General features: G+C 41.8%; 3 protein-coding genes across 4 annotated transcripts in view; 1 reads left to right on the forward strand and 2 right to left on the reverse strand.

The window, feature by feature from the left end:
• Window positions 1–13,973: 13,973 nt before the first annotated feature.
• LOC308296900 (uncharacterized protein) lies at window positions 13,974–75,724 on the reverse strand. Its single transcript, XM_080740252.1, has 7 exons — window positions 75,614–75,724; window positions 68,133–68,253; window positions 63,887–64,054; window positions 19,170–19,259; window positions 18,911–19,050; window positions 14,883–14,995; window positions 13,974–14,384 (listed from the first exon to the last, which is right to left on the reverse strand). Exons 1-7 carry the CDS (start codon window positions 75,704–75,706, stop codon window positions 14,243–14,245), a joined length of 867 nt encoding a protein of 288 aa, XP_080596378.1. The 5' UTR covers window positions 75,707–75,724; the 3' UTR covers window positions 13,974–14,242.
• Window positions 75,725–101,248: 25,524 nt separating this feature from the next.
• LOC308297491 (glycylpeptide N-tetradecanoyltransferase 1-like) lies at window positions 101,249–102,679 on the forward strand (the record flags this gene model as incomplete). Its single annotated transcript, XM_080740896.1, has 1 exon — window positions 101,249–102,679. One exon carries the CDS (start codon window positions 101,249–101,251, stop codon window positions 102,677–102,679), a length of 1,431 nt encoding a protein of 476 aa, XP_080597022.1.
• Window positions 102,680–107,966: 5,287 nt separating this feature from the next.
• The window catches only part of LOC308296878 (endoplasmic reticulum junction formation protein lunapark-B-like), a 51,411-nt gene continuing 15,198 nt past the window's right edge, over window positions 107,967–144,179 (reverse strand). The window contains exons 4-15 of one of the 2 annotated variants that reach the window (XM_080740229.1): window positions 142,177–142,313; window positions 138,450–138,508; window positions 137,895–137,935; window positions 130,795–130,878; window positions 128,415–128,466; window positions 125,402–125,497; window positions 119,280–119,366; window positions 118,342–118,447; window positions 115,916–115,986; window positions 113,813–113,983; window positions 113,574–113,657; window positions 107,967–111,469 (exon numbers count right to left, since the gene is read on the reverse strand). In XM_080740229.1, coding sequence (XP_080596355.1) covers window positions 111,234–111,469; window positions 113,574–113,657; window positions 113,813–113,983; window positions 115,916–115,986; window positions 118,342–118,447; window positions 119,280–119,366; window positions 125,402–125,497; window positions 128,415–128,466; window positions 130,795–130,878; window positions 137,895–137,935; window positions 138,450–138,508; window positions 142,177–142,313 — 1,224 coding nt within the window. In that variant the 3' untranslated portion in view covers window positions 107,967–111,233. Of the gene's footprint in view, window positions 111,470–113,573; window positions 113,658–113,812; window positions 113,984–115,915; window positions 115,987–118,341; window positions 118,448–119,279; window positions 119,388–125,401; window positions 125,498–128,414; window positions 128,467–130,794; window positions 130,879–137,894; window positions 137,936–138,449; window positions 138,509–142,176; window positions 142,314–144,179 lie in introns of both variants that reach the window. The other variant, XM_080740228.1, reaches the window with a different exon arrangement.

Here is a 144,179-nt window from a genome sequence, read left to right on the forward strand (position 1 = left end):
GAGATGGACCGGCCCTTCCGCAAACAGTTCCTGGTCTTTGCCCGGGAGCAGAAACCTCACAGGACGTCTGTGGAGTTCACCAGGAAAGCTCGGACACGCAAACGTTGCTAGTTACAGAGGAACTCCTCGGCAAAGGAGAACTTGGAGGTGGTGAAGAGCGAAAGCAGCATGGAGCTGGCTCTAGAGAACGAAAGGTTGCTTCCAAAGTAGTTCCTGGGCTTTGCCTAGGATCATCAGCCTCCAAGGACCTTTATGGAGAGCCGCATGGGAGACAAGTGACGCCCGAGGAGGTCCTCTGCGAAGAAGGAGTTGTTGTTAAGGAGCGAAAGCCAAGAGGAGCGCTCCACTTGGGAGCAGCAGCTTCCCCCCACACCGAGCCCGGAAGCCAGCCATCCCTGCCTGCCACGACCCAGCTGAACAGGCCAAACGAACCAGTTCAACTGGTGGACTTTGGAGGAAGAGCTGTTGGCATGGAACGAGAGGCTTGTGGAGACGATGTTGACCATACTGGTACAGCAGCCGACAATGGAGATGGAACAGCCCTTCCACAAGCAGATCCTGGGCTGGGCCTGGGAGGAGAAGAAACCTCCCGGGTGGTTTGTGGAGCGACCCAGGAAGGCCGGGAGGAGCGGGTGGAGCTTCTGTCCACAGGAGGAGTCGGCAGTGAGGAGCATGACAGGCCTTTACATGGAGGTAGAGGAGACGGCATCACCAGTGCTGGAGCAGGTGCCGGAAAACAAAGGGCCTCTTCAGATGCAGCCGTTCCAGGGCTCGGCCCGGGAGCAACAGCCTCCCCCAGCGCCAGGCCCGGAAGAACCCACAAGAAGCAGCCGAATGCAAGCGGTTCACTAGTGGACGAAATACGTGGAAATGGATTTGGTGGGAAAGCCTGGTGGGAGAATAATGATAATAAAACTCTATTCCAGCAGGCACAGGAGAAAAAATGGGTTAATGCTTAAGCTTTGGTCTGTGGGTGGATGTCATGTCCAATGAATAAAGTTGCAGTCTTTTATGTGGGCAGTTCAAATGGGTCCTAAGCTTTTTTTAATGAATGAAACATACATTACAGTGCTCTCCTACTCAATCTGTCCCCATCTGAAAGATGGATCCTATCAGATCCTAGGTACCCTTTCCAGGCACTCCCCCAGATTTCTCAGCCACGCCCCCTAGATATCTAGTATCTTATTTCAATGTGTAGTGTGGCCATTCAACCACGAGGCGGCACTTTCTCAATGAGCAGGAGAGTTGAGTTTCTGCATGTCAAAGTTGACAGTTTTATAGATGGTCTGTCCATTAGTTCTTCCTTCATCTCATTTAACACTTTATTATAGCCTAGCTTCCCTCATATTAATTACTGTAATATTGTTTGGTTTGCGACATATCCAACATATCTAATTAAATTACTGATCATTCATAACGTTTCTGAGAATTATTTCACAGTCAAATAGATATGAGCCATCTACTCCCCGCTTTACTAAATATTCATTATTGCCTATAGATAAAGTATACATGTTTTCTGTTTATTTGTTAAAAAAAGGAAAACAAGACATTCCCCTTTCTTTTCATAATAGTTTGTGTGTTAGTGTTACTTCTGACATTCACTCCTACCCCACAAGACGAAAAGATGATTTTGATGTTTGATTTCTAGAGCTCTAGAGATGCATCACTTATCAATTTACAATTTGGGCATTTAGCAGACACTTTTAATACAGAGCGACTTACAATAAGCAAGGTAAGTAACACACACGCATGCACGCACGCACGCACGCACGCACGCACGCACGCACACACACACACACTATTATTATTATTATTATTATTTGTATAAGAAATAATACATGTGTAACTGTGGTGGATAACTCACATTTGTTACTCGAGTAAAAGTATCAATACTGCAATGCAGAAATACTCTTTTACAATAGTCTTCAGATTTAATTTACTTGAGTAAAAGTACAAATGTACAGCCATTCGGCTCCTGAGCAGAGTAGACGTGTGATTTCTCTGCCTGGTACACTAGAGAGTTTGTAGATCGGCTATTTTTGCTATTATCATGACCTCTGACTTTTCTGACTAATTCATGTTACAATAAAAAAATAAAAAAAACATTTAAATAAATACAAAAATAAACTAAACCATCCCCACCCTCCACCTACACAGTTCAGTCTGGCATGACGTATTCCCAGGTTCAACGTTAAAAAAGGCAACAACAACAACAACAATAATAATAATAATTGCATTGTGTTAATACTTTATTAAATAAAGTAATCAATCAATCAAAACTTAGGCCAAAAGATTGCCTATACGTTAATCTCTTATGTTACACATGCCCTGTAACTGACAGACAGTTATTTCTGGTGACAGTCCCTGTCTGTAAACTACACTACACAAGACAGGGAGAGCAGGGGCGAAATTAGATCTTATTCTGCATGGGTTTTCAGATCTAGAGGTCCCTGTACTACAGTGAGGGGGGCCCATAGATTAGGAGATTAGAGACCCCTAATATATTGGAAATGTCAAAATACATATCGTAATTGTCGGGTGTAAACCTCGTATCTCCAAGTTTCAAATTTGTATGTTCTTTTGCAAAGCAAAGCCCTGCTTCATCGTAGAAGGCCGTCTCACTAGTCTCACTAGTTTAAATCATTTTTAAAATGAAAAATGCAAAACGAACGGTTTTGGACATACAATGTTTTCACCCGACAACGACAATATAATAGCCTATGAATTTATAATACTGTCCCTAGTAGGGGGGCCCCTGGGTTTATTAAACCCATCAACCCTATACAAATTACGCTTGTGAGGGAGAGAGAAGGTTTGCGTTGTGTTGAGTAGCTCATTTGCATCTGAATAATAACTTGGATAGAGGCAGAGCTACACTCATCCCCCGCTCCACAGGTCTGCTCTGTTATCTCCTAGATCAGGGGTGGGCAACTTGGATGATGGCGAGGGCCACGGGACCGTACCTATGTTCCCCAGGTTCTATGTTCCCCACTTTCTTACCACCTAAACCTACCCCTAACCCTAACCCTAACCCTAACCATAACCTCACTAAACTAATGCTGTGAGGTGGGGAACATAGCACCTGGGGAACATAGAACCTGGGGAACATAGTTTGGACCCCAGGGCCACTATATGTCCACCGTATAGCTTGTAGATCTGATTAGCTCTGAATAGCTTGTAGATCTGCTTCTTTTGATTTGGAATCCTGAATTATTTGTTATTTTTTAATTGGAATTGGAATCCTGAAATGTAACATTTTGATTTAATTTCAAACGCATTTAGTTATATACTCATGTTAACATTATGAACCTAAATACAAATACCTACATTGGACATAAAATAAATACATTTTAACACTACTATGCTAGTCATTAAGCTACTAATATAGACAGAATTAAAGCAGGTCATGTTTGGAATTATAACAGCTGAAATCAATAATATATCAGTATTCCAGTATTAACCTGCTGGGCCGCATTAAGTGAAGGTGGGGGCCGCATGTGGCCCCCGGGCCGCCAGTTGCCCATGTATGCTCTAACCCTAACCCTAAACCTAACCTCAGTAACCGTGACGCGGGTGATTATCTAACCTGCCGATGCTCGCGGGTGATAATCTAACTTGCTGACGCTCGCGGGTGATTATCTAACCTGCCGACGCTGTTCGACCCAACGGGAGTTCGACCTATGGGACAGTCCCCCTTTTTTTAGCCACTTTAGCCATTTTTGATGGGTAAGGTAAGGCAGGTCGTCTTGACTTTTGTGACCAGTCTCATCACCTGCTTGTTATTGAGACAACGATCCAATGATCACACACACGTGCTGATGTACGTATTGCGTCCATATGTATATGTGAATAAAAAACATCAACATAAAAGAAATGCAGCTTTAGTCCGTGCATGAGGTAAAATTAGAAAGTGTGTTCATTTTGTAATTTGGCATTAACCCTACAAGGGCCAGTCAGAGTGAACCAAAGGGCTGCATACGGCCCCCGGGCCGCACAATGCCCAGTTCTGCTTTTAGGTATTATGCTTTTTTTTATAGGGTATATTTTATTTTTTGCCATGTCCAAGAACTGGGTAGCAAATGTTGTTCTGTACTTGTACTGAATGACAATTAAACTCCTTGAACCTTGAACCGTCATGGGTCCACCTCGACCTGGTGTTGAGCAGTATAGTGTCGTAGATTAGAGATTATCATGATTGATTATGTGTGACGTTTTAGAGTAGATCATGTATTCATTGATCATATGGCGCAAGTATTGCATTCAGTTGGAAGTTTTTTTGTCTGTGCCACACATAACACTTTAATATATATATATATATATATTTAAATATATATATATATATATATATATGTAACCACAATTTGTAACCAGGGCACTTAGGCCCGGAAAGAGGAAGCCAGACAACGCCACTCTGGGATTTTCACCCAAAGAATACCATATAGACCATGTATATTGCATACCAAAATCACAGGTTTTATAAAAGGATGATGAGCAGAGACGTGCATTTCCAGTTTAAAATAATATACTTGTTTTATTAATTCAAGCAGAATAATATAGCTTACAATAATAATATAATAATAATAATATAATAATAATAAAATATATATAATATATTATAATATGGGTAATAATAATATAGCTTATCAAGGGCAAGAATGGGGTTAGAAATATGTATATTTATTTCAATACAAAATAGCGATATTGTATTAAGTTGTAACTTTATTAAAGGACAACTTTGTTTTTTTACAACAAGGGTTCATATTTTCGATCGTAATTAGAGAAAAGAAAAAGTGAGTGTTAAAATGTTTTCATTTGCTTCGTTCTATTGTTTTATCGCGTTTACCGTGCTAAAATGTGGGGCATGCGTACAAGTGGCTAAATATGTCTTTTTAGACACAATAAGCCAGCAGTTTCTTTATTGCTATTTACAGTAACACTTCTAGCCCCCATAAGTCACATCCAACCATGAAAGGTTGCGTTGTATCTTGGGAATGGGCTTATTCTGTGTAAAATGACATATTTAGCCACTTGTACGCATGCCCCCAACCACTGAAATAAGAATCTCTAAAACAATAGAAAGAAGTAAATGAAATCAATTTAACACTCATCATTTATATTCTTTAATTACAATCTAAAATATGAACCCTTGTTGTAAAAAACTAAAGTTGTCCTTTAAGATAACATATCAGTATATCAAATTGTCAAAACGACACTGTACTAAGCAGGCTATAGGCCACTATACCGGTGGGTAGGTGTGCAGGTGTCCAACATAAGGGAGGGTGGCAAGGAGTGAGGGGAAGTAAGGGAGAAAGATACACCGCCACCAGGGAGCGCACACTTCAAACACTCGCACTGCAAGAGAGACAAACTAATTAGACATTCAATAAAATATATGAAAAGCATGCAGCAAGTTATCATGCACAGTTTAAAACACTATAAAAACCTCCCAACTACAACACCACTGGTGACCAAACTCCTATCGGGACCTAACTCTACCCACCATTCCACTGGTAATGATATGCAGTCAGCCCTATTTGTTTAAATAATAACGTAACAAAATAAACAGCTGGTTTACACAAACCCAAAATAAACCTAAACCAAACCTAAATAACAAAACTAAAGAGGACAAAAACCGCAGAGGCAAAACAGAGTTCCTCCTATTTAAAGGAAAGACAATATTAATAACAATACAAATTAAAACCATAAAACAATACTACAAATACATCATAGGCAGCCCTTTACCTCAGATTGAGAAAAGCCCAGCACTCCATCCCATGAAGCCGCACTGCACTGAACCGACTGGAGCTGAAAAGCACCACATGCGAGCATATGAGGCCATGGCGTGGGAGGCCACGCAATCAGCGCTCCCAACTGGTCCACGGGCCGCATACAACTGAAACAGGAGCTTTGAGCTATAAGAAACCAGCAGTTCCACATACAAGCATGTGAAGCTGTGAAGAAGACAGATGGGGGGAAATCAGCCTATCCCATGGCGGGATTCCCACTGTCGGATGCCTGTAAGATTAAGATAACTTTACATTTACAAAAACACAGGTGAAGACCTTGCACATAACACTGCATACCGTCAATGACCATATTGTGACATCATCCGTTCCGTAAAATACGGATTCATCCCTTATTTGAGAATGCAATGTTGTGTTCCGTATTGAACCAACATGGAACACGGTTTGAGTTCTTGCCCTGAAGAAGACCATGATGGTCGAAACATGTTGGTTTTAAAGAAATAAATGTTGTTTTAACTTTAAGTTCTCCTCCTGACTCTGAGTGCTCGGATCCCCTCGTCCTTTTTAACAGTGTTTTCCCACTGATCCTGGTAGCACCACTCACTTTTTAAGACATTTTTTATCTCCATTGAGCACCCGGTTGTTCTCTGTTTTTGCTTATGGAACGCGGTTTGTTCCGTATTTTCCCAAATGCCCCATAAAGGTCAGAATCTAACAATAATGAACAAAATAAAACACAGGAAATATTAAAGACAGCGAAAATGTTCAAGCGGGAGGCAAGTAGGACCTCCTGCGAGCATAAACATCCTGTGGCATGCGTGAGCCTGTGTCTAGTAAAGGGGTCTTCAACGTTTTCAGTCCAAGGACACCTTAGTCGAGAGAGAGAGATGAAGCAGGGACCCCCACAACCTTTTCATAGATTCCATAATAGTTTCATTGTTTGACAGCACAATCATCAGTGTATTTTGGGTTCTGATTTAAGAAATGTAACCACTGGAACCGTCAATACTTAACTGGTTTAGTGCCTATCCCGAACATGTTCGGCTTTATTTCAATCCAATACAATTTTTTTTTTTTTATTTTACTTACCCTGAGCTGCTTGTAGAGCCGTGGGTGGTCCTGGCTCGTCCTACGCTAGCCAGCTAGCCATTTTACATGGTCCGACAATATATTCCATTAAAAATGGTTTAAAATACATTTTTGAGCCCCCCAATGTTCACCGAATGTTCAGCGCCGCTTCCGGAACGTAGTCCAGTGTGCCTATCCCGAACATGTTCGGCGTTTTTTAATGAAATGAATAAAATGATCCGAGGCCTTCTGAAACCTGGCCTGAATTTTCAATCCAGTGGCTGAGATCCAATCGCCCCCCGGCCGGCCGTTATTGAGTAACGTTGCCGCGAATCGCCGCCGAATCCAATGCAAACCCACATCTTTGAAGGGCCATATCTCTGGATTGTGTTTTTAGGGAGGCGCGCCGAGGTTTATTTACGGCGAAATCGCCTAAAAATGATCTTTAAAATGACAAAATGCTAATAGCTATTCTGTAGCCCTTTTCATCCGGGACCTTTCCATGACGTGCACGAACGTGAGCACGCGCGTCACTGCAACGTGAGTCCCCGGATGCTAATGCAGTCGCCTATGGGAGAAAGCCTGGCATTCTATGGCGCCATCTAGGGGCTGGCACTGGAAGCGTTAATAAACTTGACCTTTCACTCTGTACTTAGTCTGCTCTTTTTTCCCCTCTACATGAAACCTCTTTGCCGGAAATAGCCGATCTAAATTTGCTGTATATGAAGCTCAGAAATGTTCCTAAATGGCTCAAAATTGAGAAATCCAACATGGCCGCCACTGCAAGGCTGAAATCTATTTAAGTGCAAATCTTTTTGACTAAACAAGGTAGAAACTTGAACTAAGTGTGTTTTTCTAGGTTAGCCTACATGGGGAATTTAAAATTCTATCCTGATTTTAGATCAGACGTGAATAATTGGCTTGAAACTCATACATGTATTGCAGAAAAGGTTCGTTATTGATGCATAATTGGTCAAACAGAAACCAAAGCAGGATGAACAATGGTTTTATTCATCAAAACTCTTTTGATTTAGATTTTTCTATCAACAAGTCATATATGCAAATTATATATAGTCCTTAATATGAAGGTAGGCTACATTAATTTAGCCTATTTGCAGTCATCAATATTTCGAGTAGATGTCATAGGTTAGGTATCTTGCAGCTGCATGCATCCAATTCCACTTTTCCTGAATAGAATATAATGGATTATAATATAATATAATATAATATAATATAATATAATAGTATTTTACCATATCAATAAAAGTAAATGTACATTAGAATACTTCTTACTGTAATCCTTACTGTGGCAGCTTATTCACAGTCTTCCTCAGTGTTCCGGCAAGTGTTGAGTTTTTTGCAGTTGCATGCTTCCATACATGCCATATGACTCTTTTTGGATAGAATAGAAAAGAAGGGGATACAACGTCTATAGCAGCACATCAGTACATCAGGGTAGGGTTCATCAATCTGTCAACATCTAAGATTCTAGAGTATGCAGTCTAGTAGGCTGATATTCTCTAAAATTACCAAATCCCATTAGTACAATCTATTATACATACATGCCTGCAGCTGCAGCGTTGGCTGAGGCACTCCTTTGTACACCCACATGAAGTGAACTCCCTGCAGGCTTTGGGCATAGGTGGCAGAGAGAGTAGCCGTGGCACTAACTGGCCTTCCTTGATCATCCATCCCATTTCCTCCACTGGAGGAAGATCGGGGTGTGGCAGGTGAGCTTGATTCCATATAGTTGCTTGATAGTGTGCACGCATGATATGGAACCTCACAGCATCTGTGGTTGGTGGCAGAGTCTCTTGGGGATGACCTTTGCAGAATAACTTTACATGTGCTTTGTTGCATGAATAAACGTCAGGCACACCATAGATCTTACAAATGAATCTTTCTGATGATGTCACAATATCTTCTGTGAAAGGGCCCCAGCAAGATCAGTGTGATGTTGTTCGAACACCTGTCAGGCTGTCTTCTTTCCGTGGCCGCTGAACTGAGACACACTGTCACATCCAGTAAGGGCATGGAAGGCAAGGAGTGTGTCCAGTTGATCCTCAGACAGTATCCTGTGAATTCCATGCACTGGGAAAAACTTTGGGTCCTTTGATGTCCCAGCTTTCATGTAGACATTGATTTTGTCAAAGTGAGCAAGCAGTAGTAGAAGCACGTCTGTGTCAAGTGCTGACACGACTACTGTTTCCATCGGTGCATGGATACAGTGAAGGATCAGTCGTGTATCAGCTTCCTCGTGGTCAGCACTCAGGGAGGAGACTTCAAGATCCGGATCTGTTGACTTGATAGTTGTCGCTTCGGCAAACCCACCTGATACTACCACCACAGGTTCACTTTCCAGACTGTGTTCTATCAGATGGTTTGAGAGTAATCGAGCAAGATCTTCCTTAATGGGAGAGAAGTACCAAAGGGTTGACGTGGTCTTTGACAGGTACCATAAAGAATCCATCAAAACAGGCACAAGGACAAAGCGCAAACAGCGACACAGACCAGTACGCAGTGAAATATCCAATTCCAGCAGACTGGTCAAGCTTCATGTCACTGGAGGAGAACAAGGAAGATCTTGCTCGATTACTCTCAAACCATCTGATAGAACACAGTCTGGAAAGTGAACCTGTGGTGGTAGTATCAGGTGGGTTTGCCGAAGCGACGAAGTCAACAGATCTGGATCTTGAAGTCCTTCCTGAGTGCTGACCACGAGGAAGCTGATACACGACTGATCCTTCACTGTATCCATGCACCGATGGAAACAGTAGTCGTGTCAGCACTTGACACAGACGTGCTTCTACTACTTTTTACTCACTTTGACAAAATCAGATGTACCTATGTCTACATGAAAGCTGGGACATCAAAGGACCCAAAGTCCCAGTGCATGAAATTCACAGGATACTGTCTGAGGATCAACTGGACACACTCCTTGCCTTCCATGCCCTTACTGGATGTGACAGTGTGTCTCAGTTCAGCGGCCACCTGGCAGGTGTTCGAACAACATCACACTGATCTTGCTGGCCTTGGGAAGGGCCCTTTCACAGAAGATATCGTGACATCATCAGAAAGATTCATTTGTAAGATCTATGGTGTGCCTGAAGTTGATTCATGCAACAAAGCACAAGTAAAGTTATTCTGCAAAGGTTGTCCCGAAGAGACTCTGCCACCAACCACAGATGCTGTGAGGTTCCATATCATGCGTGCACACTATCAAGCAACTATATGGAATCAAGCTCACCTGCCACACCCCGATCTTCCTCCAGTGGAGGAAATGGGATGGATGATCAAGGAAGGCCAGTTAGTGCCACGGCTACTCTCTCTGCCACCTATGCCCAAAGCCTGCAGGGAGTTCACTTCATGTGGGTGTACAAAGGAATGCCTCAGCCAACGCTGCAGGTACAGGCATGTATGTATAATAGATTGTACTAATGGGATTTGGTAATTTTAGAGAATACCAGCCTACTAGACTACTCTAGTCTAGACTCTTAGATGTTGACAGATTGATGAACCCTACCCTGATGTACTTGTGCTGGCTATAAAAGTTGTATCCTCTTCTCTTCTATTCTATCCAGAAAGAGTCATATGGCATGTATGGAAGCATGCAACTGCAAAAACCAACACTTGCTGGAACACTGAGGAATACTGTGAATAAGCTGCCACAGTAAGGATTACAGTAAGAAGTATCCCCATGTACATTTACTTTTATTGATATGGTAAAATACTATTATATTATATTATAATCCATTCTATTCTATTCTATTCAGGAAAAGTGGAATTGGATGCATGCAGCTGCAAGATACCTATGACATCTGCTCGAAATATTGATGACTGCAAATAGGCTAAATTAATTACCTTCATATTAAGGACTATATATAATTTGCATATGGTATGACTTTGACTTGTTGATAGAAAAATCTAAATCAAAAGAGTTTTGATGAATAGAACCATGGTTCATCCTGCTTTTGTTTCTGTTTGACGAATTATGCATCAATAACGAACCTTTTCTGCTATACATGTATGAGTTTCAAGCCAATTATTCACGTCTGATCTAAAATCAGGATAGAATTTCAAATTCCCCATGTAGGCTAACCTAGAAAAACACATTTAGTTACAGTTTCTACCTTGTTTAGCCTAGAACAGTATATAATAAATATTCGCAAAATGCCTTCAGGACTTTATACGAGCACATTTGCAAAAATTCTGCCTAGTCTATAAGCAGTTTCTTCACAATACATCTCAAATCTGAATGTGGCATCAGATTGCCCATGTAAAAAAACATACAAAAGCATATTTGATCCAAGTTTGTACCTGTTTACACATAGTTATGTATCTATAAATGCGACAAATCTCTGTGAGTATGTGCCCCGCGTATCTCGAGAACCGTTCGTCCCACCGGCTTCAGATTCGGCACGTGCGTTCCCCGCCGCGGAATCTCCTTATGCGAAGCTGAATGTTGACATCAGGCTGTTCCGGAGGAAATCGGCACAAGCGCTGACTCATTATGACATCACTTCATAAAAGGTTCTGACATCACGTACGCCACATGAGTCAACAAAAAATGGACTCATATAGATATCTCCGTATATGGGCATAAAAGGGACACAGACAGATACAGAGATCTCCATATAATGGGGTTTGCATTAAAGGGTAGGGCATTCTCTGACATCATGTACGCCACATGAGTCAACAAAAAATGGACTCATATAAACAGATATCTCTGTATATGGGCATAAAAGGGACACAGGCAGATACAGAGATCGCCATATATGGGCATACAATGGATGCCCGTAAGCGGAGCTGATGTCTGACATCAGAGTTTTCCGGAACCGGTACTGTGTCTGCAGAGATCTCCATATATAAAGGGTAGGGCATTCACAGAGATCGCCATATATGGGCATAAAATGGATGCCCGTAAGCGGAGCTGATGTCTGACATCAGAGTTTTCCGGAACCGGTACTGTGTCTGCAGAGATCTCCATATATGGGCATAAGTGCACAAAGGCAAACGGATGGTCAAAACGGGTCCTATAACAACAGGTATAATGGGGTTTGCATTAAAGGGTGGGGCATTCATTCCCTATTTCAAATTCGGCACGCGCATTCCCCGCCGCAGCAGGTAGTGCAGTGCCCGGCCTCCACCCGACCCGATACGCGATTTTCTGGAACCGGCACGAAAGGTTCGGATTCTGATATCTGACATCAGGGTTTTCCGGAACCGGCACTGTGTCTGCATACTGTAGATGTCCATATTTGGCATAAAATCGATGCAGACAGACAGATACAGACATCTCCATATATGGGCATAAATGGACACAGGCAAACAGATGGTCAAAGATCTCCATATATGGGCATAAAATGGACGCAGACAGACAGATACAGATACCTCCATATATGGGTATAAATGGACACAGGCAAACAGATGGTCAAAACGGGTCCTATGACAACAAGTATAATGGGGTTTGCATTAAAGGGGGAACCGGCACTGGGTCTGCAACACAGTTGGAGGCACAGACAGATACAGAGATCTCCATAATGAGCATAAAGGGACACAGACAAACAGACGCAGAGATCTCCATATATGGGCATAAATTGGATGCAGACAGACAGATACAGATATCTCCATATATGAGCATAAATGGACACAGGCAAACAGATGGTCAATACGGGTCCTACAGATGTCTCCATATATGGGCATAAAATGGACGTAGACTGACAGATATCTCCATATATGGGCATAAATGGACACACGCAAACAGATGGTCAAAACAGATCCTATGACAACAGGTATAATGGGGTTTGCATTAAAGGGTGGGGCATTCATTCCCCATTTACATTGTTCCCGAGTTTGTCAGGCTGCCGACTAGACGCTAGTAAACATAGGACGCCCGCGACCATGTCATTGTTGGTTGGGGAAAGGTGTTCCGACTTTGAAAGTCCCCGGATGCTTTGTGTCCCGACTCTGAAAGTCCCTGGATGCGTTGTGAGGTGCATTGATCTCGGAAATGTGCCTCATTAGCATGACAACGCATCCGGGGACTTTGAGAAAGTCACTGGAGTTGGCTCATTTACCACTGTTTTAAACCAATCAGAATCCAGTATTTGATCATGTGACTAGAAAAAGTGGTAGAAACCTCTATTGATCCTGAGAGCAGTGGCGTCGCCAGGATTGAGATTTTAGTATGGACCTCTAGTACTGATGGTTTTATCTCCTACCAGGACCTCTAGTACTGATGGTTTTATCTCCTACCAGGACCTCTAGTACTGATGGTTTTATCTCCTAGCAGGACCTCTAGTACTGATGGTGTTATCTCCTACCAGGACCTCTGGTACTGATGGTTTTATCTCCTACCAGGACCTCTGGTACTGATGGTTTTATCTCCTACCAGGACCTCTGGTACTGATGGTTTTATCTCCTACCAGGACCTCTGGTACTGATGGTTTTATCTCCTACCAGGACCTCTGGTACTGACGGTTTTATCTCCTACCAGGACCTCTGGTACTGATGGTTTTATCTCCTACCAGGACCTCTAGTACTGATGGTTTTATCTCCTACCAGGACCTCTAGTATTAATGGTTTTACCCATTTACTCGAGTGTACTTTTACTCCACTACAATTATTTGATAACTTGTATTATTACATCACATATATTAACCATTTCAGACTCATATACATTTCGGCCATTTGAAAATAGCAGATAAGCTCACAATGCTTCACATTATAGCTCTGCTGTTTGAGCAGTTTTACACATTTTGTTCATTTGAAAACTTGTCAAATGGGACATTCTGCACCATGAGGTACTTTTGGTACCTTAAGTACATTTTGATACCAATACTTTAGTACTTTTACTGAAGTACATTTTGAATTCCAGACTTTAACTTGTAAGGTCAGGGTCACTGCTCTTTCATTCTACCATGAGGACACATTCTGACAATGCATTTCAGTGGGAAGTTAGCGCTTTGCTGCCATTTGTGGATTTCTCTGAGGGTGAAAAACACGTCCCGTTCACTCCTGTTCATAGCTCTGTCTGGATCAGCCTTCATTCAACACCATCTAACTTTCCATAGTTATCCAAACCCCACAATTTCCCAGATTCCATGCCATCCATGAGCATCTTCTGAGACCAGGGCTCATCAATATGTCTGTACACGGGTGGAAAGTTTCAGATTTTCTTTATTAAACATCATACTTATAAAGTTCTTATTTTGATCATAAGACCCAATTACTGAATGTCAGTCTCCAGGTTTTCTTCAGAATATGTATGACACTGATTTACTACCACACTATGGCACATTAGCGTCCAACTATCAGAAATGCTTTATTCTGAGAGTGTACAATTGAAATAAAACCAAATTATATGAAATGAAATGATATGATATTAATCCATGTTTCAGTACAGAGGTGATACAGTGACCATGAGGATTTCACTGAACAACTCTTTCACACATCCAACGGAGAGAGTAAGAACATGTGAAGTCCCACCATCCTCTAACAGACCCTCCATTCCAATAGTAAACACAGTCCTGGTCTCCTCTACTGTCATCAGGCCGACCAGACCTCCAGAACCTGTAGAAATAAACCACATGTCATTCATTACAATACATTTACAAAGATGTATTTGATCTCTAAATGTTTAGTTGTTTATCCCCTTAAACCCTGGAGTCTATTTGGGGAATGTTACTGTAGATGAACATATTGTGAAAAGTGTTGGTTTTATCTCCTACCAGGACCTCTGGTAGGTGATATAGATTACTGTAAAAACGCATGTGACATTCATTATAATATGTCCGATAAATTAATTGATTGGCCGGTAAAATATAATCCTGCCGGCCAAGGTGGCCGGCCCCAAAAATGCCTAGCGTTATTAACCCTGATGGGCATAAATGGACACAGGCAAACAGATGGTCAAAACAGGTCATATGACAACAGGTATAATGTGATTTGCATTAAAGGGAGGAGGATTCATTCCCTATTTACATTGTTCCCGAGTTGGCCAGGTTGCCGACTAGACGCTCGGCTGCCCGAAGGGCGTCTATATTATTATTAATGAAGGTAAAGTCTTACGTTGGTGAGGTCAGAGGTGTTCCATCAACCCATTCAAAGGATCCTTCTGTGTCTCTGTCACTCAAACCAATCCACATAGAGGTGCTGATGGGAGCAACTCTCTCAAAAAGGTCCTGGAAGAAAATCTTCTGGTTACTTAAAGGTACAATCAGTAAAGGTGTTTCCACATCAAACAGCCTACTTCCAACGGCTCCAAACTGCCAGTCTGTTGTAGTCTGCTGGCATTAGTTGGCAAAGTTTGTCATTTAAAAGTCGGGCGACGAACATTGCATTCAGATGGCTGGCAGATGCTGGTTTGACACAAATTGACAGTGTTGCCAGGTCTGCTCATTACAAGAAACTTCGAACTTGTTTTCCTATAATGTTGCTAGTTGTGGGTTGCTTTTGTTTGGGCTTGTGTTTGTTGTGTAGTTGCTTATTTGGCCTTGCTTTCAACATTCTTTTAGAAAATAGATAATGTGATTAACAGGTGAAACTGGTCGCTTCTTTTGATTTTCTTATAGACCTGGTCACTTGTTTCACTCACAGTATCTGGCAACCGGAGGCGCTCTGTGCTCTCCGTGCAGAGAGGGGAAAAAAACAACACAACACAACACAACACAGCACAGCATCAGCACTAGCCTACATGCTTTGGATTCGATTGGAATAGGAATTGAGAGTTGAGGTTGAGAATGTGGTATTTAGTTAAAATTAGCGACGGGAAAATGTGCGACGGGAAAATGTCCACCGTCCACTCACAACCCCCTCAATCCTACCGACTCCTAGAAAAAGATGGCTCAAAACTGAACAAGCTCGGTTCCCGGTGGTTATCGACGGAAAGCGCCTCTTGTCGAAAAGCTGTCTATGGCTCCCTTCGGCAGCAAGCGCTTTCCGACACCAACGTCGTCCAAAGATCTGTGCGGTTAAATGCTACCTTAAGTTTCATGTCTTCTCCAGACAGAGGTCTCAACTAGAACACAGGATTTGAACCCTGGTCTGCCGTGTGGGTAACCAAACCTTAGCCGCTCAACCAAGAGTGAAGAGTTTTAGACAGGGCTACTCTTCAACCAGTAGGTTGAGTAGGTAGTGTAGTGAGACCACCTCCAACCACTGTACATGTACTGTAACATACTGTACCCATAGACTGTATAAAAGATATGGACAAAGCGAAGCCATTGGTTTCTATGCAGCGCAAATGACACAATATGGGTCCTTGGCATGGGTGTTGCCATCATAGATTGTAAAGGCATCAGAGATGCTATTGGCTGCCAACGGTCACGTGCAACCTCAGGGATACATGGGAGAATGTGGACGGAGCCTCCCGAAATACAGCACACGAAGAAGAACACAGCCGGCTGCATAGATAATAGTTGGCCAACTTTATAATCAATTTTAAAATAAATGGGACCTTATTTTCACAAAAAGCATATCATCGTGATTGAAAGTCAGTTTTTAACTAGAAAAGAACATTTCTAAGAAATTTTAAGTGTGCCTGCAGCTCGCTAAGTGTGTGCAACCTTGAATAGCAGTTGGTGTTAGCATTAGCATTTTGCATTAACATTAAAATCATTATTAGAATTTTTTACTTCAGCATTTTTATCATTAGCTTTAACTTTAACATTTTTTTGCATTAACATTATCATTGATTTTTTTCCTTTAAAAATTAGGCATTTGTTAACATTAGCATTTGTTAACATTAGCATTTGTTAGCATTAGCATTTTTTGCATTTGTTAGCATAGCATTTGCATGTGTTAGCATTAGCATATGTGTTAGCATTAGCATGAGCATGTGTTAGCATTAGCATTATCATTTGTTAGCATTAGCATTTGTTAGCATTAGCATTAGCATTTTTTTGCATTAGCATGTGTTAACATTAGCATTAGCATGTGTTAGCATTAGCATTTGTTAGTATTAGCATTTATTAGCATTTGTTAGCATTAACATTTGTTAGCATTAGCATTTGTTAGCATTAGCATTAGCATTTGTTAGCATTAGCATTTGTTAGCATTAGCATGTGTTAGCATTAGCATGTGTTAGCATTAGCATGTGTTAGCATTTTCATGTGTTAGCATTAGCATTAGCATTTGTTAGCATTAGCATTAGCATTTGTTAGCATTAGCATTTGTTAGCATTAGCACTTGTTAGCATTAGCATTTGTTAGCATTAGCATGTGTTAGCATTAGCATTTGTTAGCATATAGCATTAGCATTAGCATTAGCGGTTAGCCGTTGGGACTGTGGGACCACCAACCGAGTTTGTGACCAGTAACGTGTTGGGAAGTGGAGACATGGCTGTTTAAAGCCTAGCCAATAGGAAGGCAGAGGGGGCTTAAGCATTTACAGATAGTTCCTATTCGCCATGTAAGTACACACAGCAAGTTTCGAGACGGTACCATGCTGCAAACTGGAGATAAAGCTGTTTAAAGCTAAGCCAATAGGAAGATAGGGGCGGGGCTTAAGAGGGGCGGGGCTTAAGTAATAAGTCCCTATTGGCCGTTTAAGTCCAGACACCAAGTTTCAAGACAGTACCATGCTGTGAACTGGAGTAGTGGCTGTTTAAAACCCAGCCAATAGGAATACAGAGGGGGCGGGGCTTAATCAATTACAGCTCATCCCTATTGGCCGGAAAAAGACCAAAGTTGTGTGTGCATTTTAAAGTTTAAATCACGTTGCTAGGCAAAAGTATGGCAGGGTTATGTGGCGCCAAAGTTTCTGTTTTTTTTTTCGGAGTCCCCCATTCAAAGTCAATAGGGGTTTTTGAGCGTAGTTTTTTTACGAATTACGTTGCCATGGTAACGCGGATCGGAAAGAAAAGTAATAGCACACCATTCCCGGCCGAGCCGCACATTTTAATGTATATATTGCGGGGGTGGCGTAAATTGTGCGGCAGTTATTACGTGCAGAAATTTGTGGCGAAATAATGACTTAATGACTTAAGTATGGCGGATTACAATAAGTGTTTTGCCATTGCGTTGCATGGCAGGCATACTTAACTAGCGATAGGAACCATAAAGTATGTATGAAAGTGTTAATTAAGGTTAGAAAACGAAAGGGGAAAATGAATGGAGTCCAATGGAGAACAATTCTTTTTACCATCGGCCGGGGGGGAAAACAGCGCAACTAGCGGCCAATCATAGGAAGTTTTAGTTCCGTATTGGTGTCATTTTAAATCGGCGGAACTATGCCCCTGACTGTACCATACACATTACTGTACATGTACTGTAACATACTGTACCATACACATTACTGTACATGTACTTTAACATACTGTACCATACACATTACTGTGCATGTTACATACACATAACTGCACATGTACTGTAACATACTGTACCATACACATGACTGTACATGTACAGTAACATACTGTACCATATACATTACTGTACATGTACTGTAACATACTGTACCATACACATTACTGTACATGTACTGTAACATACTGTACCATACACATTACTGTACATGTACTGTACCATACAGATTTGATAGTTGGATTGATTCTTCCAAACAGATAAATTATAACAAGATTTTACCCATGACATCTTTTGCAAAGGGTTGAATTTATCGACTAAAACTATGGAGAAAAATGTCTGACTGCTTTTTTTCATTGACGAAAACAAAATGACTAAAAACCAAGCTAGGATGACTAAAACTAAGACTAAATATATATTGACATTAGTCAATTAAAAACTACACTAAAATGTTAAGGAGGGACTAATGGAGAAGAGATCCAGTACAACTAAACGACAAGTTATTTTATGTTTGGTTGCAGTCGGTTGTTGCACTGTGAACATAGCAGATCTACAAGCTCACATTGTGATATATATATATATATATATATATATATATATATAAATAGTAAATGTACCCCCATTGCATTTGGGTCCCCATCCGGAATAAATGGGGGTACATTTATTGTGATCAAATTATTGTCTTAGGGATGCGACAAAAAATACAAAAATACAAAAAAAGACTCACTAAAACTAAAACACACGCACGCACGCACGCACACACACACACACACACACACACACACACACACACACCTGTTTCTCTTGGCTGTTGATGACGATCAGGTAAGCTTGTCTGGCTGTACAGAATTGTCTGCTTTCATCCCAGGTTTTCGTCTCAGCAGGTTTAGAAAGGTAGTAACACACCCCACTATCCCATGTAAAACCATCAGTCTCTAAAAACAAAAAGTATAAAGTTAGTCATGCCAGCGTTTTCTTCTCTCCATTTGCTCAGATTAATGATAAATGATTAACATGATGTAACAGAGACTGAAAACACTGATGTCTCACTGACCACACAGCCTATCCTTCCTCCTCCTGGCACTCTCAGTCATCTGGAAATCTCCCATCTTGGCTTCACTCGCAGACAATCTGGAAGCCATATCTGAAAATAATTATATATATATCACAGATCGCGTTAGACCGGTAATTGCCGGTTTTGACCGATTTTTTATGGCCAAGACCGGAAAATAAAATTCCTCCCGGACATTCTGATCGATTGAAAAACCAATCGTCATTTATTATTATCGCTGTCTGCGCAGGCTGCCTCTCTCTCTCTCTCTCTCTCTCTCTCTCTCTCTCTCTCTCTCTCTCTCTCTCTCTCACTCGCTCGCTCACCCGCCCTCTCTCGCTCGCTCGCCCGCCCGCTCTCTCTCTCTCGCTCTCTCTCTCTCTCTCGCTCGCTCGCTCTTTTCAGTGTCAGTTTGCGACGTACTGCATGTAAAGCCATGGGAATTAAGAAATGCACGCACGGTCAGCAATCAACCCATAAGTTCTTTATGAGGAGATGGAGTGGAGACAGTAGGAAGAGCCTTTTCAACTCTCCCAAAGTTGCATAACATGCGCACGGACGCACTGTCTGTCTGTGTCACCACTCGACAGTAGCCTATTGGATTCATCAACCTTATGAAGCAATTGCTATTTTTCAATATTCTTAAGTCATGGTATTGTACTGTTGGCGTCAAAGATGATGCAACAGAAAGACCTTGTTGTGAAAGCAGTGTGCCACATGCAGACAGCCTGCACGATTAGTCCAATATAATTAATTCCCTTATGAAGCGTTTTTTTTTCCTTTCTTTCTTTTTAGTCTACTTTTTCATTCAATTAGTTTTCAGTCCCAACTATGCATTGAGTAGGCCTAATACTTTAACTGTTGCTATTGGCTTTTTGTGCACCTGCTTGTAATTTAAAATGTCCGGTATTTAAGTGTGCCTGCCATGCAATGCAATGGCAAAACACTTATTGTAATCCGCCATACTTATATATATATATATATGTGACGGAGGTGATCCGAACCTCCCCACCCGGGTTCGTACCCTGGTCTCCCGCGCGAAAGTCCAATATCTTAACCACTAGACCAAAGGTCCGGGGGAGATACTAGACTTTTGAGGCTTCAAGGCTGAGGCTGCGACTCTCTCCGTCACACTCACCCCCCTTTGACCTCCTCCTACGGGGAAGCCCGAATCCGGGTCACGGCACCAATGTAACGGAGGTGATCCGAACCTCCCCACCCGGCTTCAAACCCAGGTCTCCCGCGTGAAAGTCCAATATCTTAACCACTAGACCAAAGAGACATCTCTTTGGTCCGGGGGAGATACTAGACTTTTGAGGCTTCAAGGCTGAGGCTGCGACTCTCTCCGTCACATATATATATATATATATATAATGTTCCGACAGAATTTCGGCACGTAATAACTGCCGCACCATTTACGCCACCGCCGCAATATATACATCAAAACGTGCGGCTCGGCCGGGAATGGGGTGCTATTACTTTTCTAAGAGAAAAGTTGTATCGTTTAATTGATATTCATTTATTAGTGAATTAATTTTACCCATTGATTTATAATGGGAATCGCAAAAACTCACATTCAATATTTCTTTCTCGCAAACCATAGGGGCTACAGTTTCAAAACTTGGAGAGGAGATTTATAATGATATCAAGGATTAAATAAAAAATAATTTCGTCAGTTGGCCTCATGGTGGCGCTATAACAGTCCACTTTACCTTTCGGCCTGTAACTCTTGAACCGTGGGTCGGAAAATTAAAATTCCTTTTTCCCTGGATTCCTTGGGTCATGTCGCATCTCCTCATATAGGCCACGCCCATTTGCGTCAGGATAGATTTTCCGCCATTTTGAATTTTCTTCAAAACACACTTTTTGCTCCTTTTCCTACATATTTTCTCCAAATGTCACAAAAATCGATACACACGATCTATGGACTCATGCGATAAACATATTTAAACGATATTTTGATAGTCCATACCGTTCTTCCGTAACAGGGTTCCAAAGTTAGTGGGAGGAGCCCGTTTTGTAAGAAGTAGCCATAAGTAGCCATAAATCACAAACGAAACATCCAGTCAACACCACATTTTAACCACAAGTGGGGGGCGCTATACTGAACATATACCCAAAAGCATTTCCACTTCGACCCATAGGGGGCACCACAAACGCGCAAAACGTAACCGCTAATGCTAATGCTAACAAATGCTAATGCTAACAAATGCTAATGCTAACACATGCTAATGCTAACAAATGCTAATGCTAACAAATATGCTAATGTTAACACATACAAGGTTGCACACACTTAGCGAGCTGCAGGCACACTTAAAATTTCTTAGAAATGTTCTTTTCTAGTTTCTTCATATGTCCGGTAAATTTTTATCATGCCGGTCACGGTGACCGGCTGTTAAAAATCCTAGCGCGACCTCTGATATATATATATATATATATATATATATATATATATATATATATTAGGGGTGCAACATATCGAACCGAATAGTGAAAATCGAATTGAACCGAGAAATATCGAACCGAATTACCCTGTACCGAACAATACAATACAATACCACTCCACATCCACATTCCCCTGGAACCCCCTCAAGGACCCCTAGGGGTCCGCAGAGCCTACTTACCCTACTACCCTATAGGCTGGGTACCGTATTGTTCAAAGTTAAAACAAAAAAATGCATAGTTATAAAAATACATTAAAAATCAAGGACATTTCTGTTTATTTTTTGTATCGAAAAAGTATCGAACCGTGACACCAAAATATCGAACCGAACCGAACCGTGAATTTTGTGTATCGTTGCACCCCTAATATATATATATATATATATATATATATATACAGTGCTCTCCCATTGAGATTGACCCGCGAGTTGAACTGAATCCTATAGAATCCTAGGTACCTAAATTAGGAACACCCTCAGGATTGCCCCCAGATTCCTTAGCCACGCCCACAGAAATATTGTATTTATTTATTTATTTCAAGGTGTAGTGTTGCCATTCAGTCACGGGGAGGCGTTTTTTCATAGTGAGTAGGGGTTCATGTTTTTACTCAGCAGCCAGATATGTGTACCTTTTCTGTTAAACTAAACTGTGTAACTTGTAACAGTCTAGTCTAGTATTTCTACATTGCAGTATTGATACTTTTACTTAAGTAACAATTGTGAGTACCTTTTCCACCTCTGATAAAAAGGGATATATATATATATATATATATATATATATATATATATATATGCCTAATATTAAAAAAACTTGACCTTTCACTCCATACACCAAAGATAAATGTATACGCTTGCTTAACCCTTAAGTCCTGTTCAGATTCACTACACCTTCGTTCTGTTCGGGTCATTTTGACCCGGTGGATATTTGGTTTAAAAACAACAACACTAATATAAATTTTAACTTAACAAATCATCATGATACATTGACTTTGACTCAATACCAAACAATTCATATGATATATTTGGTAAATGTTTGCATTTCTGCTTTGCTATATCACATTAAACACTGAAAGAGCTAGGCGTTTTTACTGATTTAGCTGAAATCCATGTAAAGAAAACTACTTCATTTAATACTGGGCAATATTGCTCATGCTTATAGGAAGGGGGGGGGGTTCGGAATGGGGCTTCGGAAGGGGGGTGTTAGAAGTGGGGGTGACTGTGTGTCTGTGTTTTGGCATAATACTGTGTATTTCTGTGCTTCCGGGTCAAAATGACCCGAACAGCACTTAAGGTTCAAAAAATATGAGGGGGGTGTAGCATGGGTGTAGTGCAAAAATATTTTTTTTACATGTTCATCTCAGAAGAATCTTTAAGGCCAGTGAGTTTCAGGTGGAAACATTTTTAACTTCTACCTTTTTTTTCCAAATGAAAATGTAAAACGGGTCAAAATGACCCGAACAGCACTTACTATGAAGTACTAGGAACACAACAGGACAGCCTCCTGGAAACACTCAGAAAGCTGTTTTTTATTTTTTTATTTTCTCAAGGCCTTTCGGAGCTAGTCTTGACTCTGAAGCACATAGCCTACTGTAGGTCAGAGGTGTGAACATAGCCACATGGGGGAGGGGAATTATATTTGTCTGGGTCCCACCAAAACTAGTGAAAATAGCAGATCTACAGGGAGGGGAATTAGCTTCTTTTATAGGCTTCAGATTGAATTTACTTGAGTAAAAGTACAAATGTATGACTGTGAATCTTACTGTATTTACAGTAAAGGTATAATTACTTACAGTACGTCGCGCCGGTCCCACCCGCATCGGTAATGTCCGCGATTTGTTTACAACGCACATCGGTGGTGGAAAGCAACTAATTACAATTACTCAAGTACTGTACTTGAGTGTTTTCAATTACTAAAGAAAACTTTAGTTACTAATTATGTTTTTAGATTTGCACGATTACTACAAAACCACCACAGCCCTATACATTTCGGCCATTTGAAAATAGCTGATCTACATTAAGCTCACAATGCATGCCACAATGTGATGCCACGCATTGTGAGCTTGTACATCTGCTATTTGTATACATTGAAATCTTGTGAAACGGAAATTCTGCTGCATAATGAGTACTTTTACTTTTGATACTTTAAAGGGCCATGAAACACAAAATCACTTTTTCTATAAATGTATATTACAGGGGTTGACACTAAGGTCTCAGAGGCACTTGCCCGTCGGGCAAGTACAGGTCATGTTCTACTTGCCCGAAGTAAATTGTCCATTATAAAATGAGAGGTTTTATAACCCTAACCCTATTTTAGTGGAGTGGCTTAGTGACATTACCGTTACGGAGCGGATAAAAGCGCCAAACTTTGCATGGGCCTTCTTTATGACCTACTGAAGGATTTCAGATGGGTAAACAAACATACATATTCAAAATACCCCTATAGTGCACAAAAGTTATCTTGATCAAAAACTGCAAAAAACGCCTATACTAAAAGAGGGTTAAAGCTTGCCATGTCTCCTCCTGCTGCTAGTTTTTACATCATACTTGCACAGGGTGTCTACAGGTAGTGTCTTGACATCCCAGAACAGCTACAATGACAATATTTGATTCCATTATGAATCATTTGGCTTTTAAATAAGGCCTCATTATAGGCGGAAATAGCAAAAAAATAGATGATGTATTTTGGATGATGATTCAAGACACAGCACATGAAGTATTATCCATCAAACATTTAATACAATCATACTGTTCAACAATCATACTGTTTTTCTTCTTTTTTTACACGAAAAAATAATTATCAGAATGTGATAGGCCTATTCAGAATATCACAGTAGTAGACATAGCCAAATACGAAATAAGTTAGGCCTACCGGTAAACACTAACAGTTACTGGTGACCATTAAAGTAGTTATAAAATGTGCCAGAACAGCTTGGAGCGATCAAGTACCGTCCTCCGCTCCAATTCCGCTCCTCTTGGGGCCGCGAACCAGCCTCGCTGACACACGCTTGTTGACAGTAGAGTGAGAGCAATCTCAGCTGGGCAGAGACGGACTTGTTTGTCCTCCGAATAGCGAACACCCATCCACGCACCCAAAGATTAAACAGCCTTTCTCCTAAGCATGAGCAAAGATGGATTTCATTGCAAACCCCTAAAGGATCTATAATGCGACGCTCCGACGCAGTCACCAAGTCTAATCATCATCCGTGCAACTCCGCTATACATTGAGCCTGTTCGTCAACAAACTGTGCAACATTTTCTCCGATTGGGTTGGATTTTCCAAGTGTTAGCCTAGGTGTTAATGCGGTCACGCATCAACGCGTTTTCAATGGATAAAACAGCGCATTTAACACATTTCCTACACTTTTAGCTGGTTAAAGGTACAGTACGTTCGATGGTTCGATGGTCCGATTGTTCGTTTTTTATTCAATCGAACGAACCATCGAAGGTTCGATGGTCCGTTCGGAAAATCCCTCCAGAAGTTCGAATCCCTAAAACAGGGCTAGATTACAGCCCTAGGGTCAGCTGGGGCGCGCGAACAGCCTGACATCAGGGTTGAGGACCAAGGGCCTGGATGACCCTCCTTACTCCACTAAGAAGTAATCTGCAAGGGAGACAGGCAAGAAAGAGTGTGTTGTCATAATTTAAACAAATGGACATGTATATGTATGTGAAAACTTGGTGTATTGGTGTACCTTACTGTACCTGCATGGTGTCTATTTGCGACAGTTGCATTTGCAAAGTCCAGAACAGTCAAGATTTGCATTGCTGCATTTACAACTGGAACAGTCCCCTTTACACACGCATTTTATCAGCTCTCTGCAGGCAATGGAGACCTCAGGAATGCTTATCCACACTGGCACCCATGACCCTGATGCATCCTTGGTCCAGCCAAAGTCCTTTGGAGAAGGAATCGCTTGCTGTGTGTCTGTGCTGGTTGCCCAGATTCCTGTCTGAAACACAGCCCATTTTGCATGCTGGAGAAGTGCATCCTGCGTGGGAGGTAGTCTATCCATCGGCCGACTCTCTTGACAGAAGAGTTCCTTCCTTGTTTGATTGGTGGAATTCAAAGGACTGGATTTATTGTACATGATCACAGTCAGTCTTTCAAGCGTCTGGAAATGTTCAGAGTCAACATGTAGTTCCTGGAATGGATGCTTTGCCAGGTACACAAATGCTTCTGTAGCAGCAGCATCACAAGCCAGCAAGGATCACGATGACATCAGTGTCCAGTAAGGAGGGTCATCCAGGCCCTTGGTCCTCAACCCTGATGTCAGGCTGTTCACACGCCCCAGCTGACCTGTCCCGATCCTTCTTCCCTTTCATTTATTTTAGTTTAGGTCTCAATCAGTAGAGTTTGAACAGTATGATTGTATTAAAGGTTTGATGGATAATACTTCATGTGCTGTCTTGAATCATCATCCAAAATACATCATCTATTTTTTTTTCCTATTTCCGCCTATAATGAGGACTTATTTAAAAGCCAAATGATTCATAATGGAATCAAATATTGGCATTCTAGCTGTTCTGGGATGTCAAGACACTACCTGTAGACACCCTGTGCAAGTATGATGTAAAAACTAGCAGCAGGAGGACACATGGCAAGAATTAACCCTCTTTTAGTATAGGCGTTTTTTGCAGTTTTTGTTATCAAGATAACTTTTGTGCACTATAGGGGTATTTTGAATATGTATGTTTGTTTACCCATCTAAAATCCTTCAGTAGGTCATAAAGAAGGCCCATAAAAAAATTGGCGCTTTTATCTGTCTCTGTAGCTATTTCTGTGTACTTCTAGTTATAGGGATGAAAAGAAATATTTAGCGCTACTCATTAAATATTAGCTCACAGTGTACCATTTGTGCGACGTGACGTGGCTTATCTAATTATTCAAGGGGGGCGTGGTTTTGTTGCACTGACAAGAGAGTCGCCTTATTTGGAAACGCAGCTTGGCGTCTCGTTGTGTCGCTCAGAGCATAGACTGTAGAGCGTTGGGCACTTGTTGCTGTTTGCATTTCGGAAACAAATTTTAAATCCAGCCATTGGAGGTGTAAAAAGTATAAAGATTCGGCAACTCCATGTTCTATAACCAGTTAAAATGTGCAAATATTTTACAAACAAGCTGTCTGAGCTTGTATCCATGGACAAACCTTCTCCAGCTCTGGACTGTTTACCACGGAACCGGAGAAGAATGGATGCTAGGCTAGCGCTGATATAGCTATTTTCTGTGTAGTGTAGCCTGTGTGTGTGTGTGTGCGTGCGTGTGTGCGTGCGTGTGTGCGTGTGTGTGTGCGTGTCGTGACAGTGCGCGCACACACACAACGTCCACACACGAAAAATAGCAGATCTACAAGCTCTTTCGCGACGCGTTGTGAGCTTGTATATCGGCTATGTAGCTGTGTAGCCAAGCGAATAGCCGTAGAGCCGAAACCAACGTGTTTACATGAGAAGCTGCTGCTGCTACGGCTATTAGCTCGGCTACATAGCTACATAGCTGACATACAAGCTCACAATGCGTCGCTTTCGCGACGCATTGTGAGCTTGTAGATCTGCTACTTTTTGGGTGTGGACACACACCCAAAAAATGTACGCCACTGCCGCAATATATACATCAAAATGTGTGGCTCGGCCGGGAATGGTGTGCTATTACTTTTCTTTCCGATCCGCGTTACCATGGCAACGTAATTCGTAAAAAACTACACGCAAAAACCCCCATTGACTTTGAATGGGGGACTCGAAAAAAAATAACAGAAACTTTGGCGCCACATAACTCTGCCATACTTTTGCCTAGCAACGTCATTTAAACTTGCCCCTCACCAAACAGGAAGTGCCTCTATATCTCATGAACCGTTGGTCGTACAGACGCGTGGGTGGCGTCATATGACTTGATTAAGAGTCCTTAACCTTAATCGGTGCTTCCTTCGCCAAACAGGAAGTTCCCTTCGCCAAGCAGGAAGTGCCTCTATATCTCATGAACCGTTTGTCGTACAGACGATAATGTTAAAGCTAATGCAAAAAATGCTAATGTTAAAAAAATCTAAAATTGTCTTTTCTAGTAACATTGTTTCTACATTAACAGTATTGATACTGTAATAAACCTTGTCTGTCTGTCTGTCTGTCTGTCTGTCTGTCTGTCTGTCTGTCTGTCTGTCTGATTGATTGATTATATGCCTAAACACTGGTGGTCTTAATCGTTTTAGTTATCAGTGAGCTGTACTTTTTCCTATGCAAACTTCTAATAAAGTATTCAATCATTTGTGATGCGCGTTGTGAGCTTGTAGATCTGCTATTTTCAAATAACCCATGTATAATATAGGTTGGAAGTGGTTAATGTATGTTTTGCAATATCATAATGTATGTCTGCAAAGTAACTACAGTAGTAACTTAAGTTCTCAAATAATTGTAGTGAAGTAAATGTAGAAGTAAATGTAGCAAGGTAATAGATCAATACACCAAAAACATAGAAATTGTAATCTAAGGAAAACAGTCTTTAAAGGGATATTTCACTTTCATAAAAACTTTTGGTAATTCTATCGTCTAATCAGGCTTTTATGAACACCCTGAACAGATTTTAATTTGCTTGATTCAATATTTAGATCTTTGATGTAAATGTTACCAGGCCCTACAAGCCCAGGGCCTCTCCCCACACACACCCATTGTAACTTCAAACTTCATTTTAACCATGATAGATTCATTAAAAACACCCATTATTTTTTCTGGTGACTCATACTACCCTCCTAATTCGTGAGCAGGCCGTGTTTTTTCCATAGCCTTTTTACATTTATTAAGTGTGCCTGCCATGCAATGGCAAAACACTTATTGTAATCCGCCATACTTAAGTCAGTAAGTAAGTAAGTAAGTCATGTTCTTGCAAATTTCTGCTCGTAATAACTGCCGCACAATTTACGCCACCCCCGCAATATATACATCAAAATGTGCGGCTCGGCCGGGAATGGTGTGCTATTACTTTTCTTTCCGATCCGCGATACGATTGCGATGTAATTCGCAAAAAACGACGCCCAAAAACCCCATTGACTTAGAATGGGGGACTCCGAAAAAAAAACCAGAAACTTTGGCGCCACATAACTCTGCCATACTTTTGCCTAGCAACGTGATTTAAACTTTAAAATGCACACACAACTTTGGTCTTTTTCCGGCCAATAGGGATGAGCTGTAATTGATTAAGCCCCGCCCCCTCTGTAACAGGAAGTGTCCTTCGCCAAACAGGAAGTGCCTCTATAACTCATGAACCGTTTGTCGTACAGACTCGCGGCTGGTGTCATAATTTTTTTTTTTTCTCAAATTTTTTTTTTCTCAAATTTTTTTTTTTCTCAAAAAAATTTTTTTTTCTCAATTTTTTTTTCTCAAATTTTTTTTTCTCAAATTTTTTTTTTCTCAAAACATTTTTTTTCTCAATTTTTTTTTCTCAAAATTTCTTTTTTCTCAAAAATGTTTTTTTTCTCAAAACATTTTTTTTCTCGAAACCTTTTTTTTCTCAAATTTTTTTTTTCTCAAAAAAAAATTTTTCTCAATTTTTTTTTCTCAAAAAAGTTTTTTTTCCCAAAAATTTTTTTTTTCACAATTTTTTTTTTCTCAAAAAAATTTTTTTTTTTCTCAAAAAAAATTTTTTTCTCAAAAAATTTTTTTTTTCTCAAAATATTTTTTTTCTCAATTTTTTTTACTTACAAATGCTAATGCTAACACATGCTAATGCTAACACATGCTAATGCTAACAAATGCTTATGCTAATGCTAACAAATGCAATGCTAACAAATGTTAATGCTAATAAATGCTAATGCTAACAAATGCTAATGCTAACAAATGCTAATGCTAACAAATGCTACTGCTAATGCTATCAAATGCTAACACATGCTCATGCTAATGCTAACAAATGTTAATGCTAACAAATATGCTAATGCTAACACATGCTAATGCTATGCTAACACATGCAAATGCTAAAAATGCTAATGCTAATGCTAACAAATGCTAATGTTAACAAATGCTTATGTTAACAAATGCCTAATGTTTAAAGGAAAAAGAATCAATGATAATGTTAATGCTAAAAAAATGTTAGTTAAAGATAATGATAAAAATGCTGAAGGAAAAATTCTAATAATGATTTTAATGTTAATGCATAATGCTAATGCTAACACCAACTGCTATTCAAGGTTGCATACACAAGTAATGTTCTTGAAAATTTCTGCACGTAATAACTGCCGCACAATTTACGCCTCCCAACGTGTGGCTCGGCCGGGAATAGGTTGCTATTACTTTTCTTTCCGATCCGCATTACCATGGCGACGTAATTCGTAAAAAACTATGCGCAAAAAAACCCCATTGAATTTGAATGGGGGACTCTGAAAAAAACCCAGAAACTTTTGCGCCACATAACTCTGTCATATTTTTGCCTAGCAACGTGATTTAAACTTTAAAATGCACACACAACTTTGGTCTTTTTCTGGCCAATAGGGATGAGCTGTAATTCATTAAGCCCCGCCCCCCTCTGTAACAGGAAGTGCCCTTCAAATGCATTAACAAATGCTAATGCTAACAAAGATGCTAATGTTAACACATACAAGGTTGCACACACTTAGCGAGCTGCAGGCACACTTAAAATTTCTTCGAAATTTTCTTTTCTAGTTTTTAATAATTAAGTGTGCCTGCCATGCAATGCAATGGCAAAACAATTATTGTAATCCGCCATACTTAATTAAGTGTGCCTGCCATGCAATGCAATGGCAAAACACTTATTGTAATCCGCCATACTTAATTAAGTAATTAAGTAACGTTCTTGCAAATTTCTGCACGTAATAACTGCCGCACAATTTATGCCACCGCCGCAATATATATATCAAAACGTGCGGCTCGGCCGGGAATGGTGTGCTATTACTTTTCTTTCCGATCCGCGTTACCATGGCGACGTAATTCGCAAAAAACGACGCCCAAAAACTCATTAACTAATTCGCAAAAAACAACGCCAAAAACCCCATTAACTTAGAATGGGGGAAATTTCGGCATGTAATAACTGCCGCACGATTTATGCCACCCCCGCAATATATACATCAAAATGTGCGGCTCGGGCGGGAATGGTCTGCTATTACTTTTCTTTACGATCCGCGTTACCATGGCAACGTAATTCGTAAAAAACTACGCTCAAAAACCCCCATTGACTTTGAATGGGGGACTAAAACCCAGAAACTTTGGCGCCACATAACTCTGCCATACTTTTGCCTAGCAACGTGATTAAGTGTGCCTGCCATGCAATGGCAAAACACTTATTGTAATCCGCCATACTTAATTAGGGTAGTTAATGATAATAATGATCCCACAAATTTGGTGCGCTAATAACTGCCGCACAATTTACGCCACCGCCGCAATATATACATCAAAACGTGCGGCTCGGCCGGGAATGGTGTGCTATTACTTTTCTAAGAGAAAAGTTGTATCGTTTAATTGATATTAATTTATTAGTGAATTAATTTTACCCATTGACTTATAATGGAAATCGCAAAAACTCACATTCAATATTTTTTTTCTCGCAAACCATAGGGGCTACAGTTTCAAAACTTGGAGAGGAGATTTATAATGATATCAAGGATTAAATAAAAAATAATTTCGTCAGTTGGCCTCATGGTGGCGCTATAACAGTCCACTTTACCTTTCGGCCTGTAACTCTTGAACCGTGGGTCGAAAAATTAAAATTCCCTTTTCCCTGGATTCCTTGGGTCATGACGCATCTCCTCATATAGGCCACGCCCATTTGCGTCAGGATAGATTTTCCGCCATTTTGAATTTTCTTCAAAACACACTTTTTGCTCCTTTTCCTACATATTTTCTCCAAATGTCACAAAAATCGATACACACGATCTATGAACTCATGTGATAAACATATTTAAACGATATTTTGATAGTCCATACCGTTCTTCCGTAACAGGATTCCAAATTTAGCGGGAGGAGCCCGTTTTGTAAGAAGTAGCCATAAATCACAAACGAAACATCCAGTCAACACCAAATTTTAACCACAAGTGGGGGGCGCTATACTGAACATATACCCAAAAGCATTTCCACTTCGACCCATAGGGGGCACCACAAACACGCAAAACGTAACCGTTTCATGCCAAAACGTAACCGTTTCATGCCAAAACGTGTTTTTCAGGGGGAACGACCCTCTCAAAACGAAACACAAACGATCTCGGGAGCGACGGGACAATGTAATCGCCTTGCGGAACTTGTGGGAGGAGCCTATTTCTTAAAAACAAGAAACCATATTGCTAATGCTAACACATGCTAATGCTAACAAATGCTAATGCTAACAAAGATGCTAATGTTAACACATACAAGGTTGCACACACTTAGCGAGCTGCAGGCACACTTAAAATTTCTTCGAAATTTTCTTTTCTAGTTTAAACTTTAAAATGCGAACACAACTTTGGTCTTTTTCCGGCCAATAGGGATGAGCTGTAAGTGTAAGCCCCGCCCCCTCTGTATTCCTATTGGCTGGGTTTTAAACAGCCACTACTCCAGTTCACAGCATGGTACCGTCTTGAAACTTGGTGTCTGGACTTAAACGGCCAATAGGGACTTATTACTTAAGCCCCGCCCCCTCTTAAGCCCCGCCCCTATCTTCCATTTGGCTTAGCTTTAAACGGCTTTATCTCCAGTTTGCAGCGTGGTACCATCTCGAAACTCGCTGTGTGTACTTACATGGCAAATAGGAACTATCTGTAAATGCTTAAGCCCCGCCCCCTCTGCCTTCCTATTGGCTGGGCTTTAAACAGCCATGTCTCCACTTCCCAACACGTTACTGGTCACAAACTCGGTGGGTGGTCCCACAGTCCCAACGGCTAACCGCTAATGCTAATGCTAATGCTAATGCTAAGAAATGCTAATGCTAACAAATGCTAATGCTATTGTTAACACATGCTAATGCTAACACATGCTAATAATAACAAATGCTAATGCTAACACATGCTGATACTAACAAATGCTAATGCTAACAAATGCTAATGCTAACAAATGCTAATGCTAACAAATGTTAATGCTAACACATGCTAATGCTAACAAATGATAATGCTAATGCTAACACATGCTAATGCTAACAAATGATAATGCTAACAAATGCTAATGCTAACAAATGCTAATACATGCTAATGCTAACAAATGCTAATGCAACAAATGCTAATGCTAACACAAGCTAATGCTAATTCTAACACATGCTAATGTTAACACATGCTAATGCTAACACATGCTAATACTAACAAATGCTAATGCTAATGCTAACACATGCTAATGCTAACACATGCTAATGCTAATGCTAACAAATGCTAATGCTAACAAATGCTAATAAATGCTAATGCTAACAAATGCTAATGATAATGCTAACAAATGCTAATGCTAACAAATGCTAATACATGCTAATGCTAACAAATGCTAATGCTTACAAATGCTAATGCTAACAAATATGCTAATGCTATGCTAACACATGCAAATGCTAACAAATGCTAATGCTAAAAATGCTAATGCTAACAAATGCTAATGTTAACAAATGCTAATGCTAACAAATGCCTAATGTTTAAAGGAAAAACTAGAAAAGAAAATGTCTAAGAAATTTTAAGTGTGCCTGCAGCTCGCTAAGTGTTTGCAACCTTGTATAGCAGTTGGTGTTAGCATGTATTAGCATTAGCATTTGTTATCATTAACATTTGTTAGCATTATAGCATTAGCATGTGTTAGCATTAACATTAGCATTACCATTTGCATTTGTTAGCATTAGCATATGTAAGCATTAGCATTTATTAGCATGTTAGTATTAGCATTTGTTTGCATTAGCATGTATTAACATTAGCATTTGTTAGCATTAGCATTTTTTAGTATTAGCATGTGTTAGCATTAGCATATGTTAGCATTAGCATTTGTTATCATTAGCATTTGTTAGCGTTATAGCATTAGCATTTGTTAGCATTAACATTAGCATTAGCATTTGTTAGCATTAGCATTTGTTAGCATTATCATGTGTTAGCATTAGCATTTGTTAGCATGTTAGCATTAGCATGTGTTAGCATTAGCATATGTTAGCATTAGCATTTGTTAGCATTAGCATTAGTATGTGTTAGCATTAGCATATGTTAGCATTAGCATTTGTTAGCATTAGCATTAGTATGTGTTAGCATTAACATTAGCATTGGCATTATTGTTAGCATTAGCATTTGTTAGCATTAGCATGTGTTAGCATGTTAGCATTAGCATTTGTTAGCATTAGCATGTATTAGCATTAGCATTTGTTATCATTAGCATTTGTTAGCATTAGCATTAGCATGTGTTAAGATTAACATTAGCATTAGCATTTGTTAGCATTAGCATTTGTTAGCATTAGCATGTGTTAGCATTAGCATTTGTTAGCATTAGCATTTGTTAGCATTAGCATTTGTTAGCATTAGCATTAGCATTTGTTAGCATTATCATGTGTTAGCATTAGCATGTGTTAGCATTAGCATTTGTTAGCATTAGCATGTATTAGCATTAGCATTAGCATTTCTAGCATTAGCATTTGTTAGCATTAGCATGTGTTAGCATTAGCAGGTGTTAGCATTAGCATTTGTTAGCATTAGCATTAGCATTAGCGGTTAGCCGTTGGGACTGTGGGACCACCCACCGAGTTTGTGACCAGTAACATGTTGGGAAGTGGAGACATGGCTGTTTAAAGCCCAGCCAATAGGAAGGCAGAGGGGGCGGCGCTTAAGCATTTACAGATAGTTCCTATTTGCCATGTAAGTACACACAGCGAGTTTCGAGACGGTACCATGCTGCAAACTGGAGATAAAGCTGTTTAAAGCTAAGCCAATAGGAATATAAATTACGTTGCCATGGTAACGCGGATCGGAAAGAAAAGTAATAGCACACTATTCCCGGCCGAGCCGCACATTTTGATGCATATATTGCGGGGGTGGCGTAAATCGTGCGGCAGTTATTACGTGCTGAAATTTCCCCCATTCTAAGTCAATGGAGTTTTTGGGCGTAGTTTTTTGCGAATTACGTCGCAATCGTAACGCGGATCGGAAAGAAAAGTAATAGCACACCATTCCCGGCCGAGCCACACGTTTTGATGTATATATTGCGGCGGTGGCGTAAATCGTGCGGCAGTTATTACGTGCCGAAATTTGCAAGAACGTTACTTACTTAATTACTTAACTAGAAAAGAAAATTTCTAAGAAATTTTAAGTGTGCCTGCAGCTCCCTAAGTGTGACTAACCTTGTGTAGCGGTTGGTGTTAGCATTAGCGTTAGATTTTTTTTTTGTTAGCATTAGCGTTAGATTAGCGTTAGATTTTTTAACATTAGCATTTTTTGCATTAGCTTTAACATTATCAACTGTACGACAAACGGTTCATGAGATATAGAGGAACTTCCTGTTTGCCGAAGGGCTCTTCCTGTTTGGCGAAGGAAGCACCAATTAAGGTTAAGGACTCTTAATCAAGTCATATAACACCACCCACGCGTCTGTACGACAAATGGTTGATGAGATATAGGGTCACTTCCTGTTTGGTGAGGGGCACTTCCTGTTTGGCCAAATAGACCCCAATTAAGGTTAAGGACTAAATCAAGTCATTTGACGCCACCCACGAGTCTGTATGACAAACGGTTCATGAGATAAACGGTCACTTCCTGTTTGGTGAGGGGCACTTCCTGTTTGGCGAAATAGGCCCAAATTAAGGTTAAGGACTCTTAATCAAGTCATTTGACGCCACCCACGAGTCTGTACGACAAACGGTTCATGAGATAAAGGGTCACTTCCTGTTTGGTGAGGGGCACTTCCTGTTTGGCGAAACAGGCCCCAAATAAGGTTAAAGACTCTTAATCAAGTCATTTGACGCCACCCACGATTCTGTACGACAAACGGTTCATGAGATATAGATGCACTTCCTGTTACAGAGGGGGCGGGGCTTAATCAATTACAGCTCATCCCTATTGGCTGGAAAAAGACCAAAGTTGTGTGTGCATTTTAAAGTTTAAGTGACGTTGCTAGGCAAAAGTATGTCAGAGTAATGTGGGGCCAAAGTGTCTGGGGTTTTCCCCCATTCAAAGTCAATGGGGTTTTTTGCGCGTCGATTTTTACGAATTACGTTGCCATGGTAACGCGGATCGGAAAGAAAAGTAATAGCACACCATTCCCGGCCGTCCCGCACATTTTGATGTATATATTGCGAGGTGGCGTAAATCGTGCGGCAGTTATTACGTGCCGAAATCTCCCCCATTCCAAGCACACCGTCTTGAAACTTGGTGTCTGGACTTAAACGGCCAATAGGGACTTATTACTTAAGCCCCGCCCCCTCTTAAGCCCCACCCCTATCTTCCTATTGGCTTAGCTTTAAACAGCTTTATCTCCAGTTTGCAGCATGGTACCGTCTCGAAACTCGCTGTGTGTACTTACATGGCAAATAGGAACTATCTGTAAATGCTTAAGCCCCGCCCCCTCTGCCTTCCTATTGGCTGGGCTTTAAACAGCCATGTCACCACTTCCCAACACGTTACTGGTCACAAACTCGGTGGGTGGTCCCACAGTCCCAACGGCTAACTGCTAATGTTAATGCTAATGCTAACAAATGCTAATGCTAACACATGCTAATGCTAACACATGCTAATGCTAACAAATGCTAATGCTAAAAATGCTAAAGCTAATAAAATGCTAATGCTATTACATGCTAATGCTAACAATTGCTAATGCTAACACATGCTAATGTTAACAAATGCTAATGCTAATGTTAATGCTAACAAATGCTAATGCTAATGCTAACAAATGCTAATGCTAACACATGCTAATGCTAACTAATGCTAATGCTAACACTTGCTAATGCTAATGCTAACAAATGCTAATGCTAATACATGCTAATGCTAATACATGCTAATGCTAACAAATGCTAATGCTAATGCTAACAAATGCTAATGTTAATACATGCTAATGCTAACAATTCTAATGCTAATGCTAACAAATGCTAATGCTAACAAATGCTAATGCTATGCTAACATATGCAAATGCTAACACATGTTAATGCTAATGCTAACAAATGCTAATGTTAACAAATGCTAATGCTAACAAATGCCTAATGTTTAAAGGAAAAAAATCAATGATAATGCTAATGCAAAAGAAATGTTAATAATAAAGCTAATGAAAAAAATGCTTATGTAAAAAAAATCGAAAAATGATTTTAATGTTAATGCAAAATGCTAATACTAACACCAACTGCTATACAAGGTTGCACACACTTAGCGAGCTGCAGGCACACTTAACATTTCTTAGAAATTTTCTTTTCTAGTTAATTATGGTAGTTAATGATCCCGAAAATTTCGGCACGTAATAACTGCCACATGAGTTACGCCACCGCTGCTATATATACATCAAAACTTGCGGCTCAGCCGGGAATGGTGTGCTATTACTTTTCTTTCCGATCCGCGTTACGATTGCGACGTAATTCGCAAAAAACGACGCCCAAAAACCCCATTGACTTAGAATGGGGGAAATTTCACCACGTAATAACTGCCGCACGATTTACGCCACCCCCGCAATATATACATCAAAATGTGCGGCTCGGCCAGGAATGGTGTGCTATTACTTTTCTTTCCGATCCACGTTACCATGGCAACGTGATTCATAAAAAACTATGTGCAAAAACCCCCATTGACTTTGAATGGGGGACTCCGAAAAAAACCCAGAAACTTTGGTGCCATATAACTCTGCCATACTTTTGCCTAGCAACGTCATTTAAACTTTAAAATGCACACACAACTTTGGTCTTTTTCCGGCCAATAGGGATGAACTGTAATTGATTAAGCCCCGCCCCCTCTGTATTCCTATTGGCTGGGTTTTAAACAGCCACTACTCCAGTTCACAGCATGGTACCGTCTTGAAACTTGGTGTCTGGACTTAAACGGCCAATAGGGACTTATTACTTAAGCCCCGCCCTCTCTTAAGCCCCACCAATATCTTCCTATTGGCTTAGCTTTAAACAGCTTTATCTCCAGTTTGCAGCATGGTACCGTCTCGAAACTCGCTGTGTGTACTTACATGGCAAATAGGAACTATCTGTAAATGCTTAAGCCCCGCCCCCTCTGCCTTCCTATTGGCTGGGCAATGTCTCCACTTCCCAACACGTTACTGGTCACAAACTCGGTGGGTGGTCCCACAGTCCCAACGGCTAACTGCTAATGTTAATGCTAATGCTAATGCTAACAAATGCTAATGCTAACACATGCTAATGCTAACTAATGCTAATGCTAACACTTGCTAATGCTAATGCTAACAAATGCTAATGCTAATACATGCTAATGCTAATACATGCTAATGCTAACAAATGCTAATGCTAATGCTAACAAATGCTAATGTTAATACATGCTAATGCTAACAATTCTAATGCTAATGCTAACAAATGCTAATGCTAACAAATGCTAGTGCTATGCTAACATATGCAAATGCTAACACATGTTAATGCTAATGCTAACAAATGCTAATGTTAACAAATGCTAATGCTAACAAATGCCTAATGTTTAAAGGAAAAAAATCAATGATAATGCTAATGCAAAAGAAATGTTAATAATAAAGCTAATGAAAAAAATGCTTATGTAAAAAAATCGAAAAATGATTTTAATGTTAATGCAAAATGCTAATACTAACACCAACTGCTATACAAGGTTGCACACACTTAGCGAGCTGCAGGCACACTTAACATTTCTTAGAAATTTTCTTTTCTAGTTAATTATGGTAGTTAATGATCCCGAAAATTTCGGCACGTAATAACTGCCACATGAGTTACGCCACCGCTGCTATATATACATCAAAACTTGCGGCTCAGCCGGGAATGGTGTGCTATTACTTTTCTTTCCGATCCGCGTTACGATTGCGACGTAATTCGCAAAAAACGACGCCCAAAAACCCCATTGACTTAGAATGGGGGAAATTTCACCACGTAATAACTGCCGCACGATTTACGCCACCCCCGCAATATATACATCAAAATGTGCGGCTCGGCCAGGAATGGTGTGCTATTACTTTTCTTTCCGATCCACGTTACCATGGCAACGTGATTCATAAAAAACTATGTGCAAAAACCCCCATTGACTTTGAATGGGGGACTCCGAAAAAAAACCAGAAACTTTGGTGCCATATAACTCTGCCATACTTTTGCCTAGCAACGTCATTTAAACTTTAAAATGCACACACAACTTTGGTCTTTTTCCGGCCAATAGGGATGAGCTGTAATTGATTAAGCCCCGCCCCCTCTGTATTCCTATTGGCTGGGTTTTAAACAGCCACTACTCCAGTTCACAGCATGGTACCGTCTTGAAACTTGGTGTCTGGACTTAAACGGCCAATAGGGACTTATTACTTAAGCCCCGCCCTCTCTTAAGCCCCACCAATATCTTCCTATTGGCTTAGCTTTAAACAGCTTTATCTCCAGTTTGCAGCATGGTACCGTCTCGAAACTCGCTGTGTGTACTTACATGGCAAATAGGAACTATCTGTAAATGCTTAAGCCCCGCCCCCTCTGCCTTCCTATTGGCTGGGCAATGTCTCCACTTCCCAACACGTTACTGGTCACAAACTCGGTGGGTGGTCCCACAGTCCCAACGGCTAACTGCTAATGTTAATGCTAATGCTAATGCTAACAAATGCTAATGCTAACACATGCTAATGCTAACTAATGCTAATGCTAACACTTGCTAATGCTAATGCTAACAAATGCTAATGCTAATACATGCTAATGCTAATACATGCTAATGCTAACAAATGCTAATGCTAATGCTAACAAATGCTAATGTTAATACATGCTAATGCTAACAATTCTAATGCTAATGCTAACAAATGCTAATGCTAACAAATGCTAGTGCTATGCTAACATATGCAAATGCTAACACATGTTAATGCTAATGCTAACAAATGCTAATGTTAACAAATGCTAATGCTAACAAATGCCTAATGTTTAAAGGAAAAAAATCAATGATAATGCTAATGCAAAAGAAATGTTAATAATAAAGCTAATGAAAAAAATGCTTATGTAAAAAAATCGAAAAATGATTTTAATGTTAATGCAAAATGCTAATACTAACACCAACTGCTATACAAGGTTGCACACACTTAGCGAGCTGCAGGCACACTTAACATTTCTTAGAAATTTTCTTTTCTAGTTAATTATGGTAGTTAATGATCCCGAAAATTTCGGCACGTAATAACTGCCACATGAGTTACGCCACCGCTGCTATATATACATCAAAACTTGCGGCTCAGCCGGGAATGGTGTGCTATTACTTTTCTTTCCGATCCGCGTTACGATTGCGACGTAATTCGCAAAAAACGACGCCCAAAAACCCCATTGACTTAGAATGGGGGAAATTTCACCACGTAATAACTGCCGCACGATTTACGCCACCCCCGCAATATATACATCAAAATGTGCGGCTCGGCCAGGAATGGTGTGCTATTACTTTTCTTTCCGATCCACGTTACCATGGCAACGTGATTCATAAAAAACTATGTGCAAAAACCCCCATTGACTTTGAATGGGGGACTCCGAAAAAAACCCAGAAACTTTGGTGCCATATAACTCTGCCATACTTTTGCCTAGCAACGTCATTTAAACTTTAAAATGCACACACAACTTTGGTCTTTTTCCGGCCAATAGGGATGAGCTGTAATTGATTAAGCCCCGCCCCCTCTGTATTCCTATTGGCTGGGTTTTAAACAGCCACTACTCCAGTTCACAGCATGGTACCGTCTTGAAACTTGGTGTCTGGACTTAAACGGCCAATAGGGACTTATTACTTAAGCCCCGCCCTCTCTTAAGCCCCACCAATATCTTCCTATTGGCTTAGCTTTAAACAGCTTTATCTCCAGTTTGCAGCATGGTACCGTCTCGAAACTCGCTGTGTGTACTTACATGGCAAATAGGAACTATCTGTAAATGCTTAAGCCCCGCCCCCTCTGCCTTCCTATTGGCTGGGCAATGTCTCCACTTCCCAACACGTTACTGGTCACAAACTCGGTGGGTGGTCCCACAGTCCCAACGGCTAACTGCTAATGTTAATGCTAATGCTAATGCTAACAAATGCTAATGCTAACACATGCTAATGCTAACACATGCTAATGCTAAAAATGCTAATGCTAAAAATGCTATTGCTAACTAATGCTAATGCTAACACATGCTAATGCTAACAAATGCTAATGCTAATGTTAATGCTAACAAATGCTAATGCTAACAAATGATAATGCTAACACATGCTAATGCTAACAAATGCTAATGCTAATGTTAATGCTAACAAATGCTAATGCTAACAAATGCTAATGCTAACACATGCTAATGCTAACTAATGCTAATGCTAACACATGCTAATGTTAACAAATGCTAATGTTAACAAATGCTAATGCTAATACATGCTAATGCTAATACATGCTAATGCTAACAAATGCTAATGCTAACAAATGCTAATGCTAATACATGCTAATGCTAACAAATGCTAATGCTAAAGCTAACAAATACTAATGCTAACAAATGCTAGTGCTATGCTAACATATGCAAATGCTAACACATGTTAATGCTAATGCTAACAAATGCTAATGTTAACAAATGCTAATGCTAACAAATGCCTAATGTTTAAGGAAAAAAATCAATGATAATGCTAATGCAAAAAAAATGTTAATGTTAAAGCTAATGATAAAATCACACCCGTGTGAACTGAGCGGTGGTTTACCCACCAACCCCCACCGCTCAAAAATGCTTATGTAAAAAAATCTAAAAATGATTTTAACACATCGGGTGCCCACGGGGTGTCTACACGCCAATCTCTTTGATGTCTCTGGATGCCCTGCCCCAGTGCCCACGACGTGTTTGACGCGTTTTACAATACTGTAGTTACTGTAAATTGGTTGCTACCGCAATGAAGGCTCTACCACGGTGATCAAACGCCAACAATATGGGAAAAACACTACATTTCCCAAAATGCAGCGCGGTACATGTGACCAGGATGTGCAGTCTCCCTGCAGCCAATCACAAGCTTCTGTTCCTAGCTTGCGCTGCACTCTATCGTCCCCTCGCAGGCTAGCACGACTCGTATGTAATCATGGATACTAGTATTTACCCAGTAACGGAGTCTCGGCGGAGATACACGTAACATGGCGGCTTTTTCAATCACCATGTTCAAAACGCGACCCTTTCTACCGCCTGTGATACACACGATGTGGCCCAAGATTGGTAAAAAGCTGTCCTGACTGAAAGAAAAGATCATCGTGAAAATAAACTGGACATACTTGGATTACATTTACTCAACGTATTACGGATACTTTTCCCACGACGCGAAGGTACGTAAATGACGTGTTGCCATGGAGACGATGGGCCCCTGTGAGGGTAAACCCTGAATTAACGTGGGCATCCGATGTGTTAATGTTAATGCAAAATGCTAATACTAACACCAACTGCTATACAAGGTTGCACACACTTAGCGAGCTGCAGGCACACTTAAAATGTTTTAGAAATTTTCTTTTCTAGTTAATTATGGTAGTTAATGATCCCACAAATTTCGGCACGTAATAACTGCCGCACGAGTTATGCCACCGCTGCAATATATACATCAAAACGTGCGGCTCGGCCGGCAATGGTGTGCTATTACTTTTCTTTCCGATCCGCGTTACCATTGCCACGTAATTCGCAAAAAACTATGCCCAAAAACCCCATCGACTTAGGATGGAGGAAATCTCGGCACATAATAACTGCCGCACGATTTACGCCACCGCCGCAATATATACATAAAAATGTGCGGCTCGGCCGGGAATGGTGTGCAAGTACTTTTCTTTCCGATCCACGTTACCATGGCAACGTAATTCGCAAAAAACGACGTGCAAAAACCCCATTGACTTTGAATGGGGACTCGGAAAAAAAAAGAAACTTTGACGCCACATAATTCTGCCATACTTTTGCCTAGCAACGTCATTTAAACTTTAAAATGCACACACAACTTTGGTCTTTTTCCAGCCAATAGGGATGAGCTGTAATTGATTAAGCCCCGCCCCCTCTGTAACAGGAAGTGCATCTATATCTCATGAACCGTTTGTCGTACAGATGAGTGGGTGGCGTCATATGACTTGATTAAGAGTCCTTAACCTTAATTGGTGCTTCCTTTGCCAAACAGGAAGTGCCCTTCGCCAAACAGGAAGTGCCTCTATGTCTCATGAACCGTTTGTCGTACAGACGATAATGTTAAAGCTAATGCAAAAAATGCTAATGTTAAAAAAATCTAATGCTAATCTAACGCTAATGCTAACACCAAAAGAAAATCTAACGCTAATCTAACGCTAATGCTAACACCAACTGCTACACAAGGTTGCACACACTTAGCGAGCTGCAGGCACACTTAAAATTTCTTAGAAATGTCCTTTTCTAGTTGTTTTTTGTATTTAATTTTTTCCATTTTCCCAAATAATTATTAAAAATAAATGAAACTAGAAAAGAAAATTTCTAAGAAATTTTAAGTGTGCCTGCAGCTCGCTAAGTGTGTGCAACCTTGTATAGCAGTTGGTGTTAGCATTAGCATTTTGCATTAACATTACAATCATTATTAGAATTCTTTACTTCAGCATTTTCATCATTAGCTTTAACATTAACATTTTTTTAGCATTAACATTATCATGGATTTTTTTCCCTTTAAACATTAGGCATTTGTTAACATTAGCATTTGTTAACATTAGCATTTGTTAGCATTAGCATTAGCATTTTTAGCATTTGTTAGCATTTGCATGTGTTAGCATTAGCATGTGTTAGCATTAGCATGAGCATGTGTTAGCATTAGCATTTGATAGCATTAGCATTATCATTTGTTAGCATTAGCATTTGTTAGCAATAGCATGTATTAGCATTAGCATTTGTTAGCATTAGCATGTGTTAGCATTAGCATTTGTTAGCATTAGCATGTGTTAGCATTAGCATTTGCCATGTGTTAGCATTAGCATTTGTTAGCATTAGCATGTGTTAGCATTTGTTAGCATTAGCATTTGTTAACATTAGCATTTGTTAGCATTAGCATGTGTTAACATTAGCATTAGCATTTGTTAGCATTTGTTAGCATTAGCATTTGTTAGCATTAGCATTAGCATTTTTAGCATTAGCATTTGTTAGCATTAGCATGTGTTAGCATTATCATTAGCATTTGTTAGCGTGTTAGCATTAGCATTTGTTAGCATTAGCATTAGCATTAGCGGTTAGCCGTTGGGACTGTGGGACCACCCACCGAGTTTGTGACCAGTAACGTGTTGGGAAGTGGAGACATGGCTGTTTAAAGCCTAGCCAATAGGAAGGCAGAGGGGGCGGGGCTTAAGCATTTACAGAAATTCCTATTTGCCATGTAAGTACACACAGAGAGTTTCGAGACAGTACCATGCTGCAAACTGGAGATAAAGCTGTTTAAAGCTAAGCCAATAGGAAGATAGGGGCGGGGCTTAAGAGGGGCGGGGCTTAAGTAATAAGTCCCTATTGGCCGTTTAAGTCCAGACACCAAGTTTCAAGACGGTACCATGCTGTGAATTGGAGTAGTGGCTGTTTAAAACCCAGCCAATAGGAATACAGAGGGGGCGGGGCTTAATCAATTACAGCTCATCCCTATTGGCCGGAAAAAGACCAAAGTTGTGTGTGCATTTTAAAGTTTAAATCACGTTGCTAGGCAAAACTATGTCAGGGTTATGTGGCGCCAAAGTTTCTGGGTTTTTTTTTCGGAGTCCCCCATTCAAAGTCAATGGGGGTTTTTGAGCGTAGTTTTTTACGAATTACATTGCCATGGTAACGCGGATCGGAAAGAAAAGTAATAGCACACCATTCCCGGCCGAGCTGCACATTTTGATGTATATATTGCGGGGGTGGCGTAAATCTTGCGGCAGTTATTACGTGCCGAAATTTTCCCCATTTCCCCCAAGTCAATGGGGTTTTTGGGCGTCGTTTTTTGTGAATTACGTCGCCATGGTAACGCGGATCGGAAAGAAAAGTAATAGCAACCTATTCCCGGCCGAGCCGCACGTTTTGATGCATATATTGCGTGGGTGGCGTAAATTGTGCGGCAGTTATTACATGCAGAAATTTGCAAGAACATTACCTACTGACTGACTTGGCGGATTACAATAAGTGTTTTGCCATTGCATTGCATGGCAGGCACACTTAAAAAAGTTATGGATAAAACACGGCCTGCTCACGTATTAGGAGCGTAGTATGAGTCACCAGAAAAATATATGGGTGTTTTTAATGAATCTATCATGGTTAAAATGGAGTTTGAAGTTACAATGGGTGTGTATGTGGAGAGAAGCCCTTCCCCTGTAAGCTGTTGAAAGTGGAATATCCCTTTAAGGGTCCATTTGGTTCCATCAACATTTACCCTTTTGAAGTAGCAAAAACACATGAGACATTAAAGGTCAAATGACATTCTGTTTTTACCAATCATAAAAGTCTTTGCCCTGGTCCTAAAAACATGTTTTAAAATGTTTAAACTTGAAAATCCACTCCATGGGGCCCGTGCTCTCTCTCTCTTATGAGCCCTGTTTAGGTGTCATGAAAAAAGGGCTGTCACCTGAAATACTCTATATTCACCACCAGGTGAGCCTCTCTCTCCCACTCATTCTAACAAATATTAGTATAGTGCAGTAAGTACATGTACTTGAGTCCAATTTTGAATATTTGTACTTTACTTGAGTATTTCCAATTCTTATACTTCTACTCCATTACATCTCAGAGGCAAATGCACTTTATCTCTCCACTACAATCATTTGGATTTTGATTATTAATACAAACCAATCACTTCAGCCCTTATAGGCCAGCAGTTCTCAAACTAGAAAAGAAAATTTCTGAGAAATTTTAAGTGTGCCTGCAGCTCGCTATATGTGTGCAACCTTGTGTAACGGTTGGTGTTAGCATTAGCGTTAGATTTTTTTTTTGTGTGTTAGCATTAGCGGTAGATTAGCTTTAGATTTTTTAACATTAGCATTTTTTGCATTAGCTTTAACATTATCGACTGTACGACAAACGGTTCATGAGATATAGAGGCACTTCTTGTTTGGCGAGGGGCACTTCCTGTTTGGCGAAGGAAGCACCAATTAAAGTTAAGGACTCTTAATCAAGCCATATGACGCCACCCACGCGTCTGTACGACAAATGGTTAATGAGATATAGAGGCACTTCCTGTTTGGCAAAGGGTACTTCCTGTTTGGTGAAGGAAGCACCAATTAAGGTTAAGACTCTTAATCAAGTCATATTACGCCACCCACAAGTCTGTACGACAAACGGTTCATGAGATAAAGGGTCACTTCCTGTTTGGTGAGGGGCACTTCCTGTTTGGCAAAATAGGCCCCAATTAAGGTTAAGGACGCTTAATCAAGTCATTTGACGCCACCCACAAGTCTGTACGACAAACGGTTCATGAGATATAGGGTCACTTCCTGTTTGGTTAGGGGCACTTCCTGTTTGGCGAAATAGGCCCCAATTAAGGTTAAGGACTCTTAATTAAGCCATTTGACGCCACCCACAAGTCTGTACGACAAACGGTTCACGAGATATAGGGTCACTTCCTGTTTGGTGAGGGGCACTTCCAAGTCTTTTTCAAAAACATTTTTTTTCAAAAAAAAATGTTTGGACCCCATTAAATCTAGTAAACATGATTTCAATCGCGATTTTGCATGTTCCACCCCCATACAACCCCATCTTTCATACAGGATAGCCATCTTTGCTTACATAACATGTAAAACATAATGGCTATTATCTCAAGAATGCCTGAACGGATTTCCAATCTGTTTTTTTTGTTTGAAAGCTGTGAACAGCCTGCACAAACATGGTGCATGATCTGTGCATGGGCGTGCATGATCTGTGCACTATAAATTACATGGAAGTCTATGGAGAGGGCTGGCAGGGAGAACCCAAAGAAGGCATATTTAATTGGCAGTAACTGAGTTAAGGTTAAGGACTCTTAATCAAGTCATTTGACGACACCCACAAGTCTGTACGATAAACGGTTCACGAGATAAAGGGTCACTTCCTGTTTGGTGAGGGGCACTTCCTGTTTGGCGAAATAGGCCCCAATTAAGGTTAAGGACTCTTAATCAAGTCATATGACACCACCCGTGCGTCTGTACGACAAACGGTTCATGAGATAAAGAGGCACTTCCTGTTTGGCGAAGGGCACTTCCTGATACAGAGGGGGCGGGGCTTAATCAATTACAGCTCATCCCTATTGGCCGGAAAAATACCAAAGTTGTGTGTGCATTTAAAGTTTAAGTGACGTTGCTAGGCAAAAGTATGTCAGAGTAATGTGGGGCGAAAGTATCTGGGTTTCTGGTCTGAGTCCCCCATTCAAAGTCAATGGGGGTTTTTGAGCGTAGTTTTTTACGAATTACGTCGCCATGTTAACGCGGATCGGAAAGAAAAGTAATAGCACACAATTCCCGGCCGAGCCGCACATTTTGATGTATATATTGCTGTGGTGGCGTAAATCGTGCGGCAGTTATTACGTGCCAAAATTTCCCCCATTCTAAGTCAATGGGGTTTTTTGGCGTCGTTTTTTGCGAATTACGTCGCAATGGTAACGCGGATCGGAAAGAAAAGTAATAGCACCCCATTCCCGCACGTTTTGATGTATATATTGCGGCGGTGGCGTAAATCGTGCGGCAGTTATTACGTGCCGAAATTCTGTCAGAACATTATATATATATATGTATGGCGGATTACAATAAGTGTTTTGCCATTGCATTGCATGGCAGGCACACTTAACTATGGTTGGTACCCAAAGTGGCCACTGGCCACACACACGCACACGCACGCACGCACGCACGCACGCACGCACGCACCACACACACACACACACACACACACACACACACACACACACACACACACACACACACACAGAGGTCCGCCCCGGCTCCAACACAATGACCGAGAGATGCATGCTCGCAGACGCGATGCATGTGTTTCGCTGCTTTGCTTTGGTACAAGACACACTGTGACACACACACACACACACACATACACACACACACACTGACACACAGAGGCTGAGCTGAGCCCTGACGAGGCACACACAAACAGCATCGAGAGTCGCGAGTGTTTTTTCTTACCCCGGGACCGAGGTTACTGGATCTCTGTGGTTACATCTGTACCCCCGCGGAGTTCAATTTAGACCGTCCGCGGTAACGTTTCAATAGCTCCGCTCCGCGCTGCAGAAAAACTTCACAGTCCTTCTGTAGTTATTATAGTAACATATTTTGGCTAAATGCCTCCGTTTAGAGAACCACCTATTGCTTGTGTTATAGCGTTTTACTGTCTGCTCGCCGTGCCCGTGTGTGTGTGGGGGGGGAGGACAGGGCAGCGTGGAGTTTTATAGTCGGCTGCCTACAAGACACACAGTGTCGGTAAAGGAGGCTCCACGGAGCTCTACCCGGGGGGCAGTGCGCTGTCCTCGGACACAGCAGACACAGAGTGTCGGTAATGAGGAGGGAGGCGCTGTCCACGGACCCAGCCAGGGCAGAAAATACATAGCGATACATAGCGGTTTTCATTATTTCACAAAAGCATAAACTGACTACTTGATATGAAGGATATTGATGTAAATAAGATATCCAAATGGGTAAATATATTTTATAGGCCCGTATTTGTTATTAAAGGACAATTTATGTAGAGGTTCCTCATATTATCTTGGGCTGCGGTGAGAGGGTGGAGGAGAGAGACAGCATGAGACTGTCCATGACGTAACCGCCCAAGGGCAGTGAACTCACGCATCAGAGCCGATCAGAGCCTAATTATGCAGAAAATACAAGACCACACAGAAACGACTGCATGTTGAAATCTCATTTTTTTTTTTGTGTAATTGAGGCCAGATAAGAAAAAATAAAAATAAAAATAGAAAAATATTTTTTTCATGTCATGTCCACTTTAAGACAAATTAGTCTTTCAGTTTACTTTGCAGTTTACTGGGATTGAACTCGCAGCTTATTTAAGGAACAATTCGTGAGTTGAAAATATATCAAATAAAGACACAGAATTACAGTATATAAATATTTTATTTATTTAAAAAATATGTTTTATACAGTTTTATTGTACACACACTACATCCACAGATTGTTATTTATACCTTCTTATACCTTTGAAGCTGGGAGCCACCTCTGTGTCTCATTGCTATTTGTTATACATATAACAACATCATTTATTTTACATTTTTTTGAATGAGAATTTGAAGGTTTTCTAAAACCTTAGGTTTGGTTTTAGAAGGCAAATTATTATTGCCTACAGTGAGTTTAAACAAATTTGACATTAATCTATTAAAATGTTTAATACAATATTTCAAATGAGCACACTATCAAACTTACAGTATATCAAAACTTATCAAGCAATCTCAACACACTGCAATTTAATGTCCCCTCTAGATTATAGTTGCTCAGCCCTGACCTAGTGTCCACCAATATTATGACACAATAGGAGGCCTCTGGCAAAACCAAACCCATAGGTACCTGTCAGGTCATTCTCATGGGAGAGCACTATATATATATATATATATATATATATATATATATATATATATGTGTATACACGTCGGGTTGGGTTTATCACAGAGTAATAGTAATAAATAATAAAAAAATATATACATTTAATCTTTTTCACTGAGCCCGAGGCCCTACCCTGCCCGACTAATTAGCATACATATTAGGCCCTACCCTACCTTAAATGTCGGGTCGGGTTCGGGTATGGTCGGGTTCGGGCAGAATTTGAGAACTCTAATATATATATATGTGCGTGTGTGTGTGTGTGTGTGTGTGTGTGTGTGTGTGTGTGTGTGTGTGTGTGTGTGTGTGCGTGTGCGTGTGCGTGTGTGTCCCCTCTCCCTGCCGGGGTCATGGCTATGTTCCCTCATCCCAAAAGAGACCCTATGTAAGAGCGGCTTCGCAATTAACAACGCACACATTCCGCAGCATTGCGGCTCAAAGGGACTGTAGTGCCTTGGACTGCTGCAGGCCAATCATACGCTGGCAGGGCATGCACGATTGCCATTACGAAAAAAAAATCATGCCAGCCGGTCACCTGTCTGTCCCTGATCACAATGTGACAACACCCAAATTAGTAAACGTCACCAGGGAATCACATCACCATAGTCTGATCAACATCATATATAGCAACAATAATATCATAAGCCCCAAAGTAAAAATGCAATATTTCATTAGCCTGGCGGAGTGTAGTCTTCCTGACAACAAGTGAAAAGCTTTCCCTGATTGGTCCATGAGTAGACGGTGACGTAGATGCATGCTGAAGCATTTTCAAAACAACAATGGCTGCCCTCGCGATGCAACAAGTGTAACAGTTAACGCTCTAACGATAAAACAAGCAATAAGTGCTTGGCCTATTTGGCTTATACATATTAAACAGTTCTTCATTAGCCTATGACCAACTCACACTAAGTTATGCATGAATCCATCTGTATCTTTTTGAGATGTCATAAATGTACTTTTTGTGATGCCATGACATGCCCACTGCCATGCCTCCTTTTGTCCAAAACACATGAATGTATTTACATATATTGTTAAAAAATGTATAACAGACAGACTGACAGAAACACAAACAGACAAGCAAAAAAACATTACAGTCTGGGGGAACATATAGCTGAGGGAACATAGGGATGAGGGAACATAGGGCTGAGGGAACATAGGGCTGGGGGAACATAGGGCTGAAGGAACATAGGGCTGAAGGAACATAGGGCTGAAGGAACATAGGGCTGAAGGAACATAGGGCTGAGGGAACATGGGGCTGAGGGAACATGGGGCTGAGGGAACATAGGGCTGAAGGAACATAGGGCTGAGGGAACATGGGGCTGAGGGAACATAGGGCTGAAGGAACATAGGGCTGAGGGAACATGGGGCTGAGGGAACATAGGGCTGAGGGAACATAGGGCTGAGGGAACATGGGGCTGAGGGAACATGGGGCTGAGGGAGCATAGGGCTGAGGGAACATGGGGCTGAAGGAACATAGGGATGAGGGAACATAGGGATGATGGAACATAGGGCTGAAGGAACATAGGGCTGAAGGAACATAGGGCTGAGGGAACATAGGGCTGAGGGAACTATGCATGGACCCCTCCTGCCCTGTCTTGCCTGCTATCTCACCAAGGACTCACAAAGACTCAGATGTGGAGCAACTTTTCCAATTCCTAAATAACAATGATGTATTTGACAAGTTTCATTCTGGTTTCCGTCAGAAACACAGCACTAGTGAAACTGCACTCCTTAGAGCATCTAGTTTATGAAGGCAGATGTCGGAGAATGCTCAGTGTATTCAACACTATTGACCATTCTATCCTTCTCAACAGACTGCAACAGTGGTTGGGTTTAAGGGGGTTTGCGCTGGAATGGTTTCCCTCCTATCTGTCAGGGAGAAGTGTAGCTGTCGCCCTCGACTAACATTTCTTCATCAGCTCCCTTGACCTGTGGGGTCCCCCATCCTTGTTTTCCCTCTACATGTTACCCCTTGGTGCACTCATAAACAGTTGTGAAGGTGTCTCTCATTACTACACTGCACTGGGCGAAAAGAGCAAGAATCCCAAAATATCGAATTTTGATTCTTTCTGGAATACGGACATTTCCGTCACATATCCTGACTTTTTTTGATATGCACCATATCTGGTCAAATATGAACCAAATATACATCATGAAGACAATATGGTGTACTAGGATACAAGCAAATATTTTATTTTTGTCATATATATGTTCCATAAATGACCTTAGGTCATATCTGTAAATATCTGATCACAATATTCTTTCTAGAATACTTGATGTGTCAAATATTGATTCATATATGACCTAAAGTCATATCTTTACAGTGGATTTGCTAGAGAATACTGACCATTTCTGAGGCATATTTAAGGTTTTGTTGACATCAACCATATCTTATCAAATATGGACAATGTATACATCTCCTTGTCATATACAAAGTATGCATATACGTAATGAAGTAAAATATGAATATACTGAAAGCATATTTTGACAAGAATAATGGCAATATCTGTAGCATATATCATCAACGATTTTCATATCAAATATACTTACTACAGATTTTGCCATTTGGCATGTTTTGGGTGAGATATTTAACTGATATTGATAGGTCATGAAACAGAACATTTCTGATGCATATATGAGTTCCATAAAAATGCCATATCTGGTCAAATATGAACCAAATATATATCACGGAGACAAATGTTGTACTAAGATACAGGCGTAAGTTTAATTTTGTCAAGTATATGTCCTGTAAATTACCTCAGGTCATATCTAGAAATATCTGATCATAATATTTTTTCTAGAATACTTGATGTGTCAAATAGTGAGTTCATATTTGACCTAAAGTCATATCTTTACAGTGGATCTGCTAGAGAATACTGACCATTTCTGAGGCATATTTAAGTATTTGTTGACATCAACCATATCTTATCAAATATGGATGAAGTATACATCTCCTTGCCATATACAAAGTATGAATATACGCAATGCAGTATATATGAATATACTGACAGCATATTTTGATAAGAATAATGGCAATATCTGTAGCATATATCATCAACGATTTTCATATCAAATATACTTACTACAGATTTTGCCATTTGGCATTTTTTGGGTGAAATATTTAACTGATATTGATAGGTCATGAAACAGAACATTTCTGATGCATATCCTGACTTTCATGGAAATGCTAGATCTGGTCAAATATGAACCCAATATATATCATGGAGACAAATGTTGTACTAGGATACAGGCGTAATTTTAATTTTGTCAAGAATATGTTCCATAAATTACCTCAGGTCATATCTGGAAATATCTGATCATAATATTTTGTCTAAAATATTTGTTGTGTCAACTAGTGAGTTCATATATGACCTCAAGTCATATCTTTACAGTGGATCTGCTAGAGAATACTGACCATTTCTGAGGCATATTTAAGGTTTTGTTGACATCAACCATATCTTATCAAATATGGACAAAGTATACATCTCCTTGCCATATACAAAGTATGAATATACGTAATGCAGTATATATGAATATACTGACACCCTATTTTGATTAAAATAATCTGTAGCATATATCATCAACGATTTACACATCAAATATACGTACTACAGATTTTACCATTATGCCTGTTTTGGACGAGATATTTAACTGATATTGATAGGTCATGAAACAGTACATTTTTATGCATATCCTGAGTTCCATGGAAATGCTAGAACTGGTCAAATATGAACCCAATATACATCATAAAGACAATATGTTGTACTAGGATACAAGCAACATTTTATTTTTGTCATGTATATGTTCTGTAAATGGCCTTAGGTCATATCTGGAAATATCTGATCACAATATTCAGTTAGAATACTTCATTTGTCAGATAGTGAGTTCATATATGACCTCAAGTCATATCTTTACAGTGGATCTGCTAGAGAATATTGACCATTTCTGAGGCATATTCAATGGGCGAAAAGATCTAGAATCCCCAAATATCTGATTTTGGATTCCCTATAGATACGGACATTTCTGATGCATATCCTGAGTTTTGTTGATATGCAACATATCTGGTCAAACATGAACCCAATATACATCATGAAAACCATATATCATACTAGGATACAAGCATAATTTAAAATGTGTCATGTACGTGGTCCGTAAATTACCTTTGGGCTAAAATATCCAGAATCCCCAAATATCTGATTTTGGATTCTCTCTGGAATACGGACATTTCTGATAAATATCCTGAGTTTTGTTGATATGCACCATATATTGCCAAATGTGAACCCAATATACATCATGAATGTTCATGAATACAAGCAGCTGTTTAATTTTGTCATGTATGTGTTCCGTAAATGACCTTTGGTCATATCTGAAAATATCTGATCACATTATTTTGTCTAGAATACCTTTAAGTCTCTGGTAAATCTTGATGTATCAGACTTTGACTTCATATATCACTTAAAGTCATATATTTACAGCATAACCACTTCCAAATACAGACCATTTCTAATGCATATTTAAGGTTTTGTTGACATATCTTATAAAATATGGATGAAGTATTCATCTCCTTGTCATTTACAACATATAAATATGACCTATTGCAGTATATAGGAATATACTGACACCTATTTTGGGTAGAATAATGGTAATATCTGTAGCATATATCATCAAATATTCTCATATAAAATATACTAACTACATATTTTGCCATTGGGCCTGTTTTGGGTGAGATTTTTAACTGATATTGATAGGTCACGAAACAGAACATTTCTGATATATATCCTACATTTCATTGATATGTCATATCGAGGGCTTGGAGCGCAAAGGGCCTATGTGACATTTTCAGAATTTTACAGGAGAGCAAAAACAAAGTTTTAATTGACTGTAACTATTTTATTAAAAACAACATGCGTAAGCAGTCTGTACTTTTATACATATTAAGCTAAAAGGAATTGATATTTTAATAGTTATATATATAAAAAAGTACAAAACAATTTAAAAAAAATACAAAACTAATACGTGTAAGCTAAAACGTCACTTAGGCCCTTTGCGCTCTAACATTGTATAGCTTTTTGCTTCACGTTTAGGGTCTAAGTGACATTCAGAAAATAATAATACTGGACCAGAGACAGTAACTTGTTAGTAACTGCTCCGATCCACACCAAACTTGGCATGAACACTAATCAGGGGCCTGCCATCAGAGTAGCCACACCAGGGGCCACATTTGGCCCCCAGTTACAAAAACAGAGGCCCCTGGGGGCCCATGGGTGCCAAAAGTGCACCGTTCGTCCAATCTGCGCCAATCTTGGCATGAACATTGTTCAGGGGTCTGCAATGACAATAGTCACATGAGGGGCCACATGTGGCCACCAGGGGGCACAATAGGGGCCAACTCAGGGGCCCCTGGGGTGCTAAAGGTGCACCGTTGCTCCAATCTGCACCAAACTTTGCACAAACACTGTTCAGGGGTCTACCATGACAATAGTCACACCAGGGGCCACCTCACAGGCCTTATCAGGGTCCCCAGTGTACCATATCAGGGGCCCCCAGGGGCCTCGGGTTCCAAAGGCACACCATTGCTCCAATTTGCATAAACTTAGCATGAACACTGTTTAAGGGTCTGCCATGACAATAGTCACACAAAGGGCTTCACCAGGGGCCCCAGGGTGCAAGTGGCCCCTGGGGGCCCCGGGGTTCCAAAGGTGCACCGTTGCTCTGATCTGCACCAAATATGGCACAAACACTGTCCATGGGTCTACCATGACAATAGTCACACCAGGGGTAACCTCACAGGCCTCACCAGGGGCCCCAGTGTACAATATCAGGGCCCCCCAGGGGCCCCGGGGTGCCAAAAGCACACTGTTGCTCTGATCTGCACCAAATATGGCACAAACACTGTCCATGGGTCTACCATGACAATAGTCACACCAGGGGCCACCTCACATGCCTTATCAGGGTCCCCAGTGTACCTTATCAGGGGCCCCCAGGGGCCCCGGGTTCCAAAGGCACACCATTGCTCCAATTTGCATAAACTTAGCATGAACACTGTTTAAGGGTCTGCCATGACAATAGTCACACAAAGGGCTTCACCAGGGGCCCCAGGGTGCCAGTGGCCCCTGGGGGCCCCGGGGTTGTGACTATGCCCTGGTGTGACTATTCTCAGGGCAGAACCCTGGACAGTGTTTGTGACAAGTTTGGTGCGTAATGGGGCAACAGTGCGCCTGTGGCACCCAAAGGCCCCTGGGGACCCCTAATGTGGCCCCTGGGGGCCCCTAATGTGGCCCCTCGTGTGACTTTTGTTGTGGCAAACCCCTGAACAGTGTTTATGCCACGTTTGGTGCAGAGAGGACCAACGGTGCAACTGTGTCATCCAGGGGCCCCTGGGGGCCTTGATTTTGCACCTGGGGGCCACACATGGCCTCTGGTGTGGCCACTCTGAATGCAGACCCCTGATTAATCTTTTTTTGGTGCGGATCAGAGCAGTTTCTGGCAAGTTACTATCTCTGTTCCCTTGTGTTACCCAGGGCCCACCAGGGGCCCTAATGTGGTCCCTGGGGGCCCCACAAGGCCCCTGGCGTGACTATTGTCATGGCAGGCTCCTGAACAGTGTTTGTGCCAAATTTGGGTGCCTATTAGGGCCACGGTGTGTCTGGTTTGGTATTCTACACGTGCACTAAAGCCTTTTGCGCTCCAAGTTCAACTGAAGGGTTTCACATGAGCCTTTTTGGTTTTTAGGCTTTATTTCAAAAAGTAAAAGTTATTATTACGAAAGATTTTCACCATCTGATAGAGTTCGCAGAGACCTTTAAAATGATGTAAAAAAGTCATTTTTGCAAAAAATGTCACATAGGCCCTTTGCGCTCCAAGCCCTCGATATCTGGTCAAATATGAACCCAATATACATCATGAGGACATATTTTATAGAAGGATACAGTTACATCTTTTTTCTGTCATGTGTATGTTCCAAATATCACCTGGACATATCTGAGCTCAACAACTTTTCTAGAATACGGATCAAATCTATGGTATGTATATGAATGTGTCACAAATACAGTCTATATTACATTCATATATCACTTAAAGTCATATATTTACTCTGGATTCCGATATTCAATATTCACTTGGCCCAACCCATATCTAATCAAATATGGAATATGGAAGTATTCATTTCCTTCTCATATAAGAAGTATATGAATATGAGGTATTGCAGTGTAGGAATATATTGACACCCTATATTGAGTAGAATAATGGCAATATCTGTAGCATATATCGTCACCGTAACTTATACAATATACTTAGGCCTACTACAGATTTTGCCATTGGGCCTGTTTTGGGTGAGGCATTTAAATGATATTAATAGGTCATGGGAATTCACAGAATTGGGTGATTTATACTGGGCAAAACAGACCAGACCAGTGTCATTGGTATTTCATATTTGGTCAAATATGAACCCAATATACATCATGAGGATATTATATACGGAATCTTTGTCGTGTGTGTTCTAAATATCACTTTATATCTTATTTTTGTCATGCGTATTTCAAATATGACCGTATGTCCTATCTGGACATTCTGATGAGCACTATCCTTTTCTAGAATACAGATCAAATCTATGGCATATCTGAAGGTGTCCCATTTTCGATGGTTCAATTTTCTTGGCATAACTAATCAAATATGGATGAAGTATGAATATGGCTTAATGCATCCAGTATACTGTCTGGAATGTTGATAACCTATTTTGAGAAGATGACAATAGGGCCTATACTGTATGTAGCATATGATCACCTTTTGCCATATATTGGGCCTGTTTAGGGTGAGAGTTTTGGGTGACAGTCCAAACTGATATTTCATGAAAAGTGACAGAATCTGGTCATTTTTACTGGGTGAAATCCCCAACTTTTCTATGGAATACGGACCATTTCTTATTCTTAGTTTTCTATTACCTTGGAACCTTGGAAGACAGTGACATATGTCATTTTTCACTTTATTAGCGTTTTGTGAAGTTTGGAAGTTATTAGCAAATGCGGCCACAGGTTCTGTTATCAAGGTTATGTCCCCCAGGTTATGGGATCAGCTCTGTTGTCACAGATACAGTCCCAGGCAGTGGATGGAATTATCGCTACAGGATGCAGTACACACACTCGCACCCTGTCACACAGACAAGAAACAGACAAGAAAGAAGTAGCGACAGCTACTAAAAGGTCTTATAAAGGACTTGTGGAGCTGTGTCCACACAAGACCGCATTTATGACCGCATTTATGACCGCATTTATTTATTTATCCTAGTTGGTTTGGAGTTTGGAAAGGGTTGACATTAACTTGTTCCTGGTCCTTCTCTAGTCGCCAGCATTGATTATTGCCCTTATCTGTTTCATTCAACTTCTTCCTTAGTGGGCAGCAAGTGTAATGCAGGTAATCGCTTTATTGCCAGGTTTGACAAGAGAAACAAGGGACTAGGTATAAGTAAAACAAGCACAAAAGAACTAGGCTAAGTTTGACCACTCTAAAGTACACCGGCTATTTGAAAATGGCAGATCTATAAGGTTTGTTAACCATCTATGTGTGCAGTTAACCTGATCACGTCTCCTCCTATCCATGCTGGCCCACAGCTGTTGCTCAGAGTGTGCTCAAAATATGGTTAGCTGTTTGATATTAAGTTGATTATAACAAATGAGGATGGAAAGGCAGCATTCCCCTCTTTATCTGGCCGACATGGTGCTCAATGATGTAGACCAAGTCACATCATTAAGGTAACTTTCCACCAAACAGACTACAAGAGACTCTTTGCAGCTCCTTCAGACTGGCAGTCTGTCGCTTTAGTTGGCACAGACTAAGCACAAACTTTAGTCGTCTGAAAGAACATGTTTTTGTACTGATGTGTGTTGCCAGGTCTGCTCATTATAAGAGACTTTGGACTTGTTTTCCTGTATAGTCGCTTGTAAATATTCATAGTTGCGGGTTGCTTTAGTTTGGACTTGTTTTCGTAAGTGTGGTTGCTTATTTGGGCTTGCTTTTAAGTACATAGACCTGTTCCCCATGTTTCACTCACAGAATATGTGGCAACACCAAACAATCAAACCCACATTTTATTATTCAAGCTTTGCTTAGGAATTGATCGATTTATGTTGAAATAGATACAGTAATATGGTATTGGTTCAAATGTGCAATGGGAAAATGTCCCTGGCTTATTTAGGCTTGTTTCTGTTGCAGACTAGAGGTCCACAGAACTAGAGTATCTACTTCCTCATTGCTGAAAGGCTCCCAAAGGCAGCTTTTTGGCGCTTTTCCACTTGTTCCAACGCTGCGTTGCAAAATCTGTTCGGTGGGAAAAGGGGCTTTAGGGATGTCCTCAGTGGTTTTGATGTTCAGAGACTACTGTAAAATATATGCACAGCCCAATATGCTGTCACGCATGAAGGGCACACGATGGCGCAAACACACACAGTATGCAAATTAAAAATATATATATTGTTTTTGCCAAGTTAAATTATTGCCATTGTAGGTCTGTTTTGTCTTTACATGTACAACCTGCTGCACAATGGTTTTTGTAACACCAACTAACTTTAGAATGGAGCTCTGGTCTAGACAGAAATCAATGGCAAATATTTTACACAATCCAGGGCAAGGGTTTATGTTTGAATGTTTGGTAGTATGTTTGAACAATGTTTATTCAGTGGAGTTATAGCGAAAACGGACAGCCAGTAGCAAAAACATTGTCTCCCTATGCCTTCGGCCTGGTGGAGACAACAAGCCTAAAATTGCTTATCATAAGCAGACAAGGCAAAACTGGGGGCCCCATATCAAAGGTTTTCCTTTTGACCAGAATGGATGAATAGAACATGTTGAGTCTAACCTCCTCTTCCCATCTGTTACACAGCTCTTCAAGAAACAGGTCGGTGTTGGACAGAAGATACTGTCCAAAGAGGACCAGCTATACCTCAGCGGTGCAGTCGCCAATTCCGTCAGTGACGAGGACAAAACTGTTTTCAAAATCAAATCACCAAAGTGGCGCTCATCACGGGTGTCCAAAAATGGCGGACTGTCAGAAGGTCCTGGATGACAATGGGAAGAAGGTTGTGTAGCCCAGGTCCACCCATGTTCACACCTATCGTGGACAGTTTACAAGAAGAGCCCCCCCTCCTGCAGAGGGCAAGCATATCTACCTGCAGCAGAGTGAGGAGGACACCTCTGGGACTTAGTAAGGCTTGTTATAGGCTCTGTGTACAACTGTACTCTTGGGTTTTTAGAAGGGGCATAAATGTTTCCTGTTCAGATTCCCATGGCTTTGTTTCATTGGCTCAGCAGCAGATTTGAACCAGAATAACCAGAACAAGCTATGGAAGAATGGGAACCATTCATGCCATCTTCTGGAAACATGGGATTATAGTTTGCACATTGCCAATTAATGGTGGTGTTCTGTTCATGCTTTTGGTTCTGATTTGTTTATTCTGTCCAACACTGACCTGTTTCAAATAGTGTTCTTACCTACCTGGAGTGTGTTAAGTAAGAATTGGATGTGTTCTATTCATTTTACAGTATATTCAACAATCAACTGTGTGTGTGTGTGTGTGTGTGTGTGTGTGTGTGTGTGTGTGTGTGTGTGTGTGTGTGTGTGTGTGTGTGTGTGTATGTGTGTGTGTGTTCTTAAAATACTGTTCTTAGGTTTTAGCCCGTTTTAAAAGAACATTTAAAAGAATATTTGCTCTAAAAATAAATATTTGCTTAATTGCATTAAGTAATTTTCTTGTGTTGAAATGTGTACCTATCATTTGGTGTAGAGAGAAAGGAGCTGGCCTAGTATAGGCTTAAGGGGACACTGAACTGTATCCTGGTATGGTGAATCCTGATGGTTAGGACTTAAAATATGGTTATAGGTCATATCAATCAAGAATGTATCCTGACATAAAAATACACCTAGTGTTTGGACTTGACATATGTTTACGGGTCATATCAATACAGTATCCTGAGCTAAAATACACCCTGTGTTTGGACTTGAAACATGGTCATAGGTCGTATCAATATAGTATCCTGAGCTAAAATACACCTGGTGTTTGGACTTGAAATATGGTCACAGGTCATATCTATACAGTATCCTGAGCTAAAATACACCCTGTGTTAGGACTTAATATATGGTCACAGGTCGTATCCATACAGAATCCTGAGCTAAAATACACCCGGTGTTTGGACTTGAAACATGGTCACAGGTCATATCTATACAGTATCCTGAGCTAAAATACAATCCGTGTTTGGACTTAATATATGGTCACAGGTCGTATCAGTACAGAATCCTGAGCTAAAATACACCCCGTGTTTGGACTTCATATATGGTTATAGGTCGTATCAGTACAGAATCCTGAGCTAAAATACACCCCGTGTTTGGACTTCATATATGGTTATAGGTCGTATCAGTACAGAATCCTGAGCTAAAATACGACCCGTGTTTGGACTTCATATATGGTTACAGGCCGTATCAATACAGAATCCTGAGCTAAAATACACCAAGTGTTTGGATTTGAAATATGGTCACAGGTCATATCAATACAGTATCCTGAGCTAAAATACACCAAGTGTTTGGATTTGAAATATGGTCACAGGTCATATCAATACAGTATCCTGAGCCAATGTACACCCGGTATTGGCACTTGAAATATGGTCACAGGTTATATCAATACAGTATCCTGAGCTAAAATACACCCAGTGTTTGGACTTGAAACATGGTCACAGGTCTTATCAATACAGTATCCTGAGCTAAAATACACCTGGCGTTTGGACTTGAAATGTGGTTAGAGGTTGTATCAATACATTGGATATGAGTTATGACTCATCTCCAGAAATGACAACTGTCCATTTCTGATGAGATATTTTAGACACTGCCTGGAGTTATTTTCAGAATATGGCATGTGGTCGTATACAGTATCTGGGAAAAGATTAACTCCATATTCTAGCAAGAATAAAGTGGTCCCATATTGGGGGTTCGATATGCTCCGAACATGAAATGTATTTCACTTGCTGTTCGGAGAGTATCCAATCCGGATATCATCATACATGACTTGTATCTGGTAATATTCGGGCAACGATATCTAGGGATTCTTGGTATTTTTGCGCAGTGCTGATGACACACAGTGTCAGTTATATCTTTATTTAAGCAAAATAATTTAAGTAAAGACACAGTGACTGCATAGCCTGAATTAACAATGGGATGGCAAAAAAAAGAAAGAAAAATCCTACAGCTTAATGCGGACAAAACCAAAGTCCTGATTATTATTCCAATCTAATGTAACCGATACAGTAAAAAACCTGGGAGTATTTTTTGATATCCACATGAACCTTGAGTTCCATGTAAAGAAAGTTAATAGTCTTGTTTTCATCACTTACATTACATGGCAAACATTAAACCAATCCTTACCTCTCAAGACCAAGAAAAAATCATGCATGCTTTTGTCTCTTCCCGTCTTGTAACAGACTCAACTCTACCCTTAGCTGTTCCTCCATTCACCGACTTCAACTACAGAACACGGCTGCCATAATGGTGAATCTCGCTATTTCCCAACAGAATCCTCACTAAAACTAATCACAGTACATATAACTTGGCTGCACGTCTGAAAGAGGGGGCGTGCATGTTCAGCTGTCAGAAAAATCTACTCATGGACTCACATTGATTTCAAGATTTGAAACATAAAAGATACATTGTTCACAATGAATAACATTTAGTGAGAAACATTTGAATTGATACTCAATACAATTATAATGTTTTTTTATTTTGTTTGAGTTGTATTACTGTATTGTATCCACATCAGTCTGGAAATGATCCAGTTGATTTGTATTTCTGAACATCAGTTGTGACGTAGGCGACATTGTTGGTGAGTGGTTGTTGGTGTTGTACTGGGGAAACCTCGCTTTTGCGAACGCCCATCATTCCGACAACGGAGCGTCAGCAGGTTAGCTACTCACCCCACGGAGGTTTGGGTTAGGGTTTGGGTTAGGTTTGGTTGTCGAAAAGATGCTATGTCGAAATGATGACACGCTCCCGTTGTTCCAACGAATCAGAGAAGGGTTAGGGTAGCTACTAGGGATGCGAAGATATACCGGTACGGATCGTAATCGCGATACAAACGTCCGCGATACGGTTGAATCGGTACATTCAGTGTGTACCGGTACAATAGACGGCCGAAATCGTGATGGATCGTGCCGTGAGTGTCTGGATCGGTATATTCCGCGATTGTATCGGTTCTTCCATATAGTATTTCATTCTATCCTGTGTTTCCGAGGCGCCATGAATGCACCATCATCAGCTGTTCAACCCCCTCCCCAAAAGCCAGTCTTTAACGCGAGCTGCGACTCGGACAGACGGACAACATCTGCACTCTGCATGCAGGCAACCAGGGAGACAGACAGTGCAGCGAAATGCGAGTGAATCAACAGACGAACTAGCAGCCCCACGGGTTAAAAAGATAGTTGTACAGTACTTAGCTTTATAACATCCAAGTCCGCTGCGCTGATTTGTTGTCACAGAGTAGCACAGGCTGATCGAGTGATATGTAATCAACAGCCGTTTCTTAGCGAATCTCCGACGGACAATTGATTGAGATCATCTTCTGCGCTATATTAACTGCACACACACAACAACAATGTTGCTGGGTGTTGTAGGACTACTGCTTGCGTTTAAAACAAAGTATTTGTCACTGTTCTACAACTTTCCTGTTGATGCAAGCAACTCTCTCACTTTCTCTGCTGCTAGTTCTGCTCTGCATGGGAAAGAAGCCTAATTTATACATCGGAGTACAAGGGTGTCGCACCTAAAATAGCAGACCTACAAGCTCACAATGTGTTGTGGATGCGACGCGTTGTGAGCTTGTAGGTCTGTTTTAAAACATTTTGGCTATAAAAATTGCATAATCCTGGATTAAATATAATATAATATAATATAATATAATATAATAATACAAACCAGGGAGGGACTTTATTCTTTTTATTCTTTTTCAGGTCAAGGACCCCTTAGCTCAGACAGAGATCAAGCAGGGACCTTCGCTGTAGGCTAGGCATTATAGCCTACTGTATCACACAAATATTTGGCAGGCCCCCTGTAATAACCCTGGATTGGGGTCCCTGACTCCCAGTTGAAGACATATAGGCCTACTAATAATGACATAGGCCTTCTATATGATTAGTTAACAATTCTACAATAGCCAGCAGCTTTGTGTTCTCCCAGAATACTATAGGCCTATGTTGGGTTGTTAGACAGAGCCTAGTACTACAGTGAAAAAATAAATTGCCTTGAATTTAAATTTCATAATTTTTTAGTCGCTATGTTTTGTAAATTTGGGGATTTGGGCTTGAATCGTGGTGAATCGTGAATCGTATCGCATCGTATCGGGAACAGGGGTGGATCGCGATGTATCGTATCGGCAGGATTTCAATGTATCGCAATTATATTGTATCGCTGGCAGTGTATCGAGGTCCGTATCGTATCGCCTCAGTGGTCGAGATTCGCATCCCTAGTAGCTACGTCATCAGCCAGCCAATACACAATGGTGTATTTGTCCCGCCCCGCACCACAGACCAATCGGAAGCCGCGATGATATGCTGTATATGTAATGGGGACACCAATGGCACCGAATACTAAGAATGACCCATTTACCGGTAACATAAATGAAGATTATTAAAGTAAAGTAAATTGTGTAATTTTTCAACTCTGTCCTCTCCAAACTGCATCTACTGAACATCCGTCTGTTCTAATTTTACCTTCAATCTGCTTCGTCAAGGTTTCCACGTTGCTCTGGAGGACTTGGGTGATGTTCTCACTGCTATCCAGTCTGCTCTGGAGGACTTGGGCGATGTTCTCACTGCTATCCAGTCTGCTCTGGAGGACTTGGGTGATGTTCTCACTGCTATCCAGTCTGCTCTGAAGCTCTAAATGTGAAATATGTGAAATATTAAAACATACATGTCAAGTTGTTCGTTAAAACTAATTTACTGACAGATTTTGACAGATGTTGCTTCTGCCAGCCATTTTCAACATTTTCACCTTTCTTTAAAGACCCAAATAATATGTTGTACTTCACCTACATATGCACATATAGCTCAAAAAATAAAGATCTACTCCTCTATTTCCCAACTAAAAAGGTATATATGTTCCTGGCACGTTCCGTTCTTTAGCTATCGGCTTGAATAGAGCAAGGCCAAAACATGTCAGGAACAATCACGTCAAAGTACAAATAACCATTTATTGCAACAAATGGAATACAGTTAAACTTGCGTTAAAGGGCTCCATGTTCTGAGATGTTCCCTGAATTGTGTACATGCGTGCTTGCATGCAGAATCAGGGAACGTTAAGCAAAACCCCCATAGCATAGGGATACAATAGTAGTAAAATAGCAATTATTACTGCCCTTTAATACGGCTCAAATACCAAGGGCTTTGACATAATAAGCGGACAAAGTCAGGTCTCAAGACAGGCCGGCAGCTGCCACATCAACTCTTTTGACATTTGTTGAGCTGTAGAATTTATACAGTATAGTACACAATAATTCATGGTAATATTTGGTGGATATGGTTTCATATAGGATACGACAATTGAATGTTTATTTTAGATAAATAGTGCATAAAAGAAGTGCTTTTATGTTGCACAACACAAATGGTGAAATATTTGCCAACAAGTGTAACATAACTGAGACCTAACTAAAGTTCCAACAGAAAAGAAAAGGATGGGCTGAGCTGGGTGAGCCAGCCGACCCACCACAGCTCCCATGAACTACCAAAACAAAGTGAAAAGATAAACTATAAGGTCACAAAAACACATATGATACTATGACCAGCCTCTCAGAACTTAAACAAACAAATACTGGAAGAACTTAACTAATGGACAACATGTTGAGTGTTCTCTACTGGGCTGCTGGGGAACTCATGGGAGCTGACAAACTCTCCTCTTTATACTCTAGCCTGGCCCTCATCACACATGGATCAGCTGACACAGGGCAGAGAAACCAAGGCAATCACATGTTGAGTGGCAGGTGAGTGTCTAGCCATGCAGCAGAGAAGCAGATCACCAGAGCCAGCAAGCCAGGGTAGACACTAAACAATAGGACAAATAAACTAGGGTAGAAACTACAACATTGGACAAATAAACCAGGGTAGACACTACAACATAGGACAAATAAGCATTAGTGGACATATATTGTAATAGTGTTGTAAAGTGAGGTGTGCATATGTGCAGGCACATAACAAATACAATTGATAGCTTGAATAGCAGACATAAAATCATACATATTTGATCCTATGCCAGACTCTGATCAAATGGTGGAGGCTGGGGTGCTGGAGGGAGCTAAGCTGAGCTGAGCTAACTGAGCAGGGGCCAAATTATTCCACATGGGTTTTCAGATCAAAAGGGCCCTTTACTGCTGTGAGCAGGGCCCATAGATTATGAGATTAGAGACCCCAAATATATTGGAAATGACAAAATACATATAATAGCCTATGAATGTATATGTAGAGCGGCTATTTTTATTTATTGAAAAACAATCCCTCGCCATTGTCGCCAGTAGGGGCGCCCTTGGGCTTATAAAACCCATCAACCCTATACAAATTACGCTACTGGATCTGAGGCTTCAGTTCCAAGTACAGCCATAGTGAATGCAAGCCCTATTTAAAGGAGCCTCCCTTACTGGGCGAGAGCTCTGATTGGATTATGACTGTGATGTCATGATCAGCAGATAATGAGGCGGGCGAGACTCACGTGTCCTGCATTTTTTTGCAGCCAATGAGTTGAATTTATACCTGGCTGTGAAATTGTTAGCTATGTTGCTAACATGTATTTTTTTTCTAAAGTTTTTATCCCATAATTTTGACCCATTTTTCACCCAGTGCCAATTGCTTAAGTTGTAATCCTGGGCTCTGCTCTCCCTCTGCCAACCTGGGGAGAGCCCCGAACTGAGCTCATGATTCCTCCAATGCAAGAGGAGTGAGCAGGCCGCTTCTTAATACCTGACAGGGGGGAGTTTCCCAGATTTGACATAGCGTGTTGAAGGAACACGTTATTCCAACCAGTTCCTTTCCCCTCCATCAGGCCGACATTATAGAGACTAGGATTACTGCTGTACCTACCCTAGGGGACACAGGGAGGACATGCAAACTCCACACAGAAAAGCCCTTGGCAAAAGCCGATCTACAAGCTCACAACGCCGATCTACAAGCTCACAATGTGTCGCGATGCGACGTTGTGAGCTTGTAGATCTGCTATTTTCAAACATTTTGTACTTTTACTTTTGGCACTTTAAGTACATTTTGATGCCAATACTTTCATACTTTTACTCAAGTACATTTTGAATTCTGGACTTTTACTTGTAAGGGTGCCCACGCACCAAAATACCTAGAGTGGAATCCGCCAATTCATTTCAATGAGAATGGAGCGTTTTTTGGATTTCTGCAAAAGACGCTACATTCTCATTGAAATGCATTGGCGGATTCCACTCTAGGTATTTTGGTGTGAGGGCACCCTAATGGAGTATTTCTACATTGCTGTATTGATACTTTTACTTAAGTATAAAATGTGAGTACTTTTTACAACACTGTTAGAATGATTATTAGCCTAGTAAGCTGCTAAATTCCAACACATTTCAACAACTGAAGAGAAAACACACGCTAAAATATGCATTACTGAGAACTATCAAATGCCTGGTTTGACAGCATCATAGCCCACCCATGACATGAACTGTAGCGCTGCGTTGGTGGATGTTTTCTCCTACGCACAGGCTGTCAGATAAAACATGCCCAACTCCCATAACGTAACGTCAGAAACACAGAACATATTGTTCTAATCTAATCTAATTAAATTATTTATTGATAGGCCAATTTGACAAAAAAAATATATATATATATTATGTAATTGTTCAATTTAAACATTTTGGTAAAAGTAATGTTAAAGTAATAATTAATGTATTACATATTACTCTAGTAATAAAGTAAAAAATAAAGTGACGCTACCCAATACTGCTGGGCACTGACGACGTGGAGAGCCCACAGTGTCCCCCGGTGGGAATCGAACCCAGAACCTTCTAGCTGCGAGGCGACAGGTCTACCGACTGCACCGGCACAGTGTGTGTGTGTGTGTGTGTGTGTGTGTGTGTGTGTGTGTGTGTGTGTGTGTGTGTGTGTGTGTGTGTGTGTGTGTGTGTGTGTGTGTGTGTGTGTGTGTGGGGTGGCGGATTCAGCCTCTACGCAAGGTAAGCAGTTGCTTAAGCCCCTTTTCCACGGAAATGGCCCAACACCACACCACTCCACACCGCCCACTTGTGTCAGGTTTTCCACCACAAGGACCTGGGTAGAGTGGTGTGAAAGTGGTACTAAACCTGGTACTAAAAAGTATCCAATCCAGAGTAGGGCTGAGCTCGGCCAAACAGGGCCAAACACTTCATAATGACTGATCACTCACTGACTTTTCATTTAGACCACCAGGATATAGTTGTAATACATGATAATAGATTATATTGTGTTATAACCATATATTCTAGTCTATTATAATTATCACAGTAATACATTGATACTGTATAGTGTATTATAATCACAGTTATAATCCATTATAGTGTATTATAATTAGGATAGGTGTGTTATCACAGTTTAAAGGGTCAATTTGTTTCTTACCAATAGAGGTTCTTTTGTATAGGCCTAATGGAAAATGTAGATATTTTTATATGGTGTAGTGTCGTGTAGTGTGGTGCTAAAGCTGCAGTGGAAAAGGGGCTTTAGAGCCCCGAGGCAGACGAGGCCTCCTCCCCTGAGCTTCCCCGTAAAAAAAAAGTTTCAATCTGCTTTTAAACACAACGTCACTCTGTGCAAGCTGCATCTTTCCCTCTCCCTCTCCCTCTCTCTCTGTCTCTCCCCCGCTCCCACCCACACACTCCCACCCACCCACACACACCCGGCACCCACACACGCGTGCGTGCGTGCGTGCGTGCGTGTGTGTGTGTGTGTGTGTGTGTGTGTAAACACTAACCCTCATTTTGTTTGGCCAGTCCGTCCATCTTCTTTTCATAGTACTCCCTCAAGTCAGCTTCTGCTTCATGGTCCATGCTGCTGACCACAGCGCTCAGTCTGGCCTCCAAGCGTGTCAGCCTCTGGTTGATTGATTGAAGAGTTTATTGACAGCACAAATCACTGGTACAAGTTCAACTAAAAGGAGATCTTGTCAGATGTGAGATGGGTTGAAAAGTGGCAAAGTCCTCCTTTAAGTTTACAGTTTACAATTTAGCAGACACTTTTAATCCAAAACGACTTACAGTAAGCAGATAATACATCACTATAATAAACAAGATAACATGTCAGAACATCAACAACAATATAACAAATGCATATGAATATCAATCTAAAAAAACCAATATAATCAGTAAAGAAAAAAGGATTCTAAAAAACCTAAAAACAAATGCTAACTAGCTTCCTGTATGGTCATTGAGTGTTTCAGTAGTGCTATGGGTTTAAAAAGTAAAAGTATCATTACTGCAATATAGAAATACTCTGTTACAAGTAAAAGTCTGGAATTCAAAATGTACTTGAGTAAAAGTATGAAGGGATTGGCATCAAAAGGTACTTAAAGTACCAAAAGTAAAAGTACAAAATGTTTGAAAATAGCAGGTCCACAAGCTCACAATGCATCGTATGGCAAAACATTGTGAGCTTTAGATCGTCTATTTTCAAATAGCCTAGGTATGAAATAGGGCTAAAGTGGTTTATGTATGTATTTTATATTATAATGTATACCTGCAAAGTAACTAGTAACTAAAATTTTCAAATAATTGTAGTGGAGTAAAAGTACAATATTTGCATCTGAGATGTAGTGGAGTAGAAGTAAAAGTATTGAAAATCAGAAATACCCAAGTAAAGTACAAATACTTGTACTTAAGTACAGTACTTAAGTAAATGTACTTACTTACTTACTTAGTTACTTTACACAACTGTTTGCCATTATGTAATATACATATTTGTTTTGGCATGCATATTACATGTTTGCATTTAATTCATTTTCTCACATATAACATAAACAAACACAAAATAACACCAACAGAACGCTACAAACTTAGTCACTTCATGGCTTATTTACATAGGAACTACTTTATGTATCTCATATAACATTGAAAGACAGACGGGTAGAACATAGTACTTTATCTAGGATAACATCAATTACAAAAGCAGAAAAGAAAAGAATAAACATAACAGACGGGGGCTTATAGTCATTTTACAAGTCACGAGTAGCAGCCGCCGAATTTTGAAGGAGGCTAGGGATTTTCACTCCTTTAAGGCCAGCGGGATGGCGTTCCACATGTTGGTGGTATAAAGAACAAATTAGAGCCTTGTTTAGTGTTAAATCTGGGTTGAACATGATTAGTGGAGCTGCCTCTGGTGTTGTGATCGTGGACATCCTTTAGGAAGTAGTTTGTCAGAATGTCAGGTACATGGGTATCTTGGAGGTGTAGTGTATCTTGTACACCAGGCCCATTGCAAGATGCTGTACTCTGTCATCTACTGTAAACCACCCCACGCTTATGTAGTGATAAACGGTGAGGTGGGCTCGAGGAGGAAGATCAAGCACGACCCTTATCAATTTGTTCTGGGCTGTTTGAAGCTTTAACTTTAACCCTTAAGTGCTGTTCGGGTCATTTTGACCCGTTTTACATTTTCATTTGGAAAAAAAAGGTAGAAGTTAAAAATGTTTCCACCTGAAACTCACTGGCCTTAAAGATTCTTCTGAGATGAACATGTAAAAAACATATTTTTGCACTACACCCATGCTACACCCCCCTCATATTTTTTGAACCTTAAGTGCTGTTCGGGTCATTTTGACCCGGAAGCACAGAAATACACAGTATTATGCCAAAACACAGACACACAGTCACCCCCACTTCTAACACCCCCCTCCCGAAGCCCCATTCCGAACCCTCCCCGCCTTCCTATAAGCATGAGCAATATTGCCCAGTATTATATGAAGTAGTTTTTTTTACATGGATTTCAGCTAAATCAGTAAAAACGCCTAGCTCTTTCAGTGTTTAATGTGATATAGCAAAGCAGAAATGCAAACATTTACCAAATATATCATATGAATTGTTTGGTATTGAGTCAAAGTCAATGTATCATGATGATTTGTTAAGTTAAAATTTATATTAGTGTTGTTTTTTTAAACCAAATATCCACCGGGTCAAAATGACCCGAACAGAACGAAGGTGTAGTGAATCTGAACAGAACTTAAGGGTTAAGGCAATTGGGGCATCGCGATACCAAACGAGGAATCCGTAATCAATGAGGGGCCCAATAAAAGCACCTCCTAGAGTCTTTCGTGTTTTAATTTTGATCAGCGGGGCAACCCTATGCAAGAAATTAATTTGTTGGTTGACTTTTTTGATTATCTTGGTAGTCATTTATTCACTGGATAGGTTAGCCTCCAGGATGCAACCCAAGTAGATGTTTTTTCTTGATATGTGTCCGAGGCTGGTGGAACCGTCCAAATGTCGGCAATTTTAAAAGTCAGAAAACGCGAAAACAAGAGTGATTTAGTTTTTTCTTTGTTTTTCGTTTTTTTTTATATAAACACAGTTTGAATGTATTAGAGGGTTTTCATTCCATAAGATATCTTTGTTAAGGTTGCCAAATGTTAACACTGGTGTAGTAAAGTTGCCTTACTTTGGAAGAGATTACAGACCGTTTCTGGAGGCGGAGAAGTCAGCTCTTTAGATTTGCATAGCGTTTCGATTGGCCGACGGAATCCATTGTTCCTCAGGTTTCACTCGTGTTCACGCTCTGAGCACCGCCCATACAGCATGGTGCATCTGGTTCTAGTGTGTAAACACTCTCTCAGTGACTAACTTCATCTCGCTAATGTTATTGGTTTGCAGAAGACAGTATTCTGGAAGGATTTATTTTTTGATTTATACGTCGTGATCTGACTCTCTGAGTCGCTCTCGGGCACACAAAGAAAGACGCAGCGATGATGTCTTCTCGCAATGGAACAGCCGGCGCTAGTGGGAAGCTAACGCTATACAGCGTATCTCACATCTCAGCCTCTCGTCTGTGGTAAAAAATAAAGCCCCACCGCTCACGAACGCTTCTTACTTTTTGTGAACATTCTGTCCAAAAAGTAAAGGTCCTATACACTTCTCTCAACTGTTTACTTTTCAAGCGTGGAAGAAAATCCAATCAGCGTGTTGAAATAAAGAGTTTATATCGCTCATTTTGTCAGCCGGTGCATTATTTTCCCCTCTATTATTCGTTGTGTCTATACCACGTGACCAGGGGAGGCAGCATGTCTAAAAACAAAGGACCGGCTGACAAAAATTAGCGATATAAACTTTATTTCAACAAGCTGCTTCGATTTTCTTCCACGCTAATGAAGTAAACAGATGAGAGACCGGCATAGGACCTTTACTTTTTGGATATAATGTTCACAAAAGGCAAGAAGCGTTCGAGAACGGCGGGGCTTTGTTATACTACAGACTAGTGGCCGAGCTGCGAGATACGCTATAGCGTTAGCTTCACGCAGTTAGCAGTGGCTAACGGCTAACGCTAACGTTAGCTAGCGCTAGCTGCAGGCTAACGTAGGCATCTGTTGTATAAAACGCGACCAAACTCTATTTTTGCTCTTCTACAAGCTCACAACGCGAGGCGGTTAAGCGTAGCCTGTAGATTGTGGTTCATTATCAGAGTCAGATGATCCTTCAATCTGACTGAAGTTACACAAACACTCGACGATGTTATATAAAGCACAGTTAGCCGACAGGCTAACGGTGTTGCGCACGTAATAAATTCACTTCAACCTCGTGTTGAGCAGTTAAACCTATTTGCTACGTACGTCTACAAAAACGTTCATATTTCAAAGATAAAGTGCTTACTGAAGTCTCACAGATGTCACAGTATGGTACGCTCAAGCAGAATTACCCGTATCTTTCGTATTGTTTAATAAACAGCATTTTAATCCGATCAGACGCCATTTTCTGTTGTTTTTCAGCCATGCGACCCCATCGGTTGCGAGGTGTACTGCACTTAAATACATTAATACCTTTTTAAGGAAACGACGACCGATCGGATTAAAATGCTCCTCGTTAAATAATACGATCATTACGGGACATTCTGCTGGAGCGTACCCTATGGTGACATCCGTGAGCCTTCACTAAGCAATTTATCTTTTTAATCTGACCGTTTGTGTAGACGTACGTAGCAAATTGGTTAAACTGCTCAACAGCAGATTGTGTTGAATTCACGGTTGGCGCAGCGTAGCGTCTTTACATTTAGCCCAATAATGCTAATCTACAAAGCAACTAAAGTTTAAAACATACATAAACCACTTTAGCCCTATGTTATACCAAGGCTATTTGAAAATAGCCGATCTACAAGCTCACAACGCATTGCGGTGCGACGCGTTGTGAGCTTGTAGATCTGCTATTTTCAAACATTTTGTACTTTTACTTTTGGTACTTTAAGTACATTTGGATACCAATACTTTTGTACTTTTACTCAAGTACATTTTTAATTCTGGACTTTTACTTGTAACAGAGTGATTCTACATTGCAGTATTGATACTTTTACTTAATTATAAAATGTAGGTAATTTTGTAACACACTATTTTAGTGAAAAATAAAAACTACAAAAAGAAGAAAATGACAGGATGAGCATATAAGGAGGGGAGGAGGTAGAAAAGACCACTGGCCACTATTTCTGACATGGCTGCAAGCACTATAGCACAATATATTACCACAGGTCTACTACTAAATAGTAGTTTTAAATAATTGTAGTAAATAAAAGTAAATTTGAAGTTGACAGCTACCACTGTGGGTGTGGTTTGACTTGGGGGAGTGATTTAGGGGTGTAGGTAAGTACCTATTGTCCCTCCCATTGTCACGTTTATGGTGCAACAAGTTTAAAATGTCCATAACTTCTTCAAATATGCTCCAATTCCAACAAATGATACATCATATGAAAGATTAGATTCTGTACTTGGATAATCTGTACAAAAAAGAAAAATGACCAATGCAGACATAAGGAACAAAGTACCAGACCTAGTCACATATCACAGTGTCACCTACTTTAATTGTGAAGTTCTCGACTTTGCTGAGTTTCTGATTAGATCCAAAAAAGAATACATTCCGTTTAACTAGGTGAATTGAGAGTCTGTTGTCATTGAGCCAGGTGCAGATCTTGTTTAGTTCACAGTTAACCTGCAATAGGTCTCTGCCTGAGACTAGGAGAGCCGATTCATCCGTGAACAGAAACAGATTGCAGTCACAAGCAGATGACATTTACATATATTATGAACAACAGTGGTCCTAGTATGCTTCCTTGGGGGACTCCACAGTTTAACTCTTTCTCTGCCACGGGGAGCCACTTAATATTAAAACCCGATTAAACCGTACTTCTTCTGTACTTAAATTAGCTGACCGGAATTTTCCGTACTAGGTCATTAAAAACTAAATAAATGATAATGATGAAAAAAAAAAAACGATCGGCAGCTGTCCTCCGTCTCTTCTTCGACTGATCTAAAAGGATCATTCTCTCAACCCTCTGAACCGGAAGTGCTTCTGGTAGCTTTCAGCCAGCATAGCCACAGTCCCGTCCAATTTCATTGCAGGAGGAGGCGTTAGCATAGCATCTGTCCGTGAAGTTTTTTATCAGATAAAAGTTGACATGGGCACTTCATACGGAGTGGATTACATTCGCTTACCTCGATGTGCACGGATCGTGCACGCGAAGCGTACAGGGGGGGAAGACGACTCGGCCAAAATCCCCACTATATGCCAATGCAGATCGAGACACTTCGCTGGTGAGTAAACAATAGCCGATCGAAATAAGAAAAAAAAGAACAGTGCCATCCAAGAAGGACGGGGGGCGCGCTGATGCTCTTGTAAAATGAATGCTGTCTCTGTGGGAAAGTGTTAATGGGAGGGGGGGGGACATGGTTCCGTTGATTTCGGGTTCCCTCCCCACCAAGTAAGAGTGCATCCATCTCACTGCTGTGATGTCAAGACCGATAGCTTTAAGTTTATCAATCAGAATAGAGTGATCAACGGTGTCAAATGCCTTCTGGAGGTCCAGCATGACCATGCCGCAATATTTGCCATTGTGAATCGCACGTTTGATGTAATCGTTCAAATAGATGAGGCATGTGTCTATGGCAGGGGTATTCAACGTTTTCAGGCCAGGGACTCCCAAACTGATGGGGAGATGGAGCAGGGACCCCCTACCTCTTAGGGTGGGGTGGGGCTACAACATATATTGCATATTTATGTATAAAATGGTGTTTCATTTGCAAACATACCATGTTATTGTGCATTCAATACTATGCTATTAAAATAATAGATTCATAAATTCATGCTTTTATTTTAAACATGCATGTACAAGTGGCCGTACCACTGCCATTTATAAACATACCTTACCAGTAAGACTCCCTAATCGGGAGATAAGCGACCGTAGGTCACTTATCTCCACAAATAGGGCAAATTTTTTTTTTGCCAAAATCTTCCTGATCCATGTTGATGACATGAGTGTAGACATACTGTGTAGTGATTTTCGTGATTTTAGGGCAAAATCTGTAGGAGCAGTGTCCAAAAATGTGTTTTTAAAAATCGGCCTGGAGGTGGCGCTATATGGGAGAGATTCATGTTGATGGGATGAGTGTAGACATACAGTGTACCGATTTGTGTGATTTTAGGGCAAAAATTGTAGGAGCAGTGTCCAAAAATGTGTTTTGCAAGAATCGGCCTCATGGTGGCGCTAGAAGAGGGCCATGTGAGAAATGAGGGGTGGGGTCTCCGCGCCGCCAAGGCGGACGAATAGGTACCGGCCCCGGCTGTCCCGGTCGCTCCTAGCCGGAGTTACGGCATTTTATGTGAGCTGCAGTGTAGGGGGTCCTCCACTGGGGGCGCCACCACTTTTGCATCCGTTCTGGAGCACCAGGAGTCGGTGGTCCCCGGGAATTCCCGTGAGCAGCCCCGTTGGGGTGGTCATTTGGTCAGTTTAGCACATTTGGTCAGTTTAGCACATTTGGTCATTTTTTACATCTGGGGGTCCCCCAGGGACCTGGGGGTCCCTGGAGCTCCGGGGGTCCTTGGAGGTTGTAGTTTGGCAGGCAAGGAGCGTGTGTGCAAAATTTGGCATGGATTGGGGCAACGGTTGCGGAGATATGAGCAGGGCAATAGTGTGACGTGTGAGGTGTGACAGACAGACTGACTGACACTTTGTGCAGGGTTTGATAGTAAATGCAATACTATCAATCTATCACTAACAACCTTGTTAGTGATACATCTTAAATTTTATTTATTTTTTATTTTTCTCAAACAATTTCGGGGACTCCCTGCAGTATCCCTGCGGACCCCCAAGGGGTCGCAGACCCCCTGTTGAAGAGCCCTGGTCTATGGAATAGGACTCGCTGAAGCCAGATTGGAACTCGTAAATCAAATGTTTCTCTTCAAGATATCTAGCCAGCTGTTGGTACCTTACCTGTTCCATGGTGGGGACCCACTCTCTCTCTCCCTGAACCCCACATTCACACAAACACAACAGGAAGAGCAGCAACGCTCCACACTTCTTCATGATCACTGGAGGCACAGACCAAAGTCAACTCTGAGCAGTTTGATATGACCTGCTGTTCTCACTGACTGGAGGGAGGAGTTTACTGTGTGTGTGTGTGTGTGTGTGTGTGTGTGTGTGTGTGTGTGTGTGAGTGTGAGTGTGAGTGTGCGTGTGCGTATGTGGTGGGTGCATGTTTGTGATCAACAAGGCAATCATTGACCTCAGAGTCTGGTGGCCTATGCTCCAGTATACGCTCTGGTAGAGAGAGAGAGAGAGAGAGAGAGAGAGACAGACAGACAGACAGACAGACAGACAGACAGACAGAGAGACAGAGAGATTATGGTAGCATAGTGCTTTTTTTGTTTAGTTTGTCCATGTTTGTCCAGTAGTGCTGGGTAATTTCTAGATACTTTTGGTGAAAGTTCAGCATAGGTTATTGATTATGGTTTGGCCACCCTGAGGTTAACAAACCCATGTCATTTTATTCAAAAACCATACACTATGGTTTGGCTGACCTGAGGTAACAAACCCATGTCATTTTTGCGACCGTAAGGTCGCAGTTTAGTATGAAAACCTCCACCGGCCGTCCGTCCGTCCGTCCGTCACACACGTCACACCTTTGCCCTGCTCAATGTATACGTGTAACGCCTGATACTGAGGTGATGTGTCACTGTGACATCACAGATACTGAGGTGATGTGTCACTGTGACATCACAGGTGAGATCGCAGTGATGTCAGATACTCAGAGCAGGGATCTCCATATTTAGGCATAAACAGGTGACATCACAGTGATGTCAGATACTCAGAGCAGGTATCTCCATATATGGGCATAAAATGGATTCTGTTAGGGATCTCCATACTGTATATGGGCATAAAAGGGATTAGTGATGTCAGATACTCAGAGCAGGGATCTCCATATATGGGCATAAAAGGGATTAGTGATGTCAGATACTCAGAGCAGGGATCTCCATATATGGGCATAAAAGGGATTCAGATGGAGATTCAACTTCAATGAGTAACAATGGCAAACTGTCAACTGCCCGTATGTCTTGATAATTGGTAAAACAAACTTTTGGCCTATTTGTGGCTTATCATCACATCCAACCATCTTAAGATACTCAGCTAGTGGGGAATGCTCTCTTCCCTGGTGAGAATTGCCCCTTTATATAGGGCTTGTTTGTGTATTGTATGACATCACGCCACATCATCAGCTGTGGACTCTGTGATGTCATCGTATCTCCATATATGGCCATCTCCGTATATGGAGATATAAGTCGTCCATGCCCAGGTATGGGCTGGTGAGGTCAGACTTTGTGTGATGGGTAGGTTATCTCCATATATGGAGATTCAACATTCCAGGTGTAACTATGGCTGCCCGTATGACGTGAGAGGTGGAGGCTGTGATATTTGTGGACTAGGGAGTCTTACTGGTATTAATAAACCACTATATTTAACCTTTTGAACAGGTGTTGGCTGACTGTTGGGGGACTAGGAAGGTTGGAGTCAATTATTGTGTTGTGCCTGGTGACCCAAGGCGAGGTTGTAACGATCTACAAAATTTTGTACAGTACATATACAAAAAACTTGTAGATCTGCTATTTTTGGATAATGTTCCCCCCTGATGTCCCCGTCCAAACTGTGTCTAATGATGATTTCCTTTTCAAAATGACCCATCTGTCCACCCTGGAAGATGTCCTCACATTTCTCCATCAATATTATTATTATTTTTCTTTGTTTATGCATTTAAGTGTATGTTTGTATTAAATAAAAAAAGTGAATCTTTGACACCAAACTCTCATTGATTGTCTATATTGAAGGGTTAAAGGGGAATACCACTCATTTCCAACATTGAACTATGTCATTAAAGGGATAGTTCACTGTCAACATAACTATAACTATACATTTCTTCTTGCGTTTATTTATTTATTTTCCAAAAGAATTCTAACACAATAAATGAAACAAGTAATTGTAAAAACACGTCCAGCTCACATATTTGGAGGACAGTTTGATTCATCAACACATCTATCAGGGTTAAAATGGAGTTTGAAGTTGCAGTGGGTTTGTATAGGAGGGGGGCGTGTCTGATAAAATCAATTTCAAATATATAAATACGGAATGAAACAACTTAAAAACTGTCTGGGGTTTTATCAAAAGCCTGATTAAATATACCTTGAGTTGTTGTGTGGAAATAAGAAAAAAAAAGTCCCACCCTTCTGTGTTGCCTAGAACTGGAGGATTGATTGTCGCGTCATGTGATCTGTGACATCATGACGATGTACTCTTTGGCTTGTAGAGTACATCTTCATGATGTCACTGATCTAAGGTTTATTAATTCATTAACATAATTGCCTCGTCCAAACACTCCTGAACTTGAATGCAGCATCTTATGTTGAAAGAACTGCCCTCTCTGTGTAGAAATCCATGCTGTTACGCCACATCTCCAGCATTTACTTGATTATGCTTAGTTTAGTGTGGTATCAAGCACTGAAAATAGCCGACCTCGTGAGCTTGGAGGTTTGCTATTTTGTGATATTTTCACCATAAGGCCCTGTCAGCCCCTGCCCCTCTAAAATTATCTGCATGTCCCTGTTGCAGAAATTGATAACTTGCAACTGGGGGATGTTTATGAAACATTTTAACATCACAATAGGGCTTCCCTGGCACAAACTAGGCAAGGCAGACTGTTTCACAATTATAAACATTTGATGTTTACCATTTGAGTCAAAATCAGTTTCACAATACATTGAGTACAAAAGACCCCAATGTAAACAAGCTATAGTGCTTTCTTGGGTTTAAATCCTATTAGCAGACCTTGTATCTGATGTGTGTCTTGTGCTTTTCCTGAGCAAACTGCTAATAAAGTATTTAATCAAAAATCAATCATCGGTGGAATCCTGTTATGGACTCAAATTGGACATTTTGGAATAGAGTGAAATTCTATTTGCAAGAAATATGCCGCCTTTTATCATTTAGATTTTTGGGGAGTGGTTTAGTTTTCCTTTGAGGAAGGTTTGGGGCCGGATTGAGATGGTCCAGGGGTCCGGGTCTGGCCCCCAGGCCTTATGTTGCCCATCCTCTGTTTCATCCAGTAGTGAAGGATTTAACCACCACAAGGTGGTGCTAGCGTACTGCTACCATTTACATATTGTTAACAAGGGTCCATGACCAGTAAGTTGGGGCAAAATGTGTAGTGTCCAAAAAGGTGTTTGAAGAAATCGGCCTGATGGTGCCACTATATGGGACAGATCCATGTTGATGAAATGAGTGTAGACAGTGTACCGATTTGCGTGATTTTAGGGCAAAATGTGTAGGAGCAGTGTCCAAAAATGTGTTTGAAATAATCTGCCTAATGGTGGCACTAAATGGGACAAATCCATGTTGATGACATGAGTGTAGACATACTGTGTACCGGTTTGCGTGATTTTAGGGCAAAATCGGTAGGAGCAGTGTCCAAAAATGTGTTTTAGAAAAATCGTCCTGAAGGTGGCGCTAACGTTGATGACATAAGTGTAGACATACTGGCCCTCATTTATCAACGTGGTGCAGATCAAAATTTGGGTGTACACCGAAATTTGGGGAAGTCTCGACATTTATCATTTCAACGTGACTTTGATGTTGGTGTAGGGTAGGATGAAATCTCACTTCAGGTTCTGAGGTGGTGTAGGATTGATCTTACACCTCTTATTCCATTGTAGACATGAGGGGCAGCAATATGTCTAACTAGTTGACTCATGTATCCACCCCAAAATGTATATTCAACACACTAATTAATAATCCCTGTGAAAACATAACATTTTATAAAAGCTTATAGCCGGCTCTCACTATCATTATCATAGACATGCACGCCGATTTTATTTCCAAGTTACAATGACAAGCAATTAAAATCCAGCGAAACGGAAGCAATTTCTACTGTTAAGTGCTTTAACAGTCTAAATCTTAAAATTGCAGATCTGGCTCAGAACAAGCACATAATACAAACGCATGCCAGAGCAGTGATCTTATACATTTTTGTGGACCGTGAGCCTCCAATTTATACAGTGACGTGAGTTCTTTTAAATATGGATAAATCCCGAAGGTCCAAACCTGGCTGTGCCCAGCCCAGCGCACACACGCTGCCGATATTTGGGGGTCCACGGCCCACCGGGGAGAAGACCAGCCCGTGCGGGAACGGTACACGATTGCTGGTTTAAGCACTCAAACGCGCATTGCGCTCGTCGCCGAAATTGGGTTAAATTAATATCCAAAATGTAACCGTGGGGTCTCTCAATTTTACACTATGCTGGCGTTAATGATGAAACCCGGCGTGGCGAGAGTGCGTGAGTTCATGGCCATGGGATGCTTGTAACCAAATGAACGCGCTCTGTCTGCGCACGGCACGGCACGTATAGGCTATGGTTTAAATTAATATTCAAAAGTATTCATGGCAGTGACTTGTGTCATTCATGTCGGCTGCAGTGCTATAGCCTCGTCAAAGATTGTACCGTTGGTTAATCCCACATTCCCACTGTCAAAGACTGCTGTGTAAACCAAAATGCTGCTGTTCCAAGTAGCCTATAGTTGTGTGTGTGGGTGTGTGCGTGCGTGCGTGCGTGCATGTGTGCTGGTCTGTGTGGGACGCAGACATGGGAGTGAACTTGAAGCGTGCGTGGGCATTCCATAGAATGGGCTCCTTTTCAGAATTGTCATACCTTAGACATCGGCCAGTAGCCAGCTACTGGACTACCAGGAGTCTCCAGTAGACCCTTATCACCCACTGATTTTGCTGATACAATGTTAACATAGACGGCGCACAGCCCCTGTGCGGTCACGTGACCATGACAAAAATGGCCGACGTCATTCTTTTTTATTCAGATTTATTATACTTTATTATACTTTTAAGGACGTTACGGCACTTAAAATCATTTTTTATCACTTCCAGACAGAAATGGACATATTATATTTGAAGTGCATGGACTTTGTATGCACACAACGTTTTTACGTCATTATTTTATTATGATTTATTATACTTTTAAAGACGTTTCGGCTCTTAAAGCATTTTTTTAGCATTTCCAGACAGAAATGGACATCTTATACGTTGTTGTATTAACAACACAACGTTTTTAATTTCGCTAGCTATCTAGTTTATATGGGTTGCTATGACAACATGGATCTGTATGTCCGTACGTCATATCCGTTTCCGTTCTGGCCTTACTCTCGCGTTGCCAGACGTCATGATTCTTCAAGGCTTTGACCAGTGTTCACGCGAGAACAGAACACCGGATATATCCACATTCCACAACAACATTGGCGTGGCGGCAGATGCAACTCTACTTGCAAACAAAGTTTTGCAGATTTCTCAAAGCCAAAGGTAAGCCCAATATGCATGTAGTTGCTATTTGGTTGGTCTGCTGTAGTTGCTAACTGATAAGCTAAGCTCACAAGCTACGCTAAAAGCTAAAACAATGCATAGCGTCGCACACAGCAATGCCTTGTGAGCTTAACGTGCAGACTTTTACATTAGCTTATCAGTCTTTAAAGAAGTTTTCAATTAGTTAAATGTCTTTATAAGAAACAAAATCTAGTAAGTTGGCTATTTTCAACTTGAGAGTAGGACCTTAATGTAAACAAGCCATCATGCTTGTGTGGTTTAATTCCTCTTAGTTGACCTTCAGTGAATTGTTCTGCCCTTACTTTTCCTATGCAAATTTCTAATGAAGTGTTTAACCAACCAACCAATCAAAACATGAAAACGTAGTACTGTGTTCTATCCATCTGTCATTAAATGTTACCAAAAGTGGTTTCCTGTGTAAATAAGCCAAGTGCTTTCTAGGACATCCTTTTAGTTGACCTTGTACCAGTGAACTGTACCGTCATGAAACTGTACCTTTTTCTATGCAAACTTTTAATAAAGTCTTCAATCAATTAATCAACGTAACATGAATTAAAGCAACACTACAGGGGACTCATGGGTCCTAGGTGCTATTACATTGATAACTTTTTGCAACCAGGGGTCATCAATATGTGCTCTTTACAAGAATTGGCACATTTTAGCCTTTGTTTTGACATAATAATGTTCTTATTAATCATAATGTCCTATTACTGACTGTCTCAGTCTCCAGGTCAATATTTCTTCTGAATATGACACTGAGTTACTATGACACTATATGGCACATTAGGAGTCTACTAGGACAGTGGTTCTCAAACGTTTTATTATCAAGGGCCCCCATAACTCTGTGTGTACTAATGGGTCCATTTAGTTCATTTATACACCCAGGTCTATTTGGAACACCTTCAAGCAACCCACTTTGAAGTATACATTAGGTCCAGCACTGTTTCTTGTATTTGTATGTCCATGGCAAAAATAGAATTTACAAATGTACACCACAAGCTGGCATGGTGATGAACCCTGTTCGTGACACTTTTACTGGCACTGTTAGCTGTGTTACAATCCTGTCTATCGGGGAAGAGAAGGATTGCAATTTTTATGACTTTTTTTTTTGTTCCGTTTGTTTTGAAAATAAATTATATTGAACAGAAGTTTACAGAGAGTTGAATGGAAAAATGAGTACAACAGAAAATAACCCCAGACGCAAACCAAGAAATACATAAAACCAGCTAAATCTATCCCCCTTACTAACCTAAACTTAACTCAATGACATTCGATACCTAATCTAACTACCCTAATCTAAGCTATTCAAAAAGGTGTTGTTTAACAGGAAGCTGGCGCTGGTGGTTAGTAGGTTACTCGCAAAAACATAAAGCCACAACAGTGTTGTGGTGAATGAAATCAAGTACAATTCCTTATCCCAATGCTTCTCTCAAGAATCAGTTACATTTAGTCATAATGTACCGGGTTCAACAAATAACAAGCGGGTTCAGGACTGAGGGACACCAAACGTTCAGTTCCCAAAGACTGGATCATATAATGAGAAGCATTACTTTAGCTACAAATAGCGGATCTACAAGCTCACAACGCCTCACAGTGAGCTTGTAGATCGGCTATTTTTGGAAAAGAGGTTTGGTGTAGAGGGGAAAAGAGCCTACTAAGTACAGGGTGTAATGTCAAGTTTATTAAGTATGACAGTTCAAGTGATTAAATATCTGAAAACACAAATTGACATGAATCCAAAATACACTGACAATTGTGCTGTCAAACAATGAAGCAATATGGAATCTATGAACGGGTTGTGGGGGTCCCTGCTTCATCTCTCTCTCAACTAAGGGGTCCTTGGCCTGAAAACATTGAAGACCCCTGGTATAGATGGTATCTGCAGTTATCTGCAGGTATTTCTAAAGTTTTGACAAATGAAATGGCCAGAACGTCATATATTAGAGGCAGAAACTGTGAAAATAGTTGATCTACCTGCTCATGTTAATCGACATGTTACTAATACAGCCTTTATCTTTTGTTCTGCATTCAAGTGTCACCAACCAGAAGAAGTGGAAGAAGATCGAAGCTCTCACTAATCCGACGTCTCGCCGTAGTAGATGGGATGCATCTGGCACTGTGCTCCGAATCTCCACTCTGGTTGCCATAAACAACGCTCTTGGGACCATAATCGGCTGCTTGATACCCACACTGGAACATTTTGGACATGACTGCTTCACGTTTGGATTACGATTTGTGGATTATTTATCATTTTTTTCAAACACATTTTTGGACACTGCTCCTACACTGACTCCCTAATTTGCCTTCCCAATTAGGGAGTCTTACTGGTTTTATTCAATACTTCTTTTTTAGGATTAGCCTATCATATGCATTATGGATGTTTTTCCATTGACCAGGCATTGACATTTTAGGAGAATATGAACGGACAACGGTCCATTTGGTTTTTGGATTTGTACATCCAGCGTTAAGGGGGGAGAGAACCACTCCATTTAGAACGGGTACACATTACAGTCTATTATTATTTTATGCTTTATATTGAAAAATAGCAGATATACAAGCTCACAGCGCGGCACCAAGTGCCACGCAGCAAGCTTGTAGATCTGCTATTTTTTAAGAATCGTGAAAATTTGAATTTTGACCCGATTCTATAAGTGTCTTTTGAATCCTTCTAAGATTTTTTGAAAAACCTATGTTTCTATGTCAGCAATCTGGCCAGCCATCGTCAAAGAAAAGGTCCTTTTCACTTAACTGGAGCTCAGTTAGTCTGTTCTTGAGAGACTACTATGTCAGTGGTTCTCAAACCTTTTCACGTGAAGGTGATATGTATTTGGCCACGGACCCCCATCTCAAAATATCTAGTTCCAGGGACCACCCAGAAGCAAAATTTGAGTTACAAACCTTCGCTTTGAAAATACATATATTCAAAGATTTGCACACATTTTCACGACTTTTTCAAAAATAGCAGATCTACAAGTGCCGCGCTGTGAGCTTGTATATCAGCTATTTTTCACTGGTTAAAGCATTCAATAGTTCTAGGCCTAAATGGGTTAATGGACTCCTGATGTGCCATAGTCATAGTACATCAGTGTCATACTTAGTCAGCAGTTCAGAGGTCAGGTCCAGGGTTAGCTCTGGTCCAGAGTGTCAGCTGTCAGTAAGCCCCCCCCCCCCAGTAAGCTGTGGTGTTCCTCAAGGTAGCATACTGGGGCCTCTGTTGTTCCTAATAGGCTTCGCACACTGGGCAGATATTGCATCAGATCAGATCTCGTGCCCGGGGGGTTGATCGGTGATCATTTCAAACGACAGCGATCCTCTGTCTTGAATTCGGGCCCGGTATATCCCGCTGTGCCAAGTGAAATATCTGAGACCATTACACACGAGACCGACGTCTAGCGATTCTAGCCTCTTGGTGATCTCGGAGGGAATCTTTTTATTCCTCAAGAGGAATAAAATCAAGAGTTGGGGATAGGCCTATATAATATCTTTATTATATTTATATAAGATAGGCTAATAATATATTTGGCTTGGAGTTGGCTGTCAAATCATCTTTTACAGCGTCACAACGGCGAGGTTTGGTTTGACAGTTAATTACCTTGAGTGCACTGCATCTGTGATGTGATGTAGTCCACATTTTGAAGAATTAATCCGGTTTTTAGGTGAAAATAATGCCATAATGGACTATATGTACACGATAAAGTGTACAGTTTACACCTCCTCGCCTGTCAATCAGTCAATATAAAAAAAATGGTAGGATGAAAGCATCATGCTTGCTATAGGCTAGGAGACTGGACGCGCTGGAGAGAAAAAGAAAGACGACTCAGCCTAATATATTAATTAATTAAAAGGGTTCTAAATCGACCTATACAAGTGCAACCCACCCTGACAGTGTAATGGAACTAAATGAAGCCTACATGTCCTTTTTGGACAGTTGGTTGAAGGCTTGGATGATGGTGGGAAAGTCAGACCCACAGAGTTCAAGTTTAACCTCTCTCTCTTTTTTTTTACTTGGCCTATTGCGCGCGGATCACAACACATCTTTGATGTGGTGCAGATGCACACACCTGAAAGCATTCTCACTGATTAATGGCCACTTTTAGAGCGTGTGTGTGTGTGTGTGTGTGTGTGTGTGTGTGTGTGTGTGTGTGTGTGTGTGTGTGTGTGTGTGTCAAAAAGAAAAAAAGAGAGGGAGAGTGCACGCGACAACGCAAGAGAGGTTGTCTACCTTCTTCATCAATAAGTTGTTAAACTTGGTCACACATGATAGGTTTGAGTGATTACTTTGTTTGATGCGAAAGCATTGTGATGGATAAGCCCTGGATGTTACCTCTGTGATCCAGCATTTATTTGAGGTGAGGAGAAAGAAAGCACATGCACACTCGATGCGCGCACAGCACTGAACGGGACAATACAAACCAAGGGAGTGCGGCAGTGCGCTCGCTTGGACGCACAGTTTATTTCAGCCGTAGGCTACATCGTTATAACATAATAAAATTAATTAAAAATGGAAGAAACATATGGACCATATGGAATAATAGCCTACTGCCAAGGCGAACTCAACTGTCAAACCAAACCTTGCCGTTGTGACGCCGTAAAAGATGATTTGACAGCCAACTCCAAGCCAAATATATTATTAGCCTATCTTATATAAATATAATAAAGATATTATATATCCCCACGTGTTGTCGTGGGGAAAGGCTTTTTTGTGAGGTGATAGAATAGCATACACTGCATGCCCTAGCCAAATCTGCGCAGCAAAAAAAAAAAAAAGAAAGAAAGAAAGAAAAAAGAACGCCAGATGATAGCCCAATATATTATTATCTTATTATCTTTTATAAATATATAAAAAAAATATATTATATATCCCCATGTGTTGTCGTGGGGAAAGGCTTTTCGTGAGGTGATAGAATACACTGCCTTGACGCCAAATGACAAGAAAAAAAAAGAACGCTATAACGTTTTTGAACAAGTGATTACAACATATTAGGGAGAAAGTAAGCTAAAGTAAAAAGTAAGTAGGCTAACAATAATAATAATAATAATTTGCCCCCACTCCTTTTTGCTGTGTTTTCAATGGTTGAGCAATGAGCTCCTAAAAGGCAGAAGAGGAGCAGCTGGTTTGAATATAATCTGGAGTAATCCCGTGAGCTCATTCAGACCACAATAATTGTAAAGGATTTCTACCCGATGGCCCGAGAATATCTAGCAAGTTTGATATTCTCGGAAGCCCTCCCGAGGTCATAAAAAGCCCTTTAACATAATCCAATCGTGTCAGGGTTCCGTTCAAACCCAAGACCGAGTCCGGGGCCGACCGAACGATTTTCCCGGGGGGGTCATAAAATTCATCCCGAAATCTGATCGGCCCCGGGATCTGCCCAGTCTGTTGGGGCCTTAATATACGTGAACGACATGGCATCTGCTTGCGACTGCAACCTGTTCCTGTTCGCGGATGACTCGGCTCTCCTAGTCTCGGGCAAGGACCACTTGCAGGTTGAAAAGACACTTAACTCTGAACTAAGTAAGATCTGCACATGGCTTAACGACAACAAATTATCAATTCACTTGGGAAAAACTGAGTCCATCCTCTTTGGATCAAATCATAACCTCAAAAAAGTTGATAACTTCACAATCAAAGTGGGTGACAAGGTCATAACACGAAAAAACAAAATCTCTTACTTAGGATGCATCCTTGAAGCTAAGTAATAAATAAAATCAACCAACGAACTCGTTTCCTACAGAGGATCGCCCCAATGGTCAATTTCAACACACTGAAGACCATAGCTGGTGCAATAATCCAGCCCCTCTTTGACTACGGAGTTCACGTATGGTATTGTGACGCCCCCACAAGCCCTTAAAACTAAACTCCAAACAGCCCAAAAAAAACGAATTAGCATCGAATACTAAGAATGACCCACTCTAATGTGAGATTTAGAGTGTGTACGGTCGGAGCGCGGGCTGACCACACAGTTATGATCGCCCCCTAGAATTAAATGATGCGTGTCTAAATTTGGCAGGCGAGAAACCAATGATGAGACAAAGCTAGGATTGTCGAAGTTTGGTGCATAGACATTGCACAGTATAACTGGTGTTTCATGAAGTGTACCTGGGACTATGACATACCGGCCTCCAGGGTCAGATATTATTTGATCAGGAGTGAATCGAATTTGTTTATGTATTAGAATGGCGGTGCCTCTAGACCTGCTATTAAAATTGGATTGAAATATTTGTCCGACCCAAGGTTTGCGGAGCCTACCATGATCTTCAGTGCGAAGGTGTGTCTCCTGCAGAAAAGCAATGTCAGTGGAAAGATTTTTAAGATGTGAAAATACTTTTGCACGTTTAACCTGTCCCCCCAAACCTCGAACATTCCAGGTAACTATCCTAACGGGAAGACCAGGAACCACCATTGTATATATTTATAGAATATACAACCATTAGAGTAATATATGTTTTAGACAGAGTAAGACCTGTTTTAACTGTAGGAACATACCACCTTAATAAACCTATGAATGTAAAAATAGTACGCAAAAAATAAAATAGAAAAGGGAAAAACATAAAAAGTGCATTCAATCTCCTCCCCCCAGGGCCTCCCCACCCCCCAAAATAAGACCCACAGAAAACAAACAAGCAATGACAACAACTTGACATGACACTCTAAAAAGACACAAAACCAAACACTAATACAGATACAGACAGTCCAACCCACCCTCCCCAACCCTAGTGTGTCCCAGGTGCCTATGCTCATCCTCCCCCCCTGATGAACTGCAGGCAAACACCACTTTACTAACTTCCAGGGTGATTGAGTGGAAGACCTACCTCTCCTAATGCAGAGAGGCTCCCAAAATAAAAGTAAAAAAAGTTAAACAGACACGCCGAAAATATTGTATTCTCAACTGCATAGTACGGGAATTTCCATTATCTATAATGGTCCGTTTCAGTCTAACAACGTTTTCGGTGGTGGTGGTGGTGGTCAGGGGCGTCACACCAAATCCTGGGCCCTGGGTACAAGGATTCACTGCGGGCCCCCCATGAATGTTAACTATTAAAAAATAGCAGATATACAAGCTCATGCGAGCTTGTATATCTGCTATTTTTGAAAAATTGTGAAAAGGTGTGCAAGAAACCCATGTTTCCATGTCAGTGATGCTCAAACTTTTTCATGTGAAGGACCCCCAAAATGATATGAATTTGGCCACGGACCCCAATCTCAAAATATTTAGTTCCAGGGACCCCCCCGGAAGCAAAATTTGAGTTACAAATGTCCGCTTAAAAAATACATATTCAAAGATTTGCACACATTTTCACGACTTTTCAAAAATAGCAGATCTACAAGCTCGCAGCGCGAGCTTGTATATCTGCTATTTTTCAATAGCTAAAGTTACTAGGGCCCCTCCACCTTGGGCCCTGGTAACTCAGTCCCACTTTCCTACCCCTTGTGACGCCCCTGGTGGTGGTGGTGGTATAGCGCCTCGATCTTGGATCCTCTCCCTTATCCTCTTGGGTCTCTGCCATTAGGCACGTGCACACATAGACATCAAAAGGGGCTTGAGCCCCTGCCCTTTCATCTTTCTGTAAAAAGTGACCATGAATGCAGTTTTTACTATGATAAAAGAAATGCAAATGCCCTCTTTCCATGCCATACCTGAAGGCGGCATTCAAGAGAATTGCCTTGTCCAAACTCTCCTGCTGAATGCAGCATCTCATGTTGAAAGAATTGCCCTCTCTGTGTAGAAATCCATGCCATTACGCCACATTTCCAGTATTGACTTGATTATGCTTAGTTCAGTGTGGTATCAAGCACCGAAAATAGCCGACCTCCAAGCTCATCCTTTCAGACCCTGCCTCTCTAACATTCTCTGCACGTCCCTGCCTTTCCCTCATCCTCTTGGATCTCTCCCATACCCTCTCCAACCTCAGGGAGGTCTGCTGCCTTTACAGCCGCTGCAGCAGGGGCTATGCGCGTAAACTGTCAGCGCCGCCAACAACGCACCCAGTATAACATTAGCACCAACATTTGGCTGCTAAAAAACAGAAACTTTGCCGCCACATTAATCTGGCATACTTTTGCCTAGCAACGTGATTTAAACTTTAAAACACTCACACGACTTTGGACTTTTTCCGGCCAATAGGGACGAGCTGTAATTGTTGAAGCCCCGCCCCTCTGTTTTCCTATTGGCTGAGCTTTAAACAGACATTACTCCAGTTTGCAGAATGGTAACCTCTCAAAACTCGGTGTCTGAACTTAAATGGCCAATAGGGGCCAATAATTACTTAAGCCCCGCCCCATCTGACTTGTTTCAGAGTCCTTGTCCTTAATTGGTTTGACGTAGCCCGCCCCATCTTCTGATTGGTCGAAACTTGATTGTTCCTCTATTTGGTTCTAACTCATCAACCGTTTTTCATACAAGCTTGTGGGTGGTGTCGTTTGACTTGTTTCAGAGTTCTTCACCTTAATTGGTTTAACTTAGCCCTGCCCCCTCTTCTGATTGGCCGAAGCTTTATTTGGCATAACTCCTCTTCCCAACACGTTACTGGGCTCAAACTTGGTGGGTGGTCCCACGGCCCCAACGGCTAACCGCTAATGCTAACCGCTACTTCCACTAATGCTAAAGCTAAAAATGCTAATGGTAAAAATTAACATTACCATTACCATTACCATACCATACTAAATAAATGCTAATGCTAACAAAAGCTAATGCTAAAAAAGCTAATGTTAAAAAATGGTAATGGTAGCTAATGCAAAAAATGCTAGTGCTAAAATGCTAATGTTACAAATGCTAATGCTAGCTAATGCAAAAAATGCTAGTGCTAAAATGCTAATGCTAGCCAATGTTAAAAATGCTAATGATAATGCTAAAATGCTAAAAAAGCAAAAAATGTTAATGCGAAAAATGCTAATGTTAAAGCTAATGCTAAAAATGCTAATGCTAATGCTAACACCAACCGCTACACAAGGTTGCACACACTTAGCGAGCGGGAGGCACACTTAACATTTCTTAGACATTTTCTTTTCTAGTTAAAGGAGAGTTTCTGGGTAAAATAGACCCCCATACCTTTTTAAATGTCTTCTCCCAAGCTTGCGAGATGGTTCAGACACCCCATAGTCACAAAGAAGCATTATAATCCATTTTTGATTGCAGCTTCTACTCGACCATGGCTCCATAATGGACCGCGTCTATTCAATGTCTAATCCGGTTATTTTTCTCGCTTCAAAGTCAATTTTTTCGCTCTGTATCTGTTCCCCGTACTGTATATAGTTCATCGAAGCATTTTCTTCTCCAGGGCGCAGCCATTGTTGTTGTGAAAAAGCTACTCTTTTCGAGTCTCGTTCAGCTTGAACTCCCGCCGTCTCTCGCGGGACAAAAGCTTTCTACAGGTTCTGCTGCTGCTGCTCTACGCTCAGTCTTGTCCCGCGAGAGACGGCGGGAGTTCAAGCTGAACGAGACTCGAAAAGAGTAGCTTTTTCACAACAACAATGGCTGCGCCCTGGAGAAGAAAATGCTTTGATGAACTATATACAGTACGGGGAACAGATACGGAGCGAAAAAATTGACTTTGAAGCGAGAAAAATAACCGGATTAGACATTGAATAGAGGTCTAAACAAACCGGACCCAGTTGACAATAATGAAACAGGGATCCGAACTCCTAATTGTCGTGGAATCACGTGGATATTATACAATCAAGCACCTTTCTGATCGCAGCAATGGATGTGGTTGTGAAAGTTGGACACGATTGCAGGAAAGTCAACCACCTTCCTTGCACCCCATCATGACAAAACAAACACAGTCCCTCAGACTCTTAGGTTTGCATATTAAGTTTTAATGAGATGTAGGCTAAAGCCCAAATCATATTAGTTTGGGCAACTACATCGCGCTAGGCAAGCGGTTCACTCGCACCCACTTTATTCAGTTGTGTGTTGTGTGTCGGTGTCCTCCTGTGAGTGTGTGCGCTCCAGTCGGCTGCCGCCACTCCATGTGTGTGACTTGACGTTTAGGCGGAAACAGTGCTGTACGCATGCTGTGGTTCTGTCCTGCTGCTCACTGTGTACCTGTACATTTATAATAGTATATATTCCGCCCGTCAAACACGGGTACCCGTCGGGTACCCACGGGGCCCCGACCCGTTGCAGTACTCTGCTCTCTGGTGCTCGGAGCACTTACAGTCAGTCAAAGCCTCCCATGTTCCTGGTCTCCTGAACAGTGGGGCGGACCTACTGTCCAGGAGGGAAATCCGCTACGAGGACTGGTCCCTGAACCAGTCAGTAGCGTTCCAGATTTGGGCCAAGTTCGGCCGACCGGTGTTAGACTTAATTGCGTCACAAGAGAACACAAAGTGCTCACTTTTCTTTGCACTGAGGGGGTCCCCTCCTCTGGGGATAGACGCACTGTCTCACGATTGCCCCCAGGGCCTACTGTACGCATTCCCACCGTTGGACCTCGTTCTTCCGACCCTCGAGAGGGTTCGGGCGGAATATATATACTCGGTTACGGGGACGGGTGTTGCGCGACTAAACACGGGCGGGTGACATTTTACTGTGAAAATCAGACAACTGTTTCTGTAGTAACCTATTTGCCCTCTCAGTGTCTGCATGAGGTTTTATCCGGACGGCCGGAAAGTGCTGCTAAAGCCCCACCTTCACTTCATTCCGAAGAACAAGGTGGTACAGCATGTTCCTGTGGAACTGTTGGCCTTTCATCCTCCTCCCTTTGCTTTGGAGGAGGACAAGCGCCTACATTTTCTTTGCCCTGTAAGGGCACTGAAGATTTATTGTGAGAGAAATCAGGCGCGCAGAAAGTCGCATAAAGTCGTTTGTTCCTCACGGTAAGTCCACCGGAAAGACGGAGATTGCTAAGGTGACTCTTTCAGGGTGGATCATGGACGCCATCAGATTGGCGTACGATAGTGCGAATGTGGCTAGACCTGAAGGTTTCACAGCTCATTCCACTATGGGGTCTCTGGCAAGGGACCTCCATTCAATAGGTCTGTATGGCGGCAAATTAGACTTCGCCGTCCACCTTTGCATTACCAGTTGGATGTGGCCCCGCGCTCGTTAGCCCTCTGAGCAGCCGCTACTTCTTCTTCTACAGTATGAGGCGTAATACTTGTTGTGTACTCCTCATCTATAGTGCTTGAGAATGCCCTTGTGCATTCTTATTCATCTCTTTTTTCCTTTTCTCCTTCCTGACCAGCTTGTCAGTGGTCATTGTGGAGGAGGGACCCTCCTTTCCTTATACTAGTATAAGGCAGGCTGTCCGCCTATTAGCTGAATAAGGTGGGCCTGGCCTGTCAGGGTCTTTAATTTCCTAATCACTACCCCCGTTTAGGCGGGGCTACGTCCGAGGGGCGTGGCCTTTGCCGCTCAGGTGCGTGGTGATTAGATGTTGGCCGTCGTCGCTGTCCGGGAGTTGACGTACCCAGAGGATGGAGAACCGAACTGGAAGAACGACAATAAGTGTTTCGAACAAAACACCTGTTTATTTAGTTCTGGAAGGAGGTACTCCATCCGAGTCTCTGCCCTCTGTTTCGATGTTCGGAGCAGAAGCTTTCAAGAGACAGAACAATGGGAAGTCGTGGGTCTTATAGGGGGCTGGCCCAGCGCCCAGGGACTTTGATTGACAAGCCCTTCGGCCAATCGGAGATTGACCTCCGGGAGTGAACGTGAGAACGTTTCTGTGTTGGGATGTCCTCCTTCCAGAACTAAATAAACAGGTGTTTCGTTCAAAACACTTGTGTTTATTGGGTGCACTTGGTGCGTTGTCGTTCGGAAATCCAGTGCGCGGCGCACCAGTGTACTGAGTGCACACACTGACCAACCCTACTCAGAAGATGGGGTTTGGCGGTGTGGTGCATCAACGCAGTGTTTTGATTGGTTGGTTTTCATGGACATGTCTCGAGCGCTTCTCAGCTGTGAACAACAGAGGAAATTGGTCATTTGGGCTTGATAGTTTCACACACATCAACGTGTAAACTAACAGCAGGTAGGCCAATGTTATGAATTACATCTCCTTTCAATATCAACGTTACGTTAGCAACTGCTGCTTTTCAGAAAGTTTACCTTCAGAGTTCAGACTGAAAAAGCGCACAGCTGCCTGGCTGTTAACTGGTCGTTCGTAAACAAGCCACACTGAACGCACTCTACAACATCATGCCCACTGCACTCACTACACTGAGCACACACCCGGTGCGCATTTCCGAACGTACCCCATGTGTAAACTAAAACATTGACAGCACATCAACACATTTAGAAGTTACCAGCCACAGGAGGCCATCAATCACGCATTAGTGTGTATTTAGTGACATCTGGTGGTCAACCACATCAACAGCATTTCCAGTGAGTTCTACAAACTGTTCTATTAGTCTAGTAGGAAAGGGGGTCCACGCGCAAAGGGTGTATTTCTTTTCGCCACCAGATTTTTCGTAATAAGTGATGACTCATCACTTTTCACCACAAAACTAGTTTTGTTGGGCCGATTTTAGCCCAAGGAATGTTTTTCGTGCAAAACAAATGCTTGCAATGGATTCAGAATCATGAAAAACCCCTAGTTTGACCCCTCACATGCTACTTAAAGAGGATTTTTTGCCCTCTACACTAAATGTCTTGGCGGAAAATAGCTGACCTTGTAGGTAGCTAAACATTGTGTAGCTTTGCGACACGTTGTGAGCTTGTAGGTTGGCTATTTCCAGCGAATGCTCACCCAGAATAGGGATGTTCAAGTGATTAACACTGGAAGAAAATAAATCACTTCCACTCTGAGGCAATTGACAGGTAAAATACTCTCCCTTTTTGCCCAGGAGAGCTGCCAGTGGGGGTTCTATTGTCTGTTGTTCTATTGACAATAGAACCCCCGCTGGCAGCAGGGGAGGAGGTGTTGCTCTCCTGGGCAAATAATGGAGAGAATTTGTGGTATAATCGTATATTATTTCATACTTAGGAAACGTTTCAGAAGGGGGAAACAATGAGAACATATGTCTTGAGTATTTAGGAAAAGTCATGGAAGGGGAAATTTCTGAGACCAAAATGACTGGTTAGTCACCCGTGTGTTCTCCTGTTTCTGTTGTCATGGCTGCCAGTTCCCACCTGATGTTGTGTGGGAGTCCTGACTGCTCCAGATCAAACTGAATAATTGCTACTTTGCATAACGTCTTCAGACTAGGGCTGAAGTGTAAGATCTGTAAGATGAGTTGTGCTCCAAAGAGGATGATACGATCTCCCAGCATGCAACAGCACATTGTACCCAACCAACCCGGGCCTTCCCCCTTCGGCTCAACCTTCTTCCAGGAGAAGGTCTTGGGATTTAATTTCCACAGATCATTGAACTCCCGTCTCAGATCAAAGTTGTTTCCACCAAATATGTACAGCTCTCCATTGTAGACAAAGGCTGCATGACTGTCACGGTGTTCTGGAAGAAGCTGTGCAGAAGGTGTGATCAGCCAACAGTTGGTCTCTGTGTCAAACACTCTGACATTGTTGTCCTGGTGCCCTCCGCCCCCATATACAAACATCTTTGTCCCGATGATGGTGGCAGAGTGACTGTATGAAGCAGGTCCTAGAATGCCTCTGGTGTTAATTAAAGCCCAGACCATTGTTTTGGTATCCAACTTGTAGATGTTATTGTATCCAATCAGCTGGTTCCATCCTCCATGAATAAACATGACCTTCCCTAGAACACAGGCTGAGTGGCAGTCCCTCGCCTCTGGAACAGTTCCAGAAACCTTTGGCTTGAACCATCTGTGGGTGTCCACATCAAATGCATAAAGAACATTGTCCCTGTCCCCAGTGATGGTATACCATTTTCCGTCATCCAAGTTTGTCATACAATTCATCCTCCCACCCCAGACGTAGATGATATCTTCTATTGGTACAGCTGTGTGGCCATAGCGCATGGAGGGAACCTCAAGGGAACATTCTCTTCTTCCAGTATTCACTGGGGCCAATTTCAACCAGCACAAAGTCACTGTGTTGAAAACGTGCACACCAATCTGATCCTTGTTGTTGTAGGTCTTTCCGTTATAGAAGAACCCTCCAAAGGAATACACCTTGTCCTCCACTGGCCCAGCAGCACAACCAAAGAAGTGGTGGGATGTCTGTGGTCCTCTTTTCAGGGGAAGTGTCCAGAAAAACATCTCCACCTCAGTGACCCTGTAACTGTCAGTATTTGTCTGTCGTTATGTCCCTCTCTGAATCTCTTGATATTCCTCTAGGTCTGTATCGGTGTGCGCAAGACCTTATGTAGGCTGACAAAGCTTTGGTCCGAACACAAACACAAACCGATGTCATGCATGTGTGACAACGCTGATTTGTGCATGTGTTTTTATCTGCACTTTTAGCAGGCGTTGCTTCCCACTCTTGACTCGACTAATCAATGGGCTGATTACCCTGTCAGTTTTAAGCAGCACACTCTATGCCTGCATTAGGTGTCTCGTCGGGTTTGGGTGTGTGTGTTTGCTCAAACTGGCCCGTTGGGCTTCAGCGAGCCACACCATGGCATGTGCTTCTCCTCACTGTTGGGCTTCAGCTTTGTTGTCTCGTTACACATCAGCACAGGCATGTCTCTCTGTGTGTTGTTTAGCAAGTTGTTGCAGTGCATACAGTTATATGTCATGAACTTGACCGGTTGTTTTATGTTGTTTTAGGGCCTTCCTGGCCCCCTGGTTTCTGCCCCTGGCCAGTAAGAGCCTGTTCTTCCACAAGAGCCCTGGGATGGGCGAGGGGGCGGAGCTTCAGGGTGATGATGGCGGCCCTCGTGGACGACCAGGAGCAAAGTGCCAAGGAGAGCTGGGGACGACTCCGGCGAGGCCGGAGGGAGACGTGGCGGCGGCCTGGCAGAGGTGTGGGAGAGCTTCCTCCACTGCTACTTGTGTCGCCCCCTGCTACCAGAGGGTATCTGCACATTTCTAAAGTGACTTTTCTAAAGTGAATTTAAAGACTTTTTAATACCTCTAAAATGACAAATTAAACATTGGCCAAATTGTCAAATATTAGAGGCAGAAATGGTGAAAATAGCAGATCTACATGCTCACAAAGCGAGGCATTTTGAGCATGTAGATCTGCTATTTTCACAATAGAACCATGTTATACAAAATGTAATGCCTCAACTCTTAGTGTTCGTCAGGGTGGGGGGTCCCCAGCTAAAATATGATTATTTTGGGGATTGCAGCCTTAAAAGGTCGAGAACCACTGACCTACACCCAGGCCCTTTGGGAGGAGCTCCTACCCTCGCAGGACTTTGCGATCTACAACGGCCACATGGGGACGCTCTCCGCGCTGCTCGGCGTGCTGGCGCTGCGGGCTACGTGCAGGTGTCCTGGCTGCGTGGGGAGAGCTGGCCCTCTGCGCGTTCCCCCCCCGCACTCATGGACTTGAGTTTTGACTCATGGATCTATACAGTTTTGGTATAACATACCGGTCTCGTCTTTCAGACGAGCCCACAATAACTAGAAAAAGATAACTAGAAGAAGATTTCTGGGAAATTGCGAGTGTGGTTGCCTATTTAAATGTCATGTGAAGCTCGACCAATCCTCAAGCTAGTACCACTCCCCATTGAACTTAATGGACTTTTTGCATTTTCCTATTTATGGTCTGGACACCATTTGAGTAATAAGAATTTCACTCTAAAACCTTAACTATACTGTATCTTATAAGAATATGATTCCAGAACGATGATGAATAGATGTTTCCAGCTTTATTTCAGAGGCATAAACAGAATGGGGTCTCAAGCTCAATTTACCTTGGGGCCGCTGGAGGCAGAGTCTGGCTGACGCTGGGCCGCAGCCTCCGCGCGTACGCCTGCACATGCACTAATTTGTTTTATTATTGTAGTTTCATACCAGTCTAACAACTACTGTATCTATCTCCCCATCAAAGAAATAATTTAAAAAAAAATCCAATCTTCTCAAATGTCTTTTTTTAACACAAAATAAGATGAACAAGGACCCTGGTGCATGTAAGCAAGTTGTGTTTAACTTATGGAACATGTACTGTACTGTTAACTGTACTGTATTATTAACTGTTTTCTGTACAAAACTACTAATAAAACTCTCAATCAATCAATCAACAAATAAACAAACAAACACAAAATAAGATGAACAAGGACCCTGGTGTAAACAAGTTGTAAACGTCATTAACAGTTTATAATTATTTACAACTTTTTTTGCTGCGCAGTTAAGACAAAGTTAGACATGGTACCCGGATATCTCTGAAGACTTTACTGTGTGTGTGCTTGTCCCCCTAGTGGAGGTCTGGGGATTATTTTAGACCTAGATATCTTTGTCGTGTGGACCTAGATATTTTTCTAACCCTAACCCTAACCGGAATATATAAAAAATCCAGCTCCGTGTAGCCTATGCCTTAGACTGCAGACCACATGAATTAATTCCTTACTTTTCGTTTATCTCGCCGCGTACGCATCACTTTGATTTATTCAGAGAGAGACATAGCCTGGCCCTATACGTTGTATAATGTCACGCTGGGCAGCAACTAAAAATTTTTTTTTTAAAGTGTTGTGAACACAGCGTGCTGGGACGAATGTCTGCATTAGCCAGGCATGGAAGAAAAGTCTCCATGGCAACGCAGCTGTAACTTTCACTCGTTGAGAAATGTCTCTCTGCTTACATCAATCAAGCCCGGTCGATGTCATGCCCCCGAGAGCCGTATACCCCACCGTGATTGGTAGGTTCGTCAGCTCCGCACACAACACTGTAAAAGTGCCATTCATATAAAACCTGCGGGCCGCACTAACATTAAACTTTCATATTAAGGTGGGGGCCACAAAATATCGTCTCTATTCTGCCGGTCTCAAACTGGCATCCCGCGGGTCAATTGCGGCCCGCGGGCTGCCAGTTTGAGACCGGCAGCAGCACTCGACATTATAAATGGCCCGCTGGCCCGTTTGTACTTTTTAGAGTGACAGGGCCACCAGAACTCATCAGGGACTTGCCCGTTGGGCCAGTGAATTTAATGCCTTGAAAATAAAACGAATAAAAACGTTTATCTAATATCAGTATTCCTTGTGGTACTGTTTTGTAATAATTTCGGTGAAATCGTCTCGTAATTAGCGCTAAAATATAACGTTGCGTGATCCCGATCAAAGACGAGCAAAGTTCTGCGTGCATCGTGCGTGTGTACATCAGCTGCAGTCACAGTTACACAAGGCAGAGCAGCCAGCTTGCTACTTAGAGATGGGACGTTCGTGAACGAATTGAGTCTTTTGAACGGCTCTTTGAAATGAACGTAGCTATAGTATAGTAACTAGAATGAGCCAGTCTTTTGAACGGCTCTTTGAAAGGAACGGATCCCAGAGATCCGGCTCACTTCAAAGAGCCATAAATCCCATCTCTACTGCTACTGTAGCTGTTGATGCTGCTAACAGCGTTAGCTTCTAGGGATTGTTGACAGCGGAGCGGAGCGCTGTTGCCCTGCTGTTCAGTATCCAATGTCACCGGCGCCGCGTGTCAGAATCAGAAAGTACAATAGACAAGTTTTGTTCTTGAAGTTGGGGAAAGGTCCATTACTATACTGAGAAAAAGGAGTAACCTCGCATCACCAGGCTTTCTGCTAGAAAGGAGAGATTGACACTGTCGCTGTGTGTCTAGTGAACGAGAGAGAGGGGGGCAGTCCTGTGTGTGTGTGTGTGTGTGTGTGTGTGTGTGTGTGTGTGTGTGTGTGTGTGTGTGTGTGTGCACACGCGCACAGTGCGTGTGGAACGCATTCGGCAAATGTGTTTATTTTAACTGAAGCCTATTGAGAATATGTAAATCAAATGAGAAGATCATCTTCTCATTTGATGAGAATGGACTGAGTGTCTCAGTGTCAGAGATGGATGGATGAGGGACAGACAGCTTAGCATGTAACAGAAGAGTGGGAACTTTGATGTCAAATTTGGTAATTATTTTCCTAAATGTTGCATACATGATTAGAACATGATTGAACATTCCACAGTTAAGGTCTAATATTTCTATAATTGCTGCCCTATGCTTCTATCTTCTGTATAACTGACAAGCTGGAGCAGGAATGTATACACAGTTTGTAAATATGATGGAATTATGCCAGAATAAACCATTAGCCTTGGATCAAGAATATCATAGATGTATTTTTTTTTTTTTATATCATCTATAAAATACAGCTTTGATAGCCTTGATCCTATGCTAATTAACCCCACATTAGGAGATCCTGGGAAGGCAGACAGACAGCTGTCAATCTGGGCTGGGGCCCTCACCAGTTAAACAGGCTACAGCTGGTGTTAAGAGTAGGCTTACATGTTATTGAATCAAATGAGTTGTTTTTATGGGGAATGATATTTTGAATGGCGAAAGGGACAGGATAGTACAGTTCACTCCTATGTCCTATGTACTCCATTCATTAAAAAAAAGACGCTAGTATCGAGGATGAAGGAGGACGCAAGTTTTGCGCACACATGCGATCATCAAAATCCACTGGCCCTGAGGGCCAGTAGTAAATTTCCCTTAATGTCTACCCCTGGGCAGAATAATCCAAGGATAGCGTAAAAACCAAGTAGAACAGAGACCAAAAAGGCCTTCCTGACCACCTCACGGCATGACAGCCAGGTTACTACCCCGTTCAATCATAATTTTACCTTCAGTTATAAGCAGATATGGAAGGCATGGCCTATACTGACAGACAGCAAAGTGAGATACGTGACACCCATTGATCAAATAGGGGCTTTTAAGCCGTGACATCATTTTGTAGTCAGACCTCCAAGCAGATTTATTGTCAATATGTGTCCCTCGCTATTTCAACAGATCTGAGACAAAAATAACGACTAAAGTAAAATTCTAACACTTTCCTGTCAACAAGAAAGAGAAGACAAATTAGTAAATAGTAAAAATAGTAAAAAGAGTCACGGGCGCTGGGGCCTTTTGGCCCCAAAAGTTCTCCTCTGCCTACAAAATGATGTCAGACTTAAGAGCCCCTGATCAAGAGAAGTTTACACCAAAGTTCTGATTGATCAACGATACTGTACGCTAGGTGCGATCTCCTCTGATCGCAATCAACATCACTCAGACAGATCATTGACACCTCAGATAGGACACAGTGACAGCTGTTGTGGGACCTTTAGTTTAGGAGTTTAGCAGACTGCATATTAATATAAACGAAATACAAACATGTTTAAAACCCTATTTATCAGTCTGGATTGTTTATCTAGAAATAAATAACCTAGAAAAGGTTTGCAGTGCAGGTGGCTGTTCTCTTTGAACCACATTCTCTATGAATTCACTAAGTCTCTCTCTGTTACCCTCTTCTTCTTCAACGCAATCTTTTGCCGGTTCTTTTTGGCTTATCAACGCAGGTTTTTCACTAGAATTCTTCACTTCAACTTTATTATTATAAAGTATTATATTATAATGTTATTATAATGTTCTAGTCTGTCCATTTGGCCGGACTAGAACAATAGTCTGATTGCCCTATTGGCAACCACACTAATTGTGGGCTCGCCTGAAAGGCGAGAACACTATGTTATCCTCATTGTTCCGCTGCATATTTCTGCCGCAGACAGTACAAAGACAGGGCCCTTAGCCAATGAGGTGCAATTGAGGTGTGGAAAATCTGGGAGTGGTGTTAGCTGGAGTATTGGTTGAGCTTCACATGACAGTTAGCACACTGCAGAATATAGTCACGAGCGAGCCCACACTGTTTCAGTATTTGCCAGACCCATGAAATGGGTAGACCTACATAAGCAAATGTCGGTCTGTCTGTCCGGGTTTTCTATATAAAGGGTATATATGATGATGACATGATGATGACATGCCTACAAAAGGCATGATGTCATAAATGATGATGACAGACAGGGGGTCTGGCACAACCAGGTTGACCTGGTCTAGTTCTAGTTAGAAAAGAAGATGCAATTCAGGGAATTGCGAGATGTGGTTGAATTCAATGGACTTATACTCTATAATGGTGAAGTCACCAAGAATGCTGCTTCCTGATTGGCTAAGTTGACTGTAATAGTTTTTGCTGCTGGATGTCATCTAACTATAAATTAGCCAAATCTACGTCCGTGTGTCTGTCTGCCTGTCTGTACGACATCCGATGGGAAAACCCTTTAAAAAAAAACAGTGTGACGTCTATGCCCGTTGCCAATTAGAGAGGGGCAAAGTGTGACGTCATAATATTGAGGCATATATAAGGGCCACGAGAGGGGCCGCCTATGCCCGTAGCATAGCATATGCCAGAGTGAAAATGGTGGATGAGTACGAGACGACACTGAGGCCGGAGAAAGATCACAGACACTGCAGTGATTTTGAGAATGACGAGCACCACTGTGATGATGGTGACATGGGTCTAGTTGGTGACACTGCGGCCAAGAAGAAAAAGAAACAGAGGAAGTCTGGAGCCATGAAAGCAGCACAGGATCCCCTGGCCAAGGTAGACTCATTGCCAGCTGATACGTTTCAGATCAAAAATGCCCTAGAACTTCTCTCGGCAGGCCAAGGCCCTGCCAAAACCAAGGAGGAGGCGAGCCAGAGGAGTCATCAGTTCTGGGACACGCAGCCTGTGACCAAGCTAGGGGAGAGGGTGACGTCACATGGCTCCATTGAGCCCTGCAAAAACAACATTCGCGAGGAGCCCTACAGCCTTCCACAGGGCGTGTGCTGGGATACACTTGACCTGGGCGACCCCTCCGTGCTCACGGAACTTTACACCCTTCTCAATGAGAACTACGTGGAGAACGACGCCAGCAGTATGCGATTTGACTACTCCCCTGAGTTTCTGCTCTGGGCCCTGTGCCCCCCTGGCTGGGTGCCACAGTGGCATTGTGGGATGAGGCTGAACTCTAACCGGAAGCTTGTGGGCTTCATCAGTGCCATCCCTGCCAGCATTCGCATCTACAGCACAGAGAAGAAAATGGCAGAGATCAACTTCCTCTGTGTCCACAAAAAGCTTCGCAGCAAACGTGTTTGCCCAGTTCTAATCAGAGAGATCACCAGGCGGGTCAACCTGCGCGGCGTCTTCCAGGCGGTCTACACCGCCGGAGTGGTGCTGCCTACACCCGTGGGCACGTGCAGGTACTGGCATCGCTCCTTGAACCCCAAAAAGCTGATCGAGGTGGAATTCTCTAGCCTGGGACAAAACTCGACGCTGCAGCGTGAGGTGAGGTTGTACCGTCTGCCCGAGGCCCCCAAGACAGCCGGGCTGCGGCCGATGACGAGGAGCGACGTACCGGCGGTACAACGCTTGCTCAGTGAATACCTGAGCCCGTTCCACCTGGCGCCCGTCATGGGCCAGGAAGAGGTGGAGCACTGGCTGCTTCCCCGGGAGAATGTGGTCGACACGTACCTGGTGGAGGCCGGCGGCAAGGTGACGGACTTCCTGAGCTTCTACGCGCTGCCCTCCACCGTTATGAACCACAGCGCGCATCGCAGTCTGAAGGCCGCCAACTCGTTCTACAACGTGCACACGGCCACCCCCCTGGTGGACCTGATGTCCGATGCCCTCGTCCTGGCCAAGACCAGCGGGTTCGACGTCTTCAATGCGCTGGACCTCATGGAGAACAGGACGTTCTTGGAGGAGCTGAAGTTTAAAGTGGGAGATGGGAACCTACAGTATTATCTGTACAACTGGAGGTGTCCCAGCATGGAATCAGAAAAGGTTGGTTTGGTACTTCAGTGACAGGACAGTGATTGCGACCATCAGGTCGCAGTTACTATCAAAACCTCCACCGGCTGTCTGTCTGTCAGTCACGTCACGTCACACTTTTCCCCTATACTCATATCTCCACCACCGTTGCCCCGATCCATGCCAAACTTTGCACACACACTCCTTGGCTTCCAAACCTCAACCTCACACATGGCCCTCTTCTAGCGCCACCATGAGGCCGATTCTTGCAAGACACATTTTTAGACACTGCTCCTACCGATTTTTACCTAACATCACGCAAATCGGTACACAGTAGCTCTACAGTCATGTCATCAAAATGCATCTGTCCCATCTAGCGCCACCATCTGGCCAATTTTTGAAAAATACATTTTTGGACACTGCTCCTACATATTTTGCCCTAAAATCACGCAAAGCGATACACAGTATCTCTAAAGTCATGTCATCATCATGGATCTGTCCCATTTCCCATATTCCCTCCTGATTGGCTACCATTGCCTTCAAAGTTGGTGTATGAGACTTGGCGGTCGCTTATCTCCCGATTTAGGGAGTCTTACTGGTGCCTAAAAGTTATAGATTTGTATTTCAAAGTTGATATAGCCTACATTACACCATGTACCCCATAACTCTGAGAGTACAATTTGAACCAAATGACCCCTTACAGGTCATGTTTCTGGTTCACATTGGCACATTTCACTCAGGTTTTTTTTCATCTCACTCATTTCACTTTGTCTGCAGACCTCACTCAGCAACGAAATAAAAAGAACATAAACAAAAAGAAAAAGAAAACAATTCACAGGAGGCAAGCAGTGATCACTCCATGATGTGCACTGCAAAGTCGTTTCAAATGCATTACATTGCAGGCATTTTTTTGAGAGTAAAAAACTAAACAAGAAGAAAACACGTGTGACATGCATGATCTGGGCAGATTGACCCAGGAAATGTGCCAATCTCAACCCAAAACAACGGTATGTTAACAACATTCAACATGTAACTGCAATTTGTTCCTTGCGGATGAGGCAGCGCTCCTGGTCTCGGACAGGTTGAAAAGGCCCTCAGCACTGAGCTAAGCAATATTGGCACTTGTCTTTCTGATAAACTGTCAGTATAGCTGCAAGCAGCGATAAAGTGGAGAAGCCGGAAAAAAGCAGGAGAGCAAAAAAGCAAGCAAGCAAGGGAAAGAAAACAGCAGGAAAAGCAGGGAAAGTGGTAAAAGAAATCAAAGAAAAACTAGAAACAGTGCCCTTCCAAGCACAGGTCTCCGCCAGGTCAGGCAGGTTATTGTGGCCTTCTGGTGGCGCTATAATAGGCCAATGTGAAAAAGGTGCCATGTGTTCTTGGGCCTTTCACAGCAATCGGACATGCATGATTTGAGGCATTTTGTTCCATAAATGTGTTTTGCAAAGGTTCACCTGCTGATGGTGCTACTGTATAACAGGCCAATGTGAAAAGGGTGGCATCTGTTCCTTCATCTAGTGGCCTTCATCATTTGAGGAATTGTGTTAAAAAAGAAGAAATCCTGCAAACTTTGAAGTACATTTTTGCCAATTAAGATAGAGTATGACATATCGGACAAATCCGTCATGATCACATCACTATAGAGGTACTGTGTACTGATTTGCGTGATTTTTCGATAAAATCTGAAGGAGTAATATCAAAGAATGTGTTTTACATATAAGTAGGCCTCCTGGTGGCTTTATAAAAGGCAGGTGTGAAAAATGCAGGGCAAATGTGCGCATATAAAGTTTTACACTGATCGGTGGAATAGGTAAACACATAAAACAGCCTGTTATAGAGCTACCATGAGTCTAATTTGACATCTTTAAGAGACATTTCCTCCAGTGCATGATGTGCATCACAGTATCGTCAACATTGTGTGTGTTCATGATATGAGCCATTCTGTTCAAAATGCACCAATCCTGCAAACTTTGGATGATCTTATACCTAATCAGGATGGAATATGGTAAATCGGACAGATTCCTGTTGAGAACAAGACTGTAGATAGAGATACTGTCTACCAATTTGCGTCATTTTTAGACATAATCTTTAGGAATACCGTACAAAAATGTATTTAGCAAAAATTCAGAGGTTCTGAATTGGCATCCAGATAGTTTGTGTGCAGGTTGCCAGCGACAGGGCCAACGGCACAGGAGATTAGCTGGTAACAGATGGACGGACGGACGGGCAAAACATAGTCTCCCACAAGCTTCGGTCTGGCGGAGACAAATAGAATCTGGAATAAAATCTTTGAAATTAAACTTTGTCTGTGATGCATTATTTTTAAGATAATTTGTTACTGTCATTGAAAATTGTTCTACTCTTACAGTCACTTTATTATCAGGGGCAATGAACCAAAGGTTTACATTTCTAAAACTCTACACAACATGTATGCAACAGACATACAATACTGTGATTTCCTTCTCACATCACTGAATTTACCATTAACTATTCACCTGGACAGTTTATGATGTAGTATATGATATCACTGTAATCCTTGGCCATCAAAACATAGGTGTAGACATCACATATTCTGTATTATCATGCTTGGTTCAGGAGTTATGAATGAAAAATACATTTGGTAATGGGGAATGTAAAAAAAAAAGGAGTCCACATTTTCCCACGGTATTTCTTTACAGGTATATTTATGTCTGTGTGTGCGTGGTCAACGTCAACTATAAGAAAATAAAGTGTAAAGAGTTGTGAGAGAGGCAGTATGACAGCCAGCCATCCACAACTCCAATGTGCCATCTACAGCTTGTAGTGGAGACAAATGTACATGTTGACGCCCCCTGGCTGTGAATACACAAACGGCAGACAAATCTACAGTAAATCTTCCATGTTTCAAGTTCAAAAACAACTTTAATAGGCCGGCCATGCGTTCACATTATGACAACCAGCATTTGGCAAACATTTGGAGCATCTGGTAGACTGACTTCAGTAAAACACACAACGACACAAAGATAATGAGAGAAAAGCAGGCACTACTGAAGGGAAAGAAGCGGAAATCATGTATTCCATTGTAGGGATGGGACGATACGAGATATTATCGTTTATCGTGGTAAAAAAACACTCACGATAATCATATCGTGGAGATATAATTTATCGTGACATCGTCCTCTGTCATGCACTGGGATCAATTCACCTTTTATTTGCCAGCTGCATATCCGGTACCACTTAAACCCTCTAGAATTGGTAAAATGTACTTATATAATAATTATACTAATATACGTACTTGATACAGTCTTTTTTTCACGCTACCAACTATCTTTTTTTTCATTAATATTTTTAATAGCCGATCTACAAGTTCGCAACGCATCGCAACAGATCTGCTATTTTTTGGCAAAGATTTCGCCCCAGGATAATGGATTTTGATTATCGCGATAATATCGTAAATTGCAATTTCTTTTGTCACAATAATCGTGGTATGACATTTTCATATCGTCCCATCCCTAATCCATTGTTTACAGAACAAGTGTACTTTTGATTTACTTCTTTTTTTTTATCTCAATGTGTCGCCAGAACCTTGAATTCTCTCTTCGTGGTTCTGCTAAACTGTAAACATTTAAAGTCCTTCCATGACATGACAGTTACATTATGGATTAAGAGTTCGGCACAAAGCATGACAAAACATTAAAAGATTTCACAAAAAATATTTAAACATTCCAAATGTTGAAAATCAATGTAAATGATTATGTATCCTCCGGATTCCTCCCCGTCAAGGAATCTACACAATTCTAAAGGTTTAGACTACTGGCTCTCAAACACGCTCATGTCAGGGACCCCCAAACAGATATGTATTTGGCCATGGATCGCTGGTAGAAAAGATTTTGTGCCAGGGAGAATATTTAGAGAATATTTATCACCGCCCACAATATTTTTTTTAAATAGCCTATGAAAATCTGCAAGCTATGATATACTGGGAGCTTGTAGATCTGCATTTTTCTTTTTCCAATATCCAAAGAATGAAATATGGCTTAAGTGAATCAACTATTCTCCAATTTTGCGAGGGTCCCCACTTTGAGAACTAGCAGTTTAGACCAATGGGAATATATCCAACATACAAATGTTGTTCGATGCTGGGTTCTAAAGCTATAAAGCTTCGTATAGGCCTAATGTTTAAAACCAGGCAAAGTTGTGGCAAGCAAGTTAAAAACGCAAAACATATTGTAAAATAATAACGAGAGAAACTCAGTGCAATTTCAGAATCAAACAAAAACACATTATTTTGACAAATTATATTCCTATGTGGCACAGGGACTGGCAAGATATTCAGCATCCCTAGAGTCAATTAAGAGTCCTTCAAGAACATTCTGGTGTGTGGCTATTCTGCCGTTAATCTAAACAATTTTACCAATAAAAGGCCTTTAAAATGTTTCAAATGGTCAGCCAAATGGTTAATCGCAATACAATTGATATTACACTAATTGTATATCTGTTCTTGTGGCAATAGAGCATCGCAGCAGAAGTGGTTTACTGGTGCCACTTAAAACTCGTCATTCATTTTCCCATAAAACCTTTGATCCTATGTGAAAATGTATTTTAATATTACATTATTTGATATGCTACATTTAATAACTACCCTTTGTTTAGCGATTTTCAAAATGTTCTTTTCATGGAAACAAAGGTTTAATTGTCATGATTCACTGCCATCCTGGATGGCTTGGTTCTAGGCTTAACATAATTGTTATAAACATTTTTGTAAAAGCCTATGGGGAAAATGAATGACGATTTTTAAGTGGCACCAGTAAACAACTTCCGCTGCGATGCTCTATTCAATTGTGTATCCTCCAAAATCCCGAAGGCTAATTTGACCTTTGGTATACACAAATAATATCGGTGAGTCCAAAAAACTATTTACTGCACTTTGGCTTTGAAGGGCAGCATCGTTGTCCTACAGGAACGTGCTGGCCATCGGGAAAAGTGGGACAACTCCCGAACGGCCGGTTCATTCCCGGCCGGTCCAGGCCGGCCATTAGGAAAAAAATCTAAATAAAATGTCGGCCTTCGTTCCATTTTGGGGGCTGGGCCGCCAACAAAGTAAATCGTCACTGTCTGGCAGAAACCTCGTATCTCCAAGTTTCAAATGTATAGATTTTTCCGCAAAGCAAAGCCCTGCTTCATCATACAAGGCCGTCATACAAACAGCAGATCTACAAGCACACAACGCCTCGCGGTGCGAGGCGTTGTGTGCTTGTAGATCGGCTGTTTTCACTAGTTTAAATCATTTTTAAAATGATTAATACAAAACAAACGGTTTTGGACATACAAGGTTTCCACCCGATAACGACGAAATATAACTCATATAATTGGCCCACTGGCTTGTCACTTGTCATGATCTGAAATGGCAAATCTTTGAGTAGCAGCAGCGCTATAGAGAGAGATCTCTCTCTATAGCACGCAATGAGGGCCTCTACAACTCTTTTTCCCGGGCTGAATCAGGGGCCCAGCATGTCCCTGTTGTCCTACATTGGGATAAAAATGTATCTGATGAAGCTAAATAATAGTTCAAAATGGACTAATCAACATAACAAGGCCTGTTAGATGTAGGGGGGGAAAGGGAAACACTTATTAACTTACTGCATTAAAGTCTTATCTATGGATGGGAAAAAATCAACCTTTACCTACTAAAACAAGAGATTTGTTGAATAAAGAATAAAATAAAGTAATATTGTAAGAATTTGCAGAGTGCACATACATGTAGGGTTACTTGTAAATTTAAAACAATTATTCCACCGATTCAGTCATTACGTCCTATGAATATATACCCATTTCCCCATGTACTCTAGTCAAGTAGTAGCCATCGTTAGGGAATCGAACGCATGTCTCGACCGATAAATGCGACATCACCAGTCCACTTCTTTTCATCAGACAGTGAAGCGGTTCACTAGATGGACGTAACGCATGCAAAGGAACACCCTATTCCTCCTCCTCATAGGGAATAGCAGTGGTGGCCATTTTGTGGTTCAACACATGGAAAACCCATTCATTTTTCTCATAGGGGCCTTTTCCACCAAAAGAACCTTGGTTCAAGAACCAGTGCCGTTCAACTTTCTTGGAACCTCAACTTTCTTGGAACCTTGGTTCGTTCTTGCAAACCGGACGCAAACCTGGCTTGCGTTTCCACCAGATTGAACCAGAGGATCCAAGGATTTTGCAGTTCCGAACCGACTTTTACGGTACGGAGGGAAAAGCTCACCTCTGGTTCATCCCATAGGTGGGAGAAAGAACCAGAACAGGTTATTTGCCGGTCGAAAAAGCACCCAGAGAGATTTTAAAAAAAAAGAAAAAAAAGAAAAAAAAGATGGCCACCACTGCTTTGCTCCATCATTACGCTCTCCGTCGAACAGTCGGCATAACTGCATTGGGGACTGGGGAGTCCCCAACGCAGTTATAGACAACATCCTCAATGCCTGGCTTTCCCCTCCCGTTAACATATTCTCTTATTCATTTAAACCCCACCCTCCACTGATGCCCAATAGTTCGGACTAAAAACACTAGTCTACCGCTGTAGCTAGCCATTGTAGTTTGGTCTAGTCTATGTTCTATTTCCGTCTACTCCTTCACATAGTATAGTGCAACTAGAAAGCTGTTGTACAACGAAGGTGTTTGCATTCTTGCGCACGGCAGCTTACACAAAACCCTAATATCTCATATCTTCATTAAGTTATCCTTCCTTCTTAAATATGCATGTAAACCTCACTCCCACATACTGTAAATGTGTAATCCAAGGTGTCAGGTATGAGAGCATATCAGGTTGTGACTCTCTGGAGTAATCCTATTAGGGCTGCACAATTAATTGTTTTTTAAACCGAAATCGTGATTTGGAACCACGCAAGTTCCAAATCACAAATCACACAAGTGATTTCTGTGTGACGGTGGCTCCCCTCCTCCGTCCCATGCACACATGTGAAACTTATTGTGTGTCTCAGTGTACATTTTTGCCTTGATGAAAGCAAGGCAGTGACATACGGTACTTTCTTCCTTGACAATAATGAGAGGCAGACAATACCATTACTGAGATCTTTCTGAATATAAAAACGTTTTATATTGCTAATAAGCAAAATACAAGGGAATCATTTGAAAATATAACTGAACTGAATCAAACCATTTGCATAATTGCCAATTTGCCTAGTTATTAATAATCAATTTCTTTTTAAACGTATTACTCAATAAATACTCACTTATCCGACCTTAAAATACATATATAAATAGCGCGAATAAAATCGCAATGGCAATATTAGTCAGAAAAATCGCAATTAGATATTTTCCCAAAATCGTGCAGCCCTAAATCCTATATTATATTTTTTTACTCACAGTGTAAAAATTTGTATACTGTGAGTAAACTGTGAGTAAACTCTCAGACAGTGCAGGTAAACACATGGGAGTGATTTGTTGATTCACAAGAGGTTTATCTTGGGGTGGGAACATGAATGAGGAATGGGTCGATAAATCTAGGCTGGTTTTCCTGAGCAAATCCAAGGGGGGGACATGTCCCGCTGTTTTTAATTGGTCAGAGTATGTGTGGCATTTCTATTTGAGAGTTGACATTATTTTCAACTCGCCGCTTGGGAGTGTTTTTGGACACACAGCTAAATCCAAAACAAATTCATTAAATTTCCCCTGCATTTCAAAACCCCCTTGTGAACCAAAACACTCGAATACGCTAAATCGTTAGGAGAAATAACCTGGGAAAAACCTATGGGGTTTCACTAACAAACCATACTAATTAAATACTTAAACAAACTTAAACAATTCAACTTAACTTACTTATAATAACATAGCAGCCAACTAGTCTATTCAGAGACACAGAAGGAGTCTCCCGTTTTTCAACTACAATCATTCAGTCACATTTTCAATCAATCAATCAATCAATCAATCAATCAATCAATCAATCAATCTCCACGAATGTACGATCCATAAAGGAGTTTAGGAGTTTAGTTCTAGTTAATAGTTAGACAATAGTTCAGGTTATATGACAATTAAAACACATCGGATGCCCACGTGGTGTCAACACGTCAATCTCGTTGATGTCGCTGGAGGCCCATGACGCGTACAGTATTTAGAGTAACAATGTAAAGTCTTACTGTAACGTCGGGCCTACTCGTAGATGTTGGCCGATGACCGCGGGTTGTTTCCATTAGACGCTGAGAGCATCGCGCCGCCGATTTTCTCCATTTAATCCAATGCATCACCCAGACTTTAAAGCTCTTTATCTCTGATGTATGTTTTGTGGCACAGAACAGCCTCTTTTCATGGCAAAATGGGCAAATTATGATCCGCTAACACTAGCTTTAGGCTACACAGAGTGATTTCTCATAACATCCTGTCTACGGTCATGTGACATGCAAACGTCATCACGTATGCGCACACACGCACTCCCCAGTGCGTGTGAAATAGAATGGTGGTGAATCTGGGCCCCTAGGTGGGGCTATTGCACCACATTCTGGGCATCCAATGTGTTAATTATTGTCATAGTTCTAGTCATAGTGGACAAGGACCCCCATTACTCTGAAAGTGTACAAATGGAACCAAATGGAACCAAATGGACTCGTCAGAAACCAATGTCAATCTATTCTGCCTGTGACAGAGGAGGCTGCAGTTCACCCTCCTGGCCTGAAGGGGCGCTCTGAGCTGGCTCTTGCTCCAACACCTCTTCTTCTTCTTCTTCCTCGCGCTCTGGAACCAGCCCTTCTTCTGCTTCTACTTCTCTGTCCTCCGTCGCTTGCTGCGTGTCGTCTGATTGGCTCTCGTTCTCTCGTACTTCCTGCGTAGGCCCCGCCCCTTCTGGTTCCGCCTCTTGCTCGTCTACAGGGAGGAGTTAACCCGGGAAGCACAACACCACAAAACTAATCAAATAGGAATAATAGTTATTCATTCTAGGCCAGGGGTCTTCAACGTTCTCAGGCCAAGGACCCCTTAGTTGAGAGAGAGATGAAGCAGGGACCCCCACAACCTGTTCATAGATTCCATATAGTTTGATTGTTTGACAGCACAATCATCAGTGTATTTTGGATTCATGACAATTTGTGTTTTTAGATATTTAACCACTTGAACTGTCAATACTTAATACACTTTCACTCTGTACTTAGTCTGCTCTTTTTCCCCTCTACACCAAAGCTCTTTGCCGAAAATAGCCGATCTACAAGCTCACAGCGAGGCGTTGTGAGCTTGTAGATCGGCTATTTTTGGCTAAAGTTCTCAGAATAAGGACGCTAGGGTTCAAGTGGTTAATATAAAAAAGGAGAAAAAAAAGGTTTTTATCACTCAAAGACCCCTGTTCTATTCTATTAACATACCATAACATTATAATAATAACAATAGCAATAATAATCATGTAAAAATACATTTGTATTAATTAAATTAAGTTGCAATTTGCATTAGTATCAAGGAATACAGGCAGATTTCAAAGTGTGACATTGAATAGAGAGAATCTATCATATCATATGTGTTAGTAATACTGTATACTATTATGTATACTATTATATATATATTTCAATTAGAATCCCTAGAAATTTAAAGAGGCAATCAATCACAATCAGCCAGATGCAGAGTTATTACGCTATAACACTGACCAAGAATTAACGTGAATATTAATTGATTATGAATATGCTCGGATTAGCTGTTAGGGGTTAGCAGCCACTCCAACCCTAGCCTCCTCCATTCTGGGGCACTATTAGCTCTGGTCCATAGCGTTAGTGGAGTTCTCCCTAACACTATGTTCCTCTACCTCCGTATTCCTTGGCAAAACCGGAAAACCCCGCCGCCTGGTCCGAAAATAACAAAAACTGTTTCGCCCCTCACCAAACCAAAGGTATCAGTGGACAGTTGAAAGCTTACTCTACTTAGTGGACGCGGTCTGAGCCCCCCACCACACAATTAAAATACATTTCTTGGGCGAAATGAAAAATAATCCACCTGACGGAGACACTCTTCCTGGTTGTTTTTACAAACAGCGCTTCCAACGTCGCAGAGCTGAATAACACCCAACGAGACTAAATGCTCTGTTAATGTGGTGCATTTTGGTCCTCTGACCTGCGCAGCAGTAGTGAGTTGGTGCCATGATGGCGACGACAAATAGTAAAAAAAAAATACGGTGGAATATTTTTCATTTCGCCCTATAAACGTATTTTAAGCGTGTGCTGGGGGGGCTCAGACTGCGTCCACTAAGTAGAGTAAGCTTTCAACTGTCCACTGATACCTTTGGTTTAGTGATGGGCAAAACAGTTTTTGTTATTTTCGGACCAGACGGCAGTGTTTCCGGTTTTGCCAAGGAATACGGAGGTAGAGGAACATAGCGTTAGGGAGAACTCCACTAACGCTATGGACCAGAGCTAGGGCACTATGAGCTTACCAGCTCATAAAGCTCAAAGCTTGTGGGCTTGTAGATCAGTGGTTATCGATCTTTTTCATGTCAAGGAGCCCCAAATCAATGGCCCCTTCTGAACAAGATATCTATTTGTTGCCAGGGGGCCCCCGTACAAGATTTGTGTTGTTAAAATTGCTGTCCAAAATATTCCAAATTCTTTAAACAGTAAACTTTATATGTTGATTAATTGAATACCAAGGACCTCCAACTAGGGCTGTCACGATTATGACATGGCTTGTATGCTTTGAAGTTGCACATGGCAGATATGACACATAACCTAAATATACAAATAAATTACTGACATGTTTGACAACTTTATACTTAAAAAATAACATTGATAGTGGAAATAGCCGATCTACAAGCTCACAACACGTCACGATGCGTCCCCTGGGTCCCCAGTTCAAATATGTTTTTTTTTTTTTTTTTTTGTATTATTATTTTTTTGGGGGGGACCACTGTTCTATAGATCATAGATTGTATCCCATCATCAGTCCAGATTAAAGTGAATTGAGACGATGCAAGGGGGAGGGGTTGGGGGGGGACCTGGGTTGTGTTGAAGTTGGGTCTGCTGCTGGGTCTGGGTACTGGTGAAACTGTGGACCGAACTCCATGGAGTGGGAGCCTGGGCTATAGAGGGAGAACCATTCCATCCTGTTAAACAACCATCTGTGATGGGCCTGCGTCACCATTACTGTATGAACATTTCACTTGGACTCAAATGATTAAATTAAGTCCTAAGTGACCTATATGTTTCGCCATAGCCTACGAAGCATGTTGCGTACCTCCAGACGGGGGCGCACTCTCCTCGGTGTCGGCCCCGGACGGAGGGGCGTGTCTTGGTGACGGCGACTCCGCCCTCAGCCTCCTCTCAAAGCTGAACTCAGGAAGTACGGGGGCCTGGGGGCGGGTCTTCCTGGCCGGGTTCAGGAAGTAGCAGTAAGCACACCGGAACGCTGCCAAACAGTGAGAGAATGACAGTTAGGACTTTTAACCCTCAAAGACTTGGAACGTGCCCGAGTCGTGTTAGATTTTAATCACTTTGACCATTATTTTATGCTTTAACTCAGGGGTCTTCAACGTTTTCAGGCCAAGGACCCCTTAGTTGAGAGAGAGATGAAGCAGGGACCCCCACAACCTGTTTATAGATTCCATATAGTTTCATTGTTTGACAGCACAATTGTCAGTGTACGGTATTTTGGATTCATGTCAATTTGTGTTTCCAGATATTTAACCACTTGAACAGTCAATACCTAATAAACTTGACCTTTCACTCTGTACTTAGTCTGCTCTTTTTCCCCTCTACACCAAACCTCTTCAAGCTCACAACGCCTTGCGCTGCTTTAACCCATGCTTTAACTATTGAAAAATAGCAGATATACAAGCTATAAAAAAAACGTCAAATGTCAGTGGTGCTCATACCTTTTCATGTGAAGGATCCCCAAAATTACATTTATTTGGCCGCAGACCCCCATCTCAAAATATGTTTTTCCAGGGACACCCCAGAAGCAGAGATTTGGGTTACAAAAGTTTGCTTTGAAAAATATATATTGAAACGTTTGCACACATTTTCACGATTTTTCAAAAATAGCAGATCTACAAGCTTGCAGTGTGGCACTTGGTGCCGCACTGTGAGCTTGTAGATCTGCTATTTTTCAATAGTTAAAGCATTGAATAATTACAGGCCTAAATGGGTTAAGTTTTGACATTCATGACCACCCCAGGGGTCATCAAGGTTTTTCAGACCAAGGACCCCTTAGCTGAGAGAGATGAAGCAGGGACCCCCCAGTACATGTTGTATGAAATGATGTTGCAGATTAAAACTTTTGGTAGATTTCATAGATAGTATCATACACTTGTTTAACAGCATTGTCATAGGTTTTTTTGTGTGTTTGTTTACACATTTCTGTTTCTATTTTCACCATTTAACCACTTAAACCCTAAATACTTGACCTTTGGCTCTGTACTTGGTCTGCTCTTTTTTTATATATACTCTACACAAAAACGAAAATAGCCAATAGCCGGACCCCCTGTTGAAGACCCATTCTAAGCCTTGCCATGAAACGTACTTCACAGGTTCCGGATGCGGTTCCAAAATGGCTACTACGGCTGTGTTTCTGATAAGCTTCTCAGGAGGCGCTACTAATCCTGAATTCTGTAAACACAGAACTCAGAACTTGTATTTAAATAAATTAAAGAAATTGGGGCGCCCCCTCTGGCCTACCGGTCCAACTAAATGTAATACATGGAATATTATTAACTCATTGACTGCCACAGCCCGAGTTTCCCGAGTTGGAAGCCATTTTGAAAAAAAAAAAAAAAAAAAAAATTATAAAAAAAAATCTAAAAATGCCTGAAATGTATTAGGCATGATCGCAATCGCGAAATTGCATGGTTAGCCCCAGAACAAACACATCCTTTCAAAATGGCAAAAATGGCTGTTTTGTCTGACTTTGAAGGCTTCTATCTCATGAATGCCTGAACGGATTTCCAAGCGGATTTTTTGGTTTGAAAGCTGTTAAAAAGTACTACACATATGATGCATATATGGTGCATGGGCGTGCACGATCCGTGCACAAAGAATTGATCCGTGCACTAGAAATTTAGGAAGGTGGCAGTGTTTGTTTTGTCTGACTTTGAAGGCTTCTATCTCATGAATGCCTGAACGGATTTCCAAGCGGATTTTTTTGTTTGAAAGCTGTTAAAAAGTACTACACATATGATGCATATATGGTGCATGGGCGTGCACGATCCGTGCACTAAAAATTGATCCGTGCACTAGAAATCTAGGAACGTGGCATCCTGGTACTTGGCGGCCATCTTGAAAAGGGCATTCAATGAGTTAATGACGTAAACACAAATTCGCTGTCAAAATGAACACTGCTCACCTAGATATTCAAACTCCTCTTTCAGAGCCATTCCATTGTGAGAGAAACACTGCTGGCATATCAGAGCATATCTGAGGAGGAGAGGAGAGGAATGTGTTATTAATGTAACCGTACAGGAATTACAGACGAAAGTTATGCTATAAGGATAACACAAAAATCCCCAGGGTTTGAGTCCCGATACCACCGTCTCTTGCTCCCTATTTCCTGTCTACATACTGGTAAATGGTAAATGGTGCATTTCTACCACTTTTTCGAGTCACGTGTTCAAATACTGGATTCTGATTGGCTAAATTCCGGAGGTTATGAGAGAACTACTGCCGCAAAGTTGTGTGAGGACTTGTCCGAGATCAATGAGCCTCAGTGTACATCCGGGGACTTCAGGAGGTAGTCGGAACACCTTTCCCCCAACCAACAAATGACCGTGGCAACGGTCCTATGTTCACTAACGTGCATGCTATAGTCGCCGATTTATTTGGATCCAATGCAATCCGCCAACTTTAAAGCCCCTTTTCTCTGAACCTATGCCTTTCTGGAAGCGAACAGCCTCTATTTACGGCCGGAACGGTACTTCTAACTGACGTTAGCTTAGCTGTAAGCTAGACGCATGGATTAGTATGGAGTTGGCGCCATCTGTTGGTGAGTAGAAGATGTTGTTGGTGGAACTATCTGCTGTCTCGCGGAAGTTTTATAGGCAATAATGATTGTAACTTAAGATCCTTGCAAGTTACAACTATGTGTTTTCTTTCATGTATAAGGGAAAAAGTGGTAGAAAAGCTATTTACCACTCGGGGTCGGACATTATGCTCTGATAATGTCCTGTGTTAGGGTGTTATCGGACTCGGCTTCGCCTCGTCCGATAACACCCTAACACAGAACATTATCAGAGCATAATGTCCTCTCACTCGGGGTAAATTGCTTACTTATATAGCGCTTTTAATCCAAAGCGCTTTACATAGATTGTGCATTACATTCACCCATTCACACACACATTCATACACCGGTGGCGGAGGAAGCCATGCAAGGCACCAACCTGCTCACCGGAGGCAATTAGGGGTTCAGAGTCTTGCCCAAGGACCCTTCGACATTAACTCAGGGGGAGCCCGGATTCGAACTGGGAACCCTTCGGGATTTATACCCTTCGTGCTCTAATACCAGTTTCTCTACCCCTGAGCTATGCCGCCCCCTGTTAGGGCTGTCACAATTATCAATAATCGCCTTATCATAATTATGTATAGGTAATCGCAATTATTTTTGCATAATCGTCATAATTGTTTCCATGTTGAGAAAAGTTAATATAGTTACAAAAACTTTCAAAAAGTAGATGTGAGCTTGTAGATCGTCCATTTCCACTACCAATGTTCTTTTTTAAGTAGAAAATTGTCAAATGTGTCAGTAATATCTTGTATATTTAAGTTATGTGAAGTTATTTGAAGTCAACTTCAAAGCCTAAAAGCCAAACAGAAATGTAATTGTCAACAACGAATACACAATTAAATCGTTAATCGCAATTATTTGAGTGACAATTAATTGTCATGTAAAATGTCATAATTCTCCCTTTTGCAAATCCCGCCACATTCTGCCCTGTTACTATGATGGGACATTTGACCCTGGGCAGATTGTTTTTATAGTGGCAGTGAATGGGATTTTTTATTTTTTTATAGCCTCATTACAGCTATATAAAGTACCAAAGGAAAAACATCTAGGTGATATTAATAAAAAGGGAAGACAAAGGTACAGTAGTTACATTGCAAAACAGGGGGTTTACCCGAAAATATATGTTTTAATTTGTTTAATCCCAGTGGGACAGAATCCTCTTTGCAGATTCTTTTATAGTGGTAGTGGATGGGATTTTTTTTTTCTTCATAGCCTCATTACAGCTATATAAAGTACCAAAAAAAACACATCTACGTGATATTAATAAAAAGGGAAGAAAAAGGTACAGTAATTACATAGCAAAACAGTAGTTTTCCCCCGAAAATACATGTTTTAATTAGTTTAATCCTCTGGATCAGAGATAGAATAGAAATAGAAAGAGAAGCGCATTGCATCTTGGGTAGGAAGAGGACAGAACTATAATGTTTCTCCTCACATAATAGGCTGGCTTTTCGTAATTCTGCCCATTTAAAATATATGTACCCAATCGTGACTCTTAGACCATTGATAAGGTCCATGTGAACTAGTTTGTTGAAGCTTATTCATTATGATGAGCGAGATCGCCCCCTACTGCCGCGGCCGTACTGGACGAAGGTCGTGCTCCGCACTGCAAACAGTTTTTGAAAGCCTGAAACAACATTCTCCACTGCACAAACTCCACCCCCGATAGCAAAAAGTGAATGGTTTTTTCTGGTTGGCCAGTCAGGGAGTCTCAGGGACCAATCAGAAGGCTGACAAACGGTGAATTGTGACAGCCCTAGAAGGTAGTGTACCTGTTCTGTGGTCCGTCTCCCACCAGATATTCTATGACTCGGTCCACAGCTCCTCTGTCTCGAGGAAGGATGGGTCTGGAGAGAGGAGGACCTGGGGGATGCAGACCTTGAGACATGTGCGCACACACACACACACACACACACACACACACACACACACACACACACACACACACACACACACACACACACACACACACACACACACACACACACACACACACACACACACACACACACACACACACAAAGTAAACCAGTAAGACTCCCTAATCGGGAGATAAGCGACCGTCAGGTCGCAAACGTGTTTTGCAAATGGTGATGGTGGCGCTAAATGGGACAGATCCATGTTGATGACATGAGTCTAGACATACTGTGTACTGCTTTGCGTGATTTTAGGGCAACATCTGTAGGAGCAGTGTCCAAAAATGTCCAAAGACCAAGAACGGGCCTCATGGTGGCGCTAGAAGAGGGCCAGATGTGACTGACTACCAGACTGACTGACTGACAGACTGACAGCAGGTGGAGGTTTTGATAGTAACTGCGACCTGACGGTCGCAATTATGAAGTTATTATACTATTATGGTAGTTAACCCAGGGGTCTTCAACAGGGGGTCCGGGACCCCTAGGGGGTCCTAAGGAGTTACTACAGGGGGGGCGCCAAATCTTTGTGTGATAGGATACTTCTTTTAAAATTAACTACTTGAACCCTCGCATCTCAATTCTGAGGAGAACTTTAGCCAAAAAATTGCAGATCTACAAGCTCTCAACGCCTCGCAATCCCGTGACAGCCCTAAAAGGCACGATGAGCTGATTATGGAACAACGCCAACAGACATTCAAAGTGAATCACACGTACATACAAGGTGTCATAAAACAGTATGTAGGAACACACACACACACACACAGTCTGACTTAACGCCTATATACAGTACATACCTACTCCTGGTATAGGAGAGCAGGGAGTTCTGTGTACTGCCCCCTGGGGGCCGGAGGCAGACATAGCAGTACGCTCTGGGGGTCCCCCTGGAGCGGAGAGAGGAATACCTGCAGACGTAAGAAAACATGTGACATCACCGTGACATCATCCTCAGAGCAGTGACATTTAAAGGACAACTTTGTTTTTTTACACAGGTTCATATTTTAGATGGTAATTAGAGAAAAGAAAAGATGAGTGTTAAAATGTTTTCTTTACTGCTTTCTATCGTTTTAGCCATTTTAGTATTTTGATTTCAGTGGGTGGGGGCATGCGTATAAGTAGCTAAATATGTCTTTTTAGACACAATAAGCTGATAATGTCTTTGGTACTATTTACACCAGCCCCCATAAGTCACATCTGACCATGAAAGATTGCGGTGTGTCTTTGGAATGGGCTTATTGTGTCTAACCTGGGGGCATGCATGCAAATCAAAATCGTTAAAATCACTAAAACGACAGAAAGCAGTAAATGAAAACATTTTAACACTCATCTTTTCTTTTAGTAAGGGGAACATCTGCAAAGGGGAACATCTGCAAAGTAAATTGTTACCGAGAAATGTCTTCACCAATGTGTTTCTAAAGGTGTGTAATAATTTATGTACTAAAAGGTTGAAATTCAATTCAGAAAGTGATCTGACATCTGAGAAAAATTAAAGATGTTGTTTTGTATTATTAATTGTACTCTGTATCGGTATTCAGTATCGGCACTCAAATTAACTACTCATACTTGTACTTGGTCAGTAAAAAAGTCATCCGGGACATCCCTAAAAAAAAGGGGGAAAAAGAAAGAAAAAGGCCACTCCTAGCCATAGTTATCCACTATTGAAGATCCCACTGTTTGACACAAGATGCTATCAATACACAGACTTGCCAAAGTACTATACAACCATCTATGTGGAAACTGATTCTATTACTACAAGCCGACAAGGCAAAAGTTATATGTAAATTGGGAGCTTTCCTAAAGAATGCCTTGCCCTTGTTCAAATAATGTGTCATGCCCGCTTTTCTGCTACGTCTGTTTGAATATTATTGTAATGTTTGTTATGTATTGTATACTATTTATGTATATAATCTGTGCTCCATACCATGTGAATCATGTTCGTGAGTTAAATGATGATGAAAAAAAAACGCAAGGGTTTGGCAGTGGACCATTCAGCGATAACTCAAGAAACTCAGGTTTGGCAGACAATGACTTCTCATTCTTTGGCAGACAATGACTTCTCATTCTCTGCCAAAGGTGTGTTTTTGATGTATTTTCTTTGAAAGCCCAGAGCGCAAAGACGCGTTTGAGGTCTTTTTTCAGTTCTTCTCTTCGCTAACACGGTGGTTCTCAACCTGTGGGTCGGGACCCCCAGGCGGGTCCCCAAATTATTTTGGGGGGTCCCCAGATGATTCACTTAATGTTTCCTCACTCTATAGTACACAAACCAATATAGAGTTTGAGTTTAATTGTGAAAAATAGCAGATCTACATGCTCACAACGCCTCGCAACGCAATGTAGATCTACTATTTCCACAATAGAATCGTTTTATACAAAATGTAATGCCTCAACTCTTAGTGCTCGTCAGGGTGGGGGGTCCCCAGTTAAAATATGATTATTTGGGGGGTCGCGGCCTGAAAAGGTTGAGAACCACTGCACTAACATATGAGTCAACATTTGACCCTCAGTGTCGCACTGAAACAGGAAATGACGTGATCCGCAAAAATAAAAAAGCCCCATCAACTTCCAGGTTATTAGATTTAAAAAAAAGCCCTTTGCTCAGATTTCCTATTTGTATCACTGCCACATCATATTTAACCCATTAAGGCCTAGAATTGTTGAATGCTTTAACCAGTAAAAAATAGCAGGCACCGAGTGCCGCGCTGCGAGCTTGTAGATCTTCGCAGCCTCCACTGGCTCCCGGTTGCGGCCCGCACAGAATACAAAACACTGATGCTGACCTTCAAAGCAGCCAAAGGTATGGCTCCTCCATACCTCCAAAACCTGATCAACCCCTGCACTTAGATCAACCAACACAGGGATGTTGACAGAACCCTCGCTAAAAACCCCAGGGCAAAAATCCACTCGTCCGAGACAGTTTGCCCTCCTGGCCCCCAAGTTGTGGAATAAACTCCCTGTCGCACATAGAACAACGGACTCACTCGCTAGCTTTCGCCGTGGACTGAAGACTCACCTTTTCAGACTCCACCTAAACCCCCTTAGCACTACTGGAAAAATCAATGACCATACATGAAGCTAGTTAGCATTTGTTTTTAGTTTTTTTTTAGAAACCTTTTTTTCTTTACGGATTATATAGTTTTTTCTAGATAGATATTCATTTGCATTTGTCATATTGCTGTTGATGTACTGACATTTAATCTTGTTTATTATTGTGATGTTTTACCTTAGAACGATTCAAAAGACACTCATAGAATCGGGTCAAAATTCGAATTTTCACGATTTTTCAAAAATAGCAGATCTACAAGCTCGCAGCGCGGCACTCGGTGCCGCGCTGTGAGCTTGTATATCTGCTATTTTTCAATAGTTAAAGCATTCAATAATCCTAGGCCTAAATGGGTTTTAATGAAGGGCGGGAGTTTAAAAGTCAATCTCAACGTCAATGATGGATTGATTGACATGCGTGGATAAGGAGACGTAAATTGCCGGCCCGGGAGACTAGAGAGACAGAGACTAGAGAGACAGAGACTAGAGAGACAGAGACTAGAGGGACAGAGACTAGAGGGACAGAGACTAGAGAGACAGAGACTAGAGAGACAGAGACTAGAGGGACAGAGACTAGAGAGACAGAGACTAGAGGGACAGAGACTAGAGAGACAGAGACTAGAGGGACAGAGACTAGAGGGACAGAGACTAGAGGGACAGAGACTAGAGGGACAGAGACTAGAGGGACAGAGACTAGAGGGACAGAGACTAGAGAGACAGAGACTAGAGAGACAGAGACTAGAGAGACAGAGACTAGAGGGACAGAGACTAGAGGGACAGAGACTAGAGGGACAGAGACTAGAGGGACAGAGACTAGAGAGACAGAGACTAGAGAGACAGAGACTAGAGAGACAGAGACTAGAGAGACAGAGACTAGAGAGACAGAGACTAGAGGGACAGAGACTAGAGGGACAGAGACTAGAGAGACAGAGACTAGAGAGACAGAGACTAGAGAGACAGAGACTAGAGAGACAGAGACTAGAGGGACAGAGACTAGAGGGACAGAGACTAGAGACAGAGACTAGAGAGACAGAGACTAGAGGGACAGAGACTAGAGGGACAGAGACTAGAGGGACAGAGACTAGAGGGACAGAGACTAGAGAGACAGAGACTAGAGAGACAGAGACTAGAGAGACAGAGACTAGAGGGACAGAGACTAGAGAGACAGAGACTAGAGAGACAGAGACTAGAGGGACAGAGACTAGAGAGACAGAGACTAGAGGGACAGAGACTAGAGAGACAGAGACTAGAGAGACAGAGACTAGAGGGACAGAGACTAGAGGGACAGAGACTAGAGGGACAGAGACTAGAGGGACAGAGACTAGAGGGACAGAGACTAGAGAGACAGAGACTAGAGAGACAGAGACTAGAGAGACAGAGACTAGAGAGACAGAGACTAGAGGGACAGAGACTAGAGGGACAGAGACTAGAGACAGAGACTAGAGAGACAGAGACTAGAGGGACAGAGACTAGAGGGACAGAGACTAGAGAGACAGAGACTAGAGAGACAGAGACTAGAGAGACAGAGACTAGAGAGACAGAGACTAGAGGGACAGAGACTAGAGAGACAGAGACTAGAGGGACAGAGACTAGAGAGACAGAGACTAGAGGGACAGAGACTAGAGAGACAGAGACTAGAGGGACATAGACTAGAGAGACAGAGACTAGAGAGACAGAGACTAGAGGGACAGAGACTAGAGAGACAGAGACTAGAGGGACAGAGACTAGAGGGACAGAGACTAGAGGGACAGAGACTAGAGGGACAGAGCTAGAGGGACAGAGACTAGAGAGACAGAGACTAGAGGGACAGAGACTAGAGAGACAGAGACTAGAGAGACAGAGACTAGAGGGACAGAGACTAGAGAGACAGAGACTAGAGAGACAGAGACTAGAGAGACAGAGACTAGAGAGACAGAGACTAGAGAGACTTAGACTAGAGAGACAGAGACTAGAGAGAGACAGAGACTAGAGAGACAGAGACTAGAGAGACAGAGACTAGAGAGACAGAGACTAGAGAGACTTAGACTAGAGAGACAGAGACTAGAGAGAGACAGAGACTAGAGAGACAGAGACTAGAGAGACAGAGACTAGAGAGACAGAGACTAGAGGGACAGAGACTAGAGGGACAGAGACTAGAGAGACTTAGACTAGAGAGACAGAGACTAGAGAGAGACAGAGACTAGAGAGACAGAGACTAGAGAGACAGAGACTAGAGAGACAGAGACTAGAGGGACAGAGACTAGAGGGACAGAGACTAGAGAGACAGAGACTAGAGAGACAGAGACTAGAGGGACAGAGACTAGAGGGACAGAGACTAGAGAGACAGAGACTAGAGAGAGACAGAGACTAGAGAGAGACAGAGACTAGAGAGACAGAGACAGAGACTAGAGAGACAGAGACTAGAGAGACAGAGACTAGAGGGACAGAGACTAGAGAGACAGAGACTAGAGAGACAGAGACTAGAGAGACAGAGACTAGAGAGACAGAGACTAGAGAGACAGAGACTAGAGAGACAGAGACTAGAGGGACAGAGACTAGAGAGACAGAGACTAGAGGGACAGAGACAAGAGAGACAGAGACTAGAGAGACAGAGACTAGAGAGACAGAGACTAGAGGGACAGAGAGAGACAAACAGCCAGGCAGTCCAAGTGAGACCTGACCACGTTGGATTATCTCTGTTTAACCCATTTAGGCCTGGAATTAATTCATACTTAAGCTATTGAAAAATAGCAGATATACAAGCTCACAACGCGGAACAGAGTGCCGCGCTGCGAGCTTGTAGATCTGCTATTTTGGAAAAAATCTGGAAAATGTGTGCAAATCAATATACTGTATATATATATTTTTTTTAAAGGGAACATTTGTATCTCAAATTTTGCTTCTGGGGGTCCCTGGAACTAAATATTTTGAGATGACCTGAAAACGTTTGAGCACCACTGACATAGAAACATAGGTTTTATAAAAAAAACCTTAGAAGGATTTAGAAGATACTTCGGGTCAAACTAGCAGATCTATAAGCTCACAACACAGCGCGAAGCTGAGCTTGTAGATCTGCCATTTCTGATCTGCTATTTTATTTGTTCATGGGAATTATTATATTCTTTTGTAAATCTTTTGAAATATATACATTTTTAAATTGACAAAAATTGGTCTGTGAAGAGTGAAACAATATCTACTATCAAAATGCATGTGTGTGTCTGTGTCTCTCTCTGTGTGTGTGTGTGTGTGTGTGTGTGTGTGTGTGTGTGTGTGTGTGTGTGTGTGTGTGTGTGTGTGTGTGTGTGTGTGTGTGTGTGTGTGCGTGCGTGCGTGCGTGCGTGCGTGCGTGCGTGCGTGCGTGCGTGTTAGGGCATTCACGAATAGTGATTTTTAGTATTCAAATTATTCAACCTCAAAGTATTCGAATAGTCGAATATTCGACAGGACTGGCGAAACTGTCAAATATTAAGTCAGCAAGAGGCGAGGCGTTGTGAACATGTAGATCTGCTATTTTCACAATATTTATCTGCGGAACCGAGTCACATTAAATGTAATACCTACAATTCCAAGTGCTTGTCAGGGTGGGGGTCCCCAGTTCAAATATGTTTATTTTGGGGGTCACGGCCTAAACATGTTTGAAAACCCCTGGTATAGAGCATTAACAAATTCATCCACCAGGGGCATTGACAACTCATTCTTATGACTTCCTATCTAGCCAAGCTTTATAAACTATATATTTTCTAAAGAGAAAACAATACAAAAATAAAAATAAGCGAATATTCGACTTCGGTGAACAACGTCGAATAGTGACTTTGATATTCGAATATACGGTGAATGCCGTAGTGTGTGTGTGTGTGTGTGTGTGTGTGTGTGTGTGTGTGTGTGTGTGTGTGTGTCTTACCAGTAGGCGTGCCTCCTGGTCCCATGGGGGGTCTTCCCCCAGGCTGAGGGGTCATCATGGGTGAAGGTCTCATTGGCGCCCCTCTGTGGCGAATCTCTGACCAGAGGAGAGAGAGAGGATGTAAAGGTGATACACCATGAAAATTCACTTTTCCTATTTTAAAACCTTTTTTTTGGGGTCCCACTAGCACCTTCTATCCTCACACAGTCCCATTTCAGACCGTTGTGTCTTTCTCTGGTTTTGGGAAGGTGGAGGTTAAAAGCATCCCACGGGTCAAAAGGATTTTAGGGGGGTGGCGCAGTTCAGGCCAAAGGTGGTACTGCAGCTGAAAATGCGAGCCAAAATGAGAGCCATTCAAAAATGAGAGGCTCTCTATTCAGGAGTGGTAATTTAGCCTCAAACCTTTTGAAAAACGTTTTTGGGACATAAACAATATGACATAAATACTTTTTAAATGCATGGTGTATCACCTTTAAATTACTGTTCTGTGAAAACACAGACCTTTCAGTATACATTACATTAAGAAACTTGTAGATCTGCTATGTTCAAGTTCTTGAAAGTCTACATGTTGTAAATGTAGACCTTTGGCCTGTATATATCTGTCAATAATGGTGAAATATTTGAATTATTTTGACATAGATACTGATATTGCATTTTTAATGAAATATTGATAAAATGTGATGTTTCACTAAATGTTAACATTATTTTCTCACTCAACAGACCAACATACAGATATGTTTTGTATCATTATTAATAGGGCTGTCACATTTATTACATAATCCTCTAATCGCAATTATTTGAGGTAACCACAATTTTTTTGCATAATCGCCATAATCGTTTCCATGTTGGGAAATGTTAATATAGTTACAAACACTTTCAAAAAGTAGTGGAAATAGCAGATCTACAAGCTCACAACGCATCACGATGCGACACGTTGTGAGCTTGTAGATCTGCTATTCCCACTATCAATGTTATTTTTAAAGAATAAAGTTGTCAAATATGTCCTTCATTTCTTTGTATATTTAGGTTATGTGTCATATCTGCCATGTGCAACTTCAAAGCCTAAAAGCCAAACAGAAATGTAATTGTCAACGACAAATACACTATTAAATTATTAATCGCAATTATTTGGGTGACAATTAATCGTCATGCAAAATGTCATAATCGTGACTCTCTCGTCTATCCCGTGACCCCAGGGGGTCGTTGAGGCACCACAGATGATCTGCTGACCAGCTCTCTCCATCCTTCTCTGTCCTCGGCAGCTCTCATTGCCTCCCACGTCTGCTGCCACCTTGTACGCTGCCTTGCAGGATGGTCGAATCTGAAGCCGGTGGGACGAACGGTTCTCGAGATACGCGGATTACAGACAGACACGCAGACACGCACGCACGCAGAGACTTCTCGCATTTATAGATAGATATGTGTCTTTGCATTTTAATGATATATTTTTAGGGCATGTCATGTGATCTACCTGCACAGCCTTTGTGATCTACCGGTAGATCACGATCTACCTTTTGGGCAGCCCTGGTGTAGATACCCATGAGTCTTCATGCTCTGTATTCTCTCCTGCAGCTCCAATGTAAGGGTCCATGTTTCACAAGCATGAAGGAAGATTGAGATGACAAGTGATCGCAGTAGTCTCACCTTTGAGGCCAGACTGATATTTGTGTCTATCCATATGGGCTTAAAGTGGTAGTTCAGCTATTTTTGAGCGGTGGTCACAACGCTCCTATACGTGGCCGTGTGTGTGGGTCTGTCTATCTGTTTGTCTGTTTGTCTGTCTGTCTCCGGGTATGTAGCCTGCAGTAACCTTTTCTGACCACACATGTTAAGGGAGGGGCGCTGTTGTTCAGGATAGGCCAGGCATAGGCCAGGCACACTCACACACAAACACACACAGGGGGCACACACACACACACACACACACACACACACACACACACACACACACACACAGGGGGCACACACACACACACACACACACACACACACACACACACAGGGGGCACACACACACACACACACACACACACACACACACACACACACACACACACACACACACACACACACACACACACACACAGGGGGCACACACACACACACACACACACACACACACACACACACAGGGGGCACACACACACACACACACACACACACACACACACACACACACACACACACACACACACACACACACACACACACACACACACACACACACACACACACACACACACACACACACACACACACACACACACACACACACCACCGCTCAGTTCACACGAGTGTGATTTTTTATATAAAGCTGTGTGAAATACTTGCCATTAAAATAGTGGTTACAAATGTATTAATTGATTACCAGAGTCCTGTGGTCAGAGTTCTGGTCAGTTTCTAATGAATATTAAGTAGTTCCAATGGGGTGGGGGCCATTTGGCGTGGCCCAATCATTGAAATGAATCCACAAAACTGGCGTCATTTGTATTGTTGGCCTATTTCTACCATATAGAACGAGGTTTCGTTCTGATCAGCTGACTGCAAAGTACCTCTTTTGGGGGAAATACGTTGCAGTGGCGTATTGATACTGGACACAAAAAATAGTACCATGTGACAGAGGGGTCAAACTTGAACGAAAGTTGGTCTATTTGGTAGAAATAGGTCAACAATACAAATGACGCTAGTTTTGTGGATTCATCTATTTTTAATGATTGGGCCATGAGCCCCTGCCAAATCACCGGAACTACTTTATATTCATCTAAAACTGACCAGAACTCTGACCACAGGACTCTGGTAATCAATTAATACATTTGTAAGCACTATTTTAATGGCAAGTATTTCACACAGCTTTATGTAAAAAATAGTGAAAACTATCACTTTAAGTTTTGCCGGGGCGGCAGTTGTTTGTGCGATTCTGGCAAGGACTTCCCGTGACAGCCCTAATTATTAACGATAATAATGATTGTGGTCCCCATCCATAAATGTGATGTTATATCTGTGTACTGTGTACCTTGTCCTGGACGAGGGGTCATCTGAGGACGCTGCGGTGTGGCCTCCAGCTCCTAAATAAAAAAAATAAGAAAAACACCTAGTGTGAAGTGAGAGGTGAAGTGATTATCTGACAAAGGTCCTTGACTGAAACTTTGCCTATTAAATTCAAGGCTTCGTGGGGAACTACTCCTTTAAGGACTACACAGTCACGGTCGTTTTCTACCATCCTAATAAATACCCAGATAGACAAACACATTATCGCGATAATCAAAATCCATTATTCTGGGGCGGAACATTTGCCAAAAAATAGCAGATCTACAAGCTCACAACGTGTCGCAATGTAGATCGGCAATTTGTTTGGCAAAGACAAGTCGGGGGCCTTAGGGAGATGGAATGGTAATTTCGCGCTAATCAGTCTAAAAGCGCCACATTTTGCACAGATGTAGCCCAGGGCATGCTCTAATGATTTAGCTAGGGCGCCGAGTTTGCGACCTTCAGGGTCGCCACAGCCCCATCCATTGCAAGCATTTGTTTTGCACAAAAAACATTCCTTGGGCTAAAATAAATAGTGATGAAAAGTGATGGAAAGTGATGAGTCATCACTTTTCACAGTTTTTTGGGCATTTTCTGGGGCCGTTTCTCGCTCAAGGAATGTTTTTTTTTGTGCAAAACAAATGCTTGCATTGGATTCAGCATAATGACAAACCCCTATGCATAGAAGCCATTTTAGCTAGAAGTTGGATGGTCTTCTCACTTCCTTCAGAGGTGTTACCATAATACTAATGAAGGCTCTGTTCCATTCTGCTCAAACAGAGTCAGGGTACTGATATTGTGCATGTTGGCTCACTAGAAACACTCTGCTACACCAGGGGGTCTCAAAGTGTGGCCCAGGGACCCTCGTGCTTCCTTGGGGGTTTCAAATGACCCCTTAAAAGGTGTTACTCTAAGTGTTCAAATGGAACCAAATGCAGGTGTAAAAGGTTTGAGAACCACTGTGCAACATGAAATGGAACAGAGCCTTCATTAGTATCATTGGTAACACCTTTGAAGGAAGTGAGAAGACCATCCAACTTCTCTCCAAAATGGCTGCTGTGCATAGGGCCTATTAGACCCCTCACATCCTATTTAAATATGTTCCTCCTGTATAGAAAGTCGATGGGAGCCCAACTTGATTTGGCCGCTGTGGCGACCCCGAAGGTCGCCGACTCGGGCGCCCTAGCTAAATCATAAGAGCAAGCACTGGGCTACATCTGTGCAAAATTTGGCGCTTTTAGACTGATTAGCACGAAAAAACCCTAAGGCCTCCGACTATTGGTAGAGAGTGAAACAAATACTATCAAGTACGTATTTTATAAGTACGTTTTACCAATAGAGGGTTTAAATGGTACCAATATGCAGCTCGGCAAATAAAAGGTGAATTGATCCTAGCGCATGACGGAGGACGATAACGCAATAGATTAAATCTCCACCATACGATTAACATGAGTGTTTTTTTATCACGATAAACTATAATATCGCTTATCGTCCCATCCCTACAAACGCATGAGCAGATAAACAGACAGCTTCATTCAGCTAACAGACAGACAGACAGAGAGAGACAAATAGGGCTGTCACGATTATGACAATTTACATGAGGATTAATTGTCACTCAAATAATTGCGATTAACGATTTAATTGTTTTTGTCGTTGACAATTACATTTCTTTTTGGCTTGTAGGCTTTGAAGTTGCACATGGCAGACATGACACATAACCTAAATATACAAAGAAATTACTGACATATTTGACAACTTTATACGTAACACATAGGCTGCGAAAATAGCCAAAAAGACGTCTGGAAATGTATTTATATCAAAATTGGCGTTCCTGGCGTTTCTACCAATACATAATAATCAATATAATTACTATTTTATCGCCAGATTAGCAAAAACACTACATTACCCATACCGCTTAGCGGCCGTTACGCAACACGCACGCTGCACGTTCGCATGACGCACAAGCAGCCCTGCGAAGATCCCCTTCAGTGAGCCTCCATTCTAAGTGAATGGAAAATGGCGGCGGGTTGTTTACATTTTCGCTTATAAAGCCACGCTGATGGATTATTATCATTGCAACGTTAACGATCAAACCCGCGGCCGTCACACAGGCCGAGGCCCGCACGCACATCGCGCGCACACGCGCCCCGGTGAGTTCCATTAACCCTACGATGGCATCCTATGTGTTAATAGTGGATACAGAGTTGTGAGCTTGTAGATCTGCTATTTCCACTGTTTTTGTCTTTAAAAAAATATATATATAGGCCTATGAACATTTTTCAACATGGAAATGATTATGACGATTATGAAAAATTTAATAATAATAATTGTGACAGCCCTACAGACAGACAGACAGACAGACTCACAGCTTTCTTCTTGGCTTCGGGGTCAAATCGCTCCAGGATGAGCTTGGCGTTCTTGTACGTCTCCGTCTCCATCACCTCCTCCAGCTGGAAACACAGACCACACAACGTCAGTTCCACCCTGGAGGCCCCAGACCAGGGGTCTTCAACAGGGGGTCCGGGACCCCTAGGGGGTCCTCAGAGTTACTACAGGGGGGGCCGCCAGATCTTTGTGTGATAGGATAATTATTTTAAAATTAACAACTTGAACCCTCGCATCCCAATTCTGAGAAGAACTTTAGCCCAAAATAGCCGATCTACTTGTAGATAGGCTACTTTCGGCAAATATAGGTTAACAATATAAGTGTAACAAAGTGAAAGGTCAAGTTTAGAATTAAAAAAAACAACAACACGTTAACACGAAGTTGAAGACCCCCGACGGAATCCTTCTGAACCACAATATGACTGACACCTCTGCTTACAAATAATGCTCATAATCCGGAAAGTCAAGAATACAGCAAATGCACCGGGAAAAGTGACATTTTCTCATCGTCATCTTACAATAAATCCGAGAAATCCCTGTGAGTATGTAATCCGCGTATCTCGAGAACTGTTCGTCCCACCGGCTTCAAATTCGGCACACGTGTTCCCCGCCGCGGCGTGGAGTGCCCGACCTCGACCCGACACGCTAGAATCTGCCTCAGGTCTTCATGGGTTAAATCACTTCAACTCTGCATAATATTCACATTGTGTGTGGACGTAGTCACGACAGCAGTTTAGACACTTAAACCCTCTATACTTATTATTATTTTTTTTTTAAAGATTTGTTTTTGGGCTTTTTATGCCTTTATTTGATAGGATAGTAGACTGACAGGACATGGGGAGAGAGATGGGGAATGACACGCGGCAAAGGTCGTCCGGATCGGGAATCGAACCGGCGACGCCAGCAGGCATCATAGCCTAGTATGTGGTATGCGCGTTGACCACCAGGCCAGCGGGCACCCCCCTCTATACTTAGTTGACTGGGATCCACCAGGGCTCTATACTAGGGCTGCTCCTTTTTTACCCTCTAAATTAAATCTCTTTGTTTGAATATAGCTGATCTGCAAGCTCACAATGTGCCGCATTGTGACGCGTTGAGAGAGTAGTTTGGCTATTTTTGACCAGATGTTCACCCCAGAATAGGGACGCTAGGGTTCATGTGTTTAAATTACTGCTAACTAATGACACCATGAATACTAGAGACCTTAACGTGATTGAACAACACTGACATTGTCAGACATGCAGCGCTTCATGTCACACAGACATGACCGTAAACAGGACACATTGCTGCAACAGCAGCTTTTAGTGGTATCTACTACTTTGAGAAACAGTGAAAGTGGATGTTGTGATTTCAAATACCAAGGGCAAGTACAGGACCCAGAATTAAGGGGACTTGACATGAGGATGGATGGGTGGATGGATGGATGGATATTCCATTCGATACTTTACATAATTACGTCATCACGCAATGACATCACAGCATAGTCATCACAACCAATGTATCTGTCCTTTAAAAGTAATAGTCCAATTAACAAAGTGTCATTCAACAACGTGTTCCAACTAATTAAGCTGTTTAACAACATATCCTGTAAATTACTTGCTGATTCAAGGTGTTGCTGCTGTGTGAAATGATTCACTGGACGATACATCTGAAAGGAGGACCTAGGAATTCCCACCACGCTGCTGTGGTGGTCGGACACAAGCTGTACTCATTTGGAGGATACAACTTCCAAGACAATAGGGATCAGATTGAAGTCCACATCTTCAACACAGTGTCTTTGCGTTGGAGGAAGTTGCCCCCAGTGACAAATGGAAGAGGACAAAGTCCCATTGAGGTTCCCTCCAGGCGCTGGGGCCACACAGCTGTGCTGGTAGAAGAGACTGTCTACATCTTTGGAGGGGAACCTTACTGCAATGTGCTTTATGCCTTTGAAGTCGACACCCACAGCTGGTTCAAACCCGATATTTCTGGGTCATCTCCAGGAGCAAGGAGCCTCCACTCAGCCTGTGTCCTGGAAAAGGTCATGTATGTGTATGGAGGACGCACCCAGCTGACTGGGGACACTAACGACATGTGCAAGTTGGACACCACCACAATGGTCTGGTCTTTAATTAACACCAGAGGAACTCCACCACCTGTTACATCAGGTCCCTCTGCCACCATCATCGGGACAAAGATGTTTGTATTTAGGGGCTATGGGCACCAGGACAACAACGTCAGAGTGTTTGACACAGAGACCAACTGCTGGCTGAGCATGCCTTATGGACATCTTCACCCAGAAGAACGTTGTTATCAGTTATTCATTATGGCCTGAAGCAGACTGAACTCCCACATGACATCAAGTGGGAACTGGCAACCATGACTACCAGTAAGACTCCCTAAATTGGGAGATAAGCAACCATCAGGTTGCATACACAAACTTAAGAAGGCAACGGTAGCCAATACGGAGGGATTATGGGAAATGGGACAGATCCTGTAGAAGAGGTGTCCAAACATGTGTTTGAAAAAATCACCCTGATGGTGGTGCTAAAAGGGATCCATGTTGATGAAACACCAGGCATCCCTCTAGCAGACACAGAAGTCAAATGTCTACTATTCGCAGGTGATCTGGTGTTACTGTCTCCCACCAAAGAAGGATTACCGCAGCACCTTGACCTCCTGCACACATTCTCACATATGTGGGCCTTGACAGAGAGCACTTACATTCAATAATCACCTTAAAGAAAGCAACCCAGACACGCTCCATAACATAGCTAGGGATGGGTATCGTTTGGATTTTTACGATTCCGGTTCCGGTTCCGGTTCTGCTTATCGGTTCCGGTTCCTAACGGTTCCTATTTCGGTTCCAAAATGGTTTGGTTTTTACACAAAAACATATTTTTTTTAATTTAATTTTAATGTTTAATTTACAGTTTTAATGAATCAAGCAAATTAAATCATATTTCAATGTCTTTTGGGATACTCTTATTCTGAAGAGATTAAGAAGTCGACCACCGTCTGGAAGTCTTAATGCCTTAAGAAATCTGGAAGTCTTATTGCTGCTAGCGCAACATATCTTATTCTGAAGAGATCGGCTACCGGAAGTGTTAGATTTGCCAGCTTAGATTTGACAAAAGAACACAACTCGACGAGCGAGCGAGTGAGAGACGCAGTCGGACTCGCAGACATGCAGTGTCGCACGGGAGTCCGCATTCACACAAGCGCTGTTGCCGTACAGTCTTTCAGATGAATCCCACGCTGTCATAAATGTTTCGTCTCCAACTCACGTCTCTCTGTGGCTCAGCTGTAGCCTTCTGGTGGCTGGACTGCTAACGTTGCTAGCATCGCTACCGCTGCCAGTCAGTGGCAACGCGTCCCCCGATTGTGTGTGTGCTTGTGTGTCTGTGTGTGTTTGGAGGAATACAAGTTGTAACGTAACTCACATTAGTTTAGCCTCGGGAACCGGGGACAGGTCCTGACAGATAGTCAAAGGATATATAAATGTAATCATGAAGCCTTTTTTTGAACGGATAGCACATCTTTTTTTTATGGTGCGTCTAGAAACCGATAAGCAGTACCGAAAGTAAATATTCTTTTTGGGTACCCAGGAACCGTCATGTCCTTATCGGTTCTGTCCCGGTACCGAATTTCGGTACCCATCCCTAAACATAGCCCTCAACCATAGTGAAAACATACAGGGTTGCCCCCTCATTCAGCTGGCCCAGGCACAAACAGAGGCCCAACTACCAAACGGAAAACACTCTGGACCAAACCAGATTATAAGAAAACAAAAAGAAAGCTACCTAACATACTGGAAAGAGACAACCCAAAGCCAAAGCAAAATGGAATGCTATCTGGCACTAAAAAGAGAAAATACATTAGCAGAATATCTGAGCACAGTAAACGACCCAAAACTTAGGAAAGCCTTGACTAGGTACAGACTCAGCGAACACAGCCTTGCAATAGAGAAAGGCCGACACAGACAGACCCCGCTCCCAAGGGAAGATAGGCTATGCACCCACTGCACACAAAATGTGGTAGAAACAGAGCTACACTTTCTAACCACCTGCCCACTATACCAAGACATCAGAGACACATACTTCCCACAGATTACACACACCCGAAGTGAATTTGAAAACTTGACCAATGATGAAAAACTCCCATACCTACTGGGAGAAATACAACAATGTGTGAACACAGCAGCAAGATGGGTGAACTGTTGCGACAAAAGAAGGCTAGAAACACAACCACCCTATGGACTACAAACCATGGATTGACATCTAGACCTACTGCACATACAGTATGAAACATCTAGACCTACTGCACATACAGTATGAAACATCTAGACCTACTCCACATACAGTATGAAACATCTAGACCTACTGCACATAGACCTACTGCACATACAGTATGAAACATCTAGACCTACTGCACATACAGTATGAAACATCTAAACCTACTGCACATACAGTATGAAACATCTAGACCTACTGCACATAGACCTACTGCACATACAGTATGAAACATCTAGACCTACTGCACATACAGTATGAAACATCTAGACCTACTGCACATACAGTATGAAACATCTAGACCTACTGCACATACAGTATGAAACAGAGCTGCTACCTTTAAATTTATGTTGAGAAAAAAATAATGCTGCCATTTGTACCCTGTAAATATATAAAATGTCACAATGCGACATAGCTCTGTTTACACAATGCAGTACCCCCTCCAACTGTATATATGTTCTAGCCTGACACTCAGTCTGAATTGACATTTTGTTTCACGCTTCCCTCCAAAGCAGTTTCTGGGATGGGCGTCTTCTGCGATTGGTTCACTGCCTGACCAATCACAACAGTAGCAACGCAGATGACGCAGTGTTGTTATGTGGCTGGCTACTAGCGGCTAGCCTGTTGCTTGTTACTTGCTAACCAAAGAAACAGGCAGAATAGGAGCACTACGAACTAGTAATCAAACACAACAAAACATGTCTGCTACTGATGTTTCATATCGAATCGATACGATTGCATGTTACCGAGGCGGGCGACACGATGTACTGCGAATGTGCGGTACGGTACGGCGGCGGCCGTAATGTGTTTTGCAAGAAGAAGAGGGCCATGTGAGAAATGAGGGGTGGAGGTTGTGGTTTGGCAGCCAAGGAGTGTGTGTGTGCAAAGTTTGCCATGGAAAGGGGCAACGGTGGCAGAGATATGAGTAGGGCAAAAGTGTGACATGATGTGTGACGGACAGACTGACAGACAGACAGACAGACAGCCGGTGGAGATTTTGATAGTAACTGCAACCTAACGGTCGCAACCAATAGCAAAAAAAAAAAAAGAAAAAAAAAAAAAGAATGACATCGCACACAAGCCCGAGCTCGCACAGTTAGACATTAAAGCTATAGAAGGATAACACAAAAATGTCCTGGGTCCACTTTCCATTGTGGTCCTATGTATTCAATTCATCAACATAGCATGTAACACCTTACATGTTAGCAACAAATGCAAACACTGTGGTCTCCTTATAGTGGTCTCCTGATAGATGTTTTTATTTTAAACACTGTGGTCTCCTTATAGTGGTCTCCTGATAGAGGTTTTTATTTTCAGACCAGTTCTGAAAGAAACCAGCCACCTTTAACCCATTTAGGCCTACAATTATTGAAATATTCAAAGACTTGCACACATTTTCACGATTTTTCAAAAATAGCAGATCTACAAGCTCGCAGCGCGGCACTCGGTGCCGCGCTGTGAGCTTGTATATCTGCTATTTTTCAATAGTTAAAGCATAAAATAATGGTTAAAGTGGTTCAAATCTAACGCGACTCGGGCGCGTTCCAGGTATTTGAGAGTTAATGGAATGTGTCAGGGCATTCCACATTTTGGTGATAGACAGACAGTACAATGGATGGATGGAAGGAAGGAAGGATTCTCACTTCAAAAATGCACCAGATGCAGGCATTTTCTTAAGTAGTTCAAATGAAAACATTTGCCCCATACAGGAAAGGGTGGATGCCGTCAGAAGAACCCCTATTGGGGAATTTGTCACACTTTTGTGTAAGCCCCATTGTTTCTTTACAAGCTATAGAAACACCTGTATGGTTATAGGCACGTCAAGACTGTAACAGCTGGACACCTATTCCAGGGGTTTTCAAAGTGGGTGACGGGGCACCCTGGGGTGCCGTGACGGCAGTCCAGGGGTGCCGTGAGATCATTTGATAATATTTGGAATTAGTTTGGACACTTATTAAAAAATATTTAGTATCATTTTAAACTTGAAGTACAAAGTTATTAGTACTAGTCAGTTCTAACCAAAATGGCTATTGTTTCAACGTTTTCCTCGCAACATTATCACTAAAATATCGTCACTGTCGGCCACGACGTGCAGAAACCTTGTGTCTCCTCATGTCTTTCGCCCTGCTTCATCATACAAGACTGTCGCACAAAACGTCGTGAAAACAGCCGATCTACAAGCACAAAATGCGATGCGAGGCGTTGTTTTAGTACTTTTATAGATGATAAATACAAAACGATTTTGGACATACAAGGTTTCCTCCCGAAAATGACGATTATGCTATAAATATAAGGTGCTGGGAATGAAAATTATGTAGGGGTGCCTCAGATTAAAACAATATTTATGGGGTGCCCTGAGACAAAAATGTTTGGGAACCCCTGACCGATGTCATAAATTCAATTTAAAGACTTTAAAGACCTTTTTAGTACCTCTGGTCAGACACTGGTAACATTGTCAAATATTAGAGTAGAGGCAGAAATTGTGAAAATAGCAGATCTACAAGCTGACAAGCTTGTGAGCATGGAATTAGAGACAGACAGAACATGAAATTTAGATATCCGAGTGGTTGTTTAGGCTAAAACCTGCGTAAAACCATCTATTTTCAATGGAATAATAGATCGAGTCAAACTAAATGTAATGCCAACTCCTACAATACCATGCTTGTGCAGGGTGGGGGTCCCCAGTCCAAATATGATTATTTTGGGGGTCGCGGCTTGAAAAGGTTGAAAACCCCTGATGTATATTGTAAAGTACTTTGCATGAAGGCGCTATATAAAACACACGTTTTCACATTTTATGTGACACTTACTATCTTTCTTTTGGTGACTTTCAGGTCTTCTAGCTTGTCATCTGAAACACAATATCAACACATGACTCCATGTAGAATCTGTCCACAAAGTATATCAGTGGAAAAAATAGGTTGTAATGTGACATGCTGTAGCTTTTAGATCGGCGATGTTTAGCTATTCGTCGCACAATTAGGGCTGTCACAATTATTACATAATCGTCTAATCGCAATTATTTGACATAATCGCGATTATTTTGTCATAATCGTGAATGTTGAAAAAAATGTTCATACATTTTCAAACATTTTCAGAAATAGTGGCATGTGGATGTTATTTTTTAAGTATAAAGTTGTCAAATGTGTTTCTTTCTTTGTATATTTAGAGGTTACGTGTCATATCTACCATGTGCAACTTCAAAGCCTAAAAGCCAAACAGAAATGTAATTGTCAACGACAAAAACACAATTAAATCGTTAATTTTTGGGTGACAATTAATCGTCATGTAAAATGTCATAATCGTGACAGCTCAACGCACAATAAAGTAAAAAAAGGGCTAAAATGGTTAAATATGAAACTCACTGTTTCTCTCTGTGCGTTTTGAGAAGAGGAAGATCAACAGTTTCCTCATGAACCACACCCTGATGGAGACAGACAGACAGACAGACAGACAGAGTGATAGGGACAGAGGTATTGGTTATGTATCATTATTACCAGATATTAGGGATGGGACGATAAGCGATATTATCGTTTATCGTGATAAAAAAACACTCACGATAATTGTACCGTGGAGATTTAATATATCGTGATATTGTCCTCCGTCATGCACAGTTCACCTTTTATTTGCAGAGCTGCATATCCGATACCACTTAAACCCTCTAGAATTGGTAAAAGGTACGTACTTGATACAGTCTTTTTTCCACTATCTATCAAATGTCTTTGCTAAAAAATAGCCGATCTACAAGCTCACAACGTGTCGCAACGCAAAACGTTGAGAGCTTGTAGATCTGTTATTTTTTGGCAAATGTTCCGCCCCAGGATAATGGATTTTGATTATCACAAATCAAGATTTCTACCACTTTTTGCGGTCACATGTTCAGATACTGGATTCTGATTGGCTTAAAACAGTGGTAAATCAGTCAACAACCTTGAGTTGGCTCATGGACCCCGCCCACTGTTGTGTTGCAGTTGATTGTAACTAAATAACCCTACGAGTTACAACTGTGTTTTCTTTCATTTATACCATACATGGGCAACTGGCGGCCCGGGGTCCACATGAGGCCCTCACCTTCAATTAATGCGGCCTGCAGGTTAATACTGGAATACTAAATATATTATTGATTTCAGCTGTTATAATTCCAAACATGACCTGCTTTAATTCCTTCAGTCTATATTAGTAGCTTAATGACTAGTATAGTAGGTATTAAAATGTATTTTGTTATGTTATGTCCAATGTATTTGTATTTAGGTTCATAAAGTTAACATGAGTATATACCATAACTAAATGCGTTTGAAATTAAATCAAAATGTTACATTTCAGGATTCCAATGAAGAAATAACAAAAAATAATTCAGTATTCCAATTTAAAAGAAGCACAAATAGCCGATCTAGAGCTTGCTATTGCTATTTTTGCTTCTATTGTATGCAATACTAGAATGACAAAGTAGGACGTATTTACCATTTACCATTCGAGGGTTGTGGGTTGTTGGCTGATTTACCACTGTTTCAGCCCTGAATCAGTGGTAAATCAGCCAACAACCCACTCCCTCTCATGGTAAATGGCTTACTTCTTTTGTCACAATCATCATGATATGACATTTTCATATCGTCCCATTCCTACCAGATACAGTATACGTTCGTATATTTCCCCATTTACACTGGCAGCCAAATCCAGCCGGAATCAAATCTGTACCACATGCAGATTGGAATCTGACTTGTCTAAATACAGATGGAACCACATCACGTGGAATCCGCTTTCTTTACAAATGCTGACTTGAGCCACATTCCAGAGGTGGTTTCAGTTCTGATTCAAATGTGACTTCTAAAGATGTTTCTCAGTCTGAACGCAGTAACCTGATCTAACCACTAGGGCTGTCACGATTATGACATTTTACATGACGATTAATTGTCACTCAAATAATTAAGAGATTAACAGTTTAATCTAGGCCTGGGGCGGTATCGACATTTTGTTACCGCGATTACCGTCTTTCCATTTACCGCCGGTACTGCGGTAATTACCGCACCCCCGTATCAATTAATTAAGGTTCGGCGATAAGTCAAAGTTTTGCAATCATCTTCCCAAAAGTCGCCTCTCCACAGCCTGACTGCCCGAGTTATACTTCTCCGTACAGCACAGCGGGTCTGGCTTTGAAAGGAGCAGATCTACAAGCTCACAACACATTGCATCCGCGACGCGTTCTGAGCTTTTAGATCTGCACTGTCGGGTTACCATAGTAACGTAGGCTAGCTACTTGGGCTTTTCAGACACAAACAGCTGTGTGAACAAACCAGAAGAGGACGGGTAGTCAGATCGTGTACAGTGATTCTGTAAACTCACGTCACGTCTGAACTCTCAAATCGCAGTGATTAAGTGCTGCTATATACAGGTTTTAGTTACAAGACTTGACAGAAAAGGTTATAAAATCGCCGACGCGCCGCCGGACGGGGCACAACGTGCGACGCGGTGGAAAAAGTAAAATAGTTTAATTTTCGGTTTTAGTCCACGCGGCCCGCGCTCCGCCAGTAATCCGTATGAATAAAAAAAGATATGCCACAACACAAGGTATGTATTAACATCCTTGTGTCGTGTGGATTACAGAGAAAGTTTACGCTGCTCTGTACTCCTCTACGCGGCTGCTGTGCTGCCCTGTGTAGGTCTGACTGTCTGTGTCTCTGAGTGACGTATGTGGCTTCCAAACGTGTGGTACACAGCCCAGAGGCTCTGGGCCGTGTACCAGACCCCCGCTTTAGGGGTGGGGCAATGAATGCAAGAAAGATCAGACACATATTCACTTGAGTAATGACCTAAAAAATAGAAGTCATCATTAAAGATGTCCTTTAGTTCAGTCATCAAATCTGTACACCTACACTTGGCATTTTAAGGCTGAAATTGTGCCCATGCTAGTAAAGCAAGCCCGATAAACATATAAAACATGCACACAATTCACCAGAACACAGGAAATTACATCTACTATGTTACATTTTTTCTGGGGGAGGACCCCCAGACCCCCGCTTTAGGGTTGGGGGCAATGCATGCAAGAAAGATCATATACATGTAATGACTTAAAGATGAGAAGTCATTATTATTCACCTACATTTGGTATTTTAAGGCTGAAATTGTACCAGTGCTAGTAAAGCAAGCTTGATAAAAGTAGCAAACATGCACAAAATTCAACAGAACACAGGAAAATATATATAATAAAATAAATCTCCTGGATTCTGACCGTCCAATGTTGACAACCCTGGGCCAGAGCAGAGCGGCATGGAGCGCATGCGGTCCTCGCTTCTCTCCTGTTTTAAAACTCGCTTGTTTTCCAATAAAAAATATACTTTTTTTTGGTCTTTTTTTACCGCGGTAAGCACACTGGCGGTACGGCGGTTACCGAACCCAACCCTAGTTTAATCGTGTATTGGTCATTATTTTCGGATCACTGGGTCCCAGGGTCCCATGCTCTCTCTCTCTCTCTCTCTCTCTCTCTCTCTCTCTCTCTCTCTCTCTCTCTCTCTTTGCCCTGACGCGATAAAACAATAGAACGAAGCAAATGAAAACATAACACTCACTTTTTCTTTTCTCTAATTACAATCTAAAACAGGGGTCTTCAACATTTTCAGGCCAAGGACCCCTTAGTTGAGAGAGAGATGAAGCAGGGAACCCCACAACCCGTTAACAGATTCCATATAGTTTCATCGTTTGACAGCACAATCATCAGTGTATTTTGGATTCATGTCAATTTGTGTTTTCAGATATTTAACCACTTGAACCGTCAATACTTAATTAACTTGACCTTTCAATCTGCACTTAGTCTGCTCTTTTTCCCCTCTACACCAAAGCTCTTTGCAGAAAATAGCCGATCTACAAGCTCACAGAATATGGACACTAGGGTTCAAGTGGTTAATATAAAAAAGGAGAAAAAAAGTTTCTATCACACAAAGATTTGGAGGACCCCCTGTAGTAACTCTGAGGACCCCCTAGGGGTCCTGGACCCCCTGTTGAAGTCCCCTGATCTAAAATATTGTTGTAAAAAACAAAGTTGTCCTTTAAAAAGAACGAGGGCTCACTCACAGTGTAGTTAAACAAGGATACACTCACAGTACGGGGAAACAGAAGAAGGGCAGGGCCATGAACAGACGCTGGCTCCATTGTTCAGGCAGGTAGAGACAGTAGACCGCCAGGCACGTCAGCAGGTACAACGCTGACGAGTAGAGGAGCAAGCGACCCACCCACAGCTATGGAGAGGGAGAGGAACGCACGCACGCACGCACGCGCACGCACGCACGCACGCACGCACGCACGCACGCACGCACACAGTCAATAAACAAACAAGTGCAACTGTGGTCACAGTTCACGGAAAAGCTGTGTCTATAATGCATTACTGTATAATAATCACATTGACAATAAACTAGAAAATGTGCAATTTGTGAAATTGCAAGTGTGGTTGCCCTGTGTTTCAAATCATATTTGAGTTTTGGGAAGTGCATTTCCATTATTTTGGGCGCCATGTTTGTTTACCAGTAAGTAAATGCATCTTGTGCATTGTAATCCACATGAGTATAAGGGGGTACCCTAACAGTGCATCTATAAACTCTAACAGGGCCTAACAGGGCATCATCTGGGAATCATACTTATATGTTTCCCGTTTTCGGGGGGAATGCCCATATATGGACATAATATGGTCTCATGTGGTCTATGATGTCAGTCATCTCCATATTTGGGAAAAGTTAATATTAACCACTGACTTTAATTAAAGTCAGCGGGGAAAATTAATTCACGAATAAATTAATATCAATTAAACAATACAACTTTTCTCTTAGAAAGAGATTCCTGATGAAGCCAGTCGATTTGACATATGGCGCGAGTGTGTGGCGTGAAAACTGTGGGAGGAGTAGGGGTCAAACTTTTAGTTACACTAGAAACAGAGAATAAAGTTTCCCCAGGATTATAGTCAACTATCAGGAGTGTGGACATCAGGGATCTCCATATATGGGCATAAAAGGGATGTGTTCCACTGTTCCCCTAGCATCACAGGGATCTCCATATCTCCATATATGGGCATAAAAGGGATTTGTTCCCCGTGGCATCACAGGGATCTCTCTAACAGGGCATCATTAATATTGATGACATCAGGGAACTCCACATATGGGCATAAAAGGGATTATGTTAGTGTGACATCACAGTGAAGCCAGAGCGTGATGTCAGAGCGGCAAACCCATTCTGGTTCCCCTGACATCACAGTGACATCAGAGCATGATGTCAGAGCAGAAAACCCATAGGCCGTAAAAATGTGTACACGCTAGGGCATTAACGAAAAAGTCGACAAGTCGACTCAGTCGACTTCATTACACAAGTCGACTCCCAACAGAGAAAGTCGAAAGACGAAGTTGAAAAAATATATACTTTTCTATTATGAAAATAGCAGATCTACATCGTCACAACGCCTCACGATGCGAGGCGCTGTGAGCAATTAGATCGTTTATTTTCACAATTTCTGCCTCTATTTATTTGACAATTTGGACAATGTTTAATTTGTCATTTTAGAGGCTTTAAAAAGTCCTTAATTGTCACTTTAGAAACGTGCATATACCCTCTATACACTTAAACTTTATGTTGGTTTGTTTATTGTTGAGTGAGAAAACAATGTTTCACATTAAGGCCCTGTCCAGACGACAACGGATTTTTAATCCCCGGGGAAACCTCTACGCCTCCACACGGGCCCGTGTAAAAAAATATGTGTGTCCACACGGTATTATCAAAACGCTATAAATCCCTGTCTGTGCGTCACCGAAGCGGGTGGCCGCGTCCCCCTGCTCTCATGCAATCATTGCAGCAGCTATCTATCTATAGCCCACTATATAGGCTATGCATCGTCCAAGTTTCACAATCTTCACACTTTAACATGCACAATTGCTATTTAAACATTAATTTAATATAAATTCGCGAACTATTTCTAGAGCAGGAGGGGAGAGGAATCGTCGGGAGTGTGGTGCGCTCTCTCTCTCTCTCTCAGCATTAAACGAATGTAACTCTATCAATCAGAAGTCAGAACATCGTGGTCAAGCTAGCATCACTTTGTATTGAGAGAGAGAGTGTGGTGC

The sequence above is a fragment of the Nannobrachium achirus genome (assembly GCF_963921795.1).
Source record: "Nannobrachium achirus genome assembly, chromosome: 13".
Classification (NCBI taxonomy): Eukaryota; Metazoa; Chordata; class Actinopteri; order Myctophiformes; family Myctophidae; genus Nannobrachium; species Nannobrachium achirus.

Bases quoted from the DNA above. Each gene is read 5' to 3' on its own strand.
- LOC308296900 (XM_080740252.1), bottom strand. From the start codon at position 75,706: ATGAAGAAGTGTGGAGCGTTGCTGCTCTTCCTGTTGTGTTTGTGTGAA. The intron at 19,051-19,169 runs GTCAGTGAGACA...TTTTGTTTTTAG, and splicing joins GAGGAAGGATAGGCTGTGTG to AGACTGATGGTTTTACATGG. The intron at 14,996-18,910 runs GTGTGTGTGTGT...ATTTTCTTCCAG, and splicing joins TCAACAGCCAAGAGAAACAG to GACCTTTTTGAGAGAGTTGC.